Source organism: Carya illinoinensis, chromosome 7, assembly GCF_018687715.1.
Source record: "Carya illinoinensis cultivar Pawnee chromosome 7, C.illinoinensisPawnee_v1, whole genome shotgun sequence".
NCBI classification, from domain to species: Eukaryota; Viridiplantae; Streptophyta; class Magnoliopsida; order Fagales; family Juglandaceae; genus Carya; species Carya illinoinensis.
This window is the reverse complement of record NC_056758.1, coordinates 6321839-6443462: the sequence shown is the minus strand read 5'-3', so window position 1 is coordinate 6443462 and position 121624 is coordinate 6321839. Positions and strand designations below refer to the sequence as shown.

The 121624-nt window shown below is 36.2% G+C and overlaps 6 protein-coding genes, 1 long non-coding RNA gene and 1 pseudogene across 15 annotated transcripts; 4 read left to right on the top strand and 4 right to left on the bottom strand.

Moving 5' to 3' along the window:
- Positions 1 to 12672: 12672 nt before the first annotated feature.
- Positions 12673 to 20650, top strand: LOC122317400 (kinesin-like protein KIN-14R). 4 transcript variants are annotated; one of them, XM_043134479.1, is made up of 20 exons: positions 12673 to 13045; positions 13867 to 14162; positions 14262 to 14433; positions 14538 to 14608; positions 14692 to 14875; positions 15340 to 15449; positions 15561 to 15660; positions 15774 to 15860; positions 15950 to 16126; positions 16218 to 16491; positions 16632 to 16793; positions 16909 to 17124; positions 17209 to 17246; positions 17416 to 17579; positions 18368 to 18619; positions 18706 to 18771; positions 19066 to 19140; positions 19231 to 19299; positions 19512 to 19580; positions 19998 to 20650. In XM_043134479.1, the coding sequence occupies exons 1-20, from the start codon at positions 12823 to 12825 to the stop codon at positions 20433 to 20435; spliced, it is 3243 nt and encodes a 1080-aa protein (XP_042990413.1). In that variant the 5' UTR covers positions 12673 to 12822; the 3' UTR covers positions 20436 to 20650. The 4 variants fall into 4 exon arrangements, with proteins under 4 accessions (XP_042990413.1, XP_042990415.1, XP_042990414.1 ...); XM_043134478.1 differs by having other exon boundaries at positions 12674 to 13045; positions 13864 to 14162; XM_043134481.1 differs by lacking the exon at positions 19231 to 19299 and having other exon boundaries at positions 13864 to 14162.
- A 5095-nt stretch (positions 20651 to 25745) lies between these two features.
- On the bottom strand, positions 25746 to 27613 carry LOC122315177 (dof zinc finger protein DOF5.7-like). Its single transcript, XM_043130966.1, has one exon. The coding sequence runs from the start codon at positions 27104 to 27106 to the stop codon at positions 26075 to 26077; it is 1032 nt and encodes a 343-aa protein (XP_042986900.1). The 5' UTR covers positions 27107 to 27613; the 3' UTR covers positions 25746 to 26074.
- A 12763-nt stretch (positions 27614 to 40376) lies between these two features.
- LOC122315326 (dof zinc finger protein DOF5.7-like) lies at positions 40377 to 42210 on the bottom strand. Its single transcript, XM_043131181.1, has one exon. It carries the CDS (start codon positions 41639 to 41641, stop codon positions 40625 to 40627), a length of 1017 nt encoding a protein of 338 aa, XP_042987115.1. The 5' UTR covers positions 41642 to 42210; the 3' UTR covers positions 40377 to 40624.
- Positions 42211 to 44758: 2548 nt separating this feature from the next.
- Positions 44759 to 121076, bottom strand: LOC122316115 (annotated as a pseudogene).
- Positions 51271 to 51829, bottom strand: LOC122315548. The gene is made up of 2 exons (XR_006244054.1): positions 51735 to 51829; positions 51271 to 51480 (listed from the first exon to the last, which is right to left on the bottom strand). It is a non-coding gene; the product is annotated as an uncharacterized LOC122315548 (long non-coding RNA).
- Positions 69444 to 77112, top strand: LOC122315538 (elongator complex protein 4-like). Of its 4 annotated transcripts, XM_043131506.1 has the most exons (11): positions 69446 to 69858; positions 69936 to 70045; positions 70146 to 70259; positions 72050 to 72208; positions 72336 to 72568; positions 72665 to 72737; positions 73082 to 73238; positions 74116 to 74194; positions 74413 to 74572; positions 74658 to 74749; positions 76728 to 77112. In XM_043131506.1, the coding sequence occupies exons 4-11, from the start codon at positions 72067 to 72069 to the stop codon at positions 76896 to 76898; spliced, it is 1107 nt and encodes a 368-aa protein (XP_042987440.1). In that variant the 5' UTR covers positions 69446 to 69858; positions 69936 to 70045; positions 70146 to 70259; positions 72050 to 72066; the 3' UTR covers positions 76899 to 77112. The 4 variants fall into 4 exon arrangements, with proteins under 4 accessions (XP_042987443.1, XP_042987441.1, XP_042987442.1 ...); XM_043131509.1 differs by having other exon boundaries at positions 69444 to 70045; positions 74642 to 74749; positions 75409 to 76769; XM_043131507.1 differs by having other exon boundaries at positions 69445 to 70045; positions 75409 to 76769.
- LOC122315539 (receptor-like protein 14) lies at positions 79417 to 85863 on the top strand. Of its 2 annotated transcripts, XM_043131512.1 has the most exons (8): positions 79417 to 79966; positions 80344 to 80502; positions 81089 to 81253; positions 81347 to 81424; positions 82185 to 82335; positions 82930 to 83013; positions 83126 to 83272; positions 83463 to 85863. In XM_043131512.1, exons 1-5 carry the CDS (start codon positions 79726 to 79728, stop codon positions 82253 to 82255), a joined length of 714 nt encoding a protein of 237 aa, XP_042987446.1. In that variant the 5' UTR covers positions 79417 to 79725; the 3' UTR covers positions 82256 to 82335; positions 82930 to 83013; positions 83126 to 83272; positions 83463 to 85863. The 2 variants fall into 2 exon arrangements, with proteins under 2 accessions (XP_042987446.1, XP_042987444.1); XM_043131510.1 differs by lacking the exons at positions 79417 to 79966; positions 80344 to 80502; positions 81089 to 81253 and having other exon boundaries at positions 81345 to 81450.
- On the top strand, positions 99905 to 102849 carry LOC122315542 (receptor-like protein 15). Of its 2 annotated transcripts, none has more exons than XM_043131518.1 (3): positions 99905 to 101236; positions 102087 to 102207; positions 102384 to 102849. In XM_043131518.1, the coding sequence occupies exons 1-3, from the start codon at positions 101231 to 101233 to the stop codon at positions 102512 to 102514; spliced, it is 258 nt and encodes an 85-aa protein (XP_042987452.1). In that variant the 5' UTR covers positions 99905 to 101230; the 3' UTR covers positions 102515 to 102849. The 2 variants fall into 2 exon arrangements, with proteins under 2 accessions (XP_042987452.1, XP_042987451.1); XM_043131517.1 differs by having other exon boundaries at positions 99913 to 101236; positions 102094 to 102207.
- Positions 121077 to 121624: the final 548 nt, after the last annotated feature.

Below are 121624 nucleotides of genomic sequence, written 5' to 3'. Positions count from 1 at the left end.
ATATGCAGTTAATCATGCATATCCAAACTCTCGGTAACTTTCAAGCTAAAAATCTCAATATCAACCACTTTAAAATCATATCAATATTGTTTCTTCGAGAAACTAACTTGTGATTTCTATATCACATTTTCATATTAAAAGTTTCAAGCTTTTTATATCATGTATATAAATATCCACTGATATTTGACAAAAATCACCTCTTTAGGTATTTGGATTTCAAGTCAATATTTATCACATTTTACTTAGTGATATCAATTCTGCATATCAATTCTGCAGGAATTGAGAAACTGACTCGTGATTTATATATCACATTTTTATTTCCTTTCTATAAATACCCACTGACATTCAACAAGCATCACCTCTTTAGGTGTTTGGACTATAATTCCCGATGCATCATATTTTACTAGTGAATCAATTCTGCAGGAATTGTTTCTTTCAATTTTGGTCAATATTTTACGTCGTATTCTTCGACGGTTCTTGATTCACTTTTATCATTATTTCTGGTAATGTCAATTGCCATCTCATATGGAAATACGTTGTCGACAACGATTTTATTTCTATCCATAATTTCTCCAATATTCATGAAATGTATCGAGATCTCGTTATTTTCAGGTACCTGTCCCTCTTCAAGGGAAGACATTTTCATGAAAAACCTCTTCAGGAGGCACTCTTCAAGAGTTTATATAGGAGAATTTTATACAGAGAATTTGGATAGACTTTATTGCTTGTTTTTGTGGGTATGGCCTCTTCAGGAGCACCAAATTATTTGTGTCTTTCTCTTTTGAGATGTTCTATCTTTTGTATCAATACGTCTCACATGCCTTTAGACATGTATTTAGACTGCTGAATTTCTTAATTGTCCTACAGGGACTTCAATCCCCGCTGGAATTTTAGCAGCTAGAATATGAGACATTTTTATCTTATTGCATCCAAAATTTAATTATCATCTGAACTTCTGGTTCACATATAATAATCAAGATAATGTCGAATTATTTCATCTTATTTGCTTCTGGCAAATTTTTCTTTCCACTTCTGGTGGTAAGATTTTATAGTAAAAGAATCTTCTGGTTCTTTTATAGACGTCCATATAAAAATCATTCGACTTATCGTAATTGATTTTGGATGATCAAGATAACCATTAAAAGATACAAATATTTTGAATCATATCACCTTTTGATGCATCATAATATTTGATTCAATAATTTGTATAATATCATCTCAAAGAGAAAATTTACAGCTTTTTCCAATACGAGCTTCTGGCCCGGAAAAGATATTCATTATCATGTCCAATCTCTTACTTTCTTTGAATAAAACGCATCATTCTTTTCACTTCAGGGAATAAAATGATATAAATCCATTATCATTCACTTCAGGGAATAATATAGATCTAGTAAGACGTGACTAATGATTCTTATCAAAAACTCATTATTTTGCTCAGTTACTGAAAGACCTGATACAAATTTAGAATATATTGTGAACGTTTGCATTTCATATTGCTACTTCAGGAGCATACTCGATATTGCTACTTCAGGAGCACATTCGAGACGTTCATTCAAATATATATTTTTTTTCACAATTTCAATTATGCAACTTTAGGTGCATAAATCATAATGAGTTTTTGGTACATGATCCTTTAGGGATGCTCTATTTTCATTCTAAAATAAATTATATCATCAATAATTCATAACAAGTACAAAAAGAATAAATAAAACTTGTATCTAAATTATGTGAATAAAATTATTCACAGATATAATTGATATGTAAATTATGAAAATTTTAATTCACCAATATTTACTTTAAAGATTTCAAATGATATATTGAAAAACTTACTTGGAGTAAAAATGCCCACTGAATCCTGTTCGAACTCTGTCATATAGGTTTACTTTGAACTCCACCGAAATTGGCTTGATGGTATTTGGACCCCACTCCACATGATTTACCAGGCTGCCTGTCCTTTGCTAGCAACTTGCAAAACTGAGTAGGAAAACTTTATAGCAACACTCACCTCACAACACTAAGTTGCTTGCGTAGGTATCCACTGCACTAAATAAATCAAACTTTTCTTTTTATATCTATACTTTTTCAAGATATAATAATATAAAATAAAAAATATAATAATATAAGAAAAGAGGAGTTATAATGGACGTCTTCTTCCACCCATTCATTTTTAACTTTTATCATTTTTTATTTTATTTTCATCAACAAACGCCCCTTTTTCTGACTTTTTTTTTCTTTTTCTTTTTTTTTTCAAACTTCCACGTTTCCTTTAGTGACTTTGTCGCACAAAGCCAAAATGATAAAGATTCACTCTTGTAAATTGTATGTGAGATTTATTGTCAGTGAAGTCGGCCACGTTCATGGACTCCAGCACCCTTATTCAAATGCTGCCGACAAGCCCCACGCCTTTTGAATTTTCTTGTCCTGTAGGAAAAACTCCATTGCTGAGCCTGATGTTTGGTTTGAATCTGTGCAAGAAATAATAACTCCAGGAAACCCCTGTCACCGTGCACATCTGGCAAACGAAGCCTTCAAGGTTGGAAATCTTGCCCTAGGCAATAGCCATCTGCTTCATGCCATCAATGGCAGGCCCCGCAGCAGCAATCAAGAAAGTGACCCGGATCGTAGTGCAAAAAGGCTCTTCTCTAACCGGTAAGCCTCTTCAAGAGACCAAATGATAAGAAATCTCGAACGAGCGGTGCTCCCTGTCTCCGACCTCAATCCCTTTCTCGCTCCCTCACGCGCAACCAACGCATACACAAACAGATTCTCTTCTTGTTCAGCTCGCTATGTAACAATGGTAAGAGGTTCATCTCAGTCCCATTCATCATCTTCCTCGACCTCCAGGCCCGGACTCATGGCTCCGCGCGGTTCTGCTGCTGCGACGGCTGGCATGCGCCGTCGTCGGGTCGGCGCAGCTTCTGCTACAGCCAGCTCTGGGGGGATTGGCGGCGGTTCTGGCCCCGGTGGCAACATGCTTGGGTTCTACACCGATGAAGCCCCCGGCTTAGACCTCCTCCCTGAAGCTCCAGCCTTCTCGGGCACCCAAATATAGAAATTTTCGTGCAATATCGTTATAGAAGATTCTTTTCGGAGGTAGGAACTCCCAAATCCCAGGAGCTCAAAACATTTTTATTTTGCTTTTGCTTTGGGATTCTTTAGCTTGAAGTTTTTGCTTTGCTTTTTAGCTCAGCATCTTCGGAAATTGGGGAAGATTTTGTGGGGTTTGTCTTTGTAGGAGAAGGGAGAAGACGTGTTAGGTTGTAGCAAGACCCTAGCTCTGGTGATGATATCGAATTGACCAAGACCACCGAGAGCCCCAAAGAAAAACTGGGTTGATGCTGAGAGATGGCCTCTCTTCCGGGTTCGAATTCATGGCTGTGGCTCCATGAAATCTGCAGCTCAGCAGCAAGGTGAAGAAGAAAGAAGAACAGAGAGATGGAGATAGAAAATCAAGAACCATGCGGCAGTAGAACTTTTTTTTTTTTTTTTCTTCAGCATCGTGCTGATAACGTATTGTAAATCAATCAAAATAAAGAAAGAAATTCAACGATAGAAAGAGAACTCAGAGAGGTTGAGAGAGAATGAGAGATGTTCTCTTATTGATCTGTATATCAAACTTATGAATTTCTTAAAGAATTCAACGATATATATAGGCGTACAAAGGGGACTATGCTAGCTCACTATGCTAGCACTATGCACTATGCATTTGACGACTAGATAAATATGGTCATACAATTCAAGATAGTTTATAACAATTTATCTTTTTTCTTTATTTATTTCGTTTTAATTTTTGTGTCCATCATCCATATTAGAAAGCGTTAATCAGCTAAGGTGCAAGAAATTCTCTTTTCTTGCGGGTTAAATGGTCTTTGCTCCTCCTTTTATTATTTCAGATACAATAATTCTCGAGTAAAAGAGTAATGCTAGATATAATCGTGGAGTACATAATTATTGTACAGTCGTTTTAAAAAAGAGTAGAATCCACTATATTGAACCCAAGGTTTCAAGTTTTATGTGATTATAAATCTACACATGGATTTTGATGATAACAAATGAATTCAAAAAATAAAGGAGTTTCAAACTCAAGTTGTTCACACAATGGAATCAAGCACATCAAAGAACCAAGCATGAGTAAGAAGGAAACAAGTTCACATTAAAGTCATAGAGTAATGTTGTAAATCTCTTAAAATTCGAAATTAGGATTAATGCTCAAAATTAATATTTTATCATAAAGTATTAAAATACATCTTCCACATGTGCATGAATATTTTTGAAAATTAAATTTGAAAATTTTGAAAGATGATTGATTGTCATCTTTTGCATGTGCATGCCTTGATTAAAGGGTTGAACTTTGAAAATATTAAAGATGATTGATTATCATCTTTCACATGTGCATGTTTTATTTGAATATTTTCAAAAGTGATTGATGCTTTTTTAGACTTATACAAAAGATAGATGATTTTGTTTGAAAAATTTGAAAAGTAAAATGTGCTCATTTTGTCATATGCAAAAAGTAAAAGATTAGGTTTGAATTTTTTGAAAAGGAAAGTGTGCTCATTTTGTCATATGCCAAAAGTAAAAGATTAGGTTTGATTTTTTTTAAAAGTGAATGATGTTGTCTTTGACAATTGAAAAAGAAGAACCTTTTATTTGAATTTTTTGAAAAAGTGAATGATGTTGTTTTTGACATGTGAATTTTTTTAAATTTGAATATGAAATCTCATATGCCTATAAATAGATCATTTAAGAGTTTCACATTTACAACATCCAGAACATACAACATTCATTCAAAACTTTCATTCTCTCTTCTCTAAGCATTGAGCCTTAATCCTTATTCATTTTGAAAGATATAGTTTGCGCTGTATTGTTCTAATCTCACTCATTGATGAGTATTTTCTGATAACCTACCCACTATCAGCTTTTGTATCAGAAAAAGGGTGTGTATAACCCTTGTGCGTGTAGAAAGTATTCTACACGGGGAATAGTTGAATCACCACGTGTAAGGTAATTGCAAGTGTAGAAGGTGTTCTACACGGATCATTTGTAGCGGTGTTGTTCAAAGGTTTAATAGGTTTCTATCTCCACCTGAAGGAGGTTGAATAGTGAATTTGGGAATCCTCAAGGGGTAGCTTGAGGCGAGGACATAGGCAGTGGGCCGAATCTTGATGAAATCACAAGATGGAATTGGACTGAAGGAAATGCCTACGGTTCCTCCCGATAAAAACAGAATGGCAAGATGAAGAATATTTTTCTGTTACGATAACATGAGCTGTAAATTCATTCTTTTATTCATTTTTAGTATTTTGGTTTGTAAGCTATAAATAGCAGTACACGTTTGTACACAGATAATTACCACGGAATACAATTCAGTTATTCACACTTTTAGCATTTCATTATTCTCTTCTTCCTCCAATCGATTCCTCTGTTTTCTTTTTCTTCTTTCATCTGCGCAACCATTAATATGGTACCAGAGCTATGACCGAAACACCTTCAAACACAGAAAACCTCGCTTCCGATATGACTACCAATCCTATGACCAATCCCCACCATCCCGCCAGTCCCTATTACATACAGCCTGGAGAAGGAGCTTCTTCTCCCTTGGTTCCAGATATGCTCACTACTGAAAATTATGTAACTTGGGCAAGAACCATGCGCAGGGCACTTAATATCAAAAATAAGCTTGGATTTATTGATGGCAACATTCAAAAACCTTCCAACTCTGCAGATCCCCTTTATGCCCCTTGGGAACGTTGTAATGATATGGTGATTGCATGGATACAACACTCAGTTGGATTCGCTCAAGCATCGCACATGCCGAAACTGCCACCAGTGTATGGAATGACCTTCGGGAACGATTCTCCATTCAAAACGCTCCTAGAATCTTTCAACTCACCAAATCCATTTCCTCACTCACACAAGATACTGATTTGGTAAGTCAATATTACAATAAACTTAAAAGTTTTTGGGATGAACTTGAAATATATGAGCCTATGCCATCGTGTACGTGTGGAGCAATGAAGACACTCATGGATTACACTCATCGAAGCAAAGTTATGCAGTTCCTCATGGGACTAAATGACTCTTATGATTCGGTACGAGCTCAAATTCTGCTCAATGACACTCTTCCTGCTCTAAATCGAGTTTTATCCATTGTTCAACAAGAAGAAAGACGTAGACAACTCCACTACTCACCAGTGCCTGTTGCAATGGCTGCCAAGGGACCAGACAATCGCAGTTCCCCATCTGCTCGTCGAGATCGATTATTTTGCACTCATTGCAATATTTCGGGACATTCATTGGAGAGATGCTTTAAAGCAAATCCAAACTTACCTGTTTGTTCTCATTGCCGTATACCGGGACACACCAAAGAGAAGTGCTACAAACTCAATGGATTTCCTCCCGGACACAAAAATAATGCCAAACTTAAATCATATGCTAATCACTCTTCTCTTGAGCAGGAACAAATTGGCAATGGACCACCTATTACTCAGGAGCAGTACAACCATCTCCTTGCCTTACTACAGTCCTCCAACTCTTCCACTAACGCACCTGCTGCCAATCACGTTCACACCACCATTTCGGCATCTCAATCACCTACCTCTGGTATTTTATCTTGCAATTCCACACACACATCCAGTCACGTCACCCATGCTGCTGCCTCTTGGATAATAGACACGGGAGCTACGGATCACATGATCTGTAGCACCCACTTCTTTACACATAATGTCCACACAGTGTCACACACCATCAGACTTCCTAATGGTTCAACCACAGCAGCTACTCACGTTGGTGACGTGCATATCTCTCACCATTTGATTCTCAAAAATGTTCTATGCGTCCCTGATTTTTCATTCAACTTAATTTCGGCCAAATCCATTACATCTTCTTCCAATTGCTGTCTAATATTTTTCTCCAATTCTTGCTACTTTCAGGACCTTTCCTCTTGGATGACGATTGGCGTGGGGACAGTGCATGATGGACTCTACCACCTACAGCCTTCCAAACCGAACCCCACTGCGTTACATTCATTTTTTCCTGCTTTGAATTTTAGTTACATTAATACCACAAATGTCTCCAAGTTGGATGAATTTACACTTTGGCATTATAGATTCGGCCACAGTTCAATGACACAATATATTTTGAATGATATGCACCAAGGAAATTCTAAACCTACAAATTCTTCGACCATCCCATGTGAAATCTGTCCCCTTGCAAAACAACATAAACTGCCCTTTCCTCATTCGGAAACCATGGTTTCAAAACCTTTTGACCTCATAGCAGTTGATATTTGGGGCCCCAATCAAGTCCAATCTTATAATGGCATCAAATATTTTCTTACTATTGTAGACCAATATACTCGCTGCACATGGGTCTATTTACTACAAACCAAATCCGAAGCACGTACTTCACTCCAAAATTTTTTTTCCATTGTTTCCACTCAATTTGACAGCCAAATAAAAACAATCCGATCAGACAATGGTGCCGAATTCAACATGCCTTGCTTTTATCAGTCAAAAGGAGTGTTGCATCAACGTACATGTGTTGCAACGCCTCAACAAAATGCATTAGCCGAGCGTAAACACCAGCACATACTTAACGTGGCTAGAGCCTTGAAATTCCAGTCAGGACTTCCAATGAAATATTGGACTGACTTCATCACTACTGCTGTCTATTTGATAAACAGAACACCCACCCCAAACCTTCATCACAAGTCACCATTTGAACTCCTTTACAACAAAAAACCATCCTACTCCCATCTTAGAACATTCGGGTGTTTATGTTATGCATCTACTCTCAGCCATACTCGATCTAAATTCGACCCCAGAGCACGGAAATGCCTTTTCCTTGGATACCCATATGGGGTCAAAGGTTACAAGCTTCTCGACATCACCACAAACCAAATATTTTTATCACGTGACGTGGTCTTCCATGAGCACATCTTCCCTCTTAAAAACCCAAACGGCCCCACCTCATTTCCTGATTTTCCTCACTCTGATCCGAACCCCCTTAATCCTCCCAATTCAATTCCCCACCCAATTCCACCAGCTTACATCGAACCCATTCCTTCACCACCTCTAGAACAACCCAACGTAGACTCATCCTCACCTACACAAATCATCCAATCAACCAACACTCCTCCACCCCCACCTCGTCGCTCAACCAGAAGACGTAATGCTCCTGCCTACCTTAGAGATTTTCATTGCAATGCACTACCTCCACTACAGTCAACATCCAAGCTGAAAGTTGCTGAATCTTCCAACACTGCAGGTTCGAAAATTCATTATCCATTATCTTCTGTTCTGTCATATCATTCTCTATCCCCATCATTTCATGCTTTCACCTCATCATTGTCCATAAACACCGAGCCCCAAACATACTCTCAAGCAGTCAAAGAATCCATCTGGCGTGAGGCAATGGAGCAAGAGCTGACTGCACTTGAGCTCAATGAGACATGGTCCATCGTCAATCTACCTCCCGGCAAGAAGCCCATCGACTGCAAATGGATTTATCGATACAAGTTCAAAGCTGACGGATCGATTGAACGTGCCAAGGCCCGGTTGGTCGCAAAAGGTTTTACCCAACGAGAGGGAATTGACTTTCATGACACTTTCTCTCCCGTTGCCAAAATGACTTCAATCCGATGTTTACTTGCTATAGCTGCCATAAAGGGCTGGGACTTGCAACAATTAGACGTAAATAATGCGTTTCTATACGGGGAACTTGATGAAGAATTATATATGAAGTTGCCGCCTGGTCTTTCCTCCTCCCACACAAACAAAGTCTGCAGATTACAAAAGAGCATCTATGGTTTACGTCAAGCTTCTCGGCAATGGAATACTAAGCTTTCTTCATCACTTGCTGAATTCGGATTTGTGCAATCCAAAGCGGATTACAGCCTATTTATTAAACAAACAGCGGCTTCGTATGTTGCTCTCCTCGTCTACGTTGACGACATTATTTTAATGAGCTCAAACACTGATTCCAGCGATGCAGTCAAGCAGTTCCTATCCACCAAATTCAAAATCAAAACACTTGGGCCACTGAAGTATTTTCTCGGCATGGAAGTTGCACGCTCAAGGGCTGGAATTCAAATTTGTCAACGTAAATATGCCTTGGACATCTTATCTGAGACTGGGTTACTTGTAGCCAAACCTTCTCCCCTTCCAATGGAACCTAATCTCAAGCTTCAAAAGGATGAAGGAGAACACTTTCAGGACCCTGCGCTGTACAGGAAATTAGTAGGCAAACTACTTTACCTCACAAACACACGTCCAGACCTCAGTTATAGTGTAAATTTATTAAGTCAATTCATGGAGTGTCCACGAGTACCTCACTATGATGCCGTAATCAAAGTCCTTCGGTACGTTAAAAGCACACCAGGCCAAGGAATTTTTTTTTCCAGCTCATCTCAGCTTCAACTCGTGTCTTACTCAGATGCCAATTGGGCAAATTGCCCAGATACACGGCGATCAACCACTGGATTTTGCGTCTTCCTTGGTAAGTCTCTTGTTGCATGGAAATCCAAGAAGCAGAACACGGTTTCTCGTTCGTCCGCCGAATCTGAATATAGGGCCATGGCTGCTGTAGTATGTGAGCTCACATGGCTGCGATCTCTACTGAATGATTTCGGCATCACCATTTCTGAACCCGCAACATTATATTGTGACAATTTGGCTGCATTGCATATAGCTGCCAATCCTGTGTTTCATGAACGTACGAAACACATTGAACTAGATTGTCATCTAGTTCGAGACAAAGTTTCGGCTGGACAAATCTCCACTGCGCATGTTCCCTCATCAAACCAATTGGCAGATTTACTTACAAAACCACTTCATTCACCCACATTCTCTCGACTACTATCCAAGATGGGAGTCATCAACATTTACTCTCCATCTTGCGGGGGGATGATGAAATCACAAGATGGAATTGGACTGAAGGAAATGCCTACGGTTCCTCCCGATAAAAACAGAATGGCAAGATGAAGAATATTTTTCTGTTACGATAACATGAGCTGTAAATTCATTCTTTTATTCATTTTTAGTATTTTGGTTTGTAAGCTATAAATAGCAGTACACGTTTGTACACAGATAATTACCACGGAATACAATTCAGTTATTCACACTTTTAGCATTTCATTATTCTCTTCTTCCTCCAATCGATTCCTCTGTTTTCTTTTTCTTCTTTCATCTGCGCAACCATTAATAAATCTCGTTAACATACTGAGTTTGCTTCTTTCTTACTCTTACTCTTTATATTTATTGTTATTTCATATTTTGTTTATATTTTATATTATATATTTGATTTATAATTGTTATTTTTTAAATACAACTCAATTCACCCCCCTCTTGTGTTAGTCATCTGGGCAACACACTATAAATAAAAATTAATTTTTTTATGTGTATCCTCTATTTATTCACTTTTCTTTAAAGTGATTACACGACGCTTACGTACTCATAACTGTAAGTATCATTACTCTTTGTAAAAAGGTCAAACACCCAACACACCACTATTGGTTGTGTAAAAAAATAAGACAAGCTGTGTAGAGCTAAATTTGAATAAGGGAGAGAAATTGTGAATAGAAAGCAGGGTTTGGTACATGAAGCAACATTCTAGCTTCATATTCAACCCCACTTTGTATTAATCATCTGCCTACATATGCGATATTTTTGCCTGTAAACTCAACAAGCACATCAAGATATAATAAAGTAACACATCAAGGAAAGGTATTTTGCATAATTTAAAACAACACAGTATGCACCAGCAGCCAACTAGAGCAATAGTAAGTGCATTAGTCAATGAAAACAAAACTTTTGGGGGCTATGCTTGCACTTCCTTTGTAATATCTGGACCAAAGTCTGCACTGGGATCTGCTCCTGCATTTGCTTTAAGTTCTTTGGAATGCTCCACAAGTTCTTCCCTCGAAAGATCAGTACCCATCATTCTTGGAAGACTGTCTAAAGTATAAAACCAAACTCATCTATTAAGTGCGTTGGAGAATTGAAAGACACCCTAGTTAAGGAACTTGAATCACAATATCATGGCCATGAATCTCTGACGAAAACAGCTGTGCTAAGGGTCATTCCCCCCTGTCATGCTGCCTGCAGCACCAAAACCAGCAGCCACGAGAATTGTGGGTCTCCAAGGACGTTTCCCTCTGGCAGCTGCCCTACCATATGTGTGCATCTTGGTAGAATACTCTCAGGGGGCATCTAAGATCTTGGCATAGAACACAGGAAGTTAAAAATCTTATCCTGATCACTCAATTTCACATGCACATTTATATTTTAAATCTCCTAAACTGCCCATCCACTAGAAACCAAGCAAAGAGGACAAACATCACTTGGCAATTAAAAGGAGAATTATATAGAAGGAAATGAAATTATACTCACCAATCCAAATGCAATAAAATCCCCAAAAGTAAAATATGCGCATGTTTAGGTATTGTACATGTGTATTTGTAGGAATGAAGCACCAAAGTTGGAGAACAATCTTACAATATTCGAACCAAATTCACGAGCAACCTTTTCCATTTTTTCCCCTTTTATAGGCAAACAAGACAATCCATACATAAAACAAAAAGTAAAACAACAATATTCCTTACATGTTATTAAAGGAAAAATTACCACCTGTTCCAAACTCCAACACAAAATGGTGCACAAACTTCCCAATATCTGAAATGCAATGACAGCTAAAAGTGTTGTCTTTGTGAATTTGCTACAATGAGGAATGTGATTTCAAATAAATAAGGTTAACCATTGCTGAGCATTCAAGACAGGTTCAACTCAATAATCATAAATTACAAAAAGAAAAGTGGGTAATATTAAGAAAATGGAGTCTGCACAAATGGGAATATTGTAATGAAAAGTTTACAAAAGATAAGTCAGTGATCATAAGATGAAGCACCCTACACTACATATCATGAAACATACACGAAAACAGCCGCAGGCACCCCCATAAATAGGTGAAAACACAAGAAAAGAAAATAAATATGGTAAATGAGAATGATCCTGAAATACAACGAAATATGAAAAGAAATAAAAATAAACTTATAAAGTAAATAAATCTAATATAAATTTAATAATTCTTTTTACTAAAAATTGTTAGTCAAATCTTAATTTTAATTGATTAATCAGTGTGAGTTTTGATAAGAAATGTTTGATCTACAAAAGATTTTTCTAAAATATACTTATAAAATGATGTATTTTAATGTGATATATTAAATTTACTTACGAGAACTACTACAAACACAAAAAGATTATATAAAAATAAACCCACAAGCTGATGTGGCTTTACGTGATCCGTTAGAATTATTTTACATTAAAAGTAACTTTACAATTTAATATACTACATCAAGTCACGTCAATATGTGAATTTACTTTTATATAATTCTTTTATTGTTAAAGTATTTCTCCTAAATCGAATATTTGTTTCATAATATCCATAAATTGAGGAGAAGTTTCAATTTTTTTTTTTATTTTTTTGAGTCCTCAATTAATTGACATGAGGTGATAAATAATGGCATTAAAATATTTATGTAAACATTAATCTCCATTGTATAGACATACCAAAATCAACTATGTAATAATAACAGTCGGAAATTATTACGACTTTCTAATTTTAATCACAGCATATACAATGCACAACGGTCCGCTTTCGGCCAACGGTCACAAATTTCAAATTCAAACATCCGTGCGTAAAAGAACCCAAGAAGTCCTCAACACCCTTTCTATCCTCCAAATTACTTTCTTGCTTCAAGAAAAGCTATTCGCCACAGAAACTCAAAGTTTTCCCTGTTCCCGGACGCACAAAAGTTCAATTTCAATGGAAGAGACCCGATTCGATACTTATCACCAAGACTTAGAAACCCTAGTTCCAAATTGTTCAGTCTCCGAGGCCTTCGATTGGGAAAAAGTTGAACCCTTGAATCAAGAACCGAAATATTCTGCCGTTAATGACGCGGGCGATGAGTCTTTGGTGGATTCGATGCTTTGTGACTCTGGTTCAAGACTAATCCCTTATGGGTTTACAGAATCCAATTGTACAGGTTAGTGTTATTAACCCCAAGATTTTTATAATATGGAATTAGTCTTGGTTTGGTTACTAAGAAATCGTGGGGAGTGAAAAGAAATTAAATTATGGGGGCTCTCGAAAGTTGAAACAAGATGCCTCAAGCATAGAATCGCGTTATAAATATTTTGGTTAATAAATTTTATTCCTTTTCCATTCGTACTAAATTATGAACAAACGAATGTAAGTTTTGACATCTTTCTCCTTTTCCTTGCTACATTTCTCAACAAACAAACATAGGGCTAGCTGTCTTTAGTCATTTTGGTCTTTATGTTCTTCACCTTTAACGTCGGATTCTCTCTTCAAATGTACGAAACCCTACTACTTCCAATTTATACCAGTAATTGTATCAGTTTATAATTAGTTCGATTGTTACAAATAGCTGCTTGTATTTCATGGTTACATTGAATTTGAAGTTTCATTATTATTAGTAGTTTTGTGATTCCTCTTGGTTAGCATATGCTACTTGGAATTTAGGAAAATGATACTTAGCTCCCTCATTGACAACCATGATGTAATTTTTTTTTTCTTTGATAAATTCAGGAAATATTATAGATAGATAAAAATATATATGAAAATTCATTTCCATTTGGTTGTGAAATGGGGTGCTCCCTAGCATGATCCCATGATTTATCACTGAAGTTCTCCAAAACCAAAGTCCACCAGACTGACGCTTTACCTTTCTAAGTGGATTGGAAAAGCTTTATTTTATTTTATTTTATTTTTTGTGTTGGGGGGGGGGGGGGGGACTTTGAATATTCTAGTATTAATTTATTATTTGTCTACTTGAACCAGAAGAATGTGTGCTGTTTATAAATGCTGGAGGTGAGGCTGCAAACGAGGTAGATTCCAGTACAAAATTTGTCGGTGACACACATTATGAAGGGGGAAATGTTTTCCGAACTAATGAGTCAATAACTGAGGGCGGAGATTTTCCATTCATCTATCAGACTGCACGATTGGGAAATTTTTCTTATCATTTCAATGATCTTCCTCCTGGAGACTATTTTGTTGACCTTCATTTCGCAGAGATAATAAACACAAACGGACCTAAAGGAATGAGGGTATTCAATATATATGTCCAGGAAGAAAAGGCAAGTAAATTTAAGCAAAGGTCTCAATGCGTAAATGCTTATATATTATTTAACTGACCATGGTGCGATTTGGGGTCATTGTCGTTTGTCAATATGCAGGTCCTATCTGAGTTAGATATTTTCTCTGTAGTTGGAGCTAATAAGCCATTGCAGTTGGTTGAGTTGAGGGTATCTATGAAGGAGGATGGAGCAATTGTGATAAGATTTGAAGGGGTCAATGGAAGCCCAATAGTTAGTGGAATTTGTATTAGGAAAGCGCCAAAGGTGTCAGGTAATATCCTTGCATTTCTTTTGCTTGCTTTGTTTTAGTGGTTAATGACTGTCATATAAGAATATTTTTTCAGAATTTTTATTTACTTTATGATTTGGGTGCAGTTCCTCAAGTGACACATGAATATCTTAAATGCAACAACTGTGCTTCTATGATAGAAGTTCCTTCAGCTCAGGTTACACAAAACTTACTTGAATAGTTGAACCATCGAGGCTTCTTAATTGCTGCTTACATGGGCTGTTAATTTGGGGTTTTCAGAAGAAACAACTGGAAACGAAATCCACCATGAAATATGAGAAGAAGATAGAAGAATTGACCATGCAGTGTCAACGAAAGACAAAAGAATGCTATGAGGCTTGGATGTCATTGACTTCGGCAAATGAACAGCTGGACAAGGTCAGGATGGAACTTGACAATGTAATGTTTAACACACTTTCTAAAGGTGAGCTTCACATATTTTTTTTCTTTGAATGTTGTGATAGAAGGGAAGTCTTTCAGAAAAATCAATGAATTTTATAATAGTATATAATGGAAGTTGAATGGTTCATTATGTCAATGCAACACGTGTTTGAAGGTCTGCATGTGTTTGAAAGTCATTGCAACACAATTAGTCTCCCAGTTACAAAGTTTTTTGGGCCCAAGTATCCTTAAGGATGATGGTGATTCGAGATTTCCTATTAAGTATTTCTCATGTTCTACACATAGGGTAATGTTAATTATTTATCCATCACAAGAAAAATGAAATGAAAGAAAAAAGGATCTATTGCATTAGTGGGTAGTGTTTTTAAGTCAGTTTTGCCTCAGAATCACTTTTAGAAGTCTCTTTGAGTTCAACTATAAGTCATCCAAGGCTTTGTATTCGCTTAAGACAGTAACCTTCCTGATCTTCTATTTTTTCCTTGTTAGATCAAACTATGGAGAAACAAGCTGAAAATCTGCGGAATATCTCCGGCAGGTATGAGCACGATAAGATATACTGGGCAGCTGCAATCAATAATTTACATGAAAAAATAAAGGTAACTAATAAAAATTGCTCTTACTGCTTACAGGTCACAATCATTCTAGAAATATTTTTAATACTTACCCCACTATTAAGTTAAGCATTTCTGCAAATGGTTTGAATTCAGGTGATGAAAAAAGAGCATCTTCAGCTTTCTTGTGAAGCTCATGATTGTGTTGATTCAATTCCTGAGTTGAATAAAATGGTTTTTGCAGTTCAGACTTTGGGTATGTCTGAGTTACAAACCCTTCAGTGAAGAATATTTCCTTGAGTCAGACTTAACATTGAAGGTTCTTATGTTGATGTTTTGACTGTGATGTCCCATTGAACTGTTCTGCAGTTGCCCAGTGTGAAGATCTCAAAGTGAAGTACAGTGAAGAGCAAGCTAAGCGAAAGAAACTCTTTAATGAATTTCAGGAGGCTAAAGGCATGTTCACTTCTATTCTAAATAAATCATCAAAGTTTGTGCTGCTTTGTGAAGCTTTTTAACTCCACCATTTATATATTGTGTATCAGGGAATATCAGGGTTTTCTGCCGCTGTCGTCCCCTAAGTAAAGAAGAGATATCGGCTGGTTCTACAAAAATTGTAGAATTTGATGCTGCGAAGGATGGATGTCTTGGAATTCTGACTGGTGGCTCCACCAAAAAGTCTTTCAAATTCGACCGTGTTTACACACCAAACAATGATCAAGGTATGCACATATGTTTATCTTTTGGTTGATAGAGTAGCAATGTTTTGATTGTGAAATGAGTATTAAAAGCTATTTTGTTTGGTTTTTACAGTTGATGTGTTTGAGGATGCTTCGCCAATGGTGACATCAGTGCTAGATGGCTACAATGTGTGCATATTTGCTTATGGGCAAACAGGGACCGGAAAGACATTTACAATGGAGGGTACTGAGCAAAACAGAGGAGTAAATTATAGGACTCTAGAACACTTGTTTAATATTGCCAAGGAAAGGAGCGAAACTTTTACATACAGCATAGCTGTTAGTGTTCTTGAAGTTTACAACGAGCAGATTAGAGACTTGCTGGCAACGTCTCCAACATCAAAAAAGTAAGATTGCTGTTTCTTTCTTTAGATTGCCGTTTCTTTCTTTAAATGCGAAAATTAGAAGAAAAAAAAATCATCAGCCAAGTTTTGGCTTGATCTCATCCAAGTTAGTCACTTATCAACATTTATTTTGGGCAAAATAGGTTGGAGATAAAGCAAGCTTCTGAAGGATTTCTACATGTTCCTGGAATTGTAGAAGCCAAAGTTGATAACATCAGGGAAGTCTGGAGTGTACTGCACGCTGGAAGTAATGCTAGGGCTGTTGGAAGTAATAATGTGAATGAGCATAGTAGCCGATCTCACTGGTACCAAGTTCCTTCTCTACTATGTTCCTTTGCTCCTTTCATTGTGCATAATTACGGAAATATTTGTATTATTTGTCACGTGTTCTTCATTAATGATTGACCATTTTTTTTTCAGCATGCTTTGTATAATGGTAAAAGCAAAGAACTTGGTGAATGGAGAGTGCACCAAAAGTAAGCTTTGGCTTGTAGATTTGGCAGGCAGTGAGAGGCTTTCGAAAACTGACGTGCAAGGGGAGCGCCTGAAGGAAGCACAAAATATAAATAGATCGCTTGCAGCTCTTGGAGATGTCATATCAGCTTTGGCAACTAAAAGTAGTCATATCCCATACAGGTATAAACCGCTTCTTGCTTGCCTTTCAATTGTTCCTCCATCACAGTCGCATTTTATTCTTACAATGTTGGTTTTCTGTTCTAGGAACTCCAAATTGACACATTTACTTCAAGACTCATTAGGTAAATTCCAACTAATCTAAATATGAGTGCGTGTGTTTACAGAGGGGGTGGTGGGGGGCTTCATTTTGTGGGTGTGAAAAACTTTGCTTGTAATCCATGCTATCAGCATCACATTTTCTTCAGGTTTTGACTTCCCAGGCCTTTATTGCTTCTTTTCCTTGTATTACAGGGGGCGACTCCAAAACTTTGATGTTTGTACAAATTAGTCCTTCAGACAGGGACTTGGGTGAGACTTTGAGTTCTTTAAATTTTGCATCTCGGGTTCGTGGGATTGAGTTGGGCCCTGCCAAGAAGCAGCTTGACACAAGTGAGCTGCAAAAGTTGAAAGCAATGGTGGGTCCTTTTGATTTATAACTACAACCATTCATTCGTTTTCTATATTCACAATTATTTTATAACAGATACTTCATGATATCATTGAAATATCAAAGACAGTATAATTACAGAGATGCTTATACAATAATTTGTTGCTTAACCACATCTGGAAACTAATGCCACCAGACTTTTATCTTCCATATCTGTACAATACTGGGCCAAATTATGAGCAACAGCATTTGCTGCTCTACCAATATAACTGAACTCTCTTCAAAACCACTAGTAGATTCTTGATGTCAGCGAAAAGAGCTTCTTGCACAGGTTCATTTTAGGTAGATTCTGCCTGTTGATAATTGTCTGTGTATCACTCTCAGTGAAATTCATTTGATACCCATATGATGCGTGAGTTGAAGTCCTCTCAGGATAGCTAAAGCTTCCACATTATCCACATCCTGTTCTCCACACCCTGCTTTACATGCTGCCATATTAAGACACTTCAACTTTCATCGTGTAATACTACTACTCCAGACATATTTGCTTCCTTAGAGATGGCCTCATCCACATTGAGTTTTATAAAATGCCACTCCAGTACTCTTTTCTTTTTCTTGAGCCTTCCCCTTTGATCATATGTTCTTGTAGCTATGGAACAGGTTTAAAGCTCCCTGAACAGCAGCTTCCATAGGATTGATAACTCTAGCTAGATGAATAGCTGCATTTCTTCTATACCATTCACAATTTTTGATAAGTAACTTGAACATTAAAATTTAACTTTGATTTATTTACGTATTTCTTTCTATTGCATAAAGCTTGAAAAAGCAAGGCAGGAATCCAAATCCAAAGATGAATCTCTGAGGAAGCTAGAAGAGAACTTACAGAACCTTGAGAGCAAGGCAAAAGGCAAAGATCAGAGTCATAAAAACCTACATGAGAAGATCAAAGAGCTTGAAGGCCAGATTGAATTGAAGACAGCCATCCATAACCAGTCTGAGAAGCAACTTTGGCAATTATCTGAGAGATTGAAGGGGAGGGAAGAAGTCTGCAGTAATCTCCAGCAAAAGGTTGCTTTCCACTTAAATTATAGTAGATATTATGCTGTCTTATTATTATTATTATTATTGCTAAATGTGGATTATTTCTCCTTAAGGTCAAAGAGTTGGAGATGAAGCTCGTAGAACAACGGCACTCAGAATCTGCATCTTTTCAACAAAAGGTTTGTGTATCAAACTCTAAAATCTCTCTCTTCAATAGGGAAGAGTTTGATGTTTTTAGAATTTTTAGTATACATCATTTTATTTTTTTTCTCAACATATTTGGTGGAAGTTTTATATCTTGAGGAATGTAGACTTTATGACCAGATGATATGGCTTCTTGGATATTCTAGAATTCAGTTACTTTTTGCTCAACCTTCTTGGATATTCCATTACTTCTTGGATCTGATTTCAGTTATTTACGTTTAGTGATGTTGAAAGGCTGAAAAGGTTAACCACAGTTTTACTTCAAGCAGGTTAAGGAACTTGAAAACAAGCTCAAGGAGGAATTGCAGAAATCAGAGTCTTACACTGTCAGCCTTCAACATGAGGTTGTGAAAAACTCAGTCGTGGTAGTTTTTATATCAACTAGCTCAAAGGAAGTTAAAATTAATGATGTTTCTTTTTAACTGTTTAATCAGGTGAATGAGCTGGAACGAAAACTAAAAGAGCAGGAACAAAATTCAGAGTCTTGCTTACTTCATCAAAAGGTCTTTTTTTTTAATTATTTCTTTTTACTATTGGCTAATTTAACTTTTCAATTGAGTTTTCTGAAATATTCTTTGCGGGACAAGTTTCAGTGTTTTATAAACAGGACAATCCTTCAACATGAGGTTGTGAAAAACTCAGTCGTGGTAGTTTTTATATCAACTGGCTCATAGGAAGTTAAAATTAATTATGTTTTTTTTAACTGTTTAATCAGGTGAATGAGCTGGAACGAAAACTAAAAGAGCAGGAACAAAATTCAGAGTCTTGCTTACTTCATCAAAAGGTCTTTTTTTTATTATTTCTTTTTACTATTGGCTAATTTAACTTTTCAATTGAGTTTTCTGAAACATTCTTTGCGGGACAAGTTTCAGTGTTTTATAAACAGGACAATTTTATGTTAAAAAATATGTCCACATTCTTATGAAATGTTCATAATTTCACAAACAAGCATATCATATGGCTGAGTTACTTTTGCACCCTGTTACCCTTTATGCGATATTCATCCATCATGTCATTGTCATTGCCTACTCTTTTTTTTTTTTTTTCCCTGAGAGAAATCTTTCTAATGGCTAATATTTTTAATGAAGCTTCATGAGTTTTCTTTTCCTTTTAAATAATCTGCTTTTAGGGGAATTGTAAGTTGTGAGATGTAACTGAAAAGGGGAACTCGAAAATGACTCTCCTTGACATGTTATCGCAGATTAAGGAGCTTGAAGATAAGTTGAAGGTGCAAGAGCAGCAATCTCAGGATTGCACTGATGCAGTTAGGGCCACTCCTAAAACCTTTATAAGAGATGAATTAATGAATGAGATTGAGCCTCGTATACTGAGAAGTTCAAATTCAATAAACCGCCCGTTGAGTCAAGGTTCTACTTTGCAAAGAGGAAATGATTCTTTCCATGAGATGAGGAGGAAAAGAGACTTCAGAAATGCTGATGCAGAAAACAATATTTTTGTATCGTCTTCTTTAAATGATACCAAGGTTAGTAGGAAATCTGATCCACCTAAAATTGCAAGGGTTATGAGAACAACAAAGCTGGTCACTGCTACTCAAGGGCCCTTGATGCACAAGAGGACCAGCAGAGATTATAACCAAGGAATCAAGGAGAGGGAAAATAAGAAGAAGATATGGTCCTGATAGTGAACTAACTCAACAGAAGTCAATTTGTTTATAATGTTGACTTCCTATTTACATTAATCTTCCATGTAGATTGTGCACAACTCATTTCTTTGTAAAACTAAAGGAACAAACGAAATTCTTTGATTTGTTTTCAAATCATGTATCTTCTACCTATATGTGTTAAATGAAAATGTTGCTGGTTTGGATTGGGAGGTGATCTTACCTCATCTCAACTCATCTTATTTCATCTCATCATTATAATTTTTCTAATTTCCCACACAAAATATAATAAACAATTCAACTTTTTCAAATCTCAATTTCATTTTTTCAAATTCCGAAATAATAATAACAATATTTTATTTAATTTTTATTTTTCATCTAAAACTATCTCATCTCGTCTCAAAATCCAAACCAAGCGCAACACTTGAGTGCATTTTCTGACTGCAGCAAGTTGAGTGCCCTGCACACAATAATGTTGGGTAGACCGGCTCATGCCACAATGTTCTGTCAATGGCTCAAACCCCACCATATTTTTTAATGCTGTTACAACTTCAAAGAAAAAAGAAAGTGCCCTGGATGTAAATCAAGATAGAGCCCTGGATGTAAATCAATATGGTAAATACACCATGGCAAGACAAGTCCAAAGATTTTGAATTTGAATTTTCCCAATTTGACGTGTCTGGCCTACACGGTACATGGAGCTATAAAAAATGATACCTCAGTGATACACGTACTCATACATACATACATACATTAGGTACAGGAATAAAACTTTCAGGTGGTTAAGTTTTTAGCATGTTTAATCTAGATATATGTAGCGATTTCTTAGTATCTAGTGACTTTAAATGTATATAACTCGTCTTGAGAAATTTTCAAGTATTTAATCAAATCTAGCCATGTCAATTTGTTTGTGATATGTTCCTCTGAAAGAAAAATGATTATTGCAGTCATAAGTGTGTAAACGCTACACAATCATTTTTTAAAAAATAAATAAATACGAAATTTATATGAAAAGAAAATTAATTTTTTAATAATAAATTTCATTTTTTTTCAAAATGATTATACGACGTTTATATACTCATGACTGTATATGATACTACTCTACTTGATTAAAGTGATTGAGAATAATAAAATTAATAAAAGTAATTGTATTGTAAAATAATTGTAAAGGGAAAGGAGATATGTTTGGAGAGAGATGTAATTTTGTAGATGGGTCAATCTGGTTGTCCTTTTACCCAAAATTGGGCCATTAAACCTAGGACTGCTCACAATCAAAATCTTACCATCCCATGCAAGACTGAAGTAAACATTAGAGAGAGAGAGAGAGAGAGAGAGAGAGAGCGATGTACTAATTGAAGATGCAAAAGGGAACACAAAAACTGCAAAAGCACAAAAGGCTAAAATAGAAATCATGAGGCTGGTGGAAGGTGTGGGGTTGAGATATTGTTAAATGCCCAAAGACCAGAAAGAGTCCAAAAAGAAAAAAACACAAAACAAAAAAGGTAATGGGTATGATATGAAAGCATTTTTCTTGTTTTGTCGACTGAGTATTAGTTGTCATTTGGCCAAATTTTGATTAAAAAAATCATTTTTATAAATTTAACTATTCACTTTTCAATAATCTCAAATAACAAATTTTCTAAATCTATCATTATTTTATTAAAATATTAATTTTAACATTTTCATTTATTTTAATTCTAATTATAATTAGAATATTTATTCATTATAATTAAAATACACATTAATTTTCTAATGTTTATATTATTCTTATATGGTTCTCAAAACACACAATCATATCTTTGAATCTATGATATTTGCAACATCAATGCATTCTCATCTCTCGTTGGCTAAAAAAGAAGGGCTCATACTTATCATTTTATATTATTGCTCAAAAAGCTTCTTTCGCAGAGTTCAAAGAATCCAATTTCAAGAAAAAAAATTAGCTCCAAGAGATGTGTTTTCAATGGTGGCCAGTGAAAAAAACATGTAAATTATGCTCTAGGAGATGCGTTTTTTGATTTGATGAGCTTCACATGTTTCTAATTAAAGATACAAGCGGGAAGAATTTTTTAAGGTCAAAAAATTATTTGGCTAGCAATTTGGGCTAGCTAGATTTGGTACGTGAAAAATGGAATGACTAAATTTACAGTACAAGTATATATTGAGTTTGATGTAGATGTGTTTTGTAAAAATTAGCTAAATTTTGATCTAAATATGACTATGCCTAGCTCACTACTAATGCTCTGTCAGTGACGGGGTGCTCCCACCCTTAAGCACGTACCTACCTCACCATGATACACTCTCCACAACAAAACAAATTCTCCAATTCAAGAATATTTTGAAACCTTATATATTACGCCATGATGAAATGTTTCATCACTTTTTTGTTTTTTTGATAAATAGAATTTATTCATTTATAAAAAGTAAAGTTACAGTTGTGACCTGATAAACATGTTTGATCACTTAAACGCACGTAAATATATATATATATATATACAGAGAGAGAGAGAGGTTATTAGGTACAAGATTTAAGTGCGCAAGTATAAAAGAAAGAGATCTAAAAAGAGCGTATCTTCTGATTTCATTATCAGACTGAAACAGATCGATGCATGCATATAACAATTAATCTGTTCGCTCATTAGAATTAATGATCACGTGGGACGTTATCTTTGTCAAATATTGTTAAGTAGATGAACCCATGCAGCTTATGACCAATTGATTATAGTCATGATCAGATCCTCCAACACTGATCGGGAATTATTGGATTCATCTATATATATTATATATATGGCCCATCTAATTAAGCATATCATGGGAATATGATCGATATTTTCACTGAAATTAGAAAATCAGGCTCCAATCCTATAAAATGATTTCCCTCCATCATATCAAGTCTATATATATATATATATATCTAGCTAGGTTGGAAGATGAGGAGCACCGTACCATAGAGTTTCCGATTAGCAAGCTGGGTCATGAGCTTCTTGCATATATGCAGATAGGCCGGGTTTAACTTGTAAATGACAGTTGACACCAAACACACATACACAAAGCTGTCATGACCAAAAAAAGCTTACTCCCACCGAGTCTATCACGTTAATCACGCTACTTCGATCATGTTCTGGGACATCTCTCTCTCTCTCTCTCTCTCTCTCTCTCTCCAACAAAAGGCTAATGATAACATATATATATAGGGAGGAAAACTTTTGACTCCAAATAGTTATGTTCATGACCGTTATATTTATAAATTATCTTTTATTCAGAAAGAATATATATATATCCTCATGATATACCTAAACAAAAGCTAATTAAAGAGGCACTTAAAAATGTAATAGTTAATACACTAATAAGATTGATTGTGATTAGTAAATAAGTGGGTATCAGTACCTGATCTTCACTTTCCAACAAGCTGCTAGACATAAAATTCAGTTGATATAACCCCAACTTGGTATGAAAAAAGCATGCCACCAGCAAGAAGTTTAAACTAGTTAATCAGCTTATACGGTATAACGTACGTATAAGTTATACTTACGTTACATAATCTACAAGACCGCTAGCTTTCCCTTCGCATTAAACTAGCAAGGAATGTTGCATGAGATGTCTAGAACGATTAAAGAATTGCTAAGAACAAAAAATGGCATCATGCCATCATGGAACTTGGAAGGAAGCGTGGCAAATGAGAAATAGCTCACTCATGTATAGAATAATGTCACCTTTTTGCCATGATGTAGGCCAAACAAAAGCCAAAAAGATCAGAGAGAGAGAGAGAGGTTGCCCTTGTACGTTACAGCCTTACAGGCTGTGATCACTCAGTAATTTACAGGCAATACATTGGTGAAGACTGGAAGTCCGATCCTAAAGTTCTGATTCGAGAGGGAGATCGTGATGATCTGATGCAAGAACTTTTCGGCATATTTTTGCACATGAAGATCATCAAGAGACAAGGTAAAATTCGGGGAGGATGCAGAAAGTTATATATATTTATGTGACAATCGTACTGACCATTAAAAGAAGTTGAAAAGAATTCTTATCAGTGGAGATTGATCAACCAACATTAAAGTTTAAACTTAATCATTCACATGAAAGTGCATTTGACTCGTTCAACACATAAGCCAAATTTAATATGGTTTTTTATATATGAATTAGGAATTGTCCTTGTTAATCGATAGATACAGAATTAGGAGCTCATAATGCTATTCCTTTTTCATCATTGTCGGCCTGTTTTTTTCACAGAAACAGTGGAAGTAGAGAATAAAGATAGACATAGGCAGCAAGAGAAAAGCAAAGCTGATCTCCCCCTCACCCGCCAGTCATAAAACAGAATGACAATGAGAGGATGCTCAGTTAGCAATTAGCACGGATGGCGGGGCTCACTCGCCAAGACCCTGAAAAGCTCCACAACATTTTTAATTTTTGCTATACAAAAGAATATTATAGCAGAAAAATGACATATACAAGTTACAAATACATAAATCTTGCGTAAGTATTTTATAAAAAAAAAATAAAAAAAAAAAAAAAAAAAAAAAAAAAAAAAAAAAAACAAATCCCATCATGAAAAAATGACAAAAACTTGCTTTTTTTTTTTGTTCTTTGGAACCCACATTTTTACAAAAATTTTGTACAAGAACTTAGCATTACTCATTATATAAAATGAATTGTAAGCTTGCTTTAGATGCCACATTTCTCTCACCTCTTTCTCATTCATTCAAATGTTGACAGTCTTCCATTCAATACAGTTTCAAACCACCACTTTTTCAGACACCACCAAAGCATGCACATGATCACAATGCCACCTAATAATTATAGAGAGCCCTAGCTAGACAGAGAAAAGGAAGACAGATCATCAGTTGCTCTAACACTGCAGGCCTAGCTTGCTAGGAAAAGAGGCTGAGCGGCGAATGCCTTACCCAGCCACTGCTAATCCTGTGTTGCTTCATATATTTACGATATTAATTGTTCTTAAGCTGAGCGGGCTGGGACTCTCAGTTAATGGAAATGGAAATCATATTCGAGAGAGACACACAGAAACGGCGAGAGTTCCAGATATCGAATGAACATAAAACAGATCAAACATATATATATATATATGTATGTATGCAGTATATATTAACAGTCCCAAAGTCAAGACCGAACGGATCCCAAAGAGATTGTTTAAGGAGGCATGTGCATAATCAAGTCTGCGCGCAATACAATATTGGTGCTAGAAATTGAGTATCAAAACCCTGAAAACTGAGTTTAATACAAGTACTGAACTATTTTCAAATCAAACATAAAATTTCAACTACAGACGTATTAATTTGTATAAGCTTAGAGAGAGTCCGACAACCATTGCTTTTCAATGCATCCAAAACTAGTTTTTATTTGCTGCCATAATCGGCTTGATCCAGCATTTACATGCAAAAGAGGTGGAAAGCACTACAATCGACAGCATCAATATTAGCTTACAAAGAACTGAGACTGCTGATCAACATCCTAACGTAAAATAATAAAATATAAACTTGAATTACAGGGAAAAAAAAATCTCTTTTTAGCCAAAGTTTACACGTTGATCTGCACTCACAAAAGAACATGAACAACCATACACCTAAATGAGTTTTAGATTGACATTTCCCTATTTTCAACAAGCTTTAATTGGTCTACCTCCTGATGCTCTTCATCTAGGGCAAAGCACTATATTGTTGTAAGTCATGACTCCACGCTTGAGTTCCATTCCAGCTATTCGCGTTACCGTTGCCACCATCGTTGCCGGCACTGTTGGTCGGAGTAGTGGTCACTGGGCCATAAGAGTTCCCAAAAAACCACTCGGTCGCTATCTGATCACCACTTGTACCTTCTTTTCTTGAATTTCCAACACCGCAAGCCTCTGTTTTGGAAATCTCCAGATTCTGAAATACAATGGGTTGCGGTTTCTGCGTATGGATTTCAAGAGGAACGGAGGAAACGCTGTTATCTTTCTGAATTTCCCCACCAAATAGCGTGGCCAGCCTCTGCTGCTGAAGCTTCCAGTGCAAGTCTCGGTTGATGGTACTCAGAGATTCGATAGAAGATGCAAGACCGCTGTGAATGTTCATGGAGGTCGTGTTCTGAACTGCAGCAGTACTAAAACCAGCACCGGCAGCACTTGTCGATGAAAGAGGATAATTAAAAGACATGAGAGAATTAGAGTTTCCAGATGGATCAAGGGTAAAACAAGGACCAGTGACACCTCCAGAAGCAGCTGCGAAAGTACTCGAAACGTCTCCTAATGAGGAGAACTGGTTGTAAATACCTGTTGTTGGAGGGTGAAGTCTGGGGTATGATAACCCACCAAGCTGAAAATCCATCGCCGGGGATAGACCATGGAAGAATTTCAATCCACCGATCTCTGAAGATGAGATCACTGTGTCTTTGGAGTCCCCGGAGAGCCTCGAAGATGACTTTACCTTCTTGTTTTTCCGACAACCACCGCCGATGGGAACGTTGCGCAAAGCCCCACCATTTGTCCAGTACCTTCTACAAGTCTTGCAGAAATGCCTTGGCTGCGTGAGGCTGTAGTTGTTGTAGTAGCAGAATTTGGTGTTAGGCGAGTCGCATCGTGGGCACTTTAGGCCTTGCTCCGCTGGCCTTGTGGACGCAGTTTTGCGGCTACCTGAGCCTTGACTGTCATCTTTCTGGATCACCGGCTTTGCCGGGATGTTATCCGGTGACATCAGAGAGAGAGAGAGAGATGTGGGGTAAAATTAGATGTGGGTGTTGAGGCCGGGTTGTTCAGTTTCCTTTTGCAGAGGCAATGGTACCATTCAATGGTTTCATGCACGGGAATGAGAAATGTAGGGAGCTAGAGATGTTGATGGATGGGTGCTTGTGATCTTCATCAAAGAGAGGGGATTGGGACTTGAGAAAATAATATTCATATATAACAGGAGGGTTAGAGACTTCAGAACGTTTCGCAAAGCCCTTAGCTAGTACATGAATATGAGAGAGAGAGAGAGAGAGAGAGAGTAGATGATCTGAAACTGAACTGCCAGAATGATAGAATATCCACAACTACAAGAAAACGATTAATGGATAGAAATAGTACTAGTTATTCATGGATGATGATAATGAGAGATCTATGACGTTGGTCATTGATGAATCATAATGAAATAACATCTACTGTAGTACTGGAAGCAGAAAACTGGACTAGAATATATAGGCTTGGAATTGTGGATTCCATTTTTATTCTCTCTTCAATTTATACGAAGGTATATACGGATTCTTAAATTATGCAGTACTGTACGTTTAAGTGCTTTAGGAAAAAAAGAAGAAGAGTGTATATATATAAACGGGTCTCAAGTAGGAGAGATATATACACATTAATATACCCAATTCTAAGGTTCCTTATTCCGGCAGTAAAGCAAAAGAAGAGGGCAAGTGGGCACAGCCCCACCAGCAGCTCTATAATAGCTTAATGGAAGGCTCAAAGTACATAGTTTATACATCAAAATGATTAGTTAATAATATAATTAGAGTTACATTGAAACATAATAAAGAACAAGAATTCTCATTCCTAAATAATGTGAGATATCATATAGCACCTACCTTTATCACTTATCAAAAAAGGGAGAAAGAAGCGCTCTTGCTTACTTTGTATGTCTTCGGCTGATCAAATATATTCCCTTCATCTTCACGTAATCTAGACATTATCACCATGCATAGCTCTTGGGTTTTAATGCGCTAGACTTAAGTTTATCTTAGATCCAATCCCCGCATTCGCTAGCTAGCTAGCTTATCCTGCAATATTGTCTCTTATCAATATTCCTTCATCATTTTTATAGAACTCTCAATGAACTTGATATAGCCAGTGATCGAAGAAGGAAACTACTTATGAAAAAAATAGAGAGAAAACAAAACCACGATCCCCTTAATTATTGTTAGAATATAAGAAAAAAGATTGGTTTGTGAAATGGTGACAATCCAATGAGGCTATTTATCGCACAAGTTAGTGATGAAAAAGGAATTGCAAGTGAATTATTTGTGCACATATGGTCTCTATTTATAGACCACAAGGCACTAGTTGACAAAGGGCACAACCATTTGATTCAATCAAATGGTTATCTTAGCTTGACATTTTCTCAACCGACACCCCCATGGGAACCATCACAATAGAAATGATACAAACTCAAGAGATACCCTGTTTGGTGTGTGATCACCACACCTCTAATCTACACTCATTAATCTATTTGGCATGCAACAATATCTACAAGAGCCATATCAATTAGCATGTACGTACACAAGGCCAGAGTACAGCAACTTCCCAATCCCTTTCATTATAAGATATATTTTGATGTTCCAATTAGAACGGATCAATGCAACTTTTGCATCTTTTCAATTGACCCAAAACTTATTAATTAGGTGATCATAAAGAGCAGATAAATAAAATTTATATGTTTTTCAAATAAATCAACAAAAAGGTATGTAAGACGATCATGGCTATACTGATATGGGTGGTTTTCTTAATAAGTAAAAGAGAAAAAGCCTATTTTTCCATTGTATATGCAAGTTGTGGGGAAATACAACTCAGCTTAACCTGGATAGTATCATTAATAATGTGGTGCTAGAGGAGGAAAACTTGAAGTTGTCCTATTCTCTTATAATTGATGAACTCAAACAAGCCTTGTCCAAGATACATATAGATAGTAGCCAAGGCCCTGATGGTTTTGGTTCTAGCTTCTTTTTAGAGTTATGGGAGATTCTAGTTAAGGACTTATTGGATGCAACAAAGGATTTCTTTGGAAGGATAGCTAACCAGATTTTTACTCTTCATTATTTATTGTCACCATACCCAAGGATGATAACCCTAATAGTTTCCAGAATTGAGACCAATTAGCGTGTGTTCTGTGGCTTACAAAGTACTCTCCAAGGTCATGATTTCACATCTTTCCCCTTTGCTGTCGAAGATTATTTCTAAAGAACAAGGTGCTTTCCTTAAGGGCAGAAGCACATGTGAGAACATTTCACTTGCCCAGGAAATGGTTCATAGCATCAATAAGAAGGTGAGAGGTGGAAATTAGTTGATGAAGATTGACATGGCCAAAGCTTATGATAAACTGGGATGGCCTTTCCTAATGAATGTGCTACAAGCCTTTGGATTCTCTAACAAGTGGAGATCAAGTTTGGTTTTTAATTGTATTGCTCCATCTTCTTTTTCTATAATGATGAATGGGGCATATAAGGCTTTCTTCAAGTCATCTAGAGGTCTAAGATAAGGGGATCTACTATCGCCTTATTTTTTCATGATTGCTGAAGAAGTGCTTGGTAGGCTGCTAAACCATGCTTTTGGGGAAGGTATAATCGATGCGTACCAGCATGCTAGAAACTGCCCAAGAGTTACTCACCTCCTCTATGCAGATGACTTGATTATATTTCTTAATGGTACTAAATCTTCTTGTAAAGCGTGTACTAAGTTGCTCAAAACTTATGAGGTTATGACAGGTCAACGTGTAAATAATAACAAATATGCAGTATTCTTTCAAGCCAAAGCAGTGGATACTGGAAAATCAATAGCATTGAGTGTCATATGATTTCCTTGAACATACTTGGGAGATCCTGTCAATTACTTCCCACTATCAGAGCCTTTGCTGTTGAAGACCATAACGAAACTGTCAGGGTGGAAATCTTCACTCTTATCGCATGGCGGAAAACTCGTTCTCAGTCAATATTAACAGCCTAGCATCCCTATACATTTAATGTCTTAATGTTCCACAGATGGTGACAAAGAGTGTTTCGAGAATTTTTGCATAATTCTTTTAGGGGGATAAGGAAGGGAAAAGAAGAGAAAATGGGTGGCTTGGAAAAAAGTGTGCAAACCAATAGAGGAAGGTGGTTTGGACATCCGGTATCTAGAGGATATGAAGAGGGCTCTACACATATAGTTTGCATGAAAATTCCTTCATGAGGACTCGGTGGGCAACATTTTTCAGGTGTAAATATTGATACTAGTTGCATCCTTTTCTTATTTAGGCTTGATGGCAGGACTTGGCTCTTTGGAAAGCCATCAGACCTCTTTTACTAGAAGTAATTAGAGGAACTTGTCGGATTGTTAGGCAGGGTGATATCTCCTATTGGTTTGACAAGTTGTCATCATTGGGTATATTAGTAGATAAAGTAGAGTAAGTTAATCAACCTGAGCTACAAGTAAAATAAGTATAGGGTCAACATGGTTGGAATTCTCAGCAAATTAAAAGGCTTATTGAAGAAGGTTTAGCTGATCAGTTGGTGAACATAATTCTATGGATGAGGGAAAAGAAGAATCACCCTGCGTGGACAACTTCGATCTCAAGTAGTTTCTCGACCAAGTCCGCCTAATCCACCATCCAGACATTTGGAGTAAAAGTGGATTGGTCAAAATGGGTATAGCATAGGCCACTTCCCATTAAAGTGTCTATATTTATGTGGAAATGCTTCCAGAAAAACTTGCCTTTTTATTCCAATATAAAAAGATTAAATATTGCTATGGCCTCTAAATGCAACTGTTGTGAAAGTCCAAATGTAGAAACACTGGATCATGTTTTATGGTTGAGTAGTTTAGCAGCTGATATGTGGGGGTATTTTGTAGGATTGTTGGGTCTTAAACTTGATAGAATCAAAAGTTGGCAGCAACTGGTATCAGTTTGGTTTTACAAGGCCAAGACTATCTCTCAACTTAGTATTGTTATGGGGTTAAGACCATCAATATAAGTTGGTGTCTATAGATTCAAAGTTGCAAAGCTCGGATGGAAGGAAAAGTAGAACCTGCTAACGTGGTTCGCTTTAGGATTAAAAGCATGTTGTCTCAACATATGGTGAAAGTACCTGCTTGCAAGAAGGTAAGCACAACCGTAGATGCTATATTACATAGATTGGTGGAGAAGTTATTCTGGATTCTAAAGGGGGGGTCTATTGGGTGGTTTTATGGCCTATTATGGTTGCGGCTCTAACATCATGGTTGGGATTAAGGCATTGCTTGATAGCTTGTGAATTTGCACTATGCTGCAGCAAACTAATATTGTGGCTGAAACAAATTTTCAACTGTTGAGCAATTGGTGGAATGATAAGGGTGAGGTATATTAGTCAATTCAAAAGGTTTGAGAGAAAATTTCAGAATCTACAAAGGATTTGAATCTAGTAGTTTGGCCTGCATTTAGAGAGAGATAAACCAAGTTGCTGATTTTCTTGCCAAATAATGAGCTAATTAGGGGAATACAATAGATTTTGAATTGGCCCTAAAGGAGATAACAAATTACTTGACACTTGATAGGATATGATTGACGGTGTTGCATTGTAAGTAACATGATAGGATGTTATTTCTACATATAGTTCATGGTTATTAAGAGCTTTAGTTTTATTATTTTTATCTTAGTTCAATTTATACTTTGGTTGTCTTTTGTAAGCCAAGGTGACTGCTTGGTTCCACAGTATTCCTCTGTCATAAGTGAGAGCATTAATAAAATTGGAGTCTCATCCTCTTCTTTAAAATAAAAAAAATTAAAAAAAAAATAGAAAGAGAAAAAGGCTATATATTGATGTATATATGTGCAATGCAATCTTGAATCCATAAGATCATTACTAATTACTAAATTGCTCAGAAGATTAATGTACTATTACAATCATAGGCTCCTGTATATATATCAACAAATTGAAGCCTAGCTAGTTACTGTATTACTGGCTAAAAACATTAAGAGATTTAAAATTTGTATAATGGTCAAGGTGGCAAAATTTGGAATGCCGTAAAATTAGTACTAGCTTATGTGTTGTTAAAAGGTTCCAATGGGGTATCACTGACTAGTCCTTTTGGTGTATAAGTCATATGGTTTGGACCTTCCATTGAGACTTACAAATGGTACAAATGGTATTAGAGTCAAGTCCCAACAAAAAATGTGGGACTTGAGCCGTGCCACCTACAACGGACAGGCCCGATGAGTATGTCAAGAATTTAAAGGGGATAAATTGTGATATTCCATATGATAAGGATATGGGTAGGTGGTGTATGAAATCCCATATTACTTAGAAAAGAAAAGTTCTTGCTCTTTATTATAAAGTTATAATGGGACTCCAATTATATTATTTACTAGTTTTTTTAGAGTATACACTTGCATGTGATTTGGATCTTCCATTAGGACGTTACAAAATAAAAGAAGTAAAAATAAAAGGCTTCAAGAAGTCTTTTGAAGCAAATATGTCTTTCCTCGAGCTGTTAAATCATAAAATTCTTTGGGTTTGGAAAAAGAAGAGATCACATGCCATTTTTAGTCGATAGGTCGAATATGAATTTGGGTATGTGCTTACCCAAAATTGGCCAATTACTAGTAAGATTGAGAACCTTACTATCCGATGTAAGATTGAAATGTACATTAATATAAAATCTTCTATAAAGATAAGGAAAAAAAAAAAAAAAAGGAACGCAAGACTGAATGCACTAAAGGCTAAAATAGAAATGATGAGAGTGCATGGGCTGGTGAAAGGTCATGTGGGGTTGAAATGTTGAATGCCAAAGACTAGAAGAAGCCAGAAAGAGTGATGGGCATGCATGACTGCATTTTTCTCATTTTGTCGATGTGCGAGGTGCTCCCACCTTTCAAGCACGTATGTCATCATGACACACTGATCACAACTTGCAAACAAAATCTGTTTCATGAAGTTATTATGCGATGATGACATGATGTTTGGCTACTTAATTAATTTCACAATATTGGCTATATATTTTAATTCTCAGAGAGAGAGAGAATCTTCATTATATTCTGGTCATTTTTGCATGCATGTGTTTCTTATCAGTTATTGATCATCGGTTTGGGCGCTGGTGCGAGATGATCACAATCGATAGTATCAGGCCGGTTGACGCGCGTTACGACTAAGAGCAGCCTCGTTGGCTTGGTTAAATGAGAATGTTAGCTAAAATTTAAATTATTTATATAAAAAAGATCCATATTGGATTGGGCAAATGTAAAATATTTTACTTTTTACTACAGTCATTGGCTAAAGATGGAAGATCACTTTCATTTATCAAAAATTAAAATATTACTTTATCACTCCAACCAAAGTCGCAGGATATGGAACTTACAAGACATGGGAAATAAACTAAACCCCTCCATTTCATTGACCCCAAACTCTCTCTCTCTCTCTCTCTCTCTCTCTCTCTCTCTCTCTCTCTCTCTCTCTCTCTCTCTCTCTCTCTCTCTCTCTCTCTCTCTCTCTCTCTCTCTCTCTCTCTCTCTCTCTCTCTCCCCAATTTGTAAGTTTACTCAAATTATTTTTTTCAGGCTCTCGTTTTTTCTTGGTTTCATGTATATCGATGTCGTTGTTACTATACTTCAGTTATCTATCGATTTCTCAATTGTTACTATACTTCAACACGGATGTAGAAGTGGGATTGATAGTTAGGGTTTGCTTGATAACTCTGTTTTTCGACGATTTGAACTTGGAAGTCCTAGTAGTCTGCTTGATAATTCTGTTTTATGTCTCCATGATAACTCTGCTTGCTTTTCAGTCTGATTGAAAAATTGTTGTATTCCTGAACACATAGCAGGGTTCCTTCTAGCTTGCTTAAAAGAAACTTGTTTTTATCCTTTATTTATTGTCATTGGATTTTATTTAAAGTGACTTCAGTTTTCATAAAAATCGCGTGTAGAAACTTTCAAGACTCACACTAGAATCTTGTCTTGACATGTGAGAAAAACTCAATAACAGCTTTCACTGGTTCTTATACTAGTCTATTAGAAGGAATTATTCTGGAACCAATGGCTTAATTAGGTGCTTGCAGCACTTCATGAGATGTGCGTAGATGGAAGACATCTTGTACCAAGTTTGAGGGATATGTATTCTAGTTTGAAATGAATTTGTAGAAATACTCTCTTTTTGTATAATTCTTTTGCTTCTTGTTGACGAATTGCATGTTCTAAACACTTTTTATTCTTGTTCTATACATTGTAATTTTTTATGTCTCTTTACCTAAGGACTTGTGCTTTTTTATTTATAATTATTATTCGTTGGTTTTGAATGATAAAGATAGAGGTTCTGCATTATTTTGATGAACTTCCTTCTTATTAAAAAAAGAAAAAGAAACAGATCAACTCTAGATGCAAAAGAAGTATTAAAAAAGTGTTGTGTGTGTGTGACGAAGTTAGTAGGACTAAAATAGTTAATAGTCAACCAACCTATATGATTTTGTTGCCTATTTTTTGCTGACTCTTTTAGTCAGTTTGGCTTACTGTTTCAACTGTCTCCCCTATTTACTTGTTGATTGTTGACTTTATTACTTATTGACTATTTTATGAATGATTAATTCAAACTTATTGGACGATCCCTTTTTCACCACACTCTTGCAAAGTGGTGGAGAAGGTATTAATAACCCCCTCATAGCTTGTGTCTTGCATGATAATGTTGAGGTTGAGGTTGAAGTGACACAACCCGAAGGGCAAGTAAGGGCACGAACTAAACTATCCCAACGGGGTGTGTCCTTCACCATGGAGGAAGACAACCTCCTTGTATCAGAGTGGCTCAACATTAGCATAGATGCTATTAGGGAGACAGATCAAAATTCCACTCAATTGTGGATAAGAATCCATGATTACTTCAGTACTTATAAAAAACCTAATTGGCCTGAACATTCTGTGGGGTCGTTGACTAATCGATGGTCAACCATCTAAAAAGCCACAAACAAGTTTTGTGGTTACTTGGCCCAAGTCGAATCAATACATCCAAGTGGTACCAATGAACAAGACAATGTATGTTTCTAATTATCATAAATTTTGATTATAATATGTACTAATATTTTTGTGATTGGTATTTAGATTGAGAAGGCAAAAGTATTGTACCAATCAACACAAAAAGACAACTATAATTTGGATAATTGTTGGAACCTATTGAGGCACCAACCAGAGTGGCAAGTGCATATGGATAATTTGCCAACAAAGAAAAAGATAGGCTGCTCTACCATTCCAATTGCCAATGCCACGAATGTAGAGGTTTGTGAGAGCATGTCTATCAATTTGGAGAGGCCACTAGGCAAGAACTCTGAAAAAGAAAGGAAAAGGAAAAGGAAACGCAAAAAATCTTCACCTAGTCAGTTTGGTAAAAAGTTAAGTAACGTGAAAAGTGATAGGAGGATAATGATGATTGAGCAACAGGAGGCGGCAAGCCAGGCTGATAGGGACATGGCTGAGATAATAGAACTTAAGAAGAAGAAGATGGGGATGGAAATCATGAGTTTGAATGTTGATAACATGAATGTGGTGCAGCGAGAATACTTCAAGTCACTTCAAATGGAAATCCTAGAGAAACATATGAATGAATTGAATCAAATGTAGTAGATGGAATTGCTATTTTGCACACCTGGTATATATTGTTCATTTTAAAAATATTTGGTAGTTACTGTTTTTGGTTAATATACTGAAGAGTTGATGGTTTTGCACATCTGGAAAGTAGTAGTTGCTGTTTTTGGTAAATTCTAATATTAATATTGCTTAATTCTCTGTTTTGCAGGATTGTGGATTTTGAATTTTGCTTCTTTTGGAACTTCATGACATATTTCTTTCTTTTTTTGGTTTAACATAGAAGATTTCTGAGGGTTTTTGGTTTAGCATAGCAGATTTGTGTAACAGCTCATGTGGATGTATTTGGTTTTTTTGTAACTATTGTTATGTGTAATCTAGGGGTTTTTTTTTTTGTACTACTGTACATAGTATGTTGTTGACATGAACTAGTATGTTGCTAGACATGGTAATTGAAATGTTGGAAGTGCAGATTTATGTAGGTGTTTTTTGTAATTAAGATGGTGTTGGAAGTGTAGATTTCTTGTGGGTGTTTTGTAATCAAGAAGGTATTTTCTTGTAGGTGTTTATGTAGGTGCAGATTTTTTATTGACATGAATTGATCTCATATGTTGCTAGATATTTGGTTAAGATATTTTTAGTAATTAAGAAATTTAGATAGAATTTTATATGAGTTTAATCTCACTTTTTGGTTATTAGGATTAAATATCTTTGAAAATATGATTTTTTTTAATATTAATTTAATTATAATATAATTATTAATAATATTAAATTGATAGAATTATAAAATGTGATAAAAAAAATTTTTAAAAAAAATTAATTTAATAATATATTATTATTATTATATAGAAAATAAATAGTTAATCTCATGTGGAGAATGAATTTAGATGGAATAGGTAAATATAAAAATATATTAATATTAGTTAAATTTAAAAATAAATTTAACCAAACTAATAAAAATGCTCTAAATAAATAAACTGGCCTGGCCTTCTTAATTATGAGATAAACAAAAACTACACCTCCTTACGATTACCGTTCCCTCTTATCTTTTCATGTTATTTTCTTTCCTTGCTAAAAGAAATCATTCCACTGCTAATGTATCACGCACACAAGCACATGACTATTTTAGAAAATCAATAACAGTAGTATTGCATGGTTTTTGTGGCCATTTTGACATGTGTAAGTACGTACGGACGCCAGTTGGAATCTAGTCTGGTACTGTGGCCTGCAGATATGAAGGTTAATTGGCATGGGGAGTAGGGGCCGATTTATCTATGAGGTAGCAGCAGGTAGCTAGGATGGGAGATGAGGAGCACCGTACCATAGAGTTTCCCAATAGCTAGGGTCATGAGCTTCTTGCATGCAGGGTTTAACTTGTAAATGACAGTAGACACCTAACACATGATACACAAGTTGTCATGAGTCATGACCAAAAAGTTAAACTCTCACCGAGTCTATCACGTTAATCACGCTACTTCTTGGACATCTCTCTCTCTCTCTCCAACAAAAGGTTAATTATATATAATATCAGAAGGAAAACTTTGACTTCAAATAATTATATTTGAAACCGTACGTACTAATTCATTCAATTTGGAAAGAACCTAATATATTCCGGCATACCTAAGCAAAAGCTAAAGGGGCTCTCAAAAAATGTAATATACATACAAGTTGCAAGGATAAAACAAAAATATAAATGATTGCCAAACTTTTGACGAGGTTCTGGATGTCTACATATGAGAGAGAGAGAGAGAGAGAGAGAGAGAGAGAGAGAGAGAGAGAGAGAGAGAGAGAGAGAGAGAGAGTGTTATGGGTATGAAAATGGCCATTTGTTAGCATATTGTTGTTATGTGTGGTACTATTCTAGTAAGTGATAATGATAGGTACTTGTATATGAGATTCTACATTATTTGAGAATAAAAAGTTTTAACTCTTTATAGTGTTTTAATAAGGTTTCAATTATATAATTGATTAGTTCTGTTGGAATATAAGTCATGTGTCTTAGGCATTTTATTGAGACTTTACAAATGATATCTGAATCTATCCTAAAAGTAAAAAATGTGGGACTTGAGTTATACCACTTACAATGAACTGGCCCAACGAGGATGTCGGGAATATAAGGGATATTAATAAAGTGATAGAGATAGATGATGTATGAGATTCCACATTGTTTGAGAATGATTAATTTTTATTCTTTATAATGTTCTAATGTGACTTTAATTGCATCCTTTTGGAGTTCCATTAATAGAGCATTATATTATGCACAGCACACTTTATAGAATGTTGACTTTAATTCTTTCAGTTTGATGGGTATATTCTAAAAAAGCTTAATACTAAAATTAAATGTATGATAATAAAAAAAATTATTAATATGGACCCAAACCTTCTTGATTATTATAAGATACTAAGTTTTTTAATATAGAATCTACAGTGAAATAAACACTAGAAGAATTATTTAAAGTTGATATTTTGTATGAAAAAATAGTTGAGCTTTAGATTTCATTAATCAAGAAAACATTTATCTGTGACCTCAATTGTAGTATTATATACTGAAAGTGGCAACAAAATATCCAGATGATGCATGAAATTTGTCTAAACCATCTTACCCAGCTTACGTATTAAAATGAAAGATGAATTTAAGAATTAAAAATCACCTCTTAGTTTTTACTAAGAGCAAAGTTCTTAAAAATATCTTTACAAAAATGACAATAGACAAATATCATTGCATGAAAGACTATCATAAGAAATCTAAAGAAGATGCTAAGTTTTGTTTGTTAGAACCTTATTTCTACATGTATATGCCAACTTATAAATTCTTTTCTTTAAAATGAAGTCTCTTTAAAGATGACTTTACCGAGATGCAACTTTTATATATAGTTATAATTTTACAACTTATATACCATGGAATTAAACTTCAGATTTAATTCTTTTTATTTTACATAAACACTACGTACACGTTAGAAAATTGACCCCCCACAGAAAAATGTTGATTCCACCACTGAGAAACATGGTAAAGTTAGGAGAGGAATTAGCAGAAAGCCATCTATCAATGTGACAATCTTGAGCATTGCAAGAAGTTGAAGAAGTATTCTTACTAGTGGAGGACCCGAAAGCTTTGCCTTGTTCGATCTGTACATATAAACGAAGGAATTAATGCTTGAACATCCTAGTTTATCGATAGACACATGAGAAGGAGCTTAATGCTACTCTTTTTTCATGGTCGGGGTTCTGTTTTTTTCACAGAAATGGTTAAAGTAAAGAATAAAGATGACAAAGGCATCAAGGGAAAAGCAAAGCATTCTCCCTCACTGGTCATACAACAGAATCACACTGAGATCAGCTGATGCTCAGTAGCAATTAGCACGGAGGAGGGTTCAGTCTCCAAGACACTGAATAGTTACACATAAACCATATTTTTTGTTGCTATACAAAAAAATAAAGGATTCAAAGGAACGCGTAAGCTTTAGATACCACATTTCTCTCACCTCTTTCTCATTCACTCAAATGTTGACAGTCATTCATTCAATACAGTTTCAGATCACCACTTTTTCAGACACGACAAAAGCACATCACAATGCCCCTAATAATTACGGAGAGCCATAGGTACAGCAAAGGGTGAGATACTTGCTAAACACTGCAGGCCTAGGAAGAGGGCTGAGCAGCGAAGGCCTTACCCAGCCACTGCTCGTGTTTTGCTTCATATATTGACAATATTGTTCTGCAGTTTAGCAGCCAGAGACAGAGTTCCTTGATAGAGAGAGGGAGACACGCAGGGACAGTGAGAGTTCTGGATACAGACTGAACATAAAACAGATCAACGATATGCCATTATGCCCCATATAACAACAGTCCAAAATCAAGCACAGATCCCAAAGTGGTTTCATAGAGGAGAGAAGCACATGATAATCAATTCTTCAAGAATGTAGCGAGTCTAGCAATAAATCCATCAAAACCACTGAAAAACTTGGTTGAATAACAGTAGCTATTTTTCAAATCAATCATAGTAAACAAAGCTGCTGATGGCTTACGGCTGCTTAAGTTGTTTGCTGGTTTTCCAAGCTACTGATCTGACTTTGCTTATTGTTGTTTCTATTTGTTGGCTTACCTTGTTTTGCTACTATTGGTCAGGGGTTTTGTTTTGTGTTGTGGGTGCCGCGCACTTTCTTCTTTCTTGTAGTTGGCTTGTGTTGATGATCTCTTTCTGGCTTAAGTAGGAATATTTGTAAGCAAGTAATAAATTAAAGAGACCTAATATAAATTCGAAGGATTGCACAAACCTAAATTCATAAATTGATCTAATTTCATAAAATTTATAAAATCTATTTTATTTACAATAAAAATAACTTTATAATTTTGTATATCACATTAAATCATATCAGTTTTAGTTTATAAATTTACTTTTATATAATCTCAGTTAAAGTATTTCACATAAACTAATAGATGCAGTTAGCTTGCTGGTGCTCGTATGTAAGGGCTAGAAGTATTGAGTGTCATCCTACGATTGTAGTCTTTTTTCTTTACCCAAAAAGCAAATTCAACTACAGACGTGTTTGTATATATAATTAGAGATACTCCAACACCCATTGATCCTTTCGCTAAATCTAATACTAATATTTATTGTGTGCTACAATCAGCATGGTGATCTTGCACTTACATGCAAAAGAAATGGAGAGCACTACGATCGACAGCATCGACATTAGCAAACAATGAACCCATGAGACTACTGATCAATATCCTAACATACAAAATTGAAATATAAACTTGAATTTCAGAAGCGAACACCTGGCCTCTCTTTTTGACAAAGTTTACAACGTTGATTCGCAATCAGAAAAGAACAATAAACAAAGATATACCTAATGAGTTTTACATCATCTGTGACGTTTTCCCTAGCTACTTTCAGAAAGCTTTAAGGTCTATCTCTTTGTGCTATTCATCTAGCGCTAGCTAGGGCAAAGCAGTATATTGTTGCCAGTCACCCCACGCTTGAGTCCCATTCCAGCTATTTGCGTTACCTTGGCCGGCGTTGCCTGCACTGTTGGTCGGAGTAGCGGTCAGTGGGCCATAAGAGTTCCCAAAATACCACTCGGTTGCTATCTGATGGCCTGAACTTGTACATTCTTTTATTGAATTACCAACGCTGCAATCCTCTGATTTGGAAATCTCCAGATTCTGAAATACAATGGGTTGCGGTTTCTGCGTATGGCTTTCAAGAGGAACCGAAGAAACGCTGTTGTCCTTTTGAGTTTCTCCACCAAATAGCGTGGCCAGCCTCCGCTGCTGAAGCTTCCAGTGCAAGTCCTGGTTGATGGTACTCTGAGATTGGATAGAAGATGCGAGTCTGCTGTGGATGTTCATGGAGCTTGTGTTCTGAACTGCAAAAGGACCCCCACCACTTGTCGAAGAAAGCGGATAATTAAATCTCATCGGAGAATTGTAGTTTCCAGATGGATCAAGGGTAAAGTAAGGACTAGTCATACTTCCAGAAGCCGCAGCATAAGTACCCGAAACGTCTCCAAACGAAGAAAACTGGTTGTAGTTACCTGTCGTTGGAGGATGAAGCCTGGGGAATGAGAAGCCACCAAGTTGAAAATCCATAGCTGGGGATAGACCATGGAGGAAATTCAACGTCCCACTGATCTCTGAAGATGAAAGTGAATCTTTGGAGTCCCCGGAGAACCTCAAAGATGACTGCACCTTCTTGTTTTTCCGGCAACCCCCACCGATGGGAACGTTGCGCAAAGCCCCACCTTTTGTCCAGTACCGTCTACAAGTCTTGCAGAAATGCCTTGGCTGCGTGAGGCTGTAGTTATTGTAGTAGCAGAATTTGGTGTTAGGCGAGTCGCATCGTGGGCATTTTAGGCTCTGCTCTGCTGTTCTTGAGGACGCAGTTTTGCTGTTGCCTGCGCCTTGGCCGTCATCTTTCGTGACCTGCTTTGCCGGAATATTATCCGGCGACATCATTGTTAGAGAGAGATGTGCGCAGCAAATTAGATATGGGTGTTTTGGGGGTCGTTGTTCAATTTCCTTTCACAGAGGCAAAGATACTATTCAATGGTTTCATGCAGTGGGGTGAGAAATGGAGGGGGAGATGTTGATGGATGGGAGCTTGTGATCTTCATCAAAGAGAGTGGATTGGGATTTCAAAAAAATAAATCAAACACATAGACATACATATAAATATATATAGATAGATAAATATATATATATATATATACCAGGAAGGTTAGAGGCTATCTAGTGGAATAAATCAAGTTAAAGCTAACTACATGAGTGAGAAAGAGAGATAGAGAGAGAGATAGAGAGTGAGAGATCAGAGAGAGAGAGAGAGATCTGAAACTGAACTGGCAGAATGAGAGATCCACAACTACAAGCTGAAAACGATTGGATAGAAACAATTGCTAGCTGATCATCATGGTGGATGACGAGAGATCGATGCTGGTAATTGATGAATCATTATGAAATTTCATTTACTGTACTGAAAGCAGAAAACTGGATTAGATTTTTGTTCCCTTTAATTACTTCAATTTACAGTACATAAATAAACAGATTCGACCTTGTCCTTAAATTAGGCCGTGTACTTAGTACTGTTTAGAAAATCTGCAGTGTATTAAATCTCACGTGAAATCTGCATACTGCTATGAGCATTTAAAAAAAAAATTATTTTAAATTACTTAAACGATTAATAACTATTCACTTATAATTTGCTTCCAACACAAAAGTAATTTATTTAAGAGTACTAGTAGTGGACTTAAAAGAGTTAAAATTTAGCTAAAATTTAGCCAAGGTGCACAATAAATCATTGTAATGGACTCAACAAATAAACAGTAATTTTGAATATAAAATTACTGTAAGAGCAATATTAGTAGTGGCCCAGTCAAAGTTAAATTTTGGCTAAACTATAACTAAGTTGTTTAAAAGCCTCATACACCATACTTAATAATTTTACTTAAATTTTAGTCATCCATTTTTCACTGGCCAAATATAGCTAGCCCAAATTTCTGGCCAAATAATATTTTAGCTATAAAATAATCTTCTTGCTTCTATCTTCATCGTGCACCACACTTGGAGAAACAACAGTGACCACTGTTGCAGCAGCCTCCCAAAGCTTTTTCGGTTCTTTTTTCAAGGTTTTTTGTTCTTTTTTCCGATAAGCTTATGATACTTAATGTTCATTGTCACACTGATTAAATAATTTCTTTTTAACATTTCAATAAATTAATGAACATTTTCTATTTTTTTTTAATCATGAAATTAGACCAAGTAGGTTTTGTAGGTTTTCTTTTCCTCTACTATCTTCCACTTTTCAGGTTGGCTTTGTGTTAAGATTTTTTTAATAGAGATTTTAGACTTTGGAGGATCATATATAGTGGAAATGAACTAGATAATCAATATTTTAATAGAATAATGAGAAATTTGGAAAATTTGTTATTTGGTGTCATTGAAAAGCCAAACTTTGACTAGGCCACTACTAATGTCCTAACATCGTATGCAACAGTGTTTACGAAATATATATAATTAATATGGTCTCATCGCCATATTTTACTACGTACATACATGCTACAAGAAAAATAAGTTTTTGTGACCAATTTATTGCAACGAAAAGATTATTCATAACCAATATATATATATACATACTGTGTACGTTTTGTTTAAGATATAGCACGTACGTAATTAGAGACTATCAATCTCCCTGGCAAACGTATTTATAAGCATGAATGTCTCTTTGTTCATGTTTTAAATTGAGTCAATTGATTTAGAAATTTTCGAGTTGGGATTCTTATAGCGTATAATCTCAAGAAATGCTTGCTACAAAAATCTATAGATCATATTTTTTTAAAGGTTTTTTTAGTTATCATGATTAGTTTTATGTTCACGAGGGTATTACAAGACTAAACCTAGACTACCAAAGGTCCAAAACTAACACTTTGGACCAATTATCAGGGTACCCTAAACTACCAATTATAAGTGAACTAATCTTATTAAAAAAATGTCCATATGTGTCTCTCACATGATTAAAAGAAACTTAAATATGAAACTTTATAAGAGTGAAAGGAAAATTTCTCTGACTCGGTTTAAGAAATTAAAATGTGCACATGAAAAAATCTAATCATTAAAATTGTCTTTTAATGATTTTGCAATACAACTGTGGGATTGCTAAAAACAAAAACAAAAAAATTCACTTTTATAACAAAAGTAATAGATATAATCTTAAAATGTGCAAGTCCCCACAGATTCTCTTTGAAAAAAATAATCGAGGACCATCATTAAAAAAAATAGTTTTTCATGTGAGTTTCAGATTTACCCACTTCTTTTAAAAATAGTATATGAGATTTGGAGACTCTAAAATTGTAAATATCATTTCCCTTATGACAATCATTTTCTAGCTTCCTTGAGTAATTCGGGCTCAAATCATATTACTAGTATCATTGCTCTTTTACATTTGTATTCATGCACCATGTTTGTTGTAAAGGAATGTTGACTTAGCAGTTCCTCTTTTTATATTTTTTTAGATTAATGAAATAATTACTCATTAATAAGAATTATGCTAAAAAAGTTTTAATGAGTAAAAAATGAGAACTTAGACCTGTCTAAGGAAAAGATAGAGAGAAAACAAAAGAAAAAATAGAAAGAACTCGAGAACTTGAATATAATGATAATTGAACAACTCAATTGAATGAAAGAATTTCCAACAAGTAAACTAGTATTTATATACATTTAAAGTAGTAGCAGAAATAACTGAAATAATAGATTCTAATTTCTTCCTTCAATTTTAATTCTATTTTGTTGATATGAAAGGTTATATTCCATCATTATCTAAAACTATCCCCTCGCTGTCTAAGCCAAACCAGAATCAACTTTTACTCATCAAATCTATATATAAAAGAAAAAAAAAATATTAAATTTACTTATGTGTCTCATATGTGCTTTGTCATACACGATGAGCCCCATTCGTCAAATGAAACATCACTATCAGCCAATTACGTCCAATATTTCTTACTTAAAACATCAAAAGATTGATTGCCAAAATAATTACTGCAATCACAAAAAAACAGATAGAAGATGATTTCTTGTTCGCTCTCACTCACTGTCCTTCTCTCTGTCTGAAGAACCCCTCTCTGCTACTGTCTGTACGGCTGCCATAGCTCTTCTTAGGGTCTCGATAAAACCCCCACTCTCCTGCTGCTGCTTCTTTTTTGTACCGGTCCTCCGGAGCTTCCCCCGAGGGTACTGCATCCTCTCGTTCATTTTCCCCCTGCAAATATCTCTGTGGCCTTGTTCTCACGTCACTTTCATTGATTGTTTTTTTGTTTATTTTTAAACACGAATGCCAAAGTTTGACATTGGATAAGAGAAGTTAATATAGATAGCTATTTAGCAGTGCAGAGGCAGTACGTACGATCCCGTGCAGTAACAGTTCATTGGGTAATTGAGGGAAATGCAGCTGCTCGTTTGTTTGGAACATTTGCTCCCACCGAGCCTCTCGAGCTACCTCATTTTCAAGCCCTTTCTTTTTCATTTTCTTTTTGATTGATTGCTGTTGCTGCTGATTAATCTAAACATTGCCATCCATAACAGTCATTATCATGATTCTAACGAATTTGGCTGAATTAATTCTCCTTGACCAAATTATTGTCTTATCCATTGATTTAAGTATGCTGCTGTCGTTTTGGATTAGATTGTCTAGGCAATCACAATTGATATAACTCACAAATATTTTTATTTTTTTAGGAACGGAAAAGAGAAATGTGGTCATATGCCAATTAAGTTAAATACATTGAGACAAATTTCCAAAACAAATTTACATAAAATATTAATATTATAATTTTTTTTTTCAAAATATAATGGATTTTATGATAAATAGTGTGTTACATACCAATCTTGTAAATAACATATTTTTTTAAATTAAGCAAAATATAGAAGAAGTGACTAGAGATGGTTTCTCTATGTGGACGTAACCATAGTAGCATCATATCATATTTGTTGTAAACTCGACAAGAGAAGCCTACAAGGTAAGAAGACGCAAAAGCTTTCTTAAATTGTATTTGAGTACTCATATATAGTCTAGACCCAATCCCAATAATTAATAGGATGTTAGTTTGTAATAGAAAGAGTAGTTTTCTAATTTTCATCATGTAATGATCACTTGATATCATCTTGAAATTAGTATAGTTTTATTTTTGTTTTGAGATTTGTTAAAATTAAGTAACTATTCATTACTAAAATTGAGATATTTTCTTCTTCAAAAAAGTGTTAATTCTACTTTTAACAAGGGTTAAAATTAAATCTAATTAAGAATCATCTCAATAATGTTCTATTAGGACTATTATTAATACTTACCAAATGAACTTTGCCTTGTTGAAGTTGAACTTGGAACTTCAACATTGTTACCATGAATAGCTTTGCTATCTTATAATATTAGGAACCTATACCCTAATTGACAGATCGATTTTTTAAATTACCAGTTGTTGTGTCCGTACGTAGTGGATGAGACAAAAAAGCCATTAATTATAGGCATGTCATATTGGAAAAAATTCGTTAGGACTAGTCAATTACATATATATATATATGTGTTATATATCTTTGAAACGTACTACTTGATAGCTATGTGAGCCGGCCAGTAATGCTTAGGACATCACTGCAAAATGGGAAATCATGAGGACCATCATTGCAAACACGACCATGACTTTCTTCCGGCTTCCAACATAAGGTTAGCCCACAAAGTACATAGGAATGACGAGCACAACATATATACCCATGCATCCGGGACATCCCCAACCTAGCTAGCTTGTTCTGATTAGTTTCAAATGGACAGAATTCAACATCTTCTATCTCCTCCTTTCTTTATGTGCTATGATGGTGGGACCTAAATTTTCTTGTGTTTGTATATATATTGACAGGGATCGCGTAGCTTTTTTCCCTGTTTGGTTAGTGTAGATAGGGTAAACCGTTGTCTTTGAGCTTTTAGATCAATAGTTAAACCTTTGACATGATCATTTTATATATTTTCTAGTAGTGCCAAATTCCTTTTTTTGTTTTGGATCTTTAAACTGCGTTTAGATGTTGAGGTGATCTTAAAAATTGATTTGAGTTGATATATATGTGAATAATTATGTTTTGTGGATCCTATATATTGAGATGTGTTAAATGTAAATGAGTTGAGATATATGTATTTGAATGAATGAAATAGATTAAGATGAGTTTAACCTTTTATGAGAAGTTGAAAAAGACGTAGTGGGCCGGTCCTATTAATGATTCTAAGTTTGAGATGGATTGAGGTGATTTTAACGTCAAAACATAACTTCTCAATTTCGTTTGCCGACTAGCCTGACAATGTTCTCTAGATTATATATATTAGTATATTACATGAGTCATGGCCACAATCGTACAAATTCATCCTTGCCATATAGCAGGAAGACTAATCTCACAACTAAACACACACAAGTCTTTCCATGACAGTATTAACGTAGTCTATAGGAATAATTTCGACATCTGCTGTGATCTCGCAGTATCCATCATCTCTTGGGTTCTTTCTTTCCCTCAATTACGCTACCCCCAACAATCTTTCTACCTTTTAAATCACATGCATGTACAATGATAGTCTAGATTACTCTTAGGATCAATAGAATTATATATAATAACGGAAATTAATTATATTCTTTTCCTTTGATTTTATTATCCTCAATCACATTAATTGTCTAAGTTGTTTTTCCAATTATATAGATTATAGTACCATATAATTAATTAATGTGACTGATGATGACAATTTATAATAATAAAAAAAAGTGGATTAAGTTAAATACCAATAAGGAATATGTGGTAGCTCAGGAGGCTAACTTGGAGCACCAAGCAATATTATTAGTTTTCCATTGGCCGGTCTTCAACAAATTAATCAATGGCAGGAGAGGGCGAGGGGCTGAAACAATGTCCAGGATACCGTCCATTATTGTGCCCATATATAGCAACCTGATAGAAAACAAATTAATTAATTAAAAATATATTTAATTAATATATATATTCACATGAACTTGTACTACAGTACATGACTATGTTATCATTGAGTATATATTGATATGTTCATACATACGATATTATGAAATTATATGAATAAGAAGAAATTAAGCAACCTTTATGAGTTCGTAATGACATGATTAACATAGGCGGCCTAGCTCACCTTTAATATCATGGCCCCCTTATTTCAAGGAGGCACATGCATGTTTGGACATTTGAAATATATGTTTTATGAATAGTAATGAAATAATTTGAGTACTGTTTTATTAAGTTTTGAGAAATAAGAGAAAATAAAAAAAGTTGAAAAAAATTATCAAATTAAAAAATTATTTGAATATAATTTTTATTTTTAAATTTATAAAAGTTGTATTGATTTTTGTATTTGAATAACAATTAGGTAATGATTAGATGAAAAAATTGAAAATTTGAAATTGATGATGAAATTATATATGGGAAGTTTTGAGAATTTTCAATGTTTCTTAATCTCATTTTTGAATTTGTTACATATTAAAGGAAAAAAAAAAACTCATTTTCTTATTTGTTATCTAAACCCAAATTAGTACGTACTTAATTAATTAGTTACCTGCAAAATTTGTTCTTGGTCATCATGACTCGTAACCAAAAAGTGATTAGCACCGAGGCGGTCCAATGCTTCCTTGTGCTTGTTTGGGGAGCTGCTTAATTATTACAATGACCTTCATTTCCAAAGCTTTGGCAAATTTTATGGCCACATGACCTAGACCACCCAGCCCCACCACCCCCAAATGTTGCTTGGGGTTGTTAGAGTCCAAAGTGCATCATGGGGTTGTAAACTGTGATTCCTGCGTAGAGTATAGTGGGGCAACTCCATCCAATTGCAGATTATTTGGGACAAACACCACAAAATGCTCGTCCACAACAAGCTTATTTGAATATCCACCAAATGTTTTCAAGCTATCCTGGTGATTGTAACCAACTTAGGTCCATATTGTAAAATATTGAACAGATTTGGAGAAAAGCTAGAATGCTGACTCTTGTTGTATTGATCTCTATATGAAAATGTTTACAGATAATGTTTATTACAAGAAATAATAGTTCTTACAATTTACAGAGATGAAAATAGTTACAGTCAAAACTTTAATTGTAGACTACATGACGTCATTCCACATGCATATTGATCAAAAAAATCATTCGCCTATACTCCACCTATACTTAGACAAAATAGGATTCAGTCCTATTAAGATATATTCCCTCAAGTTGTAGGTTTTACATTCTGCATTTTCCTCATGAAACCTTGTCATTCCTCCTTGTACTTGGCATCACATGAGTATCCAAGGTAGAGAGATACTTATACTGACATTAGAAAAGCTTTAAAATGTTGGAATGTACTGACTAGAAGTTTAAAACTGCATCTAGTATTAACAAGTCCCTAAGTGGCTTCTAGAGATTGATTGTTAAATTTTAACAAGTAAATTGATTGAGAATAAGGGAACTAATTATTCCATCTGGGCAATGATTTCCTTGTAAAAAAAGCAAGCTGCATGAATTGAAATATCTAGCAATCCTACATGTTAGTTTTTAAATGCAATATTTGTAGCATAGTGAAAGTTCCACATGGATACTTTTCACACCAAACATCCACAGGAGTAAGAGAAATGCAGGTCACAACAATTGTTGAATAGTTTTAAAAAATCCATCATTATACTCCATTAATATAATGCAAAAACAAAATAGGATTTGGATATATTGAGCTATATTCTCTCAAGTTGCAGTTCTTACATTCAAGCCCCCAGTATCTCACCCCATGTCTTACTACTTGTACTTGGCAGAACTTTTTGAGTATCTTCATAAAATTAGCTGGATATACTGACATTAGAAATGTCATAAAATGTTGAAATTGCTCTATATGAAGCTTTATATTACTGCACCTACTATTAAAAAATTCTACAAGTGCCTTCTAGAGAAACTTGGGGCCCATTAAAACAAGTAAATTGTTTGAGAAAAGTAAACTAATTATTCAACAAGGCAATAAAATCCTTGTTCATAAATCAGGATTTTATTGGAAGAACTAGCAATCTCCCATGTTTGCATATAAATGCAATATTTAGAACAGTGAACATCACATCATCCTTTCTGAAAACAATTTACTTGAGACAGGAACTCAGATCCAAGGTCAAAACATCTACATGCATAGTGATAATAAAATCTTTTTCCTATACTCCATTACAGATACACTTATACAAAATAGGATTTTTACCCATTAATCTATATTCTCTCAACTTGCAATTTTTTTTTCCTTCAAACATTCTCTTACTAGCAATAAAATCCTTTTAACAATCATAAAATCCATTATAGAAATACCTAGATAAATTGTGATTTTTCCCTAGTAAGGATTCTCTCAAATTGCAGGTTTTCATATCACAAATTCCAGAAATATTCATCTCTCTTAACCATTAAATATAAATACTTCAATAGGAAGGGGTTTTAGAGCATACTTATAAAGTGTTACACAAACCTTTAATAAAATGAACCACAAATCCTTTTTCCAACAAATTGATCTTTAGACTCTGCTGTTATGCCATTCCCGTAAAACTACACCAGCTGAATTCACCTGCACCATTTGGACTTTACAAAATATGTAACAAAATATGTTCCTGCCACCAAATAATTACTAAGACTTCTTAACAAAATATCAAAATAACTCCCAATTCATAAACCCATCCAGCTAAAGATCATCTCCTTGAGTGTCTCTATTAGACATCTTTGAGATGTTGAGTCATTCATCCTCTGGTCATAGGACATTTGCCAAACCAATAATTGTCATACATCCCTTTTCATCTCATCCAATTCGGTCTTGTACTTCAATGCCTTAATTTTATTCTTCTCATTTTCTTGAGCCAGCTGCTCAAATTGTGCCGCATAGTTGATGGTCTATTCTCAAGTATAACTGAACCACCAAGTCCTCTTGTATAACCAGACCTGTGTCCAAGCACATCTCTAAATATCACTTTTGCAGCCTCATCTGTGCGCTCCTCAGGCTGAATCTCATATAATTTCTCACACATCGTATTCTGATACAAACATGTAGGATTATATGAGTTCTAGTTACTAGAAATATTGTAAACTAATTAAAAATTGGTCTATGAAATCTTGTACAATATAGCTTAAATTTTTAACTTCTTGAGCACGTACATAGTAAGTTTCTATCATGGGAGTGACAAATGCCCATTTCTTCTTTGACCAATGAGTTTCTTTATAGAATTTAACCAAGTTTGATGCGCTTGGAGTACCCTTCAATCACATAAATATAACCCACACCTCTTTCACAAACACACTAGAACTGACCATTCAGCTTGACTGTTATTAAAATAAATAAAATCTTACCATCTCTTGTATTAACCTCACAAAAGATTTTCTGCTCACAGTGTGGTTCACTCACTGCATTTTCCTATTGGCCGTATTTTGCCTACTTTTTTTTTTCTGCAATATAATTATTGATAAAGTTAAGTCCATACTCAACTTTATATCACTTGCTAATTACCTATCATCAAATCTAATACTATATAAATCAGCACATTGTTACTTTTACACAGGTTTGTTACCTTGAAATCATCGCTCCCTCATCTCTCACATAGCTTTTTCCATACATCTGGTTCCACCAATGACGTTGACTTCATTAATGCCTCCTGGTGTGTTGCACAACCCCTGTAAATTTTATGAAGCTGGTAGTCGAAGTCATTGAACTTCTTCCCAAGGTTCTTCTCTACCATCTCACGATAATTCATTTTGCTCCAATCTAGAATGAAATCAGCCTGCAACATCACACCAATTAAACAGATCAGTCCATATACATAAAGTCCTTTAAACCAGTTATTGTTTGGAATACTTATTAAATTTCCAAATAAATTACTCTAGCTCAATACCCTAACACGATTGATCAACTCCTCTTTCTCTTGAGCATCTACAACATCCCAACTATTTTGAATTATGGTTGCATGGTATTTGATAATCCATGTAACTCTTGTTGTAAAGAACACCACATTCTCACATGATGGTGCCCTCTCACCATCATTAATTTGCAATGGAATGAGACCATGTTTTTGAAGCTTCATAAACTCAGTGCACCTAGTTAGTCCACGACACCCCGCATTGCAAGTTTCCCTGTCATTTATAGAAATGACAATTAAATTCTGAAATGTACTCCAACACCAAAACATTTTACTGTAACCAAATAATAACCTGCAATTTAATCAGCCAAAATTGTATGACAGCTCAATGAATAAGATCCTACTTTTTTAGAATTGCCTCATGTGACATTTCCTATTACCATTATTCAGTTGCTGAGTATCTGGAGTACCATTATTCTCAAGCTGAGTATCTGGAGTACCACTGCTAATTTCATTAAACTGAGTTCCCAAAACCATATCTGAGGGCTGTGTTGAGTCACGATGATGAACTTTGCTCAACCATTTGCGTCCACCTACTAGGCTGCTCTTGAGGAGTTGGACCACTCCATGTGCAGCCATGACTTGGGGGTATGCGAGATTGTGTCATTCAGCCAGCTCCACCAACTCCTCTTCTTGTTCCTCTCATAGCAACTGAGACTTACAGTGTAGGCAATATGTAATCCATTGACAAGAATTGGAAAATAATTACTGTCATGAAACTAAATGCATAGAGGATGGGTTAACATCATGAATCTATATATGCTTGTCCTAGACATGATACAAGCAACTAGTACATGATTTAACAATGCACATATACTTTATTGAGTTTACATTAGTTTAACATAAACTTTAATCATCATCAATCTTCCAAGATTTCATTCAAACAATGCAACTTACAAATAACGAATCCAGTATATATATCATTATTTTACTACCCACATTATCCACAAAAGCACCCAATAAAAACATCAATAATTTAAACTTTCTCGCATTTGTGATAAGCTGTAAATGATGCATAAATTTCACACCTTTCATATACTATGTTAAAGCCTGCATGCTAGTAGACCTTTTTCATTATCTATTACCAAATAGCCATGCTGGAATGCACATTTTTCATCCAAAAAAAATGTTACTTCAACCTGGTAGACCCTGTTTCCTCTGTGGTTGTAGATAATAATATGTACTCAGTGCTAATGGTGAAATGCAGGTGCTTATAAACTGTAATTTTATAAAATATTTTAAAGCACTTGACTACACCTCTATTAAAATCCATCAACCAATGATTTTACATTCACCATTAAACATATTGGTGAATGTACTCAGCAAACCATATACCCAAATTCCCAAATATTGTGTTCTAATCTATAGCATTCAGGCATGATGAAGAAGGGTTGAGTACAGAGGATGCCAAGGTAAATTTCCATCCACGACTTTTTGTCCCAACTTTTCTCCTCTTTCTGTTCAAACATTCATAAAAAAAAGTGTCTCCTGAGCCCCAGTTCTAGTACTTGGGGATTGAACTTAGATAAAAGTTAAACTTAGCAGTTAAACTTTGAACCACTTAATGAAAGTATTCACAAACTAATTTCAGGTTACTCAACACGAGGATGCAACTCAGAATCATTCGAATTTGACCTGGAACTCAAGCATGTATTAAAATTTCATTTTACATCGATCTCACGTATGTAAAAGGTGAGTCTGACTACTCCACCGAGTGAGGAAGTGACTTTCTATGGAAAATCCATAAACCAACTTTTTCCGTGAGAAAGTTCACTTTCTTTGGATATATATATACTATCTTCTTGAGTGAGAAAGTTACTTTGTAAGGAAAATCCAGGAACTAACCTTTTGACAGTGAAAGTGACTTTCTAAGGAAAACTAGTTTACTCACTTTTGAGTGAGAAAGTTCACTTTCTTTGGATATAGATATACTATCTTCTTGAGTGAGAAAGTTACTTTGTAAGGAAATAACAGGACCTTTACTTTTGATAGTGAAGGTGAATTTCTAAAGAAAATCCAAGAATGAACTTTTGAGTGAGAAAGTTCACTTTCTATGTATATAGATATACTATCTTCTTGAGTGAGAAAGTTATTTTGTAAGGAAATAACTAGAACTAACCTTTTAACGTTGAAGGTGAATTTCTAAAGAAAATCCAAGCACTCACTTTTTGAGTAAGAAAGTGACTTGTTGTAAAGAAATCCAACTTCTAACTTTTTGAGGTCAGCTGAGGAAAGTGGCACCTTCTATTTTACTTTATCTTGATATTCTACAGAAAAAGTTTGTGTCCCACCTTTTTCCCCCCACTTTTTGCCACTTAGAAATTTGGCGCTGTTCTTGGCTTTTGGTGACTACTGTGCTCCACCTTTTTGTACAAGCCGTGAGACCCAATACATGGAACAATATCTAACTTGATTTGGTAAAATTGCCTCTTTGCCGGTTATAGAGATACCAATCAGCGGATGTAAATAACTAATCTTATTTTTATTAATTATAAGTGCCACACCTACATATATCTTAATTTATTACATCTTTATTCTTTAACCAAAAACATCCAAATGATTCTCCCTGATCTTATGTATTTATATATATCGTGATATATATCAATACATTTCGACATATACTAATTCCATGTTATAAAACTGATAACTAATTCATCATTCATTTGGCTTTCAGTGCAGATCCTTGCATGAGTGAAGTACTGGACCAACAATGCTCTACAACAATGGTGTGGATGTCAACATTTCTGTGATTATTTATATAAGTTACCAAATCAATATGTAAAGTATGTGATCTATATTGATGAGCATCTTATGGGTAAAGGTCACGGACATATACAATATTGTGTGCATATGTCACAAATTGATTTGGTTTTGTGATGATACTTTATTATTTGAATTTGGAGATATTATAGATGGAGTGCCAATTTTTTTAATATATCAAGCCCCAATTTTTACTTAATTGAAAGGAATTCCTATGCCTCAAATGAATTAAGTAAATATACCTAATACTGCATATACACCTTCAATATGTAGAAATGATGCATAACATTCAATAAATATACCTAACAAATATTTCAATTTGGTAGGTATATATGGCCGACTTCTGCCAAGAATGATTTTTTGCCCAACCTATGCAAAAAATAGATAGTCCCTGGAAAGAGCCAGATTTTTCTACTAATTTCATGTATGCGCTTGGATCTTCCCTATAGTGAACAGATTTTGATAATCTCACATAATGACTTTCAACCTTGGATCATCCTTGTAATGGCAAATATTACTATAATAATGGAATAAATAAATGGCAAATATGCCATTTATCAACTCTGAAGTAAACAACAAAGTACGTATATATGCATAGCATTCCCATGGTATTACAGGATCCATCAAAGATACACGTATGAAGAACTAATGACAAAGTTTCAGACTGAGTAAGTAAACTAACATTCAAAGTCAGTTGTTGATATAGGTTACAATTGAAAAACCATTACCACAGAAAATTTACAAAAATCTATAATTAAAGAAGCTAGCACTATGCTCCTCTCATTGTACTGCTCCAACATTTTCTCCAATACTAGTCAACTTCCATCGGCATTGTGGAATAACATCAATATTCTGTGTGAATAAATGAAGAGTCAACACATGACAGTAATAGCAGCAGCTGTATAACTTAATGAATTGCACTAATTTATTGTTGACTTATCATGGCTATTACCTCACTTTCATAATGAATGATCTTTTTGTATTCCTTTACAATAAGATCAATATAGCATATTTTCAGGTGATGGAGAAACTTGTAGAATGTGTCCATTTCTTACATACAGAGATTCATGCAACGTGATGTAGTATGACAAAGTTTGTAAACACTAATGAATATTGTTATTACATCATATTGCCAATGCTTGTCTTGGTCTTCTAAGGGAGCCTTGTGAGAAGCTATTTTGTACTGCCTGTCTAATTAACTAAACTTCTTGTGTTCTGTCCTCTTTTGCAACAAATGATGACAAGCCAGTGAAGCCGTAGGACCTGAAAATTCTCTTATAGAATTTCTTGATAGATGAAATATTAATGTGTCAATATCATGGCTTATACAAAACTAGTTTATTTAGACATGACTGTTTCCCTTTATTTATCATGGCAACAACTATTTTTCCGTCACATTCACAAGTTCAGCTCAATAAATTGCAGTACTATCACATGTCATATGCCTATTGACGATTCTGATTAAAAATGTAGCTGAGTATAGAATTGCATACATGAGTAAGTAAACTGCTTCTTGTGCATTTGTTACTATATTTAGAAAACCTGCAGTATTTTTCACAAAATATGAGTTTCTCATTTGTATTTCTCATCACCACATTGTACGTTAAATATTATATATATGCAACTGACCAATTCCATTCCCATGGCCACAAAAATGGCAACTGCAATAGTTGAAAGCATTTGAGTATCTGCACAACGATTGCATCACTGCAATACCAACCAACTCGGATAACTTGCCAAATGAAAAGAACGACCACAAATTAACATATTCGATACTGTGATTAAAAACCATCACATATTCATACTTATGCATGGTACACACACACACACACATTAAATGTTAGCAAATATCTACATTATCTATAGGCAAAAGTAAAATTAGCATAAGGCAAAGACAATAGCAATGAATATAGAAGTAAATATTCCATGCTTACTTAATGATTAGAGTCAGTTTCATGATGATTGTCTCTATCCTCTCTGCTTGACTCAGATGTGTTGTCACTATTCAAATCACTTTCCTCCGAGGAAGAGTCTATACTGAGAAACTCATCCTCTGTCCCTATTGGTTTGGGGTGGTCTAACATCACTGTCTCATCAAGTACAATTGGGTCTATATCTAGTCGATGCAAAGACATATTTACGCATGTATCATCTTGATGTACAGAATGGGCTGGTGGAGAATATTTTTCATCTTGGTATGCTTCTTCCTCAGCCTCCTCATCATCATCTTGATCGCCAACTGTTTTGCTAGGGATGTCATAAACATTCCTAGTGGTGACCTTTTGTACTACTAGCCAATTTCTCCCTAAACTTGTATCTTTCAGATAAAAGACTTGAGATGCTTGGCATCCAAGTACAAAAGGGTCTTCCGGGTAAGATTTTTGAGTTGAGTTGAGACTTGTAAAGTAACTGCCAACACAAATTCCTCTTCTCATTTCACATACATCAAACTAATCACATTTGAACAAATATACATGGCGCTATCAAAGGTAGTTGAGTTCAATAACGTCCATTAAAACTATGTAGAAGTCTATAAGGCTACCTTGATGTTCCCCAAGAACAACCACACCGCTGTTTTATGTAAGACGATGTTCTTCATGGTGCTTTGTGTGGAACCTGGTTCCATTCATAATGCAACCAGTATATGATGCAACCCATGGGTCAGGTCCACACGCTAGCGCGTAAAGATCATCGGACATCTCATCAGGGCTTGATTTATGCAATTGCCTAATCTGATTAAAATAAACAAAATGTTAGACATTTTTTATTTGCTGCAAAAGTAAAAAAGCAACAAAATCCTGTTGCTAATAATCCATGTTACCAACAAGGCACTCACACGCTCCTTGAACCATAATGGAAATTGATTTTCGTGCACTGAGTCAATGTTAATTACACATTCATCTCTCAATTTGTTGTAATGCTCCCTGCATTAATGCATTGACAGGATTTGTCAAATTCCATTTCTAGGATGGACAATAGGCAAATATTTATTGGGCAACAATTAAGCAAATTGAAAGATGATACTTACTCGAGGTAGTGGGTACTATCAGGACAATTGTTGAGGACATACCAACATTGTTTGGCAAAAGTTTTCTTATCTGGTCGAGTTGGACTTGAAGCACCCAATGGCCGCACCTTTTGTGTGAATATTGAAAATTCCTATTTCTGACCTCCTTCACAAACATCTACATTGCGTTCTTCTCTATAATATCCAGTTTCGACATCATGGAGATACATGGAGCAAAAAGTCAAACACTTGATGTGAATGTAAGCCTCAGCAATGGACCCTTCAGCACGAGCCTTGTTTCGGACATACCGCTTAAATTTACCCAAATACCTCTCAAATGGATACATCCACCTATACTGGACAGACCCAGCATACAATGCCTCACGTGGTAGATGAATAGCTAGGTGCACCATTACATCAAAGAATGCAAGTGGGAGTATCATCTCAAGTTTGCAAAGGATGATTGAAATATCATCCTCAAGACGCTTCAAGACATCTACAGCCAATGTGCGTGTGCACAATTGTCTGAAAAATGTGCTTAGTTCAGTCAAAGCCAACCGGATGTCAGGTCACAAGTACCCAGCAATAGAGACAGGAAGTAGTCTCTCTAAGAAGATATGACAGTCATGACTCTTCATTCCAGATATTTTACAACCATTTAACGTAACACATCCAGCAATATTTCTAGCAAATCCATCTGGGAATTTCACAGCTTGTAGCCACTCACAAAATCTTCTCCTCTCATCTCCGTGCAACATGTAACACGCAGGTGGCATAATCAGTTTTTGTCCATATTCTTGTAAATATAATTCCTTCTTTATACCAAGAAGCAACAAGTCCCTACGTGCATTAACTGAATTTTTTGTTTTACCCGGAATTCTCTTCAATGTTCCTAATACGTTGTCACAAATGTTCTTCTCAATATGCATGACGTCAAGATTATATCGAATTTTTAATATTGACCAATAAGGTAATTGGAAAAAGATACTGGTTTTTGTCCAATTAAGCTCATCAGGTCGCTGCTTTCTCTTCCTTACACCTTTTCCAAATACTACATCTCCAAAATTACCGAGTTGATTCAGTAGAACGTGGCCAGATAATTCACAAGGTGTGGTGCAGTGATCAGTATTGCCATTAAAATTAGCCTTGTTCTTCCTCCAAGAATGATCTGGAGATAGGAAACGACGATGACCCATGTAACAATGTTTTCGACCATATTTCAACCACAAAGAATCTGTTTCACCATTACAAGTTGGACATGCCAATTTACCTTTCGTGCTCCACCCAGAAAGATTTCCATATGCAGGGAAGTCATTGATCGTCCATGATAATGCTGCATGTAATTGAAACAATTGTTTTCTTGATGCATCATACGTCTCAACACCATTTTCCCACAAATCAATTAATTCATCAATAAGTGGTCACAAATACACATCGATCTCATTGCCCGGGGCCTTCGGTCCAGGAATTAAAAGAGATAGCATGAAGAACTGGTCTTTCATGCACAACCATGGCGGCAGGTTGTAAGGTACAAGTATTACTGGCCATACACTATAAGGTTTACTCATATTATTGAAATGGTTGAATCCATCACTGGCTAGACCAAGGCGCACGTTACGAGTATCAACAGAAAATGAGATATGCTCTTGATCAAATTCCTTCCACCCAACTGAGTCACGTGGATGCTTCGTCACATTCTCATAGTCGACACGGTGTTCTTTGTGACATCACATGGCTACAACTATATCTTTTGACATAAACAACCTTTTCAATCTTGGTTTTAATGGAAAATATCGAAGTACTTTGTGGGGGACTTTTTTCTCTTTAGTTGTGCGCGTTACCCATCTTGACAAACTACATTTAGGACAATCATGCTTGTCAGCATTCTCCTTCCAGTATAGTATACAGTCATTTCGACATACATCAATCTTTATATAGTTAAAACCAAGGGCCCGCTCCATCCGTCATGACTCGCGGTATGAGTCAGGCAAAAGTGATTCGGAAATGAATCTTTCAACAACTTTAGTAGTATGTCAAATGATTTAACACTCCACTCTCCAATCGTCCTTATATGCAACAGCTTTACAATGAATGATAACTTTGAGAGCTTAGCACATCTTGAGTAGAGTGGACGTTTTGCATCTTCCAATAATTGATTAAAGTTTTTTGCCCTAGGGTCCACATAGGTGGGTCCTTCCTCAGTAGATTGTTCAACTGGCTCCACATTCGTAAATGATCCAAGACGGATGTCATCTAACATTTCATCCATGTCATCAACATACTCGTCATTTTCCAGTTCATTGACATCATCATGAAGGTCATTACCATCCCAAGTCTCTTCCTCCCCATGAAAAATCCATTCGGTGTAGTTTTCATTAATTCCTATGGTGAATAGATGTCTTTGCACCAAGACTATAGTGTGGAAAAAGTTATTACGACAGTTACGACAGGGACACCTGATATTGTTTGTTGTTGCATGAGCTTGGGCAAGTGACATGAATTGATGTACCCCTTCCCGATATTCTGTGGACCTAAATTGGTGAGTAATATGCATCCAGCTTTTATCTATATCAAACTCACTGTAAGATGAAAATAGTGGAGTTAGATAGTTGTCAACTTATTCTAAACAATCTTACATGTGAAAGTCTTACTACACAAAGGATTTATAAATTAATATAATGCAATTAAACCATGCCACATGCTATAGAATGTGAGTAATGGCCCATGTAAAATTCAGTAGTCAGTTGTGTCAAGCTCCTCAGATTGGTGAAAGGATTGTAAAAGGTTGAGAGCACAGCTGTTGCAATAAATACAAACTAAAACTGTAACAAGTAATTGGCATGTATAATTAATATACTGAAAAATTTATATTTCTCACTCAGAAACTAAAACTAACAAAAGAAACAAAAAAATATATTAGTTTATTGAGTGGAAAAATGTAATTCTCAAGTTGCAATCAAGCCACTTGTACAAACTCATTGCAGATAACTGAATTTCTGGGCCTAATTCAGAATGATAACATGTAAATTAATGTCATCATGGTCTAATCATGTTCAAAAGTTGTGCTCTTTTTTGTTTTGTATTTATTAAGACATCAACCTTTATTATGTTCTATTTGGCAATTCTGTTTAGTCACTGCTCTGAACAATTACTTAAGCATACAAACATTCAAATGGTTGATGATCTTCAAACATGCCTATTTCTGGTGCAAATAAAAAATATTAATTGTTTTTCTACTCACAGATTCAAAAAGTGCAGCAGCATATGGGGTCTCTCAATTTTGGTGGGTCTGAATTACTGCAACTCTCTTACTGGCTCCTTGTAAATTTCAGTATTCCAAGCTCTCAAGTTGTCCTGGAGATTCATCATGCCACTTTGAGCCACATGATCAAAAAAGCAAAAAAGATAAATACGGAAACTTGTTACTTTTTTACAATGTTGTACTATGTTTGATATTAACCTTGCCTGTGTTTCCCTGAGGCTATACTATCTGTTGTTGAACAACAGTTAATGCTAGTTAGTCCTATGTAAAATCAAGATCCAATAGTTATATGAAATAGAATATAATCATAGAAGTTTGGAAGTTTGAAATTTGAGACATTTCAATGGCTTTAATTGGAAAAAAATGAAAGATGCATTATTAAACATAATCGAAAAACAGGAAAATAAAAAAAGACCAATGTTGTCAGATTATCTTGAGAAAAATCAGAAAAATACCAAATAGATGAAAGCTAGAAAGAGAGAAGTAAAATTATGGACAAGCGTCTGAATGCAAAAGCCGTAGATTCAGTGATGCAAAGGAAGATTCACAATCAATTTAATCTGAATTTCAACTAGTATCTAAAAACAATAATGCAAATGGAAATGAAACCATATATATATATCTAGCAAAATACATATATCTAAAACAGAGAGACATAGACACGGAATGAAGGATAGAAATACCACAGATTGGTGAAAGGATCGATCAGACCTTACTGAGATTGGGACTGAGTGGAGAAGCCGTGTGGGATGGTGGGACACGATGAGGCAGCTTATAGAGAGAGAGAGAGAGAGAGAGAGAGAGAGAGAGAGAGAGAGAGAGAGAGAGAGAGAGAGAGAGAGAGAGAGAGAGAGAGAGAGAGAGACGGACGGTGAGAAATAAAAAGAGAGACATAGTGGATGAAACTTACTGGCTAGGCGAGGAGGCGACGGCGTGCAGCAGGGAAGCCGATCTGCCACAGCGAAGAATGAAATTTCGGTGGAGATCGAGGCAAATTTCTACGGCGTTGTTTTCTCAGACAGTTTTCAACGTGAACAAAGTAATACACTGATGGAGGGGGTTTTGCTCTGTTTTGGTGGTGAAGGCAGAAGGCTCTGCACTGCTGGTTCATGCTTGGTGGTGGAGGCTCAGGATGACTATTTTCATGAAGCTTCCTTGTGCTCTACAAGGTTGCTCCGAGACTGGTGGGTAGTGAACATAGATTGACGGATGTTGCTTTGGTTGGGAATTGCAGAGTAATTTTGCGGAGAGAGGAAAATTGCGGAGAGAGTGAATTTGCACGCTTCTAGCATCACGTGGCGATAAAGATGTCACCGCAACAAAATTAGTCACCATTCCAGGCTCACTCATGGTATTATTAGTTGTGATGAATCGAAGTCGCCATAATAAATATATTTGATGGCGAATGTCTCTCTTGCCACAACAAAAATGCTGCTACAGTAACTATTGGGTTGTTACTAGGAAACCTATCTCACCCTTTCTAAATTTGGCAGCAACAACTAATAATTCTTGTAGTGATAACTTCCTGTAGTTGAAAATTAATTATTATTATTTGTTTTTTGTTTTTTTAAAAAAGACCTCATGTTTTCAAGCCTTAAAAATTTGGCACGTGCCTAAAGCACGTGAGAAGAACATTTCGTTTATTTATTTTTTGCTTTTTTGTATGACACATTTTTTTTTTTAAAATTAAGACACATGGCTGTTTTTTAACGTAACTTTTAAAAGAGCACGTAGGTGCTTGTTACGTGCATGCTTAATGGATATATGTGTGGGAATATATGACGTAAACGTACAGTTCGTGAATCCAATGTAAAATAAGCGGTTATGAATTTTATATAAATGGGTTTGGGTCAAAATGAATTGACCTAATAAGGAGTGATTAATAAATGGATTAATTAAGGTTCAACTTGAAAAACCTGCAATCAATCCGTATAACATAAATAAATTCTATTTTCAAATTTTATAAATACTTGGTTTTAGATGCCTTTTTTTAACTGTTGTAATGCGATATCTACTTAATATCTTAAATTATTAAGCTTTTCTTTTTTTTATTAATATGTAATTTTATTTTATGAAAATATTAATTTTGTTATATATCATTGATTTGGATATTGATAATCAAATATTTAATTATAAATTCAATTGTAATTGTGAATGATTTATATAGTTATCCTTATATTTATATGAAATTATATTAATTGCATTAAAGATATATATATATATATATATAGGTCAATTCAATCAATTTATATGAAACGAGTTGGTCGAAAATGATTAAATGGGATATGTCCAGGTTAACACAATAAAAGTTAATTATTAAATAGATTAAGCAAGTCGTGTTGTGTCACCCGTTATTTAAATGAGAAATGATATTTACAATCATGAAGTGCACAGGCGCCGCACAATTTATTTGAAAAAGTTTGAGTAAATACAAGACTTATATGAAGAAAAATTAAATTTTTAATAGTGGATCCTACTCTTTTTCAAAACGATTACATAGCACTAATGCACTCCACAATTGTATATAGCATTACTTTATTTAAATGGATTGTATTTGAGTGTAATCCATTTAATTAAACGGGTTGGATTTGATTTGATCAATGTAATCTAATACTCATGACTTGACACAACATGAATACGAGCTACGAATAGAAATTTCCATCCCTAATTATGGATACTTGTTATTTTAATAGATGCATTGGAGAAAAACTTTGTCCTAACGAGATACATACATCAATAATAAGGATTTGTAATTCATTTTTTTAATCATATCACCCTTCCTTTCCATCCTTTTAGTTGTTTTATTCTTTCTCTTATCTTGAGTATATTATATCATTTTCCAAGACGTTCATATCACGTATAGTTAATTTACAAGTTACTTTTATTATTCCTCGTATATTTGGTACATTTAATTATTTAATTATTCTCTCATTTTCATCATATTGTATTGTTATGAAAAACATATATAACTCGTGATGATCATATCATGGACTTCTCCTCTCATTGGTTACTATAAAAGGATGACATTATTACGAGCTTTGGCGACGGAACATGTTAAGCGTGGTTTGACTGGGAAGGACGCCGGATTGAGTCGATGTGCCTTATCTATGTTGAATTAAAATTGCAAGAACAGTTGGGTTGATGAGGAACCCGCCTCTTTCAAACAAGTTTGAATAATAATTTTCTTAATAACTTTATTCATATCTCACATACAATAATATAGTTATTTCGTTATTCAACTTTCCAAAATGAAGCAAATTAAAGCTAATGGATTTATTCCCAAAACAGAGCAATATTTCCAAAGAGAAAGTTTCCTATTGTGCTAGACTTGATCGCGTTGGATGCTCTCCCTTATTTGGATTCCACCTTCCTTACTTGGCTCCCGTATCATCCCTGCCCACTTCAGATTGACGCTTGTCCTCAAGGGTGAACTCGAGAAATTGCCACCTAATAGTAGTCATCTTCTCCCAGGTAGCTTCAGCTGGATTGGTCCCTTGCCTTGCGCCCTTAGCCATGAACAACTAAGACAACTTGCGATTGGACTGGAGTGGATGTGAGTGCAGTCTCAAGGAGTTTCGTAGCTGCTGATTCTTGCTTGCCCAATTTTAGTTTTAATAGAGATACATGAAACATCGGGTGAACGTGTGATCCTTTAGGAAACTGGAGTCGGTATGCCACCGGTCCAATTCGTTCCAAGACTCTGAATGGACCGAAATATCGAGTTGCTAACTTCATTGTAGTCCTCCTTTCCACAGATTGCTGCCTATATGGTTGTAACCGAACATAAAACATGTCACCTATTTGAAAGCTCCTCTCTTGATGTCCCTTGTCATATTGCAGCTTCATACGGTTTTGAGCTTGCTGCAGTTTCAGTCTTACGTCCTTCAGAAGTTGATCTCTCTCCATAAATGTTTGTGCTATAGCTTCTACCCTTGCCGCTCTAGGTACATATGTGAGCAATGTTGGAGGTGCTTTGCCATAAACCACCTCATAGGGAGATTGCCCTGTGCTGGAATGGCTGCTAGTATTATATATGTACTTGGCCCAAGGTAGCCATTTGACCCATGCGGCAGGTGTGGAGCTGGTGAAGCAGCGCAGGTACATTTCGAGGGTGCGATTAACCACCTCTATCTGACCATTCGTCTGTGGATGATATGAGGAACTGTAGTTAAATTTAATTCCATGCAACTGGAAGAGTTCTTGCCAAAATTTACTCATAAAAGTGGGATCTCTATCACAAACAATGGAAGTAGAGAGTCCATGCAATTTGAAAATATTTTCGAAGAAGACTTGAGCCACTGCCGTTGTTGTGAAGGGGTGTTTGCGGGGCATGAAATGAGCAAATTTTGAGAAGTGATCAACCATGACATAAATAACATCTTTTCCTTGTGAATTTGGCAACCCTGTTATGAAGTCCATGGAGAGGTCCACCCATACCATGATCAAAGTCAGAAGTGGTTGAAGATGCCCTGCTGGTTTAGCGTGTTCACTTTTATGTCTTTGACAAATATCACATTCACGTATGAACGCCTTGATTTGGGACATCACCCCATGCAAAAAAAAAAAAAAAAACTACCTTGAGTCTTTGCCAGGTCTTGTGGAAGCCTTCATGCGTCCCTACATGAAACTCACCGATAATGAGTTTAGTCAATGGTGAAGTGGCCCACAAGTAAATTCTATCTTTAAAGAAAATCATTCCAGACTTGATGCTCCATGGGCAGATGGCTTTGCCAGCTTCAATATTTTTTTTTAAAGTCTTCAACTCTGGTTCATTCAGTATTTCCTCTCGGATTGTGTCGAACCACAAAGGCAGTGACATGCTTATGGCAAATGTCCCATTTTCATTATGAGTTCCTTCTTCACGTCTGGATAGGCTATTTGCAGCAAAATTTTCTCGACCCCTTTTATATTCAATAGCAAAATCGTACCCCATGAGCATTACTAACCACTTTTGTTGTGCTTCTGTAGCTATGGTTTGGTCCCATAAATATCTCAGAATTTTCTGGTCAGAGTGTATCACAAATTTGTTTCCAAGAAGACATGGTCTCCACTTTTGAATGGCAATGATGAGAACCATGATCTCCTTTTCATATGTGGATCAGCTTAAGTTCCTTCCTTGTAGAGCCTTGCTGAAGTAGGCGATGGGCCTTCCATCTTGGGTAAGGATAGTGCCTAACCCAAAGTCGGAAGCATCGCATTTGATCATGAATTGTTTAGAAAAATTTGGAAGAGCTAGAACTAGACCAACTGTCATCGTCTTCTTGAGTTGAAGGAGTGTTGCCTTTGCTCCTTCATTCCAGCAAAAGGAGTCTTTTTTGAGAAGTTGTGTAAGCGGACATGCAATTTGGCCATATTCTTGGGTAAATTTTCGATAATAACGGGTCAAGCCAAGGAAGCTGGGCAAGGCCTTCATGTTGGTGGGACGAGGCCATCCCATCATGGCCTTAACCTTGTCTGGGTCCATTACCACTTCATTTTCGGAAATGAGGTGTCCCAAATAACTGACCTGCCTTTGCCCAAACTAACACTTATCCATTCTTACAAAAAATTGATTAGCCCTCAATGTGTCTAACACCATCCATAAATGATATAGATGGTCCTCCCACGTTAAGCTATAAATAAGTATATCGTCAAAAAATACCAGCACATATTTTCGTAAGGCGTTTTTAAAAACCTCATTCATGAGTTATTGGAAGGTTGATGGCGTGTTGGTGAGTCTGAACGACATCACAAGAAATTCATAGTGGCTATGATGCATCCGAAAGGCCTTTTTTTCCACATCTTTGGCGTGTATCTTTATTTGGTGATCCCTGAACGAAGGTCCAGCTTGGAGAAATATTTTGCTCCATTTAGCTCATCTAATAATTCGTCGATGATGGGTATTGGAAATTTATCTTTTACCATGATTTGGTTGAGAGCCCGGTAATCAACACAAAGGCACCACAAGCCATATTTTTTTTTAACCATCAACATAGGCGAAGAGTATGGGCTGGTACTCGTTCGGACTACCCCTGTTTGCAAGAGTTCAGAAATCATCTTCTCAATTTCCCCTTCATGTAATGTGGGTAACGGTATGGACGAACTTTGATAGGCCCGCACCCATGTTTCAAAGGAATGTGGTGGTTATGTGAGCGACTTGGGGGCAGTCCCACTAGTTCCAAAAATAACTCCTCATACTCCAACAATAAATTCTTTAGATCAAGGCTAACATTTTTGAAACCTGCAACATTAATATTCATGTTAACAGAAAAAAATTCAGCAACTTCGTTTGGGCCCCTATGTGACGTCGGAAGTAACTGGCAGAGGAACCCAGATTTTTTCCTTCGCAATTCTCTAGTTGCTACTCCTTCTTCACCTACCTTATGTCTTGGTCCCATTATTCCCTTCAACTCCACTTTCCTTCCATTATGTTTGAAACTCATAGCAAGCTTAGTAAAGTCCCACTAGATCGGCCCAAGCGTGCGCAACCATTGAGTGACAAGGATTGCATCGCACCCCTCAATAGCCAACAAGAAAAATTCAATAGAAAATTGGTTGCCTTGAACCCATACCTCTACATTGTTGCAGCGGCCTTCATAGTCAAGCTTTTCTCCATTTGCAACCATCACCTTCACTCCTTGTGTTGGTTATGGAATCAATCCCATTTTCTTCGCAGACGAAGCGTTCAAAAAATTATGAGAACTTCCGGGGTCTAGGAGAATGGTGATACCTTGGTCCATAAGAGCACCCTGACTCTCATTATTTGTGGCGGCATCGACCCCAGCATGGCATGTAAGGATATTCTCGGCTCTTCAATAAAGTTGTATTGTTCCTCTACCTCCACTCCATCGTCCCCATCATCATCCTGCACATATATTCCTTTAATTAAAAATAATTGCTTACAGCGATGACCTCGCGTGAAGGGCTCGACAGAATTAAAACAAAGGCCTTTCTTCCTCCTCTCTTGTAGTTCATTGGGGTTGAGACGTCGGATAATTGGAGTATTTGTTCTTGATAAGTTGGTTGAAGGCATAGGCCAAGGAGTTGGTTCCAACTTGGTTTGCCTTTTGTTGTCCAGCTGAAGGGGTCTCTTCATACTCCTTGCTTCGAAAAGTCTAGCCAACCCAATCCCATCCGTAATGGTCGTGGGTCTCACCGCTTGCACATCTGTGCAAACAGGTTCCTTCAATCCATTGATGAAACATCTCAGTTGGTGGTTGGGAGCCAGCTTCCCTACATGGCTTAGCAGTTGTTCAAACTGAAGTTGATATTCTCGGACGGAGCCCATTTGCTGCAGCTTGCTCAGTGATTCAAAGTGTTCTTCGAACATAGTTGGACCATAGCGAATCCTTAGTCCTTCCTTTAACGCTTCCCATGATACAATCCCTTCGCTATCTTTAAAAAGTTGATACCACATTTGCACCTCCCAATCTAAATGATACGCAGCCAAATGTAATTTTTCCACCTCCTCAGTTTGTTGATAATCAAAGAATTGTTCCTCCCTATAAATCCAACTTGTTGGATCCTCCAAACCATTATATTTCGGAAAGTCCAATTTCGCAAATTTGGGTGCTGCTACATTTACCGACCACCATTGTTCCTCTCATTCCTATTTCGTGATCCAGGGTCTTTTCCATCGCCCTTGCCTCTGTTAGTAATAGAGTCCACCTTCGCACTGGTTTCTTCAAACCTCTTCATGAGCCTTTCCATGTTACTACCGAAATTCGCCATTTGCTGCTCTAGGAGTTCGATTCGGGGATCTGCTATGACATGCTCTAATGCCAAATTATTATGAGCTTTGATGACAGAACGTGTTAAGCATGGTTCGACTGGGAAGGACATCGGATCGAGTCAACGTGCCTCACCTATGTTGAATTAAAATTGCAAGAACAGTTGGGTTGATGAGGAACCCGCCTCTTTCAAACAAGTTTGAATAATAATTTTCTTGATAACTTTATTCATATCTCCCATACAATAATATAGTTATTCCGTTATTCAACTTTCCAAAATGAAGCAAATTAAAGCTAATGGATTTATTCCCAAAACAGAGCAATATTCCAAAGAGAAAGTTTCCTATTGTGCTAGACTTGATTGCGTTGGATGCTCTTCCTTATTTGGATTCCACCTTCCTTACTTGGCACCCATATCAGACATACTACTTGAACTACATATCAACTGATCATGGAGCTTCTTTTTGATTAAACTTGAACTTAAATTCAAATATATGAAATTATAAGATGGTCTATTTGCTTTTTTATTTTTATTTTCTATTTTATTTGAAAATGAATTTTAAGTTTAATAGATGAACTTTCTGATCAGACACAAATGACTCACCGTTTACGTAAAAAAGAATTGATTAATAATAAAGGCCCATATCGGATTTTTGCAAAACAAGCGGAAAAGAAAGAGATTGCAAAGGTCATGTATGCTCGATGCCGCTTTTATAGTTCGACTTAAGGGCAATTGCAGGCCGTTTTGTTCGTTCTTCCTTTTTAGTAGCTTTCCAGAGTATTGTGTATGGTGTGCTAGCTAGGTTTGTCTTATTCTCACTTCTTAGCTAGTTGTTTTTGAAATGTGTCTCACATTAAAACCGATAATCCTGCACAGTTTGTTCGATGAAAGCCTGTGAAGTTATTGTATTGCTTGACAATATGGCATACAATCCCTAGTTAAAATTGAAATCGTATAATTTATACAGAGTTGCTGCTTTTAAATAAGATTTTGATACCTGTAAAGGCCAAGCCCAAATGTTTAACCCAGCCCGCCTAGACAAAAAAACCAAAAAAACAAAAAACAAAAAGACACAAGACGACGTCATTTGAAGCTTACACTCTTCAACCCTCTCTCGAGTCTCTTCCTCAGCCACGGCCCAACGTCTCTCCCTCTTTTCTCTCCCCCAGTGCAGACTGCCAGGCACCCCCACGCCTCTCTCTCCCTCACTCTCTCTCTCTCTGCCCGTTTCCCTCGCTTCTTTGTGATATCCGCTCGCCGCCCTTCCCAGCTCCACGCTGTCCGTGTCGATTAATGCCGCGCCGCTATCTACAGTTCGATCACCTACATCGTGAAGCTCCGCTGCACCGCCGTGCGCCACAAAGCTCCGCCGCGCGCCACAAAGCTCCGCCGCAACCAAGCCTCTGTTTCCCTAGTCCGACACTCTCCTTCTCTTTCTCTACTCTGCACCTTCGCTCATTGTGGAACGTCCAGCGACGCCGCTCTCGGTTTCCGACACCGGCTAGTTACGACATCTCCATCTCGTTCACTCTCTAGCCGTTTCTCTCTCTCTCGCTCTAACTCTCTGTCGGCGTCTCACAGTGTCTCGGTATTAGGCTGACCGCGGTGACCAACGAAGGCCATCGGAGCCTGCGTGACCGCTCCACGACGCCCATCTCCTCCGCCACTGACGACTTCGTACGAAACCGCCCGTAAGTCTCTCAATCCTCGTCTCTCTGTCTCTGTCTCCCTCTCTCTTTGTGCATACAGTTTCGGCTCTCTTTCTCAGTAACTATCTCTCTCCTTGGTAAGCCTGCCACCGCAACCGGTGGAGGCTGCAGCACCACAAGTCCAGGAACACGGCACCATTCAATTCGTGAGTTTCCATCGCCGAGTCTAGTCGAACACCGCTTCAAGCTTGGTGAGGTATCCCCTTTACCGTGTACTTGTCATTTCAAATGTGGTTAATTTGGGGTTTGTTAATTAATGGCCCATTTGGATAGTGAGAATGTTTAGTTTTATCTCCTCTGGTCATTACGATTATTTCAAATTCTTACAGAAAATATAATAAACAATTCAAATATTTCAAATCCAAAACAATAATAATATTAAAAAATAATATTATAATGATATTTTATTTAACTTTCAACTTTTATCTAAAATTATTTCTATCTCATCTCACACCTAAAATAGACTATTCTTGGAGGATAGTGGAGTTGAATGTGCTGTTGGTTTTGTTACTGTTAAGTTGAGGTTGGTCGCAAGGGTACCCAATAGAGGGAGAATGGTTCTGTTGGGTCATTTTCTATGGTTGTGCTGAAATGAAACAGAGAACTTGGTAGTGCATGTCTTTGGTAGTCGGAAATTTAGGGTGGATGTTTGGAGTGCCGAGATTAATTGTAATTGGTTAAATGAGTGGATTTTGGCTCTTATTGAGCTATCATTCGGGTTATAGAATTTTGTTAGGTTGTTCTTGTACTAGTATGAGTTATTAATGTTTGTGATATTTTTTTGGATTGGGTCGTGATACTGGTTCTGTTCAAGTTCAAAGCTTAGATAGCATATTGCAAAGTTAAGTAAGCGGTGCTTCTATACTAGATCTTACCTAAAACTGATTGAAGTTAATTTTGTGAAGAACTTGCATATTTTGTTATGAAAACAATCTCGGTTATTTTCTGAACTAGTCTTTGTATCTAAACATTTAATTGTGACGTTTTATAACGATTGGTGTAGACATGAGCAATTTTTTGTACTCTTTGTTTCTCTACTGCATAAAATGTGAATATGAAGTCTGAAAATTTTATATGATTATGTGATATTTATCTGGTTAGTATTCTGTTATGATATGATATTGCATAGGCAAGCCCTGAGGCATAAGATTCTGTTGTGGTTTGGTTACGGACACTGCCATAGGCTATAATAGTGGCCTTTGGCCTTGTGACGGGTAATAATAGTGGTTTCCGACCTTACCACAGGTAACAATAGTGGCTTTCGACCCTGCCACGGGTAACAATAATGCCCTCTGACCCTGCCTCAAGTCATAGTAGTGGCCTCTGTTCTGAGTGCAGTCACTTTGGTGACAGTGTGATTTGAAATAAGTGCCAAAGGGTGTCAGAGACTATTGAAGGATTTTATTTAGGAAATTAGTTTTTTTTTTTTTTTTTTTTTTTTTTTTTGATGTCGGGAAACCTCTCCAAGGCAGGGCCCTTTGGACCCACCCCTGCAGAATAAACCCCGGTCCCGTGCACCGCACCCTCAGAAGTTTCCCTACACGGAACTGGTTAAATCGCTGGCTTTTCACCAGGGGGTGTGGCCCCAAAGGATTGTTTGCACCTATGAGGTGTTGAACCTTGGACCTTGAAGGGAATGAGACCCCAAGACCAAGGCCTTCACCACTTGGGCCAACCCCTTGGGGTTTAGGAAATTAGTTACTTTACTTTTGAATAGTATTTTGAGATAATGTTGCATTATATGAGACTCTGTGGGGTTTTCTTTTATTTTATATGTTGGAGAAGTTCATTTACCTCTCTGTGGAGGAACATATTTTTTTGGAATAAATGAGTTTTACATGTTACAAAACTTCTCCCTTTAACGTTGGAGTCTATACTTGTATTGTTGGAAATCCGGAGATGGCTACTCTAATGAAAATAATAGCTATCAGTGAGCTTTGCTGTTGAATTACTCCTGTTCTAATTTTGCACATTCAAATGTTGTAGAGAGTTTTAATGTAGTCATGGCTACAAGCGCTACAAGCAAGTCTCGAACAAGCAGCTTCTCTCGCAACCTCACAGCTGTACCCTTGTCTAATATGCCCGGGCTCAAGTATGGTCCCAATGGCACGGTCTTTATCTCATCTGGAATACCAGACCTCGACAGTAATTCTCTACATTTATCAACTTTGTCAGGATCGAAGTATTGTACACAATGATATCATCATGGCTTTAACAATTACTTGTGCAGTCTGCATCTCAGGAGTTTTTTGATTTATTGTCTTATTTGTAGAGATTTTAGGTGGTGGGTTTGCTTTGGGAAGCCTAGTCATGGTGATGGAAGATGCAGAAGCACCTCATCACATGCTTTTGTTGAGGAACTTTATGTCTCAAGGACTTGTTCACAAGCAACCCCTTCTGTATGCCAGTCCATCCAAAGACCCAAAAGGATTTCTGGGCACTTTGCCTAGTCCAAGGTCATGCAAAGTTGATAAAGATAAGTCTCATGATGACGATCCTGAACAGGTGCTCTGCTTCTTCCATTTACTTCATTTGTTTATTTATGTGTTTCTGACTTGGGTGACCAAAAAATCTTGATTTCTGTGTTTGCACAACTTGCAGGAGGGTTTGAGGATTGCTTGGCAATATAAGAAGTACTTTGGTGAACATCAGCAGACTGTTGATAATACTAGAGGTAAGCTTGTCAATAACAATTCTTTTTTATTTTATTTTATTTTATTTTATTTATACTTCAAATGTGCTACTACTGCTTATATTAGCCGTTCCGGTATAAAAATATATCTACCTCCCGGGCAGGAAGTTTTAATTGTTGCAATCTTAGTTTGCTATCTATATTCCTCAGCATAAACAGCCTAACGAAAAACAATTTTTTTTACCTATATAAAAAAAAATTTGTTGGTGGTTGGGGCATCACAAGTGAATCAGTCCATTATGAATGAATCTTGTTGTTAATTAATACTTGGAACAAGTTTACAAGATTCTCAGTGTGTAAGATCTCATTAGCTTATTGTCATGCAGATGGTAAGCATGAGTACTGCAATGACTTTGACCTGCGGAAGCCTCTAGAAAGGCACTTTCTAAGTGGTCAGCATATAGATTGTGTCAGCATTCTACATAATTCAGATCTTGTTGCTCTTCATGACCGTTGTGCTACATTTTTCACTCAATTTCCTAGGTACTGCCATATACTTTCATCATCAGAATTCTACTTTTAAGTTTGGCTTTCCAGATCCATCACGCTAGTTTGGCTTCTTGTGCTAATTTTGATTAGAATTTGTTCTCCTCTTTGCGGGCAAAATACACACCCTCTCTCTCTCTCTCTCAATTGAAAATGGTAGCCTGACCAAATACCCTGAAACAATTCAGACAAAGTCTAGTGATAGAACTTTTGGCATCTTATATATCGATATATCTAGACGGGAGGACTTCAATATTAGGGGGTGGGGTTGAGTACCTTGAAACGAAGTTTGTTAATAGAAATTTTCACGCCATAAGTTTCTATAGCTAGACAGGACTTCTATATGAAAATTGTTCTTGTGCGTTCTAAATTAAAGAGTGGTATTTGTTTTAGAATGCAGATACTGAAATGATTGTGACATTTGACACCATTGGCACAATTTCATTGTGGATTCTGAGCTCAGATCTTGTTCAGTGGTATAAACCTCTTGTATCCTGTGATAGAGAGTGGCATTCTTGATGTTATACAATAGGTTGTATATGAACATTTGCTCTCGCAACCATGTTTATACCTCCTATGACTTCAAAAATCATTTAACCTTGCTGCCAAATAAAACTTATGTTTTCTTTTATGTATTTTGGTTGTCAGGTTATGTTCATCTATCTTTGAGCTATTTAACGAATACATTAAAGCTCCCACATTTTTTTGTTTTTTGTGGGTCTTAAATTTAGTTTCTCTGACAAAAACCCATGGCTTGACATAAAAATAGTTTTTTAAAACCTACAACTTGAGTGGCTCCTACTAATTTGCATTGCCTTTTTAATCCTCAACCTCAATTCTCACATGGAATTTCTACCTTTGCATGGCATTCAAGAAATGATGGCAGCATTGCCTCTGCTGGTCGTATTGCCATTCAGTCGTTTTGTGCTCCACAATGCGAATATTCCAATGTGGTAAGTATAGTTATATTTTGCTGGTAAGCTCTACTTTAAAATTCTCTTATATTTCATTTGCTTGACGTCTTTGTTGTATTGCTAAACTTGATAAACGCGTTTTGTTGTCCTCTAGAAAATCGTGGTCACTTTTCTAGTCTGTTCTTTTTGACTTATTTTGATTTGGAATTTAAAATGCTGAGTATCAGTATACTTCTGTTAACGTGATGCCATTACAGGAATGGCATATGCTTTCTTTTATCAGATCTCTGAGAAGCATGATCCGGTCTTCTAATGCAGTAGCTGTTGTGACTTTTCCACCTTCCCTTCTTTTGCCATCAGTCTCTAAACGATGGCAGCACATGGCAGACACTTTGCTGTCTGTCAGAGCAATCCCAGGTTGGATGGCAGCTTTCATGAATTCTTTTAAACTATTATAATTAGTTACATGTCAAAATTTTTTTGAAGAGGGTGCTTCTTACAGACGAGGACAAGGAATTGGCAAACCTCCTCACTGGTTATCAAGACATGGTCGGTCTTTTGAATGTACACAAAGTAGCGCGCTTTAATACACAGGTACCACAAAGACACGTTTCTTCCAAATATTTATATAGGCGGTAGCACTACTTGCATCAAATTCTTCTACTATTAATTTGATTCTCACGCACACATACCTGCAATCCTATGTGTTCGGCCTCTTGAGCTTTGTGATCTCTGAATCAAATGCATGTCTAGTTATATATATTGCAGTAGCCTATAGCATTGTCTTAGTTGTCATATATCTACTCTATGTATAAAAGCATCTATCCACACGTGAATAGTCAAAATTGCCTTTTTGTCCTTTTATTTGTTAATAGTATTTTGATGCAAAATTACCTTTTTATCCTTGAGGTTTGTTAGCAGTTTGTGTTTGATGCAAAAGTTATCTTTTGTCCTTCAGATCTGTGTTTGGTAAGCAAAAATACCTCTTTGTCCTTGAGGTTCTAATCTGTTTGATTGGTAGAAGTACCTATTTGTCTTTGAGGTTTGTGTTTGATGGGCTACATTTTGTCCATGAGGTTCTAAAATATTTTTTATTTGGCAGGCAAAATTACCAAGGTTTTCATTTAGATGATTAGTGCTTGTTTTTTTTTTTTTTTCATCTTTTTCTTTCTGTCTATTTTTCCTTAATTAAATTTTATTGTATCTTGTAAATTACAGTTTTAACCCTGAGGTTTCTTTTGGGCAAATTTTAGGTAAATTTGGTCATCCCCTTGTGCTATGACGCGCTTAGGATTGGGTTCATGTGCGATTGTTTTTAGGAATAAAGCCATATGGTATGAGTTTTTAGAAGTAAGACCATCTAATAAATTTTCTGACCATTAACAACTACAAAATTGTGGTCCAATCATAAGGGTTACTGTGGTAAAGAATGTCAAACTACCATTCTATTATTGTTTCTTTTTATTTTATATTTTCATTAATTTAGTTCAAAACATTCAACTTTCAAGATGATCTTCATATATACAAACAATGTAGACGTAGGCATGAGCCTTGCAGTGAAAGAAAACTATACATGAGTTGGGAAGATCAATTTTATGAACAAAACAAATTCTATTTCTATAAAACAAAATAACTATCTTCTTAATAGCCTAATCATGTGTAAAACAAATAAATGCCCGTAGGTAACAAACACTACACTTTACAATGGATGTATATATGCCTCTAGACTTGACTTGTTCAGAAAGTATGTTTGGATTAACATATCTATCCTTGGTTTGCAATCTTTGCTACTACCGATTTAATAATTATTTTTTATAATTGACAAAGCTCTAAAACACTTTCACATTATTTTGTTCATTATCATATTAACAATTATTATGTTTCTCTATTATTCTCAGTCTTAATGTTTATTTCTAATTAATATGCATTTTAAAGATTATATTTTTCCATATAAAAACTGTAGCAACATTTTCACCTGGACATTCATGCCTTGCACAGCCTTAACTGATACATTGCGCAAGAATTTAGTCCTTGCTCGGGATCACCGAGCAAGGCCAATCTGAATGATACATTGCTTGGAAATTACGCTCATTGCAAGAAAATAAACTTACTTGGGATCACCGAGCACGTCCAAACCCATCGACACATAACTTGGTAATTCCAAGTATAGGAAGAAAATAAACCTTGCTTAGGATAACCAAGCAAGACCATTATGACTGACACATTGCTCGGTAATTCCGAGCATCGCAAGAAAATAGCCATTGATTTATTAACTAGTATATATATATGTATATATATTAATATAGCTCGTCATTGATTTCTGCTGTGGTATGCTTGATCAAATCTCTTGAACTGAATAGACGATATTTGTCCATCATTGTTGCTTATGTTCTTGAACTTTCTTGTTTTAGGCCCTTAATTTTTTGTTTTCTCGTAATGATTGATAAAACAACCAGCCCAATCAGAAAATTATTTTCCTGAAAAAAATACAGCATAATTTCCTGTCTGCTAGTTATCTTTTGGATATTGTTATTTACCCTTATATACCTTGTTGGTTCAAACTTGTGGTCAGGTCCCTGTGATTCTTGACGCAACAACATTCTCGATAAAGTTGCAAAAGCGGAGGTTCTTAGTTTTAGAATGTCTGAATCAAGCCCCAATTGACAGTGCGTCTGGGAACTCATATGGCACTTCTGCAAGTTGTTCCTCGTCTTCAAAGACTGGGACCCACCTTGATTTCTAGGTCCTAACATGATCTCATTGGTCCCTAACACCATTAAACAATTCTACTTATTTAAGTTACTTCGAGAAATGCTGGTCTGTGCTACCAATGTCCTTCAGTATTCAACAAAGCAAATATATCCTTAAAACTAGTTGTGTTGTATTCTTTCATTTGCTTACAGTGTGCTCCTAATTATTTTGATGACCATTGTATAATTTATTTATTGTTTTATGAACCTCTCCACTACAAAAATTAACCCCTAGCGTTTCTTTTTGCAATTATCAAGATTCAGGACTGTATAAGCTAATTTGACAGAAAATGAACCTGAATTTCTAAATATTCTAAACCGAAACCGACAGTCCATGTGAATTAAACGTGGATATTAAGGCATTTTGCAGGTTTCTATGGAGTAAGATGTGGGTGTATATGTTAGTCCAAGTCAATGTGGAAATATAAAGTCTTTCACGCAGTTTAGACATTAATGTGTTCACTATCTAGACCAAGTTAATGCTCTCATGGGTGTGTATATTAGTCCAAGTCAATGTGGAAATATGAAGTCTTTCACGTGGTCTAGACTTTAATTCTCTCACTATCTTTTTTTTTTTTTTTTTTTTTTTTAAAATAGACTTCAATTCAATTCATGAATGAAGGAAGTTACGGCTGTGACCAAAAATCTGAGTACAGACCCCGATTAACTAGCCAACTACTCATCGGTCATAAGCCTCTCTGCACACAACTTTCATTATGTCGGACATTGTCTAAAAAACTTCTGAAAAACTCTCTAACGACACAGCCCTTCTGAGATGGAAGACTCTGTATAAACAGAAGTGTCCATCTCGACTTGTCTATGAGAAAAACACACACCTTTCACTCCCACCCTCCAAAGGAGGAGGGAGATCTTCCGCCCTCATCCTCCAAAAGAGGATAGGGATTCACCACCCTTCTTCAAAAGAGGAAAGGGAATTGCTATTTCAAATTATTCACTTAACAAAAACGGAAATAAAGCAAAACAAAAAAAACCCTACACTCTCCACTTTGTCTCCCACTGTTCTGCTACCCGTACATGACAAAGCAGCTAACAGAATTGCTACCCCAGCCCACTCTCCCTCCTGCGTCGTCCTGCACCTGTCTCATATCAGCATACATGCGCCGTGCATGACCCTGAGCAAAAACGAGCTATCTTCAGAGAGCAACGGACACCAAACCAGAGAGCAGAATGCTGCCACTGGAACACCTATGGCCATAAAACTTTCCAGCTCCATAACTCAGCCACCGGAAGCCACTTATTTCCAGACTAAACCAGAACCATAAAACTAAACAAAAACCAGAATCCAAAACGGAAAGAAAACCACACCGCCACCAGACTAAACAAAAACAGACGAAAAAACCAAACGGAAAAATGGACTACAACTAGACTACAACCAAACGGAATAAAAACCAAACTACCCTTGACTGTAAACAACTGTCGCCGATCCCCTTCTCCGACCACTATCCTTGAAGAAAACTCCAGGAGCTACGGCCAAACTCCACCCCAAAGAAAACTTTATCCCCCCACGTACATTAGCATGCAAACCGAATCCTCCTCTGTTTTCCATGGATGAAACAGAGTTCAATAACCACGCTGGACTGCATCCCAACCCACGTAAATCATCACTTCCGAAGAGCAGGACACACTACCCTCGCTCCCATCGTAGATCCTCCAAAGCCGTCCCCTCAGCAAACCATCCTTTCAGCAGCTAACACCAAACCGTGCTCATCCCCACATGCAACTCTCAAGCTTGCATTCTTCATTTTATATGTCTGGAAGTTCGCTCCTCCCCGTCGAGTAAACCACCCAATAAATTGGTCAGGGACTGGACTGGATCATGAGCTTTTAAACCGCCCAAAACCACTGCCGTAAGCAACCGAGATCCTCCACCCCGACTTGTAAACCACCCTCCCAACTGCATGAAAAACAGAGATTAAGGATTCGGGAGCCAGGCCTGGTAAAGGCCATTCAACCCATTAGAGTCACGGACACAACATTTATTAACAATCTGAAAATACAAAGCAACCGGAAGGAAAAAGAAAAAAGAGGGGGGAGGGAGGGAGGAGCCGGGGCTCCCACCTCCCTCAAGCGGTTTCCTTTAGTTTTTTCCTAGAGAGAAGGGAGAGCTTCTCTCACTACAACGGCGTTTCAATGAATAATTACGATAATTCTCTCATGAGTGTATATGTTAGTCCAAGTCAATATGGAAATATAAAGTCTTTCACGCGGTTTAGACGTTAATGCTCTCACCATCTACACCAAGTTAATGCTCTAATAGGTGTATATATTAGTCCAAGTCAATGTGGAAATATGAAGTCTTTCATGTGGTCTAGACGTTAATGCTCTCATGGGTGTATATATTAGTCCAAGTCAATGTGAAAATATGAAGTCTTTCACGTGGTCTAGACTTTAATTCTCTCACCATCTAGATCAAGTTAATGCTCTCATGGGTGTATATATTAGTCCAAGTAAATGTGGAAATATGAAGTCTTTCATTGGTTTAGACTTTAATGCTCTCACTATTATATATATCAGTAGAAAAATAGAGAAAATAAGAGTGAGTATTTTATGCCAACAAAAAACAAGCTGATTAATTAACAAGACATCATGAATCAAGGTGTGCGACAATGTTTTCCAGTCAGGAGGCCTTGGTCTTTGGTGAAGTGTTTGATGTGGGCGTTAGTAATTTTTGTGCAAATCCATGAGCACAAATGTTGCTTGGAGGAAGAGAGGATTGGTCTGTTACGACTGAAGGCGTTTCTGAAATCCCATTATCACATTGGCCATCGTCTTCCCTCCTGAATTGAAGACGCAGATCAAATGAGCAGTGACTGTTGTGATTGGGAGCGAGTCTTGTGCAACTCCACCACGGGTCATGTCATTGAACTCTTGCTCCATGATATGAAGCAACAGTACTATTATAATGGTTTCTACTGGACAACAGGCACAATTCACGAGAAGCATAATTGGTTGCTAAATGTTTCCCTATTTCAGCCTTTTAAGGAGCTAACAAGTCTTGATTTGTCCAGCAATAAAATTGGTGGTTGCATAGCTCATGAAGGTTTGCTTTTTAATTTGTGTCTGCTACTTCAACTTTCACACTACAACAAAACCCCTACCCCATGCATATATCCTAATTCCTCTCCCAACAAATTAAACAAAATAAAAAAATTTGAGGGTTGTGTCCGTAAGTGGTAGAAATGACCATAAAATAACCATGTGGTATCCAAATTCTTAATTTTGATACAATGAAATTAAAAAGAAAAAATAAACAAGGTGAGCAAAAGGCCACGCGTCAAATAAGGAAGAACAAGGAAGAGATATTTGTGATCGTATATAGGTCCCATATTTGGTGCATTTTTCTTGTGTTCAGTCCATACAACCTTCCTTTCTCTTTACTTTCTTTCCTACAGTACACTTCCAATAATCTTCTTGCAGGTTTTGAAAGGCTAGCTGTATTGAGAAGGTTGGAGGTATTGAACCTCGCTAATAATTACTTTGAAGATAGCATTTTCCCATCCCTATCTCAACTTTCATCCCTTACCACATTGGTTCTTGTGGGTAATGATCGTTTGGGAAATTGGACAACAGCTGCAGGTATTCAATCTTCTTTGTATATAGATTTCTGATTATCCTTTGAATTTTCTTTTTTAAGATAAAACAATATTTCTATAAAAGAGTAATAGTAGATACAATTTTAGGGTATGCCAGTTTTACACATTCATTTTGAAATTTAAATTGCTCATTTTTTTTTTTTAAAAAAAAGAAGAAAACATGCGGATTTTGAATATCTTAAGACTGTACAAATCATTTCTATCTGTTAAAAAGATCTCTAAAATCATATTTAAAGACCTCAAGTGGAAGAAAGAAAGACACATTAAATAGGTACTATACCATTTATTAATATCTGTATATATCGGGCAGCAATGAATTATGGTGTAGGGCCCACTTTATATTTCCATCTCTCTCCCACCCGAGTCCTTCAAGTTTGAGCAATATCTTAATCCATAATTTCTTATTTGTGCTTAAGATATTTTACCAAATCCATTTACATGAATACTTAGGATTACGAAGTTTTGCCCAAAACTAATGTTCAAATTGTGAAATACTACTTTTCTTGTAAGTACTACTGATGACTGCGTATTTTCTTTTTCATTTTACGAAATATCATGTACAAGTACAGGTTCTAAAAGCTTGTCAAGGTTAGACAACCTGGAGACATTAGATATTAGTTGGACTAATTTCAGCAAGAGCGCCATATCGTCGTTGAGTACTGCAGTCAAATCATCATCCCTTAGGAATCTGAATCTTGCTGGACTTTGGATGGAAGGACCTTTACCTGCCCAAGGCACGCATGTTGATCTGTTTTATTAATTTATAGAATTTGCAGTCAATTCCCATATTACATCCTGTTTTATTTTCCATGTTTTATTTTGTGCAGAATTATCGGCGTTTGAAAACTTGGAGAGGTTGGATTTAAGTGACAATTGGCTTACGGAGTACGGCTTAACACCCAAAGGTAATTAATCATGACTACTTGATGAGGTAAACTACCTTTCGGAATTTCAAAATTTCCAATTACAACTATCTTTCATGTTTTTAGGAGTGATATAGGTACTGGCAGCAGAGTTAGGAGTATATATAGAGTTGTTCACTTTTACCCATGCCTTTTTAGGGAAGACTATTAATTTTTGACAGCCTTTGAACTCACAACAAAAGATCGCAATCTGTTGAAAGAAATTAAAACAAAATAAAAATAGAAATAGAGAAGATCTGAAAATCAAATCTTTAATTTGGTTTATATATATATTAGAATTACCACATTAGGACAGAGTGTTCTACTAAATCTTGACTGAATGAGGGATTGGGAGAAAAAAATTTTGAGAGCTACATCTTTATTTTGTGAATAAACTGAACACAACTATAGGGCTTTATTTATAGGAAAATATCTTTAATAAGGTAAATCATAATATCTTGATTTATATTGACAATATAAATAAGAAAGAGGCCAATATTTGAGCTTGAATATTCATCATATATATTAGAATTACCACAATAGATGATCGCTCTGCATATATACCCACATCCCAATATTACCCTTAAATATTGTTAGCGCGCTACTTAATAGACGTTTTGTTTTTATGATTATTAATTGTGCTAATTCTTGTGAAACAAACTAATTAAAATTAATCTTAGTGAAATAAGGAACCCATGCAGTATAACTAAAAGGATATTATTGTGTTATTGAATTTAACAATTGATATATTTTTTTACTTCAGAATTCCATGGTTTGTCTAAACTGAGCAAGCTAAAGCACAAGTTGGAATTCATTCCGGAATCAAATTTTTAAAGTTTTGGGCGCCCAGCTTCCAGCCCTCGAGTCTTTGGACCTAAGTTTCAACTTAATCCATGGGCCTCTTTCTATCAAAGGTATATATGTGCATTTAATTAACTTGAGTTTTTTTAGATGCTTCATTAATTAACGATATAGCATTTTTGTGGTTACATTGTGATAGAGGAAAAAAGGAAATAGAGAAGATGAGGAGGAGAATGAGGGATTGGGTGAAATGAGATAATGTACATATCTTGATTATTGACAATAACATTAATTTTTCTGGCAACTTCTACCAATAAACTTGATATTAACATCATAAATAAGAAAATGGTCAATATTCAAGCTTGAATATTATATATCATATATATTAGAATTACCACAATAGATGATCACTCTGCATAGATTCCCATATTCCAATATCACCCTTACAAAACTTCACAAAAGGACAAGGGTGTGCTACTAATGGTTGATCTACCCAAAACTTCACATCAAGTTTAAATATTGTTAGCTACTTAATATACGTTTTGTTTTTATGATTATTTTGCTAATTCTGTATGGTAGGATAAGCCCCTCTTGTGAAACAAACTAATTAAAATTAATCTTAGTGAAATAAGGAACCCATGCAGTAGAACTAAAAGGATATTATTGTATTATTGAATTTAACAATTGATATATTTTTTTTTCTTCAGAATTCCATGGTTTGTCTAAACTGAGCAAGCTAAAGCACTTAGATTTAAGTTACAACGTAATCGAAGGGCCTCTTTCTATCAAAGGTATATATGGGCATTTAATTAACTTGAGTTTTTTTTAGATGCTTCAATTAAGAAATAGCTTTCTGTCTATTTTTTTTTTTTTCACACTTTCTGTCTTCACATCCCTTGGTAGATTTGGCAAATTTAAGAAGGCTGGAGATTTTAGATATGCGTGAAAATCGCTTGAATGGGAGTATTTCTCCATATATTGGAGCACTATCTTCAGCGAAGGCTATATCGTTATCTGACAATTATTTCAATGGAGATTTCCCTACTCAAGGTGAATACGAAAAACAAATTACTCACCCATCTTCAATTAATTCATTAGGATCAAATGTGAGATCAACAAATTAAAGATAGGTGCTAATTGTTGCACCTCCTACTAATTTTATACATACAAATTGATTTGTTAAAAAGAGTGAGGGAACTGGCCAATTTGCACCTCCTACTAATTTTATTTCTTATGACAGATTTGTGCAAATTGAAGAAACTTGAAGAGTTGGATATTTCTTACAATGACTTTGAAGGTATCCTGCCTCGATGCATAAACAATATATCATCACTAAGAGTGTTGGATATATCTGGTAACCATTTCATTGGAAAGTTGTCTTCATCTCTGGTAGCCAGCTTGAATCCCACAACGATTGAGTATATTGATCTTAGTCATAATCTCTTTGAGGGTCTGTTCTCATTCAGCTCATTCGCTAATCATTCCAAGCTTAAGGTGGTTCGAATTATGAGTGAAAACAGCAAACTTGTGATTGAAACTGAAAATCCATTGGGTTGGACCCCATTATTTCAGTTAACGGCCCTAGCATTGCAGAATTGTAATCTAAACAAGCTAACTGGAAATATCCCCAAGTTTCTCTTTGATCAGTACAGTTTGGAAAAAGTTGATTTCTCTCACAACAAGTTGAAAGGAAGCTTCCCGTTGTGGTTGCTAGAAAACAATACAAGGATACTACAGCTAAATCTTAGAAATAATTCTTTTGAGGGTCGATTTTATTTACAACCAGAGCACCATATTAATGTTTCTTTGATAGATGTCTCAGGAAATCACTTCGATGGGCGACTTCAAGAAAATATTGGAAAGATAATGCCATATTTACATTGGCTAAATATTTCCCAAAATCATTTTGAAGGTGATTTTCCATCCTCAATTGGTGACATGAGTTATTTGCAAGTATTGGATTTGTCCTTTAATAGATTCTCAGGGAAGGTGCCAACAGAATTGGTTTCCAAATGTACCTCCTTGAAAACTTTGAATTTACGCAATAACAACTTTTAGGGTGAAATCTTCTCGAAGCATTTCAAGTTGTCAGCCTTATTGATGCTTCAATTGAACAGCAATCAGTTCACAGGTACTCTATCTAGCGTATCATCAACTCTTACAAGCTTGTATCTGTTTGATATTGGGAACAACAACATGTCAGGTACAATTCCCAGTTGGATAAGAAATATAATGGGGTTAGGGGGAGGAGCTCTTATCATGAGTAATAATTCTTTTGAGGGTCACATTCCCTGTGTAATTAATCCAATGGATTTAATAGATCTTTCTCATAACTCACTTGCGGGACCTTTACCTTCTTGCTTGGATGAACAGTCTAATGTACTTTTGCAAGGGAACAAGCTTACAGGATCTATACCAAGTGCCCTTTTTAACTCATCATCTCTTAAGACATTGGATGTTAGAGAAAACAACCTTTCTGGCACCCTTCCTGTTGAAATTAATATGCTTTCTAACTTAAGAATACTTTTGTTGGGAGGCAACAATTTTGGTGGTATGATTCCAAACCAAATATGTTTGCTAAAGAAAATAGGCATAATGGATCTTTCAAGGAACTCCTTTTCTGGGACAATACCGGATTGTTTTCACAATATTACCTTTGGGAAGATAAATGCTACTAATCTTGCCTTTTCACAACCTGGTTTTTTTTCTCTAACATGGTCTACCAAATAAGCTTTAATATATGAAAGTCTTCTAGTGAAATATATTTGGGAATCCTCTGTAGGAATGCCATATGATTATAATAATCATGTTGAGGTTCAGTTTGTAACGAAGTACAGATCTAGCACCTACAAGGGTGGCATCCTTGATTACATGTCTGGATTGGATTTGTCATGCAACAGACTAACAGGTGGAATCCCAGCGAAACTTGGACAACTATCTTCAATTATTTCACTAAACTTGTCTCACAATCAACTGATAGGTTCGATTCCGGAGACATTTTCAAGTTTGGCATCGATAGAAAGCTTGGACCTTTCTCACAATAGTTTGAGTGGAGAAATTCCCTCGACACTGGTTGATTTGAATTTTATGGAAATATTCAATGTTTCATACAATAATTTATCTGGTAAGGTTCCTGATATGAAATATCAATTTGGGACTTTTGATAAGAGTAGCTACGAAGGAAATCCATTTCTTTGTGGACCACCGTTGGAGAATTGCTATACCACACCAGATAAGTCAAATCCAAAACCAAAAAAGCCTTCAAAATGGTATGAAGTAGATCATGTAGTCTTTTTTGCAAGCTTCTTAGTATCTTACCTTATTTTCTTTTTGTCGGTAGTTAGTATCCTTTATATTAATCCTTATTGGAGGCAAAGGTGCTTCAATTTGATTGAGGATCTCATGTACTGGAGTTATTTTACAGTTTTGATACCCCTAAAAAGGTTGCCAAATTGACTATGTCGACATTAGATATCTCGTGGTTTCATGGACAACTTTAAAGGCTGTGATGATAGTTAGTTGTGTACTTGCATATGTAATTGATTATCAATACTGTTTGTTGTGCTCTAATATTATGAATCAAGGAACTCAATTCCAGGCCTCTTTCTATAGAAGACTGGTTTTAATTGAATTTTATTTCCTATGCTTGTCTTGTATTGCTATTTTTATTAGTGAGGACAAGCTGCTTTCAATTTAGTTTTTTTTCAAAAAAATGTAATGTTGGGCGACTAAGTGGTTAATTTGTATATATGTTTTTATGACTTCTTATCAATAGGAGGATCATGACTAGAAATATTTTAAGTTGTATTTTTAATAAGCGTTAGGCAAGTAGTGATCTACTCCTAAATACAAACACATGCGCAATATTGCTCCAATAAGAGGAATCTTCGTCATTTCCTACAAAATTTGTATTGATCTGCTTCTCGAGGCTGTCCAGCATCATCTACGTGAAATCTGCCAGCTCAACATTGTCAAACCCAGATCCCCTGCATCAAAGAGCCACGACCTTGGATCACATTTACTTGTGAGAAATTTGAGAAAAGTTGGATTTAAGTATCGTTGGGCTAGCAAGCGGGCAATTTGGGCAAGCAACGAGTAGCCGAGCAAAGAGTAGGCCGAATAATGGAATAGGATGGACAAAGAATTGAATGGGCAAGGTAATTCATAGGCATGATTTAGGTGAGCAAGTGCTGTAAATTTTGACCTAAAGCACGGAAAGTATATTTCCCCATGACTTTCGACCTAACAATTAGAAATAGGTTCCCCGAGTCCTTTGAGCAAGTGCCTGGAAGCATCTCAAAGTCCTCCGATCTAGCGCAAAAATGCAATTCCCCACCTGTCATGAGTCTGGCTTGGTATGTTGAGCTACTTTTTAGTTAGATTTCTCGAAATTCCCCGCAACACATTAGCCCACCCAACATTCGAATTTAGCTTTCCACAAATTCGGTCTAAGGGCACGGAGTCTATTGCTTGGTTTTACCCTTTAACTAAGATGAAAGAAGGCTCATAAACTTGTAAGCTTTGCATAAGCTTTCAACCTCTCAGGTTTCTCTACATGACACCTCACACTGAACCTTTTGCAACTCAACTTTATTGACAATGCATAGGACACTCGTCATTGTTGAGGAAGGCTTATTAGGATGGATGTCCCTATAATAAAATAATTCAAAAAAGCAGTCCACAGACTTTGTGTGTATCTTGTATTGATTTATATAGATATTACACAAGTCAAAGATGAGTAAGTTTTGCTCTTCTACCCAATGTTTTAAATTTCATTTTGGTGATCATTCCAGTTTAAATATTGAAATAGAATATTTTGGTATCGGTGTATTTTAGTGTACCGTTTCATGATTAATTATATATTATATATAAATATTTATATGTATATATAAACTAACAACTAATTGAATAAATACATATATATTAGTGTGTATCATGTATATGTGTATATATATGGAAGAATTGGAAATTTATGAAATGAATATATATTGAAAAAATCACAAACTTGCGTTGAGACACAAAAAAAAAAAAAAAGAATAGATAAATTATTCAAAATAATGATATTTTAAAAAAAGTGAGAATAAGGAGATATATTTAAAGTTACAAAAAAAATTAAAATTATAAAATACATTTTATATTCTAGAATTAATTAAATACAATATGGATTTAAAATTTATAAAAATACCATCCAAATACAAAAAAATTACAAAAACAATCCGAAACGAAATGGGGACCAAAGTGCTAATTCCAATTGGAATGGATAAAATGGATAGGAATGAGCTGGAATTTGGAGCGAAACGGAATAAGGTTATATAATGTACAGGATACTACACCAGAAGGTAAATTCTGGTTGTACTAAACCAAATACTTGGATTCTTCCATCTATACAATCTGTTGAATATAGAAACTAACAATTACATTGTATTTACATAGTGCAGAAATTTATGGAATGAAAAAGTAGAAATGCCGGAGAGTATCGTGGTAGATATTTTGGTGAGGATCATGGCAGATACTTTGGAAACTTATCTTATTAGTACATCACTTAATTCCTTTCACTTGGTCAACTCTCACCCGAGCACCAGAGCACTTTGCCTTCCTTCTTCTTCCTAGTACCCCTTGAAGTGAACTCGAGTTACACAGAGAGAGAAACCTAGAGAAAATGAGAGAATGAGAGACGTGCGCCTGAAAAGTTATCCAACATGTCATCTAGGTGGGGAGTTGGAAATCTATACTTCATTGAGATCCTATTATTCGCCCTACTATCTACACACATATGCCATGGACCATCTTTCGGCACCCATAAGGTAGGAACTACATCCATGCACATACTCTAACGAATGTATCCCCTCTCCAACAACTCCAATACTTAGGCCCTGTTTGAATGTTGAGATGATATCATTTCATCTCATCTCAACATCCAAACACCATTCAAATATAAGTGTTTTTCAATTTCAAATCTTAAAATTTTCATTTAATCATTATCTAATCATTACAATTTTTCTCAACTTTCCAATAAAATACAAAAAATAATACAACTTTCTCAAATTTTAAAATAAAAATAATATTATAACTTTATAATTTTTTTCTTCAACTTTTTCTCTCTTATTTCAAAAAACCCATAAAACATCTTAACTCAAACTGTTTCATTACTATTCATAAATTATTTCACTACTATTCACATATTTCTCATCTCAATATCCAAACAAGGCCTTCATGCCACAACTCCTCAAACTCCTTGGCGACGAGGCGATATGTTGGTCTGTCGAACAAGATAAAACCTCGCAGCAAGTCAATCTAATGTTTTATATCTCTCATGGGTGGGGGGGGGGGGGGGGGTGGAAGGCTTGGGGAAAGGTCCACCAACATTAATGTAACGCCCGTTCTTATGGTGCGACTTTTAGAAAGTAGTACTTCTACGGACAGACAAGTTGGTGCACCCCTTGTGCACGCCTGCTGATGTGTATGTTTTATTTTAATAATATTATTAAAAGGAAAAAAAAAAGGCGAGGAAGGCTAAGAACCCAAAGAAAGAATCCTTCATCCCAACTCCTGAACACCGAACATTTTCACAGCTATAGACCTGGATCTCACAAAAACATCATACAGAAACCCATTTTTCCTCCTCTCTCCCAAACTCAAAAGTGTGTATTGACTGATTTTTGTTCTTCTCTCCCAAATCATGTTGTACAACCGTATCAGACCCTGTAAATTTGAATCATCTCGTGGAAGGGTGAGAACTTGAACAACAACATCTATCTCTCAGACTATTGTTCCTCGGTTGCACAGCATATTCACAGTGTGCTGCAATTTTTCCTTTCATCTATATTTTTTTACAGCTCAAATCACTTCAAACCACCGTTTGTGCATTTATTTTATAAATTATTTATTTTTAAGATCGATTGCTCACTGCTACCATTCCAAGAAAATAAATTTCAAACATCAAACCAAATTCATTAATTCAAGCAATCATTCCCAACCCACAAATGGCGAATAACTCACGATAAAATTACATACATGCCAAAACCCAATTCGCGCAAGTTTGCAACTCCATTCAAAGCTAGGAAACCAAATCAGTTGCATTAATCGAACATCCACAAAGTTTCCACCATTTCCCATGCATCATCTAAGCAACCAAACAAATACCTCACATGTCAGGCATTTTATAGACTTGCGGTGCTTTTTAAAGGCAATAATTGCGGCAACCCGAGCAGAGATATAAGAAGAAGAATCCTCTATTTCTAAAGTCTCTTTCAGTTCACCTTGCTCCTCTTCCTCCTCACTACACCGTTTGATCATGGTGAGATAAGGATGAAGAAGGGTGAAACGCAGCGTTTCATTTTAAATAAAAACATCCCATTTTGCTAGGTAGATGGGGGTGCGCAGTCGTGCACCAACTTGACTACCTTTAACTTTTTTCTTTCGAAAATGATTTTAAGAAAGAGACCCATCTGAGTCTTAAGGCCCGGTTTGGTTACACAATACCAAAAATCTCATTTCATCTCATCTCAACTCATCATTACAACTTTTTCAAATCCTCATACAAAATATAATAAACAATTCAACTTTTTCAAATTTCAATACAAAATTAATATTCAAAAATTATATTATAATAATATTTTATTCATTACTATTTAAAACATCTCATCTCATCTGTGTAACCAAATGAGGCCTTAGATTCTGTGTCTCTAGATGCTAGGAAAATTCAGCGATTTGACTTTGTAAATATGTAATAATCACATCCTACATGTTACAATCGTGGTGAAGGGCTTTCTCATTCAAAAACTGCCAATGAACTCTACCACTAGCCACTAAAACTGATGATAAATCACCCAAAAAAAGGCTAAAAATCTAATACCAACTGACATCGAGCCGAGTAAGAATCATTGTAACGACTAGTTAATCAACAAAAACTAGGGATTGAGATGAGAAAAGATGCATCATAGAGAGAACTCTAAGAATAGGGTTTATCCTTAAAGTTTGAAAACTCCTTCTAAAACCTTCAGGTCAGGCTCAAATAGCTAAGAGAAATTGAGATTTTAAGAATTTTGCCTAAAAAGGAAAAATCCTAATTATTGCATAAAAATAAAATAGTAATAAAATAGGAATTATGTCAAAACTTTGGCCAAAGCGGAATAACAGCCATCTCTAAAAGTGAAAGTGAAGCATTTACATAAAAGAGAAAAATAATTTAAACCAACGATCTGGAGCAGAAAATGCTGATCTTGAGGTCAAAACTAGGACCACGAAGCGGAGTATGGTAATCACGACGTGCATGCTAAAAACAACTTTCTGAATTGGCTTCATATGCGTGATTTTAACACCCAAGCCTATAAAAATCCATGCCAAAGTTATAGCCAAAATACTGACAAGTGCGCAATACTCTCTCAATTCGAACAATTATCACATTGTCATATGTTATTTATGCTAATTTGCCTTCTCTAGGTAGTCTTGCTCTATCAACATTGAGTCAATTAACTCATCATCATCAGACCCAAGTCCCCTGCATCAAATTATAAGATGGTTTGTTTCTTTGTTTGTTTTTCTTGAAAGGGAATTTTAAGCTTTAATAGACAAACCTGCTAATCACATGGTTTATATAAGAAAGAATTGATCAATAAGAACTAAAGAAAGGCCCATATTGAATTGTTTGGAAATAAGAGGAAAAGAAAGACACAAATTGTGAAGGTAAGAAAGTTAGAGATTGCGAAGGTAAAAAAAGGAGTACCCAAGACGAAATCGTTTTAGTCATCAACAATTCTATGGACAATCGATGAATAAAGTCGCCTGCAGTCACCACATCATCAAGCTCATTTTTAATTATAAAATTGTCGAAACTTGTTTTTGCCGTGACTTATACGGCAGCTGGACAGATTTGCTTTTTGACGAATTCAACAAGTATTTCATTCACTCCCCCAATGTCTGACAGCTTTTCCACAAGCTTTCATCACAAGCAAGCAGCTCTTTCAAGGCTACCATGGAGTCTTGCTTTGGTGAAAGATCTTTGCTGCTCAAAAACCAGACCATGCAATCCAAAGAAGCTCAATATCCCAAGGATTTATGGGCTTCCACATCAAAAGGAAACATCCAATTCGGTGCATAAAATATCTCTTCCAACACTGCGACATTTCTCTCAACAAATCATTTGAAAATGCATCGAATGTAGCAGCTAGTACAGTGGCTGTTCCATTTGCGACGATGCACCACCTATTACGTTCACTCTCCGCACCCCATTTCTGAATTTTTTGCACCAATTCTAATCCCAAAAGACAATGTGACAGGATCTTTCATCAAGGAAAAATCTAGTTGCAAGCACAACTGCACACTAATATGTTCACCAATCTAATGTGATTGGTCAAAAGTAGATTTGATTGAAAACAATGCTAATTTAAATTTTGAATATGAAAAAATCAGTATTGGTACGCACATTAATACACGACTTTGTTTGTACGTAGCAAAACTCTTTCATCAACTCAAGGGATATGGGGCATCGAAAATTATTCGGAATCACAGGCTCCATCTCGTGGTTGCCTACAGGATTCTTTTTCTCGGCATGGCAGGCTATTCTTCTCTTCCTCCAACCTAAAATCATTACTACGTACAAATATTAATCTGACAAAAACCAAGATCGAAGACGAAGGAAAACAAGAGAATATATTCATCCGTGTTGAGTTTCTTTTTTGTTCGCGAGAGAGTATTAGAGGGAGTTGAAGGGTTGCGGCTGTTGAGGGAAGGGTTGAGATGAGAGAACTGAGAAGAGCTTCGGGCTGCTGAGGGGAAAATGAGTCTGCGGAGAAAAATGAGAGAAGCCTCGCGAAGGGATGGGGGAAGGGGATTATAGGGCCAAAAGAAAGAATAAAACGTTTGGAGAAACGACGTCGTTTCCATCAAGAAGGCTGCCACATCGTCAGGCTGTATGTGCCGTTCGTTCATTGTGACTGCATCTAGCTTTTTTGTTTAGCCATACTCCCTAAAATATCTTTTTTCTTGGCCCTTACCCCGACACCTCTCTCTTTTCTCTCCACCTACGCAAACACCCCCAATGTCTCTCTCTTTGCATGTTTCCCTCTTTCTTTCACTCACATTTGTTTTCTCTCTTTTCTGTGTTTTTTGCTCACCACCGTGTCGAGCTCCACTCTATTTAGACAATATTTGCCCCCACCAACAATGGTATGCACATGAATTTCAAGAGAACTTGCCTCTAAGAGACAATGAAACCTATAACAAATCTATTTGTCTAACTGCATTATGCAAATTTGAGATTGAAACTGAAAATCCAGTGGGTTGGACCCCATTATTTTAGTTAATGGCACTTGTATTGCGGAATTGTAATCTGAACAAGCTAACTACCTATATTCCCAAGTTTCTCTTTGATCGTCACAAATTAGAACTAGTTGATTTCTCTCACAATAAGATGAAAGGAAGCTTCCCAATTTGGTTTCTAGAAAACAATGTAAGGCTACAACAACTAAACTTTTGGATAGTGAGTTGAGATGAGTTAAGTTGAGATAAAAGTTGAAAGTTGAATAAAATATTGATAGAATATTATTATTGTTTTGAGATTTAAAAAAATTTGAATTATTTATTATATTTTGTGTGAAAATTTAGAAAAGTTGAATGATAAGATGAGATGAGACACTTCTTACATCCAAACGGGGACTAGTCTTTTAAATAATTCTTTTAAGGGTTGATTTTATTTACAACCAGGGTGCCACATTAATGTTTTTTGGATGGATGTCTCAAAAAATCACGTAGATGGTCCACTTCAAAAAAAATGTTGGAAAGATAATGCCAAATTTAGAAACTCTAGGTGCAGTTTGGATAGTGAGATGAAATGAGATGATTTTAGATAAAAATTGAATAAAATATTGTTAGAGTATTATTTTGTAATATTATTATTATTTTGAGATTTAAAAAAGTTGAATTGTTTATTATATTTTGTGTAAGAACTTGATAGAGTTATAATCATGAGTTGAGATGAAACATTTTCACTATCCAAATGGGTAATCTTTCCCAAAATCATTTTGAAGGCGATCTTCCATCCTCAATTGGTGACATGAGCTTTTTGAAGGTATTTGATTTGTCCTTTAATAGATTCTCAAGGAAGGTACCAAAGGAATTGGTTTTCAAACGTACCTCCTTGGATACTTTGTATTTAGGCAATAACAGCTTTTAGGGTGAAATCTTCTCGAAGCTTTGCAGGTTGTCATCCTTAATTATTCTTCAATTGAACAATAATCAGTTCACAGCTACACTATCTAGAGTATTATCAATTTGCAGTGGCGTGAGTCTATTTAATATTAAGAACAACATGTCAGGTACAATTCCCTGTGGATAGGAAACATAACAGAGTTTGGGGGAGCTCTTGTCATGAGTAATAATTTTTTTTTTTTTTTTGTGGGTCAAATTCCATGTGGATAAGGCTCCACATTTTTAATAGATCTTTCTTATAACTCACTTTCAGGACCTTTACCTTCTTGCTTGGATGAACAGACTAATGTACTTTTGCAAGGGAACAAGCTTACATGATCTATATGAAAAGCTCTTTTTCAACTCATCATTTCTTTTGACATTGGACTTTAGAGAAAACAACCTTTCTGACACCATTCTTGTTGAAATTAGTGCACTTTCTAAATTCAGAATATTTTTGTTGAGAGGCAACAATTTTAGTGGTATAATTCAAAACCAAGTATGTTTGCTAAATAAAATAGGCATAATGGATCTTTCAAGGAACTCCTTTTATGGGACAATACCGCATTATTTTCACAATATTACCTTTGGGAAGATAAATGCAATTGTTCTTCCCTTTTCAGAAACTTACACTACTTTTACAATATGGTACCAGGTGAAAGTCTTCTAGAGAAATATCTTTTGAATGTCAATATAGATATAGCATATGATAATCAAGTTGGCATTGATAGAAAGCTTGGACCTGTCTCACAGTAGTTTGATTGGAGAAATTCCCTCGACATTGATTGATTTGTATTTTATGGGAATATTCAATGTTGCATAAAATAATTTGTCCAATAAAGTGCCAGATAAATATGAATTTGGGACTTTTGGGAATAGTAATTATGAGGGAAATCCAAATGGTATGAAGCAATCCTCGATCTAGTATTTCTTGCAGGCTTCTCAGTGGTAGTTAGTATCCTTTATATTAATCCCTATTGGAGGTAGAGAGGAGCTTCAATTTGATTAAGGATCTCATGTACTGGACATCTTTAAAGGTAGTGATGATATATAGCTGGTTGTGTACTTTGTGCATATGTATCTCATCACCTCTTTCATTGATTTTTAGTTCTTATTATTATTTGATGCTGAAAGTCAATTTAGGCTAAAGAAAACTGGTTTTTAATTGAATGTTATTTCCTATGCTTGTCTTGTAAGGTAGTGTCCTTATTAGCATGCACATCAGAAGAAAGTGGCTAGGCAAGATAAGTTTCTTTATATATACTCACTGTAAAACAATCTCCAACCCAAAGTAGATGTTTTGTATATTGTCACTGAAGTTTCAAACTGAGATACAAAACACTTAAATAATTGGTAGTTGAGTGGCAACCTTACAAAAATCATGTTTGCCATTTAAAAGGAGGGTTGAATGTAATGTTCACTTGATCATGTTGTAATCAAGTGTTTACTTAGGGTGATCAAGTTAGAAGGAAAAAAGGCAGATGTATTGACATGAAACATGGCCAACAGAAAACATGAACAACAAACATTTTCAGCTAAGTTGATATATCACACTGAACAATTTTTTCAAAGCATAGGTTTGTAAGATAGTCTGCAAAATCATTGTGTATGCCTACAAACAGCAACTAAAGTTCATCATGAAAAGCATGACTCTGATATGGTTTGATTCTAAAATGAAGAAAATTATAGGCCTTAAGAAACAAATATATCAGCAACCAAACCTAACAAGCATGTCACCTGAAAAATGAAAATAGGAACTGTTAAAATTAGACTTAAGAAACAAATTAATGTCATGGCATTATACTTTAAAGATGATATATCAAATATGTCAACTTGGCTTTTCCATTCATTTTTATACCAGTCAAGTTTTTCTCTCTGGCTTTCATGAAAATAAGACTATAAGCTGGAAGATCAAATCATTTTTAAAATATACTGTTGCTCATTTTGGCTACCCACCCTTATGTATACTGTTGATCTTTTCACTCTTCAAGATGCTTACACTGGTTCTCTAAGCAGATTCATACAACAAGGGCAACGACACACTTTAAAAGGTTAATTCCATTTTAATTTATGAAAGGTATTTCATTACCTAATACTCTGTTTCCTTTCAAACCATTCATTTCTATCTCTACACAGCTTAGAATCCTAGACCGTTCATGTAGACCTTCTTCTAAATCATATAAAATTCAATAGAATATGGATTTCTTAATGCTGACGGAAATTTTTTATATAATCAATGTTTTTACCTTGACTATACCACCATCAAATGAAGAAATGATTATATATATATATATAAGTAATGTTTTTATATGCCACTCCGATTCAAACTATAAAGGTGCTAACTGAAAACAATGAAAACCAAAAACAAAAATCTACCAAAGCAGATGGAATTAAGAGTAGTCAATAATATAACTGAGCATATGAGCTCAATAGCAAAAAAGGTCAATCCCATAAAAATCAGTAACTTTCTTTGATGAAAGTTGACAGACTTGTAATTTAAATCCCTAGCACAAACTATAGACAGACGTTTCTTGCAAGCTAACCAAGCAAATAGCTTCTCAGTAATAATAAAAAGATGAAAATAAGAAAATAAATTATATTTGGCAACTCAGAAAATAATTACAAGAGACAGAGTCCGTTGGGAAGTACCTTTACTCAATTAAGGGGATTTTTCCATTAGATCATATGCAACTTATGGCACAAAAGAAAGATATGAAAATCAATTCACTAAGATGAGAAGTTCAAATAACAAAAGTTTCTGACCTGGTGTGCATTCGAAAATGCATCTAATTTCTGACTCTAGCGACTACAACTAACAAAAGGTCAATGTGCAAAAGTTACATATAACAAACCAAACAGCCCAACAGAGCATCTTAATAACATTCAAATTCAAGGCAGCGAAAGTTGCCATTTGAAGTTGTCAAATGAGGAACCTTTTTGCAAGATTTAGACCAAGAATAATTGTATGACAGAAATTAAAAGCAATTGAGCTGAAATTACTTGTAAAGTTTTTAGTTGTGTAATAAGAGGTAACTCGTCCATCTCATCTGGTATCGCAGTAGAAGATTGACCAAACACTATAATTGTCAACTCCATCACTTTTTGAATGCAATTGGATACTTGTCAAAATTTTTTTGCCTCTGATACATGTCAAGAATCTTTCTTCTTGGGCACAAAACAGAACCAACAGAGTTGCTCAGTCTGTCAGGACACTCTCACTTGTGCCAGAATAAGCTGCACCAATGTGATCAACAATTCAAAATCTCTCAATAACATTTTACCTTTCTCGTCCAAGGGTAAATCCAACTTGTGAACCTTCTAGCTGTCCTCGCGCGTACAATTCCAAATCTAGATTTTAGCAAGATAAGCATTTGAACTACCAAACTTAGAGTAGTGGCATTGGTTTATGCATATGCAGAGAAATATTTGCATAACATCACACTAAATTTCACTTCATTAGATTATACATATCGATATTTTTGCATAACTAAGAACAGTACTTGTACAAATTTGGAGATCTACTATTCACTACTCAAATATTATTTATACTAATTATTTCTCTCTCCTCCCTCTCTCTCTCTCTCTCTCTCTCTCTCAACCCTTTCCTCTTCTCTCTCCTTCAACAACACAACAAACCTTCACTGTCTCCTTCATTTTATTATTATAATATATTATATAATTTTTTCTCATTTTTATTATATTTTTAATTTCATATAAAAAAATTATATTTTTATTATTATATTTGTATTATTAATCCCATATGTATGTAGTGGATGCTAATTACAAAATATATATATAAATAATAATTTTAGGAAAAAAATTAATAATAAATTATTTTATTATTATTTTGACTTAAAGATACATATTCCAATGTGAGAATTTTTCTTGAATGACCCAAAAGGATTTCTGGGCACTTTGCTCTGCTTCTTCCATTTACTTCATTTGTTTATTTATGTGTTTCTGATTTGGGTGACCAAAAAATCTCGATTTCTGTGTTTGCACAAATTGCAGGAGGGTTTGTGGATTGCTTGGCAATATAAGAAGTATTTTGGTGAACATCAGCAGACTTGATAATTGTAGAGGTAAGCTTGCAATAACAATTCTTTTTCTTTTATATTTTATTTATATTTCAAATGTGCTACTACTGCTTATATTTAGCCGTTCCGGTATAAAAATATATCTACCTCCCAGGCAGGAAGTTTTAATTGTAGCAATCTTAGTTTGCCATCCATATTCCCTGCATAAATAGCCTAACGAAAAAGAATTCTTTTTACCTATTAAAAAAATGTTGGTGGTGGGGGCATGACAAGTGAGTCAGTCCATTATGAATTAGTCTTCTTGTTAATTAATGCTTAGAACAAGTTTACAAGTTTCTCAGTGTGTAAGATCTCATTAGCTTTTCGCCATGCAGATGGTAAGCACGAGTACTGCAATGACTTTCACTTAATCTCCAAGGTACTGCCATATGCTTTCATGTTGTGAAACGTGTGGCAATTGTTGATGAATTGTACAGAATAATCAAAAGAGAAAAATAATAAAAATTGGCACAGAGATTTAACGTAATTCGGTGATGTGCCTGTATCCACGAGAGTGAGCAACATGGCAATTCGCTATATATAAAATAGGGCTACATAACGTGGTTCGGCGATATGCCTACATCCGCTCACTCCAACATCTGCCTATTTTCACTGTATAAGCCATATACTTCTACATTTCATCATCAGAATTCTACTTTTGAGGTTTGGCTTTCCAGATACATCACACTAGTTTGGCTTATTGTGCTAATTTTGATTAGAATTTGTTCTCCTCTTTGCGGGCAAAACTCCTCTCTCTCTCTCTCTCTCTCTCTCTCTCTCTCTACCCGAATTGAAAATGGTAGCCTGACCAAATACCCTGAAACAAAGTCTAGTGATAGAAATTTTGGCATCTTATATGTCTATATATTAGGGGTGGGGTCGAGTACCTTAAAACGAAGTTTGTTAATAGAAATTTTCACGGCATAAGTTTCTATAGCTATACAGGACTTCTATATGAAAAATGTTATTGTGCGTTCTAAAATATATCAGATCTCTGAGAAGCATGCAATCCTATGTGTTCAGCCTCTTGAGCTTTGTGATCTCTGAATCAAATGCATGTCTAGTTATATATATTACAGTAGCCTATAGCATTGTCTTAGTTGTCATATATCTACTCTACGTATAAATGCATCTATCCACACGTGAATAGTGGAAAAATTACCCTTTTGTCCTTATATTTGTTAATAGTTTATGTTTGATGGAAAATTACCTTTCTGTCCTTGAGGTTTGTTAGTAGTTTGTGTTTGATTCAAAAGTTATCTTTTGTCCTTCAGGTTTGTGTTTTGGTAAGCAAAATTACCTCTTTGTCTCTGAGTTTCTAATGTGTTTGATGGGTATAAGTACCTCTTTGTCTTTGAGATTTGTGTTTGATGGGCTACATTTTTGTCCATGAGGTTCTAAAATATTTTTCCATCTTTTTCTTACTGTCTATTTTTCCTTAACTAAATTTTATTGTCTCTTCTAAAGTACATTTTTAACCCTAAGATTTCTTTTAGGCAAATTTTAGGTAAATTAGGTCATCCCCTTGTGCTATGACGCTCCTAGGATTAGGTTTATGTACGATTATTTTTAGGAATAACACCATATGGTATGAGTTTTTAGAAGTATGACCATCTAATAATTTTTTTGTCCATGAACATTTACAAAAATGTGGTCCAATCATATGGGTTAGCATGCTAAAGATCAATGTCAAACTACCGTTTTATTCTTGTTTCTTTCTATTTTACATTTTCATTAGTTTAGTTCAAAACATTCAACTTTCAAAATAATCTTCATATATACAAACCAATTTTATCAACAAAACAAATTCTATTTCTGTAAAACAAAATAACTGTCTTCTTAATAGCGTAATCATGTGTAAAACAAATACATGCCCGTAGGTAACAAACACTACACTTTACAATGGTTGTGTATATGCCTCTTGACCATAAACTATGTTTTGATTCATGTATGTGTCCTTGGTTTGCTATCTTTACTATTACCAATTTAATAATTATTTTTTATAATTCACAAAACTCTAAAACACTTTCACGTTATTTAATTCATTATCACATTAACAATTATTATTTTCTCAATGATTCTCAATCTTAATGATTATTTCTAATTAATATGCATTTTAAAGATTATAATTTTCTATATAAAAAAAAATGTAGCAACATTTTCTCCTGGACATTCATGCCTTGCACAATTTGACCATACATTGTGCAAGAATTTAGTCTTTGCTTGGAGTTAGTCTGAATGATACATTGCTTGGAAATTACTCGCATTGCAGGAAAATAAAAGTTCTTTTTAGCTTATTTACTCTAAAAGCACTTTAATATTTAAAACTCAAATAATCTCATTTTTTTATTAAATATTTTTAAAACTATTTAAATATTTTTTAAAGAGTGGCTAGAGTGGCCGCTTACCCAAGTGGAAAACAAAAGAGTGGCCGCGGCAGCACAAACTCAACGAAACAGAGACCACCGTGCGGCTGAGCACTTCAGACGGAGCTGGCGTTGGGCACCTAGAGAGAGAGAGAGAGAGAAAACAGAGAGAGTTAACGTGAGGGAACGAGGAACGGAGAGGGAGGCAGTGGGGAAGGTTCAGCATGGCTTACCGAGAGGCACACGGCGGCCTGGGCTGGCACGATTGGCGTTGTTGAATGGCGGACGGGCAGAGAGACCACGGTGGGGAACTAGTCCTCTGTTTCGATGCTTGAAAACAGGGCCTTCGGTGATGGTGGGATAGCTTTACAGTGTTGGACGGCTGAGGAAGACGGGTCATCGGACGTCGGGCTGGCGGCTTGTGGTGACATTTCCGTGTGTGAGGGTGGCTGACGACTGAGCAGAAGATGGCAAATAATCCGCGCAAAAGAGGGAATGAAAAATAAGGTTCGAACATTTCATGTGCTAAGTTAAATAGGTGGCAATAACTTGGAACTCTTCTAACTCGGTGATCATTTTAGCTAGCACGAAACGAGTTGGCAATACATTCCAAGCAATTTCCGTAAGAGTAGCTCAATTCAGTCCATCATTTTGTTTTCAGTTTCCACATTTGTTCCCACTCTTTGATCCTAGGCCCCCAAAACCACTGAAACCGACAGTCCATGTAAAATAAATGTGGTTATTAAGGCATTTTGCAGGTTTCTTCGGAGTAATATGTGGGTGTATATATTAGTCCTAGTCATTGTGGAATACAAACTCTTCCACGCGGTATAGTTAATGCTCTCACCATCTGCGATATTTTTCCTTTTTAAAAGTCTTCCCAACGTATTAGTATATATTTCAGTAGAAAAATAGAGAAAATAAGAGTGAGTATTTTATGCCAACAAAAAAACAAGCTGAATAATTAGCAAGAAATCATGAATCGAGGTGTGTGGCAATGTTCTCCAGTCAGGAGTATTATATATCTTTGGTGAAGTGTTTGATGTGGGCGCTAGTAATTTTTGTGCAAATCCATGAGCACAAAGGTTGCTTGGAGGAAGAGAGGGTCAATCTGATACGACTGAAGGCGTTTCTGAAATCCAATGCTGATATTGGCGACCGTCTTCCCTCCTGAATTGAAGATGCAGATCAGATGAGCAGTGACTGCTGTGGTTGGGAGCAAGTCTCGTGCAACTCCACCACGGGTCATATCGTTGGACTCTCCCTCAATCATATCACCGATACAACTAATTGGTTACTAAATGTGTCCCTGTTTCGGCCCTTCAAGGAGCTAACGAGTCTTGATTTGTCAGGCAATCAAATAGGTGGTTGCATAGCTAATGAAGGTTTGGTTTCTAATTTGGCCTCGGCTAGCTGCTGCTTTTACTTTCACAATACAACAATATAAACCCCACCCGCCCCCTTGCTCTCTCAACAAATTAAGCCAAAATAAAATAAAATAAATGGAGGGTTGTGTACGTAATTAGTTGTATAGATCATGAGTTATTTTACACCCATGCTTTAAATTATTAACAAATCGGTTTAAATTGATTCATCCCTCTCACAAGCCAGGATTTTGTTGGCAGCCTGCTCTATTCCACTCGTTTACAGTTATATCACATCCTTTCTTTCCTGTAACATCCTTTCTCATATCTTTTTATATAAATGAAGAGTTTGGTGGAATGGAATAAACCAAGCAAGAAAGCAGACTTACACTGTGAAAGCGGAAATCTTATCAAAATTATATACCATCATGATTAGAATTTATTTTGATTTTGATTATCTTGTTATCCTTTTAGTTGTTACATTGTGATCGAGCATGCATGCTTTCATGAGCTATGCTAATGTTGACATTAGTCAGTCTAGCTTTTGTTTTCAGTAAGCACATGTTTGAATCAAAATATGTGCTGGATCATGATCTTGACCCCTCGATCGGTACAATAATTTCAAACTAGCTTATGTGTTCATTCACTATGTGATGTATAAATGGCTAATCTAAGCAACTTGGAGGTCTTCATCTTGCGAGATAACCTACCTGATGGAAGATTACCAATCCAAGGTAACAACTGATCTATCCAATTTAGGCTAAAATAAATTATTGCAACTTAGTGAGAGGGAATTTAATTTGTAGAAAGTCTCTTTAATATATCAATCTTTTTTACCTTTCTAAATATTTTTTTTTCATATTTACTGGAGATTTTAGATATGAGTGGAAATCGCTTCACTGGGAGTATTTCTCCATATATTGGGGCACTATCTTTGACGAAGGATATATTGCTATCTGACAATAATTTCAATGGAGCTTTCCCTACTGAAGGTGAGAATGAAAAACAAATTAATCACTCATCTTCAATTAATAATCATTCACTTTTTTTTTCACTATATATATATATATACACACACACACACAGACATACAAATTGATTTGTTAAAAAAAGTAAGAGAACTGGCCATTCAGTTTAGGCCTCCAACTAATTCTATTTGTTATGATAGATTTGTGCAGATCGAAGAAACTTGAAGAGTTGGATATTTCTGGCATAAACAATATGTCATCACTAAGAGTGTTGGATATATCTGGTAACCGTTACATTGGTAACTGTTTCACAAACATATGTTCCGAATAGGTATATCTATTATACCTGATCCCAAATAACGCATCCTTTGGACTTGGTCCAATGGTTACACGCCCCTCCACCATCTAGTTGGTACTGGTTTGAGTCCCAGTAGATGCTCTTAAGGATTTAAAATTTTTCGTTGGACTGTAGTTCCTGTGCCTTGCATTGCTAGGCCGCACGCCAGGCCCATGTAGAGGGATAGGGATGTCCATCCCCTCATTAAATCATTAAAAAGCTTTTATTGACTAGGGTGAACCTTGCCCTTTCGCTCTACCATGGGCTTCACTTCCACTAGGCCGATGGATGGCTTATGGTATATATATAGACCGAATTTATTATAACCATAACCCATAACTTATTCTTTTTCCAAAATAATTCATGACTTCCAAGTAGATCCCAAAAATAATATTAATAATAAATAAACTATATAATTATTTTGAAAATATTTCTAAAATTAATATATTTAATATCACAAACTACAATAAATATTGCAATCCCCCACTTAGGTTGCATATTAAATTTTTAATCAAATACTAATATCCTTTTGCATACAAGAAGGTAATCTTTTGACTAGTTTGAACCTTCTATTATTGCATGAAGTATCTCAAATTCCTAATAAAGTCAATAGTAGTCTAGGTTTAAACCAAGACTTTATACATTAAGAACGGAAATATCATAGACATGATTTCCACCAATTTTAATGAGATATCTCACCAATTAGTTTGGACTAATCTATGTACTCCATCCTGGCATTCATGAACATTTACAAACATAAACCTTAAACTTTTGCTAGAAGTTGTCCCCACTCTTATATTCACATAGATAAAGTTCTTTTTGTGTCTTTATTACTTCAGACACTTATACAACTATTGAACTTCACTAAGAGCACAATACTCATCCTTCATTTAATATAACAGTCAGCACTTACCATCCTGGAAAGGTTTCTCATATTACATTAAATTTTAGTGATATTTCAACCATTGAACTGTAACTTGTTATTACCCTTTAAAGTTTACACTATTTGTTAATAGTGTAAGGTTAGGTTCCTATTACAAGTGACTTTTAAAAGAAAACAAACTCATTCCACTAGATGTACTAATTACTAAATCTCTAGAGAGTCCCTTTGTGAAAGGATCTATCAGATTTTTACGTGACCGCACATATACAATAGTGATAATACTATCACTTATTATTTGCTTGAAATATTCATGCCTTAGACTAATATGTCTAAATTTTCTATTATATAATTTACTATGAGTCCTAGATGTTGTAACTTCACTATCAAAACGCAAAGAAATGGCTAACATCGATTGTGGCCACAACTTTATGTCAAATAATAAATTCCTCAGTTATTTTGCCTCTTTACCCATTGCCGCTAAGGTTTCAAATTCAAATTCCATTGTAGGATGTGAAATACACGTCTGTTTCATAGATGCCCTTGAAACAACTCCACTACCAAGGGTGAAACCAACTAAATGTAGCCTTGTTATCACTTGCACTAATAATCCAACTAGCACCACAATATCCTTCTAGTACAGTAGGAAAGTTGGTATAATATAGTCCTAACAAACTAGTTTTTTTTTTTTTTTTTTTAAGCTGCCCAAGGTCTCTACTAATTGCTTTCCAATGATCCATACTACGATTACCCATATATCTAGAAAGTTTGCACACGATAAATGAAATATTTGTCCTAGTGCAATGCATTGCATACATTAAACTACAAATTGCACTAGCATATTCTAGTTATAATTTTCCATGCTACAAATTCATATTCCATTGTGGGATGTGAAATACATATATGTTTCTTAGAAGCCCTTGAAACAACTCCACTACCAAGGGTGAAAATCCAACTAGACGTAGCCTTATTATCACTTGCACTGGTAATCCAACTAGCATCACAATATCATTCTAGTACAACAGGAAAGTTGGTATAATTTTACCTTCAATTTTACAGCTATGTTTACGTTTTGAATGCACTGTAATTTTTAAATATTACTTTGATTTTTATTTCCGTTCAGATTTGGGAGTTTATTTTCATGAATATGTTTAGTTAAGTTTTCAACTAAGGTAGAGGATGAAATCTCATTGAAGATTAGTAGTGTTAACATTGTGTTTCACACGCCCTTAGACCGAGCTTTCACCAACTCGGATCTTTGATCTTAGGCCTATGGACACAAAGAAAACACTATGAGACGGGTGCTGTGATGGAGGTTGGGAGTCTCCACTACTTGGGGATTGTCATATACCTTATTTCTGGGGCCAGACGCCCATACCTTGCGTCAGGGGAAGTGTCGCCTCAACAATTCCTTCCACCATGCTCCTTTAATGCGGCGTGGCTCTCTAGGCTGCAACATTTAATGATTCGTGGCTCTTAGTAGTAGGGTGTCATTCCTAGTGATAAGGTTGTGCGACCGACAACCACTCTTGAGGAGCTACGCTGTAAATCCATTGTTAAGGAGTGGGTGGAAAAGCAGCCCCTTGCTATCTACTCAGAGGCTCTTCTGGGGGAGGAGAACATTGCAGTGAATCTTCCTCCTATCGGTCACACCATTCATGCCAGCTGCGGTATTTCCATTCGGCCGCTCGTTGCCTCGCAAAGGAAGTGTTCCCCCAACCTTCCTGTTAAAAGTAAGGGGATAAACCTCGTGCAGATAAGGCTAAGGCCGATAATGAATCCCAGCCCTCTTCTCAGCCTCCTCTAGGTTAATCATTGAAGGAGGTCGATGTGTAGCGGCCAGGATTTGCGACACTTGCCTAGCTCCCAACCTCTTGAGTGTCTATTGTGGACCTTGTAGGCAGGAGGGAGGGAACCGCATTGGCCCAAGCGTGCCAGTTGCTACTTCTCCAGTCGTAACTTTAGTCATGGAGCCCGCGTTGGTCGTTGATCTAGAGGCATCTACCTCACCCGTAGGGCTGCGCGGCCTGTCTTAAAGTGCTAACATGCTTCAAATGCATTTCTGGGGAGCCTTTCTAGAGGAGGCCCCTCGTTGGTTGACCTTGGTTGATCTGCCTCCCAAGGTTGACTTGGAGATGATCTTGTTTTCTACTTCCACTGCTCATTTTGTGGTTGGGGACCAAGTCTCTGGGGGTGCTTCCGAAGACCTCACAGAAGGGTCCAGCTCTTCCGAGGAGAGTACGCGTTCACTCGAGTCTTGCTCTTCTAGGTGGTGTCGTACCCATTATTGCAGCTAATGATCTTCTAGTCAATGAGGCTCCTTGAAGGGGACTTGAGTCTTCGAGGAGCTGAGTCCCTTGTGGCCGTCCTGCCATCCATTGAAGAGGTTGCAGCCACTATAGTGAGGTCCGAGCAGAGGGGCCCGCGTGCTTCTGGCAAGGAGAAGGAACGCTCCCTTTCCCATGAGGAGCAAGCACTCGTGATTGGGGGTCTTTCCCATCCTTCAGCCACTAGATCGCCTGAGAGGACTGTGAGTGAAGTTGAGAATGCGAGGGTGGTCTGGCGGCCACCCTCCGTGGATAGTCCGGTGGAGGTCATCTCTGCATCCACCCATCTTGAAGCTGGGGGAGCTCGCGCAGAGGCCTTGGAGCGGGTGGCTGGATCCCTGCGAGGCTTCTTCTCTGAGGTTCTTTTTCCTTTGGTTCACCTTTTTCCATCATCTGCTTGTTTTTCCTCTTTCTGACTTTTTTGGTGTTTACCGTGGTGGGTTGCATTGAGCAAACATGTTGGCTGACTTCATTATGAGTGGCCAGGAGGTATCTGAGGCGAAGAATCGAGAACTTCATTCCATGGTGAAGAGGGCTCTCTACTGTGCGAGTAGGGAGAATGAGGAGAAAAGGTGCCTAGAGTCGGAGTTGGCGATGGTGAAGGAGTAAGCCACCTCAGTCCATGAGTCAGTTGACAAGCTGACCGCCTCGGTGGTAGGGCTGGAGAAGTTGATCGCTGAGTCAGCTTCAGGAGGACAGTGTGGAACTGAGGGGCCGTCAAGATGCTGATGCCTAGCAACTCAAACTGCTGGAGAGGGAGAGCTCATCCCTTTCAGCGGCCCTAAAGGATCGGGAGGACTTGCTATCAGCTACTCAGGCCACGACTGATCAAGAGAAGACGAGGGTTGAGAGGGCATTGAAAGAGTTGGAAGAGGTTCAATGAAGGATAGCCACCCAGGACGTGATTAGCAAGGACCTGCGAAGTGACGTATCCCAGGTGTAGGATGTTGTTTCTTGCCTAAGCGATCAGTTGGGGAAGACCCTTTTCGTCTGCTACGATGCTTGGGTGTATGGGTACATCGAAGGCCTTAAGAAGATGCGGGATTATGTCAATTCGAACCCTCAAGAGAGCTCACAAGCACTTGAGGCACATTTGAGAGCCGTCAATCTTTGTCAGGTCAAGCCCCATCCTATTACTCTTGAACATGGTGGCGAACTAGGTCGAGAGATGATCCCTGATGCCTTCCCTTCTAAAGATGAAGCCCCTGTGGCCAATCTTAAGGTTGTCAGGGCAGCTGATCTTTAGGGAGTCGGGGCGGCCATTGATGTTCTTGAGGCAAACCCCACCGAGCCTGCAGTGGACCCTGACACTCCTGAGGTGGGCTTTGTCAAGTCTGAGGAGGATCTCGATGCCCCCATGCCTAATTTTGCATATCCTTTACTGTCATCTTGATGTAATACAATTTTTTTTTATTTTTTTATTTGGTTTCAGTCTTCTCCTTTGTATAGACTCTAATTAGTAATAAACAAGTATATTTCTTTATTTCTTTGTCGTGTTCTCTCTCCCTCTTTTTGTGGTTGTTTTGTTGCTTTTCTCCTCTTCTTCCTTTCCTTCCATGGAGTGACCGCTGAAAGCCAAATGGAAATACCACAACTAGCATGAATGGTGTGACCAAGGGGAGGGAGATGCACCGTTATGTTCTTCTCTCCCAGGAGAATCTCCGAGTGGATGGCGAGGGGTTGCTTTTTCACCCACTCCTTAATGATGGCTATACGGGGCAACTTCTCGGGAGTGGCTATCGGCCACACAATCTTTTCACTAGGAATGACACCCCATTGAGCCTTGAAGGGGAATTCCCACTCAGACACAAAGAAGAACTTGCTGGTCTAATCCTTAATTTTGCTATATCGTGGCTCCAATACGACAAGGGCATTTTTCACCCTGAAGCTACAAATATCCTCAACACCCCTTTTGACATTATGGTTAGGAGGAATTAATGGTAGGTCAAGTCGGTGTACTCTGAGTCAAACTTCAATAGCACACGCTGCCATAGGATATAGCAACATATCAGAATCCGCAAGCATTCGGGTGAAGTTAAGAGGGAGCCAGCTCAAGACAGTTTGAAACTTTGCAGATAGGGCAAGGGAAAGGCAACCTCAGCCATAGGAGAACATGCTGGGGAAGAGGCCAATGCGGGATGCGGAATCGTTGGCGTCAACAGCCCCCTCCCATGGCCTAAAAATCTCAAGGAATACCATGTCAGGGATGCGGTATGTAGAAATCAGTGACAACAAAAATTCTTGGGAAGCTTATGAGTGCCAGTGGCGACTAGTATAGCCTAGGTCCGAAGTACAAGCCTTAGGCAAGTCTTGCACATCGAAGACCGTTGGCTCATCAAACTTCTTAGCGGCTATTGGAAGTAAGAACAAAAAAAGAGACGAGGAAAAGAATAAGGATGAAAGGAAAGGGCAAATGAAATGAGGAGAGAATGGTAAGGGCGGGACGAAGCTTATATAGAGGAGCAGTAGTTGGCCTTCCAACTTCCACGAACTGAACATGGGAAGTGGAGCGGTTCAAGTACCTCAAACACGCGGCGTAGCTCGAAGCTAAACAAACTGCGTGACAACCATTAATGCCAAAGGGACAGAATGGCCGCCATCGAGTATTAGAACCCAATTGTTGAGGGACGTGCTAGTAAAATCAGAAAGTGGGGTGTTGAATGTTGCATCAAACGAAAAAAGAGAGCCCAGGGGTCTGACACGTGGAGGGACCAATAAGCAAAAGGGCTATCCCACTTGAGAGGGAAAGATGTCAAGCGACAATGGCCATGAAAGGAAAAGGAAAGAGAAATTCCAATTGGATTAGCTAGATAAGAATTGGCAGGGTAACTGTTAGGAAAATTTTTCCCTCTGACCAATGGCCCAGAGTCTGAGCCCAACACCATGAGTGGCCCAGATTGACTGAACAATCCATCGACCCAGTTAAAGGGTTCTCGGCCTTGGAGCAGAAGTCAGTCGATAGCCTCGAAAGTGTAGGAAGTCCACCTTGGCACAAAAGAGGAAGGAGCACTCCACCTTGATGGAACTGAATCCTAGGTAGCCTTGAGCCGACAAGTGGGTGCAGATCATAGGGAGCCCTTGATCCTCTTATGGGAGGAGAAGAAAGAGCCTGACAGTGTGCATCCCCTGGCAAAACAGGGCAGAGGGTCACGTCGCATTAAATGCACCTCTAGAGTGCCAAGCCACATTAAATGCACCCCTCAAAGAACCACATCGCATTAATATACCATTCGAAGAACCACGCCCATTAAAGGAAAAAGGTGGAAGTAACTACAGAGGGGACACCTTCCCCTGACATAGAGCATGGGCCTCTGGTCCCAGGGATCAGGTATAAAAGGCAAGTTTCAGGTATCAGAAATGCTCTCTAGACTCTCTAAATTTTCTACTTACTTACACTCTGCTCTAAGATGATACCGACATCACCATTAATAGTAACCACAACGTGAGACAGAGGCCGTGGTGGTGGATGAGACAAAAGAGCCATTAATTGTTGAAAAATTCGTTAGGCCTAGTCAATTATATAAATATATATATTTATATATATGTTAATATGTTAGATTTGAAACGTACTCCTTGATATCTATTTGTGCTAGTAATGTTTAGTACATCACTGCAAAATGGGAAAATCATGAGGGGCGTCACTGCAAACATGACAATGACTTTTCATCCTACTTCCAACATAATGTTAGCCCACAAAGTACATAGGACGAGCACAACACATATACCCATGCATCTGGGCCATCCCCAATAGAATTTCAAGTTTTTAACATCTTCTATCTCCTCCTCACTTCCTCCTTTCTTTATGTGCTATTATGGCAGGACCTAAATTTTCTTGTGTTTGTGTATATATATATATATTGATAGGGATTGAGTAGCTCTTGTCCCAGTCAAGTTAGTGTTGATAGAGTAAATCGTTGTCTTTAAACTTTTAGATCAATAGTTAAACCTTTGATATCATCTTATATATTTTCCAGTAGCGCCATTTTCGTCTTTTCATTTTGTGTCTTTAAACTGCGTTTGAATGCTGAGGTGATCTTAGATGATCTGAGTTGATATGTGAATAGTTGTGTTTGTGGATCCTATTGAGATGTGTTTTAAATATAAATAAGTTGAAATATGTGTTTGAATGTATAAAGTAGGTTGAGAGAAGTTTTGTAACGCCCCGGTCCGCAGGGGTCGGAGAGTTACTACGTGAGGAGGGGCTATGCATGAGCTGTGAAGTTAACGTGTTAATAGATATAGGGGACTGAAAAAAAAACCCCTAGAGCTTAGGAGAAGAGAGGCATACGTGCATGGGAGTGCTAGAGTTGTGCTTGGTGGGAGGTTTAAAAAAAATTAACAAAACCGATTCTGACGGGTTTAGTGTGATCGGGTAGGGCCATTTGAAGTATTTGGGCTCACATCTGATAGTTTATAACAGATAATAAATGGGTTTTTTTCCAACTTTTGGACCTCGACTCACTCCTTTAAAAAAATAATAATCTAACTTGTTCAAAAAAAATATTATCTCGACTTATAAAAAGATTTTTAAACTAAATATTAAACTCAAAGAAAAAACATCATAATCCACTAAAACAGAGATTTTAAACCCGTAGACTATCCTTATAAAAAAACATATTTGAAACCTCAGATGGGCTTTATGCTAATATAAATATATATTTTTTTAAAATAGCTTGGCATTGAACCTAGGCGTTACATCCTCTCCCCTTAAACATAATTTCATCCTCGAAATTTGTTGCAACTAAAATCAAGACTCAAATACTTAAACCTTCATACATATTTGCGCACATTATATCACACTTCGAGAGATCCAAATCAAGTCCAAAGTAGTAACCTCAACAATACAATTAAAAACCTAATAATGATTCCGAAGTCTCCACATAATCCATGAACCTTATACAAATAGCGAAATAAAATCTCAAACTACCACCATATCACCAAAACCACGCTTCCGTTGCGCACTCTAACAACTTGTAATCCCAAATGCATTGTATCTGAATCAAGTACATCCGAAAGGAACTAACCACTACATTGGATCTACAAGCCTAATAATTCCTCTAAAACATTAATGTCACAAGTCTAAACCTCCAGTTCCTAACCAAAATTCATTCCACAGAGTTAACCCAAAATCTAAACCTTTAAATTTCAACATAATCATTTATTAATCCTCAAATTTCCAAACCTCAAATCTAAAGTCACTTCCTAAACCCACCGACATCCAAAACTTGATATATTGTAATCTGCAGAACCTTAAACCTGGCATTCGGTCAAATTTATGCCCACTTCAAATCTAAACCTTAAATCATATCCAAGTCATGTCCTATGGCCTATTGAATAAGCTAAGCAAATATAAAAACTCGATTTTCCCAAAACTCGATTTTCCCAAAACCCCAACCCATAAAGTCCGTAGAACCTCAAACATGTCTGATACCAATTGTAATGCCCCCATCCACAAGGGTCGAAGAGTTACTGCGTGAGGAGGTGTTGCGCATGAGCTGTGAGGTTAACGTTTTAATATATATAGGAGATTGAAAAAAAAAAAAACCCTAGAGCTTAGGAGAAGAGATGCGTACGTGCATGGAAGTGCTAGAGTTGTGCTTGGTGAGTGCTTTAAAAAAAATTAACAGAATCAATTCTCACGGGTTGGGTTTTAGTGTGATCGGGTAGGGCCATTTGAAGTATTTGGGCTCACATTTGATAGTTTATAACAGATAATAAATGGGTTTCGAGTTTTGGACCTCAACTCACTCCTTTAAAAAAAATAATAATCTAACTTGTTCAAAAAAAAAAATATTATCTTGACCCATAAAAAGATTTTTAAACTAAATATCAAACTCAAAAGGAAAAAAAATCATAATACACTAAAGTAGAGATTTTAAACCCTTAGACTACCTTAGAAAAAACATACGTGAAACCTCAGGTGGGCTTTTCGCAAATATAATTTAAAAAAAAAAAATAGTTTGGCACTGAACCCGGGTGTTACAAGTTTAACCTTTTACGAAAAATTGAAAAAATAGTGAGTCACATGAATGATTAGTTTGAGATGATTTTGACATCAAAACATAGTGTCTCAATTTCGTTTAACAACATGCACAAATCCAAACACTAATTACTTCACTTATTGATTGTAAAGATGGAGATCACCACAATTTAAAACTCATTGATGGCCAGGCCATGTAGAAGGCTCCAAGCTAACAGCCAAGATAGACTCTAATCATTAATTTCTATAATCAATTCATGAAATTAAAGCGGATCAGGATTTAATGTGTTAGCCACATCAATGACAAACCTAAAACCTGTAATTGACATCACCTTTGGCAAGTCTTTCCATGGCATGCAATATTAACGTAGTCCATAGGCTGGTATAACTTTGACATCTACTGTGATCTCGTGCTTTGCTGCAAAATCCGGCCATCATCTCTTGGGTTTCTTTCATTCCCCCAATTGCGCTATCCCCAACAATATTTCTACCTTTTTAAATCGTATGCATGTACAATAAGAGTCTAGATTACTCTTAGGAATAGAATTATATATAATAAAGGAAATTAATTATATTCTTTTCCTTTGATTTTATTATCCTCAATCACATTAATTATCTAAGTTGTTTTCCAATTAGATTACACCATATAATTAAATTAAGAAAATTCTATATACCATATTACTATCCCACTTGCATCTTATTAAGTAAGATGTGACACATTTACCACCATTGAATGATCATTTAATTCATACTTCTTTATCATCAAATAGTGATAAATGTGTCACATCATATATAGTGAGATGCAAGTGAGATAGTGGTGTAGTATATAGCATTACTCAATTAATTAATGTGACTGAGGATGACAATTTGTTACATATTATAAAAAAACTCATTTTATTATTTGTTGTTTAAACCCAAATTAAATATGGGCAATTAGCACCTACTTAATTAATTAGTTACCTGCAATATTTGCTCTTGGTCGTCATGACTCTTGACCAAAAAGTGATTAGCATTGAGGCAGTCTAATGCTTCCTTGTGCTTGTTTGGAGAGCTGCTTATTATAGTGACCTTCATCCCTAGGGCTTTGGCAAATTTCACGGTCACATGACCCAAGCCACCTAGCCCCACCACCCTCAAATGTTGCCCAGGGTTGATGAGTTCAAAGTACATTGTGGGGCTATAAACTGTGATTCTTGCGCAGAGTAGTGGGGTAGCATCTTCAATTTGCAGATTATTTGGGACTAACACCGCAAGGCGCAAATGCTCATCTACTGTGACTCCCCCAACTCCCACATATGGACACGCGGAAATGAAGACATCTGAATGATGAAAACACGGGTTGCGCACCCCAAAAACGAGTGCTAAGTGTGTGCACATACAACAAGTGTAAGACAAAAGACGCAGCGGTAAGTTAAATTCAATCAACTAAGTACTAGAATTGTTAATTACAAATTCGCTTAAATACAAGAGTTTCAAAAACAAAAACAGTTATCCAAATAAAAACATAATAAAGCCAAAATATAATAACCAAAAGTGGGAAACAAATCCCGGAACATAAGAAAGTGATCCCCGATCACTCCTCCAGCGGAGCCGCATCCTCAAGCTCTACTTCGCCATCTGCATCAAAATCTACGGTACCATAAAATAATACCGTAGGGTGCTGAATATCGTCAGATTGTGAATCTGAGTAAGTACAACCCAAACAACCCAAGAGATGAAAATGCATTAATGCAACTAACAAATATGCGTGCATGTGATGAAATATGCATGAGACCCAAAAATTATTCTATACCAAAAATAATTATTTCTAACACACGCCAAAATCCCATTTTGGCCCAAAAACCAAGTCCATTAAAAAATATCATCAAAAAATGGTTCACATAAATCCATTTATCAAAACCAAATAACCAATTTTAAACCGAATGCACCATGATCTCCCCTAGGGATCATCCGCACTCCTTGGCTTCTTTCGCCACACCACAGGTAACGACCATACGTGTCTTCATAACGAGCGTTACCCAGTTCTGTGTCCAGCACGTTCGTGGCCAAGCATCCTGTAGCCCCTGCCAGTAGGGGCAACGGAGTTGGCACGAGAGCGTTACCATCTCGTCCGACTCCATTGTCGCCCAGCGACAACCCAGGGGACGACAGTCAATATATTACGCTCCCGAGTGTTGCGCCTAAACTTTGACTCAAATTAATGAACCAAAAATTTAGTGAAGTTTTACCTGCAAGTATACAGGTGTTGTAGTATCTTACAGGATCGAATCCACAGGGATTGACTTTTGTGATAAAGAAAATAAATTCAAACAATGAAACGAAATTACTAAAAGAAACGTGCAATCGAATATAAAATAAAATTACTGAGATGAAGATTTGTAGAATAACTGAATCAAACTAAAATGATAAAATGAATTGATATGGAGAAAGACTAAGGTTTCGAGGATCTGTCTAATAATTTATGATATTGTTTTGGATTGATTTACTTCAATTAAACTAGAATAATGATTCCGTTTAATTGAAAGATTTAACATTTAAGATCAAGAAAAATAGTCGCTAATAATTGAGCGTGAACGATTGATGATTAAAACATTCACAAATCTATTTGAATATCACAGGGATTCCTCAAGCATTCACTGTATTCAGAAATTACAATGAATCAAGATAAATATATAGATAATCAAAATATCCAATAATAAAATCCTTCAATAGGTCAAGCTCACAAAATAAATATTATGTGGATCTGAAAACAATATTTAAATCATTAAACTTCACCTCTAACCTTAGTATGAAAATTTAACCAAACATTTTTATTACAAGTACTATAGAAATCACATAAATATTTTCCATTAGAAAACTAAAATAAAACACAAGAAATACTAGACAACAATTTAGAAACAATAAAATTTGGAACCCAGCCAACTAATGGTCTGAACCACAAAGCATTAAGAGGGAACTAAGCAAGCTGCAAAAAAATACAACAATGAAAACGCAGGGAGGAGCTGCCGCTGACTCCCAACTTTCTCTACAGACGAAAACGTCCCCATGTCTTTCCTTTGGAAACTAAAAGCATCCACCGACTTCTCTCAACTCCCACACGTCCCCTTTCCAACGTAAAAGAGTAGAACTTAGCAAAATAAAATTAAAATCCCAGGTTTGGCAATCAAACCTCAACTCTCCCCCTCTCTACCGTCCCTCTTCTTCTAAGATAATTAACCAATTAAACCAACCGACACTCCACTCTCACATTCCCCTGCACTTTCAGCAATATCAACTAATTCCAGCTGACTCCCTTCAACTCCAGCAAATCCCAATGACCGACTCACTTTCTTCCTTCTTTCCCTCACACGCCCCACTGACCAACCGACTCTCTTCAATGAAAACTCAAGAGAAACTAGACCTCTCAATAAATCTCAATAAATCCCCTCTGACCGAGTCACCCTCTCAACATGACACCACACGTTCACTACCTTCCTACCTACTCCCCCACGTAACCCTCTTTCCCTTCCACCTCCCAGCCAAGTCTCACTCCAGCCAGGAGGGGCTTCTCCCCCTCTACTTCCACGTCCTCCTTACTCTTTTTATAGACTTCCACCGACTCTCTAAAGTGTCCCTTTCCACAAGTCAAGCACGGCTCTCTTCAATGAATCACCTCACGTAACTTCCCACCGAAAATTCTCTTTAATCCCCTTCAATCACGGCACCTCTCTTTCTTTCTAATCCAACCACCCTTTTTATTTCTTTTCTCGTGCAACTCTCACCAATCCAAGTCAAGACATTTTCAGCACTGGAGGATTAAGCACTTCCAACACTTTAGCCGACATCAAATATTTGATCTTCACATAAAAGTCAAGCCAAATAACAAAAGTTGCCGCCCAATTACATTCACACTCCACCGAAAATTCAATCCCAGCTTCTTTTTTTTTTTCTCTCTTTTAACTTTTGCCGTATACATCCATATCACCCACCTCCATGTACTTTACTTGGTTTCGCATGTGTTTATGAACAATCAAGGTAAGAAAGTCACCACCGAAAAGTCATCTTCATTTTGTGTCTTATTTTTCAGCTGCCAAGTACTTCCTTCCTTCTCTTCATTCCTCTCAATTAATATGCACTTTTGGTCAAAAGTTCCAACTGGATCCCATTTGAATTTTATTTAAGCTGAAAATAAGAAGAAAGAAATAACACTCAAAAAATAAATTAAAAGAAAAATAGATTATCAAAAATAGACTATATATGTGAGGAAATATTGTCCCATTAAATCATAGTTATAAAATTAAGCATAAACATGATATCAATCAATTAAAAATCACAACTCGTATTTATGCTTATTAACTATTTTTTTCATCTAAAACCAATAATAGTGTCACGAATAATTTAAAATACATTGGTTTTAAATAACTAAAACATGCAATATTTCAGCTTAATCACCGAGTGACTAGAGGAGCTCCACCAAGATAATGCCCCATCTCGACTTAGGGTTGTGATATGCACGTACCCAAAAATCAACTTACACATGAAAACTCAGCTTTCATTTATTCACATGGAAATGCATGCCATAATGCAATGTATATCATGAACCCAAACACGACATAAAAATACCAAGTATAATCCAACCTTACAAATAACTCCATCCTCCAATCCAACTGACCCTTAAACTCATCGGACTCAACGTTCGGTACAATCAACCAGATCACAAAAATTTTATTAGTGCAAAATATATTTAAATCTCAAAAAGGTATTTGAAAAATTACTTACATTGCAAAAAGGCAAATATGAAAGATGAAGGCTGGAAAATGTGGCTCACAGCATGAAACAAAAGTCAACAAAAACTGAAAATGAAACTCACGGTTCGGGATCCAAAAGGACCAAAACAAGGAACCAAAATGGAGCTAGAATAAGGCTCAATTTTGAGGCCAAAACACCTGAAAATTTCAAGGGTTTACCCACAATCTAGTACACGAAAATACTAGAGAACAAAGAGAGGAAAACCGAGCTTGAAGCTTCACATTTGGGGACAAAATAGAGCATGATTCTTGGGTCCAAAATAGGTCACGATTCAAGGGAAAAACTAAGGGAAAAGCAATGATTTTTACACTACATTCACAAGGAATACACAACAAATGAAGAAGAGGAAGGAGGCGCACATGGGAGCCTTGGACCGACCTGCAAAAATGGTGAGCAACACATGAAATAAAAATGCAAAGTAAAGAAGAAAGAGGGCTTGGACTTAAAGCAAAAGAGGAACAAAATTAAAGAGGTAGAAATGCAAGTTGACCAGATGATAATGGTGGAGGAAGTTTCGGCAACTGGTTGAAGAAGAAGGGAAGTAACTGAATGAAGAAGAAGCAGCAGCGCATGGGAAAAGAGGAAACAAAGCCATAAGGGCTAGGAGCAAACAACGCTGTTTTGGGGGAGAAATGGGGCTGGGCTTGAGGCACACGGTTTGGGCCCGAAAACTGAAGGGATTTGGCCCAAAAATAAGGGGAAAAAACCCCCTAAAAATAAGCCCAGTCTGAAAATAAAGATCTAAGAAATAAAAATGCATAATAAAAAAAAATAAAAGCCAAATAAAAACACTACAACTAAACATTAATAAAATAAAATAATTAAAACTCAACAATAAAACAATTTAAAGCAAAGAGCAATTTAAATGCAAAACAATAATTAATATCAAGAAAGTCCATCAAAATAAATTTCACAACTTAAAAATCATAAAATAATCCAACGAAAATCATGTTAAATTTAAAATAAGAGAGCCATTAATTATAATAATTTAAATAATCATTCATTAAAAATACACGTAAATACGGGATATTACATCTACAACAAGCTTAATTATCTGAAAATCCACCAAATGTTTTGAAGCCATCCTGGTAATTGTACCCAATGTAGGTCCATATCATTTTGGGGCAGTAATTTTCTAAGTCCTATTTGTAGTTGTCGCATGAACTGCATGACCCCACCATGCATCCCACACCTGCTTTATCTCCTGTTTTGAATTTTTTTACATTGCTCCCAACCTTTGTCACTTCACCTACAATCTCATGCCTATATAAACAAAATAGTAATAATTTGGGCACACATTAATGCGGGCGAGAATAAGTATTATTTTGAAAACTAATTAATCAATGAAAATTAAGAATTGAGATTGACAAAATATAGAAAATATATAGACTAGAGAAAATGCTGAAAAATATTAATTACTGGTAAAATTCATGATTATTTAATGAAGCCTAGCTACAACTCAGGCTTAAATAACTTCAAAATTAAAAATTATGATAATCTTTCCTTAAAGGAAAATATAAATTATTGCATGAAAATTAAACACGTAATTAAACAATAATCTTGCAAAGAATTTGGCCAAAATCCAAATCAAAATCACTTTCAAAACATGAAATGAACTATTTCTTAAGATGAAAAAAATGGACGTAAATAGATGATTTGTTAGGAAAAAACAACAAATATTGTCAAAATCCAAGAAAGATTAAGCTTTCTTGTCATGTTTGTGCAGATTCACTTTCTTAAAGTAGTTCAGCACAATTAGCGTAGAATTTGACCTGAGACCTATCAATTCAGATTTTCATCATACACACAAACATATAAATATATATATAAATATATATATATATATATATCAAGCATCTATATCTTCCATATATAAAAAGTGTCTATAAAACATAATTTCTTGTTTTAACGGAAGTTTTCAAATGGAAGTTGTTGTTTCCAACGAAAGTTGTTAATGTAGTTATATTTAATTGACATTGGACTTTTCATTCAATTAATTATGCACGGTACTCAGAGACAGAGACAGAGAGAGAGAAATGATGAGCGGGAGAGAGTGTGAGAACGAGAGTGGAAGAGATAGAGGCTTATGGTGTAATGGTGATCGACCAGGGTAGTGTCGCCCAGTTGGGCTACAGTGCACGGGTAGCAAGTGGTTGGGGAGTTTGAGGAGGAGTCGTGTTTAACGAAAGAAACCGTGCTCTGTTTTTGTTGTATAGAAACAGAGCTTGCCGTGTGGGTTGGAAGAATAAGTCAAAGGCATCAATATCATCGTCAAAAACGTTGGGATTGCCTCCTTCATATCATTCCAATCTATCTCCACCACCGATTTCGTCATTAACAGCCCCACCAGTATCAACGGCGGTCCCACCACCCACGCTGGTATTGACGCCATTAACGGCGTTATGAAAAATGCCAACAAGCATCCACTCAGTCTCCCTCGCCCCTGTTATAACTGCAGTGAACTAGACAGTTAGTTTACTCCCGAAAAGTACCATCTCAGGGGGAATTTACTGCCTCCGAGACACCATGGAGAGCCCAATGTTTTGGCTCGGAATCGTCAGGTTCGTAATTATTGCATATTGCCTGTTGAAAGACGTTAAAGGCGCAATGATTTATGGAATAGTATTCGTAACAGGGGTGTCGTGGCTCAGGAATACGAAGGTAACAACGTTTTCGAATACAGAGGTGGGGGATGTGGCGTACGAATATTTCAAAAAGGTAGTGGATGTGCATGCGATAAAAAACACGGCGGGGTCATTAAGCTTTAGTAGTATCGGAAAAGGTTCCTTTTGGCAAGCTCTGGTCACGTTCTTGTATGTGAACATACTGGATACGACGGGTACGTTGTACTCGATGGCCCGATTCGCCGGTTTCATGGATGAAAACAGCGATTTTGAGGGGCAATATTTCTCTTTCATGTCGGACGCCACGTCAATTGTGGTGGGGTCGGTGCTTGGGATGAGTTTGGAAAGTTTCGTTCATAACCCAACTGCTAAAATTGCCAGGAAGATTAAACATTCGTAACCCAACTTCCCGACTCATGAAACCCCACAACCGTGTAAGCGAAATAAAAATGGCAGCCAAGGTGTTTGCTGGTATTGACGCCAGTAACGGTGTTATGAAAAATGCCAACAGGCATCCTCTCGGGTCTCCCTCGCCCCTGTTATAACTACAGCGAACGGGATAGTTAGTTTACTCCCGAAAGGTACCGTCTCAAGGGGAATTTACTGCCTCCGAGACACCATGGAGAGCCCAACGTTTTGGTTCGAAATCATCAAGTTCGTAATTATTGCATATTGCCTGGTGAAAGACGTTAAAGGCGCAATGATTTATGGAATAGTATTCGTAATTATTAAATAGCACTGGTGGCTACTATTAAGTCCTTGCGTATTCCCTCAAGGCAAGCCTCGTAAAGATTTTTTGTTTTTTTTTTTTTTGTGTTTTTAACTTTGCGCTAATTACTATTTTTATTTTATAAATGATATATATAATCTCAATAATAATGTTATTATTTGTTTAATTCACAAAAAATGTTACTCATCATTTCATATCATATATTTTATATATTTTAATATTACTTTTTTATCATTTATTTTATTTTATTTTATTTTTATTAAATTATTAAGTTGTTCTACTTATCATCTATACACTACATATTTATTATAAAAAAATAAATAAAATAAGTATGGTGTGTAGAAATGATAAGTAGAAATTATCATTGATTAATATGCTATTCAAAATTTATTTTATAGGAGCAACGACCATATGTTAAAAGCGTTGTGGAGAAATTATCAAAAAGAATTTAGAGGATTCAAGTTTATATAGATCCACAGAAATTGAAGGAGAAAAAATATAGAAATTTTAATGTCCTCTCTATTGAAGTAATGCAAGATGAGGAAAATGCTGGATCGTCATCCTAGAATTAAAATTATTTCAAATAGCTTTCATAAAACTATGGGCGATGTTTATTTATAAGATCATACTATAGATTCTATTAATGCTCTTCTTTTATAATATATTACAATGTATAATTATTTATTAATTATATAAACATTATATCGTTAGTTATTTAATTAACAAAAAACATTACATTTTATTAATAAAAAATTAATTCTTAACAAAAAAAATTAAATATAAACTAAGCAAACGTGCATTGCACGTTACTTTAACCTAGTATATATATATATATATTTATTTATACACATATATATAGACACAAGAAAAGATTACTTGGGGATGGTCAGATAGTTGGTGATTCCTGCCTCATCTTTAAGAAGGATAAGGTCTGTGTGGCAAATTCCACAGTAGATTATCTTTATGGTTATGTCGTTATTGCCATTTATCCTGTACATGAAACGCAAGCAATTCACTGTAATTTGTTTATGCACAATCTATTTTTGAGTTTCCAAACTTTTAGAGAGAAGAAAGAACATCATTGTGATCCAAAATTATCAATACCTACCTCCTAGAGAAGTGAAAGGGGGAGAGAATTCCAGAGGAATCTCTTGCTACCAAGCAATACGCCTTGATCATTGGTTGTTCTTTTTATTCTTCTGCTATTGATGATGATGCTCTAGACATTTTTTCTTTCTTTCTTTCATAAGATAGGTTTTGGAAAGAGATGGAAGTGAAAATTGAGATGTACTAGAAAAGCTTTTGGTGGTGATCGATGGCTCTCATTTATAATCCATATCGTATGGCCGTGACGAGCAAGAAATGTCATGCTAGTCGGGCTTTCAGCCTTATCACAGTAGTAGATCAATAGTCAATATGAAAAATTCAAATTTCAAGTTGATGTATAAAGCATATCTAGTAAATATTTACATGATATAATTTGATTAGAAATATAAATTCTAAAATTTAAAATTTTCAATTCAAATCTTATTATTTAAATAATGTGTATGGTTTACTCTATATATCGACTTGAAAATAGAATAATTCAGACAATATTACCATAGATTTATTCTATGGTGTCTCTAAGCATCATTTTCCTTGTGGTTGCGAGGAAGTTTATCATGATTTTCTAGATAAAAACATATTTACAAATATATTTGAGTTTTTTGAAAATTGCCGCTCCATAATTTTTGCATTCCTTCTTTGGGTTATTCTAGGTCTTTCAGGGGTCTCAG

Bases quoted from the DNA above. Each gene is read 5' to 3' on its own strand.
- LOC122315326 (XM_043131181.1), bottom strand. From the start codon at position 41,641: ATGATGTCGCCGGATAATATTCCGGCAAAGCAGGTCACGAAAGATGAC.
- LOC122315177 (XM_043130966.1), bottom strand. From the start codon at position 27,106: ATGTCACCGGATAACATCCCGGCAAAGCCGGTGATCCAGAAAGATGAC.
- LOC122315538 (XM_043131506.1), top strand. From the start codon at position 72,067: ATGGCTACAAGCGCTACAAGCAAGTCTCGAACAAGCAGCTTCTCTCGC. The intron at 72,738-73,081 runs GTAAGCTTGTCA...ATTGTCATGCAG, and splicing joins GACTGTTGATAATACTAGAG to ATGGTAAGCATGAGTACTGC. The intron at 74,573-74,657 runs GTTGGATGGCAG...TGCTTCTTACAG, and splicing joins GTCTGTCAGAGCAATCCCAG to ACGAGGACAAGGAATTGGCA.
- LOC122315539 (XM_043131510.1), top strand. From the start codon at position 83,161: ATGCGTGAAAATCGCTTGAATGGGAGTATTTCTCCATATATTGGAGCA. The intron at 83,273-83,462 runs GTGAATACGAAA...TTCTTATGACAG, and splicing joins TGGAGATTTCCCTACTCAAG to ATTTGTGCAAATTGAAGAAA.
- LOC122315542 (XM_043131517.1), top strand. From the start codon at position 101,044: ATGAGCAGTGACTGCTGTGGTTGGGAGCAAGTCTCGTGCAACTCCACC. The intron at 101,237-102,093 runs GTTTGGTTTCTA...TGGAGATTTTAG, and splicing joins TGGTTGCATAGCTAATGAAG to ATATGAGTGGAAATCGCTTC. The intron at 102,208-102,383 runs GTGAGAATGAAA...TTGTTATGATAG, and splicing joins TGGAGCTTTCCCTACTGAAG to ATTTGTGCAGATCGAAGAAA.
- LOC122317400 (XM_043134478.1), top strand. From the start codon at position 12,823: ATGGAAGAGACCCGATTCGATACTTATCACCAAGACTTAGAAACCCTA. The intron at 14,609-14,691 runs GTTACACAAAAC...TGGGGTTTTCAG, and splicing joins TAGAAGTTCCTTCAGCTCAG to AAGAAACAACTGGAAACGAA. The intron at 16,492-16,631 runs GTAAGATTGCTG...TGGGCAAAATAG, and splicing joins ACGTCTCCAACATCAAAAAA to GTTGGAGATAAAGCAAGCTT.